The sequence below is a fragment of the Parasteatoda tepidariorum genome, chromosome 2 (assembly GCF_982258835.1).
Source record: "Parasteatoda tepidariorum strain Cologne lab strain chromosome 2, Ptep-v5.0, whole genome shotgun sequence".
Classification (NCBI taxonomy): Eukaryota; Metazoa; Arthropoda; class Arachnida; order Araneae; family Theridiidae; genus Parasteatoda; species Parasteatoda tepidariorum.
This window is the reverse complement of record NC_141756.1, coordinates 74,682,361-74,819,373: the sequence shown is the minus strand read 5'-3', so window position 1 is coordinate 74,819,373 and position 137,013 is coordinate 74,682,361. Positions and strand designations below refer to the sequence as shown.

The 137,013-nt window shown below is 28.3% G+C and overlaps 4 protein-coding genes across 9 annotated transcripts; 3 read left to right on the top strand and 1 right to left on the bottom strand.

Annotated features, from left to right (window-relative positions):
• Positions 1-30,496: 30,496 nt before the first annotated feature.
• LOC107452726 (regulator of G protein signaling 7) lies at positions 30,497-128,778 on the top strand. 6 transcript variants are annotated; one of them, XM_071177685.2, is made up of 16 exons: positions 30,497-30,733; positions 56,744-57,181; positions 85,933-86,029; positions 94,585-94,635; positions 100,856-100,962; positions 101,458-101,506; positions 104,139-104,203; positions 104,796-104,872; positions 105,787-105,868; positions 109,231-109,314; positions 109,428-109,489; positions 113,818-113,931; positions 115,618-115,821; positions 121,491-121,709; positions 123,479-123,697; positions 126,997-128,778. In XM_071177685.2, the coding sequence occupies exons 2-16, from the start codon at positions 57,116-57,118 to the stop codon at positions 127,166-127,168; spliced, it is 1,668 nt and encodes a 555-aa protein (XP_071033786.1). In that variant the 5' UTR covers positions 30,497-30,733; positions 56,744-57,115; the 3' UTR covers positions 127,169-128,778. The 6 variants fall into 6 exon arrangements, with proteins under 6 accessions (XP_071033786.1, XP_015924780.1, XP_071033785.1 ...); XM_016069294.4 differs by having other exon boundaries at positions 30,547-30,899; XM_071177684.2 differs by having other exon boundaries at positions 30,555-30,733; positions 100,835-100,962.
• LOC147815861 (uncharacterized) lies at positions 36,015-46,132 on the bottom strand. Its single transcript, XM_087156637.1, has 5 exons — positions 46,074-46,132; positions 41,141-41,952; positions 39,344-40,966; positions 38,256-39,244; positions 36,015-36,038 (listed from the first exon to the last, which is right to left on the bottom strand). Exons 1-5 carry the CDS (start codon positions 46,130-46,132, stop codon positions 36,015-36,017), a joined length of 3,507 nt encoding a protein of 1,168 aa, XP_087012763.1.
• LOC147815860 (uncharacterized) lies at positions 46,749-47,132 on the top strand. The gene has a single exon (XM_087156636.1). It carries the CDS (start codon positions 46,749-46,751, stop codon positions 47,130-47,132), a length of 384 nt encoding a protein of 127 aa, XP_087012762.1.
• LOC139425556 (uncharacterized) lies at positions 94,877-98,966 on the top strand. Its single transcript, XM_071180798.2, has 2 exons — positions 94,877-97,339; positions 97,427-98,966. Exons 1-2 carry the CDS (start codon positions 96,536-96,538, stop codon positions 98,879-98,881), a joined length of 2,259 nt encoding a protein of 752 aa, XP_071036899.2. The 5' UTR covers positions 94,877-96,535; the 3' UTR covers positions 98,882-98,966.
• Positions 128,779-137,013: the final 8,235 nt, after the last annotated feature.

Sequence of the window (137,013 nt, the reverse complement as noted above, 5' to 3'; positions counted from 1 at the left end):
TTCACAAAGGGTAACACAAGTTACATACAGTTAACACACGTAACGCACCAATTTAACCAAATTAAGAAGTTTTTACTGTTGGAAAATTTTTTAAAATCTCTTTCTATAAAAGAAAATATCTATTTTCACACATTTATACTTTACAGAATTAAATGAATATATTCAAAGTTTTAAATATCTAACATTATCAAAATTTCAGATTTTTTTTTCAACATTAAATAAATTTGTACGTTCAATCTTCGTTTCTCAAACTTAAAACAAATATAGATTTAACAGCAAATTAAGTAAAACATAAAAAAATATCTAACAAATTTATTATAATGGGTGTTAAAGTTGAAATATGTCGTGTAAAAATAACACACGTAACAAAAGAATCGTCTATTTGGTAATTTCGTGATACTTTAGAGCCATTTATTTGATTGCATTTAATTTTCAGTAAGGTTTTTCAACTAAATTATGTGCGAATAAGAACTGGATAATTTTGAAAATTTGAATTTCCGGAATACCGTAACCCTAACAGGAAAAATTACCAAATTAATGGTTTTAATACCGTATATTTTGGTTTAATTACCATAATTATCGATTTTTCTTCACCAGAATTGTCTTTAACATGCAAATATGGACTATAATAATGGTAATTTAACAAAAAGTTTTTCTCTGTGTACAAAGTACTTTAAGTTTATACTCTCAGAAGAGTCAGGAAATTAAAATTGGCACCTTAAACCATAATATTAAATAAATTTGCCGTAACTGTAATAAAGTGTTAAATTTAAACATGTTGCCATTGAAATCGAACTATAGGTCATAATCAAGTTTAAAATGGTTTAGTATACATACGGTGATATAGCAAAAGTATATACGGTAATCAGGTTTAGTATATACGGTAATATGGCTAAATTAAGCATCTTATTAAGGTAGCAGATACTATGTACGTGCTCCAAAATATCGAACAATATACCTTTATTTTAAGTCTTTACATTTACGTTTATATTAAAAGCATTAGAACTTAACATAAAGACAATTTAATATATTTCTGCAGAAACGCGGTATTAATAATTTTATATTAATTTTAAGTAAATTTTCGAAGAACTGAATTATGCGTGAAGCTAAATAACGTTTAATAATGCTAAATACATATTTTTGACTTTTTTGATAAGCAGTATAAGAGTTTAATAAAAAAAAAAATTTCAAACCTTTTCTTTTCTTTATGGATATTTTTTTTAACCCTAGACGTGGAACTCACCTGTCACCTTCTCCTTAGAAGTCAACTTCGTTGCTAAGAGATGTAAATAAAAAACTAATTACTCCACGGAAAAAATAATTATTATACACATCCTATTTCTTTTTATTTAATTAGGCGGATGTTAAAACCAGCTTTCAACTTTTGCGTTATTAGTTTATACGCTGATCTTACTGATCTGAAAAATACAATAAAAAGTAGGTTTTTTTTTACTTTTTTCAAGTAAGAAAATAATATTTATAAGTTGATAAAATATCTATTTTTAGGAATAACAAAGCTAATGAATTATAATAATGTTTTATAATGATGGTTTGTAATTGCTTTATTAAATTTATGTTTATATGAATATGTTTACATTTTGGGAGATTAAGTAACATAATAAAAATAGTTTTTTTTAGAAAATTCTCGAACTCTTTCAAACTAATTAACAAATTACTTCGTGCATATATATATATATATATATATATATATATATATATATATATATATATATATATATATATATATATATATATATATATATATATATATATATATATATATATATATATATATATATATATATATATATATATATATATATATATATATATATATATATATATATATATATATATATTATTATTATTATTATTATTATTATTATTATTATTTTTGAAATAAAATATTCATAAAAAAATATTAAAAAAAAATTTCAAAAGAATGAAATGCGGAAAACCAAACAAGAAAAGAAATAATGTTTTCATCAGCTCACACGATTATATCCGATGTTTCGATAAGATTATGTCTCATAATATTTTTGAAAATTAAAAAAAATTGTTTCCGTTAAAAGATTTTAACAAAATTAAGGGCTTTAAATATAGTAAATTTCTTGGTAGAATTATAATTGTAATGATATTTGCAAAAATTTAGGGAAAATTAAAGGGAAATTAATATACCCGATTATGAAAGTCACTGTGAAGACAAGAATTATTGGTTGATAAACATCATCAACATATTATTACTAGTGATTTGAATATTATAGAAAACTTAGAACTTGGGAACTTAATGATAAAACGCACGAAATTTAGACCCATTTACCATTTATCAACTAATAAAATTTTAAAATACTTTCTTAATGATCCCAATAATTTTCTTTACCTAGATTTTCTATACCTTTAGGTATATTAACAGAATGGAAATGAACTTTTTATTATTACTTTAAAAACTTTGTTATCAATAATAAGGAAAACTTAAATAGCAGTTCAGCAAATTTTTCTAAAATTGTTCTATCAATTAAGCAAAATTAAAAAAATTGTAATTATCCCCATAGGCAAAGCTAACAATAACTATGCAATCTTCTACAAAAAATTTCATGTTGAACTTTTAAATACGGAGTCAGAAATGGTAAAATTATTTCAAGCTAAGTAATTTAAAGAATAATATTACCATAAAATTTTTTTAGCGTTATATAAAAGGCTAAAAATTAAAATTAGCAATATACAATTTCCTTACTTAATTATCAGTCCAAAATTTCATGAAATTCCTATAAGATTTAGAACAATTACATATATGTGAGTCTAATGCTAAACGTGGCACCATTTTTTTCTAACTACTTAAATTAAATTATTGGCAATATTATTAAAAAAGGTTTTTCATGTATTATCACTAATAATCAACTGATTTAGAATTTATTAAACAAAATAAAATTAATTCAATAGGGACTTTTTATTTCCAGGATCTTTTTAATAGCATTCCCTTTTCTAAACTAAAAAATATTCTTTTGAGTTAATACTATGATTTGAAAAATATCCTCAATTGCGATTTTGATTATTGGGAATTTCTAAATTATTTTTATCTTTTTAATAACTATCTTTACAGTGGAAAACCTATTTTTATTCAAATTGATGGAATACCACAAGGATTTAATTCTTCATCTCTCTTAGCAAACTTATTTTTACACTGTTATGAAAAAAAGATATACTCTTAATAATAAGTTTGTTTTTAGATTTATTGATGATTTAATTATCCTTAATTTTCATGATTATGCAATTTTATTAAATACTATTTACCCCAATGAATTAATCGTGTTTCGTAATCATGATGATAATTTATATTTCTTGGATTTAGTTATTAAAAAAGGAAAAAAAAACATCTGTTTGTTGATTTATACGATAAAAGAAATGATTTTATTTCTAATATAAATAAATAAAGTATTTGGAATTCTAATGCTTCTAAAAACTTCTATTTAAATATCATATTTAATCAAATGAATAGTATTTAAAGAATATGCAGTAGTGTTTATTTATCCAAAAAACAAATAGGCAATTTCTTTTAAAATTTGATAAAACGAAACTACTAACGTAATTTACTAATGATTCCCTACTAATGTAATTCAATTCTGTATAAAACTATTAAGTTACTTGTATATTATTATTAATAAATTTACTAAAAACTTCGTTGTAAATTTATATTTTTGCCTTGTGCAAATCCAATTCGGGCGATTCCGTGGCTGAAATTCTGCGCAAAACGGGCAAATAATGTTTCTCTCTCTCTATTATTTAAATAAATGATAATTTTCTAAAATCATTAAAATTGCATAGTTAAATATCAACCTTATTAATTATAAACTTCTTTAAATTATAATATTATTACCTTGAGCTCATCCATTTTCAGGCCAATCTTTGGTAGCTAATGAAACTAACGTGCTTCAGTACATCCGTTTGTGTTTCTGTTTTCATATTTTGCAATCTGGCAATCTTAAAGGCAAAACTTTTATAACAAGAGAATTGCCAAAAATTTAAAAAAATTAACAAAATTTCCGAAACCAAAATTTCCATCTACATATTTCTACGTGATTCCATCAACTTTATGCTGTTTAAGCAATGAGACATTCACAAATTAGTTAAAAAATTACTGTTTTTTTTTTAAATTGCTGTATTTTATTGCTGGATCATGAGGAAACTGTATAGATTAAAACTGCCTTTGCACTGTGTTTAAATTAAGATGCAGAGTTTTCCAAAATTACCTCTTCTAATATATATATTATTAGAATCTTTATTAAAAATTAATTCAAATTAATATTAATCATATATTATATATTGTATTATATAATATATTATATTATATATTATACTATATATTATATATTACATTATATATTATATATTATATTATATCTGTACATATTATGATCCTTTTTAATTAAAAAAAATCGACCTGTACACTCTAAAAACTGTACCTCTTAAATAAAAGGCACAAGCTAAATGTACCCTTCATTTTCTCCTGTTAGAGGCACATAACTAATGTGCCTTTAAAAATGAGAATCACCACAAGAAATGAAAGGCACCAAAGCAAACGCGAGTCAATGCGCGGTACGAAAGGATTTTACCGGTTCCCTGTGCCTCTCAAATGGGCTTCAATTCTTTTTCTTCGGTACGATGTAACGGAGAAGAAGCGCATGCGCACATCAATGAAATATTTTATGACGAAATACAAATAATAAAAGCAGACGATAAAATTAGAACACCAGAAAGTTGTTGATTTTTTAGAATTAGTTTTGTGCGGAATTTGAGTTTTCATATTACCCGTTACGGGTTTATCTAGAGTGCCTTGATATTTTATCTATCCCGTTACGGGTGAGTTTTCATATATCCCGCTACGGGCACTTTTTCTAGTTTCCTTTATGAGATTTAACTATCCCGTTACGGATACTTTATATTTGTTATTGTATTTGTTGTGGTGTGAAATAAATGTTTTTATAAAAAAACTCAACAGTTCTTTAATATAGCTTGATACGCTACAGCTATGTATTTAATTGGTGGCAGTGTTGGGATCCGTTCCAGAAATGTTTTATTAAGTTTTTGAAAGAATTGGTGACAAATATTATTGTTATTATGGATTTCCTACTTAAGAAAAAATTAGTGAATGAGATGTTTAAAATTGATGCCAAGAAGTGTGGAATTCGACGGTACTTCGAACTCTTTAAACAGAAAGCGAAGAGACTTAGTGTGAATTTCGATCTTTGGTTTTCGTGTGCTTTACAGCTTTTTCCTGCTGAAAGGTCAGAAATTTATGATTATAATTATTATTACTTTAAAGAAAATCTCATTGCCAATTTTCAGTATGATCCACAAGATATTCCGTGTAATAACGATCGCCAGAAAGAACATTTTAATGAGAAATGGAATTCGCCAAGTATTGTGAAGAAATTTAGATCTGAAAGTGAATGTTTCTATTGTAGTGAAATAGGGCATTTTAAGAAATACTGTAGACATCGAAATTCGGATTATGGAAAAGAGAATTAAGATAGAAGTTTGAAGTTTATTAATCCTCAATCCGACTATAATCCGATTGTTGTAATTAAGTTGAAGCACGAAAGTAATTCTTATTTTAATGATATTTATAAAACAAATGCATGTTTAATGATTGGGACAAAAATGCAAAATTTCACGTTTTTTAAAATACAATGAAAAAAAATTCTGAAACAAGCTTTCCAAAAAAATTGCAGAAGGCTTTTCATATATTTTGAGCTCAAATAAAATCATCGATTAAATAATATTAAGTACAGTTAGTTCTAAAAAAATTGAAAGCTAATGTTCCCAAAATGGGAATGATGGCACCTAACGGGTTAATATTCTTCGCCAAAATCTGGATTTTAAAAAAATTCATATCAATGGAAGGAAATCTTTCATTTTACACTTGTTAAGTCATTTGATTAAACATATTTTATGCTATAAAATATCCAAGTTGTCAAAATCTACATCTATCATTTTAAAATATTCTATGTAAGTTCTATGTTTTTCCATATTTGTGCAACTGTATACATCATATTGCAACTGTTACTAAATTATGTAAAATTGCTCTTTATGTGTGAAAATAAAAGATATTAGATTTCATGATATTTAGTGTTTAATTTTGATGCTTATAAAACTATTTTATTAAATCTCTAAATATTTAAAAAATATCTAAATTTATAAGAAATTTCCATTTTGAGGATGCTTTTTGAAAAAAAAATCCATGAATTATTATTGACTTGGGTTAACAGAGATAAATATTATCTTTTTGTACCTATATATGATCAGAAAAGCACCATTTTAGTTGTTGAAGTATCGTTAAAAGCTACATAATTAAAGAAATGGTATAAGTTTACATATTTTATAATTGTCTATGAAAATTAGATCTATGTCTATTAGATGGAATCCCTTGAAATGATCATTTTCAAGTGGCCAATATTCAAAGAATGGAGAAATATTTTTCATTAAGAATTATTATAATTAATATCTTGGTAATAGTGTAAACCAAATAGAAAGTCCCTTTTTATATGAAGTGCTAGAAAATTACAAATAGGTAAAAAAAAAAAAATGTGTTCAAATCTGGTAAATAACAGGTTTTGAAACCACTAAATGCTTGTTTCAATGAGCGGTACACAAAAGCAAAATCTAAGGTACAGTGTACGTTTCAATTTAAGAGGTATATCTGATTTTGCCTCTGAAATCAGAGATACATTGTGCCTTTCATTTTTAAAGGTACGTTGTGCCCTTAAAATTCAGAGGTACAAACGATCCAAATGTGCCTTTAAAATCAGAGGTACATTGTGCCTTTCATTTTTAAAGGTACGTTGTGCCCTTAAAATTCAGAGGCACAAATGATCCAAATGTGCCTCTGAAATCAGAGGTACAGTTTTTAGAGTGTATAATGACTCGTCAGAGTTGATAACGTTTTTTTTCTTGTAACATTTTAAACAATCCACTTTATGCTTGATTCTATAATGAACTCTCAGTACTGCATAATTCAATAATTTAGTACAAAAGGGTTTTTTTTCGAAAATTTTTTATTTTTTAAAGTTTTTGGCAATTCTCTTGTTATAAAAGTTCTGCCTTTTAAATGTATAAACTTAACATACACACTTTAATTGTCGCAAATTAATATTTAAAGATGGAGAAAACTCAAACGATACCGGTATCTAAGAACATCTAAGCCTTTCCGATTGTCAAAGAATACAAATAAAAGTTGAAAGACAGTTATTTAAATATATGTAAGTTTCACCATGCAATTAAATTACTTTTGATGTTTTCTGGTGAGAATTCCTTTATAGCATTTCGTTAATTTCGATAAATTCTTCTCTTACTTAAATACTTATTTGCGACTCCTGATATGCAAATGTTCTTACCTTCTTTTTTTAAAAGGATTCTAACTACTTGTATAAGTCACGTATGATGAAACAATCAAAAATATTGAAGCCACTACTCCATGAAATAAATTGGGAATTTTATAAAATGTTATTTTTAAGAAATATTTTCCCTATCGTAATTTGTAAAATAGTGAATGTTACAAATTTACGTTGAACATTTCTTTTTTAAAAATTATTCTGGACAAATAATTATAAGGTTGATAATATGATTTATTATCAACAATATAGTACATATATTTTCTCTGTTTTTTTTCTCTCCATACATTTGAAACATATTATTATGCTATTATATTTACATATTTTCCTTTTATTATTTGAATTTAATTGTATTATTTGAAAACAAATTTTATTATTTGAAAAGAAATGATTCAGACTTGTAATTTTTATTTGTTAATGAGAAATTCTATTATGGAAATAAAGTTCATTTTATTTCCCCTTTGAAATTTTATTGGCAGTCATATCTACTATTTTCAAAAGCGTTACTAATTTCTTATTTTATTTATGGTTAATGCTTAAAAGATAAAATAAGCTTTTCATTTGTGCCAAAAGTGCCGCGTGTAGTTTTTATTCACTATTAGAATTTTGTATGAATATCATTATTATTAAATTCATTAATTTTTTTACTGATGTTTTTGGAAAATAATGATCTACACATATTATGTAAATTTCATGATACGCAGTTTGCCAGTTTTTATTATCTCTTTTTTATTTTTTAAATAAATGTTAACCTTATTCACATTAAATGCAGCTAAGTTTTATTACTTTTGATCAAATAACAATATGAGTTATGGTCACTTACCAAAAGATACATTTAGTTATGTAGGTTTTTTCTAGTGATATCAGACATTTGAAATAGATCTATTATGAGATGAGCTTACTAATATGTAAATTTCATGATCTATAACTTACTTCTTTTTCAAACCCTGTTTTTATTTTTTAATAAAAGTTAACCATTTTTACATTAAACGTAAGCAAAGATTTATAACTGGCGATCATATGACAATATAAATCATAGACACTTATCCAAAGATAAACAAAATTATGTAGTTTTTTTTCTTATGCCATGAGACATTTAAAACGGATCTATTAGGAGACATGAGATAAGTTTATTATTATGTAAATATCATGATCTATAATTTGACAGTTTTTAACTTATTTTTCTATTTTCTTAATGATAGGTAACCCGTTTTGCATTAAACGTATTTAAATTTTATTACTCGTGATCATATGACAATATAAATTGTAGTCACGCAAAGATACATGGAATTATGTAATTTTTTCTAGTCACATGAGGCATTCAGACTCTTATGATTTATGAGATAAGATTATTATCTTCCATATGAAATTTGTTCAAAGTGAATTTTTTATTACACTTGAAATATTTACTAAATTAAGTTTCAACTTTTTTTTTTATCTAAATATTTTATCTCGATCGTCTGAATTGCTTTAGAAAATTTTGTTTTTATTATTTTAAGCTTATAATTCTCCGGATCATGACTAAACAAATTATTCATTAATGTTTTAGTTGATCCACGTAAGTTTGCAAGAGTCTTTTTGATTAAAATCTTTTCATATTGGTGGTTTTTAAAGACTAAATTAAAATCGACGCATTTTATGAAAATCATGTATGCTTCATTTTTTCTTAGAAAAATTAGTCTTAATTCGAATTTAAAAGCAATTATAGTGGTTTTGCTTTTATGAAATTCGTTGTCATTATGCTCATAATACAATTATTATTCTCCGGATTATGATTCTCCGGATCATGACTAAACAAATTACTCATTAATGTTTTAGTTGATCCACGTAAGTTTGCAAGAGTCTTTTTGATTAAAATCTTTTCATATTGATGGTTTTTAAAGACTAAATTAAAATCGACGCATTTTATGAAAATCATGTATGCTTCATTTTTTCTCAGAAAAATTAGTCTTAATTCGAATTTAAAAACAATTATAGTGGTTTTGCTTTTATGAAATTCGTTGTCATTATGCTCATAATACAATTATTATTCTCCGGATTATGATTCTCCGGATCATGACTAAACAAATTACTCATTAATGTTTTAGTTGATCCACGTAAGTTTGCAAGAGTCTTTTTGATTAAAATCTTTTCATATTGGTGGTTTTTCAAGACTAAATTAAAATCGACGCATTTTATGAAAATCATGTATGCTTCATTTTTTCTCAGAAAAATTTTTCTTAATTCGAATTTAAAAACAATTATAGTGGTTTTGCTTTTATGAAATTCGTTGTCATTATGCTCATAATACAATACAAATTATTTATTTAATATCCGTTTTTTGTTGATCAATGGAAAAATGAAACAGATTTCTTATGATTTAAATTTTTTATTACACTTGAAATATTTACTAAATTAAGTTTAAACGTTTTTTTTTATCTAAATATTTTATCTCGATCTTCTGAATTGCTTTAGAAAATTTTGTTTTTATTATTTTAAGCTTATGATTCTCCGGATCATGACTAAACAAATTATTCATTAATGTTTTAGTTGATCCACGTAAGTTTGCAAGAGTCTTTTTGATTAAAATCTTTTCATGCTGGTGGTTTTTAAAGACTAAATTATAATCGACACATTTTATGCAAATCATGTATGCTTCATTTTTTCTCAGAAATATTGTTTTAATTCGAATTTAAAAACAATTGTAGTGATTTTGCTTTGATGAAATTCGTTGTCATTATGCTCATAATACAATACAAATTATTAATTTTATCTGCGTTTTTTGTTGATCAATGGAAAAATGAAACAGATTTCTTATGATTTAAATTTTTGATCATATGATCGTTTTTTTTAAATTTCCCTTTTATTCTCCTTATGTGTGCATGGTGATTTTTTTAGAGAAAATCACCATGCACACATTATTGTAAACTATACTAAGTTTTCTTTAAAAAATATATACAAATATTTTGGACAATGAACTGTATAATTTTTACATACATTGTACATCATCCAAAACAACGAAATTTGTAATGATGAAATCTAATATTTAAGCTTGATTGGTGGAATAGTTATGAGAATGAAAGTATTTAAAAAATACATTTTTGCTTTTAAAAAACTGCATTTTTAGAAATGTTTGTCAAAATTCATCAAAATTTCGCTCTTATTATTATTCGCATTTGATGTTCATTAGAAACATTTTTAACCTTAAAGTTTGCTTTATTGTAGTACTTTTTTCCTAGATGTCAGCACTAGATAGAGCTTTAAATAGTTTCAAAACACATTTTAGTTTTAAGTTATAATATTTTAAAGATAATTCGTATCTCTACTATTAGCTTAGATTTTAAATTATTCTTCAGTGATAAGAACACTAAAATAAAAATATTCAAAATAATTTTGATGATGCATGTCACTGTAGTGTCATTAGATTTTAAAATTTTGATTTATACATAGTTTGCAATCTTTATAAAGAAATGTCATTAAAATTTTTTAAGTAAAGTTGACTTATGTCTTAAATAAGTTTTACTGAGGTACATTTTAAAATTATTTTTTCATTATATTCATTTTTTTATTTTATGTACATTTTAAGGTTATTTTTAGAAATTCTTTAGATGTTCTTTTTAATACTTTCCTAAAATAAAATACAAAATGAAAGAAAATTCACCGATCATTTAAAACTGTTTAAAAAGGAGATGATATAAAATAAAAAGCAGGGTTTCAGAAAATAAATTGAGTTTATTGCAAATGAATAGGTTAGCATAAATTTTAAAAATATCTAAAATGAATAACATTACATGTGTATTACAATTTTTCAATTCGACTTTTTGACTCGATGTAGGTTACATTAAAGTAGCTTGTAGGTTATATATTATTATAATTGTATTATTAATATAGAGTCGGAATAGCCTGGTTGGTAGGGCACATGTTCAATAGGTCGCGAGTTCGATCCCTACTGGCCGTAGACTACCCGTGTAATAAATGGTGACTGGTGCACGCTAAATCTGTCGTGTCACAAAGTGCTCCAAGTTCCCATGAAAAATTATACCTCTAAGGGAAAAATCATACCCCTGAGGAATTGGAGATAGATTGTTCTCTGGTTCAAGTCAAAATTACGAATTGCAGATGAATAATTGGATGTGTGACCTATAAATCGGGAATGAATGTGTCCGATCTATAAAACAGGAATGAATGTGTCCGGTCTATAAAACGGGAATGAATGTGTCAGGTCTATAAAACGGGTTGTGACGTGTTAGTGTGGCTCAAGTCGCATTCTCGGTCATAGATCAAATTTACTGAAAACAAGAAACGCACCTCTGTTTAAAATAACTTGGTTCAACCGAGTGGGCTTGCTGTTATTGACAAGTAGCATTAGAAACAACAACAACATATTATTTTTATATTTATGTATTATACTATTATTTTAGGTTATATGTTATATTATTATATTTTTATTATAGGTATTATATTATAATATTAAAAAACCTTTAAAGTTGAAAATATTTCAAAAACTTTATGTAAAATTTTGCATACTGCATAGCTTTGTAAATTTGTCTATTATTACATATTAATTGAATATTAATAAAAATCTATTTTTTTTAATATGACATAATTTATTGCTAAAAACCCTCTAAATACATAATGATTATTTATTAGAGTTTAACTTTTGTATCTGATTAAGCTTTCTTGTTATAAAGATGTGTGAAATAAAATAATTATTACTTTATTTATATTCTAAATATTTTAAATTTTGTATGCAAAATATATTAGGATTTTACTTATATAACATATTTTCCTAAATATTAATCGCTAAATAAGCTCTCAAATTATTAAATATTCTATGAAAATAAGAAATTCATTCAGAGCAATTTTAAAGAATTTCATTAATGCATTTAATGTGTTTCTTATTTATTTCATGTCAAATTGGATTTTTCTTAAGTAATTCGATTTGAGGAAAACTATTAGCAGGAGTATCAGCCATGCATTTAAATGTCTAATTTTATTTAAATGAAGAATAATATTTTTTAAGTAATGAAATTCACATTGGTTATTTTTTTAAATTTTTATTTTCTGATGTAAAAATAAAATTAATTTTTAGGACTCTTCCGGATAAATTCATTAATTTTATCCCAAAAAGCTAACGAAAATACATTTTTTGAAGACAGCATTTCGGTTAAACAAACTGTTTCCAATCATGAAAAATTTCTTTTAAATCATTATTTTGACAATCATTATTTGCTTGAAGATTGGCAGCTAGCGAGAGATTGTGAAAAGAAAGCTGAGTCCCCTAAATTTAAGCATCAGGTTATAACTATTTACAATATTACATCGAATTCTACTTATTTAAGTTATCTTAACATTTATTGATTCGTTTCATTGAAAATATATACATCCATAAATTTCTATTTATGTTTCTGAAAATAAAACTACGAAATAATTTTTATTATTAGAAAGTTTATAAATAGTTTCTTACTAGTTTTTTAATTTAAGTTGGAACAATCTAACTATTTAATTTATTAAAATAGTTTAAATTTATATTAGTTTATATATGCATCCGAAACATGGAATGATGCGGGTAAAAATCTGTTATGAAATTGAGATAAAAATAATGGGTTAAATTTTCTTTCTTGAGTACTTTCCGAAATATTTTTTATTTAATTTGCACTAAAAAGATAGTAGAATTTTTAATCCGATTGCATCAGTTTTTAATTATTATCTATACAAATAATATTACATTTTGTGTGCATCAAATGCACTAGTTTTCATTTTGTAATTATGCATGGTCTTCTGCACTAGTTTTCGTTTTATTATCATGATAATAACAATGTGCTACACTGTTATTATAATTATTACAAAATGTAATGAAAATCCGTTATGAAATTATGATATTAATAATAAGTTAAATTTTCTTTCTTGAGTACTTTCCAGAATATTTTTTATTTAGTTTACATTAGAAAGATGATATAACTTTTCATGCGATAACATCAGTTCTTAATCATCATCTATCCAAATAATATTGCATTCCGTGTGCAGCAAAAATGCAAGGTCTTCTGCAGTAGTTTTCGTTTTGTAATTATGATAATAACAATGTGCTACACTGTTATTATAATTATTACAAAATGTAATGAAAATCCGTTAGGAAATTACGATGAAAATGATGGATCAAATTTTCTTTCGTTAGTACTTTCCGGAATATTTTTTTATTTAATTTACATTTGAGAGATGATTTAATTTTTCATGCGATTACATCAGTTTTTAATCATCATCTATCCAAATAATATTGCAATCTGTGTGCAGCAAAAATGCAAGGTCTTCTGCAGTAGTTTTCGTTTTGTAATTATGATAATAACAATGTGCTACGCTGTTATTATCATTATTTCAAAATGTAATGGAATATAACTTTATATATATGGTTATATTTATTTATTAATTTACTTTTAAAAATGACAACCAATCAATAGGCTTACACTGTTCTTCATTAAAATCGTCGATTTTTATATTGTTTCTTGTATTCATTGAAAATTCTTGTTTAAGTGTGCAAGATTTAATTTTTAAATTTATTATAAAAATAATGTGCTATATTTTCTTTGATAAATAATTTTGTAAGAGTGTTCTTTCATATTTAGTAAAATACATTTGAGCTATAGTCTCACTATCTATATGATTACATTTATTTTTCATTTAAATCGTCCAATATTTGTTTACAAATGCATAAAAAAGTTTACATTTATGTGAACAAGACATGCTTTTATAATTATGATAAAAACACAATGTTATATTTTCTTTGATAAATAATTTCATACATGAGTTTGCATTTCTCTCTTTATTTATTTTCGAACGACGAACTAACTATTTATACGATTACATGCACTTTATTTAAAATTATTTAAATTTATAATGGTTTAAATATGCATCAAACGTATATATTTAGGTGCACGTTGCTGTAATTATGATAAAAGCAATTAATTTATTAATTTCAAATTAAATGGTAACCTAGTTTTCTTTTCGACTATATCAACATTTTCTTTTTAAAGTCATATAAATTTGTATTGGTTTATGCATGCTTTCAAAAAAATCATATTTATGTTACGTTATGATGTAATTATCATAATAACCATATGTAGCATTTTCTTTGATAAGTAGTATTATAAATCTGATTTAAATTTATTTATTATTTTAAATTTAAACTATAATATTTATTTTCATGATTTAATTTTATCTAGTTAGTTTATTAGTTAGTTTAACTTTGAAGAACTACCCTACGTAATATATAATATTGATTATTTTTCCTAAAAAATCTTCTTCTTATGGGTTTATGATTGCATTAAAAAGTTATTTTCATTTGCACAATTTTATAAAAGGATTACTTGTTTTTTAATATGATATCGACTAGTAATCAAATATTTATCTTCAATCTGCAATATTAAATTCAATACAATATCTACAATACTAAATTAATTTACATTAAAATCGTTTAAATTTATATTTATTTATTAAAACTTCATTATAAATGCACAATAACAAATAAAATTAAATGTACAATTTTTCAATTACATTGTTCTGGTTGTAAATATGATACTTTTTATACAATCGCCTAAATTTATATTTATTTATAAAAACTTTACAATGAGCGCACAATAATAATAAATACATAATAATAACAAATGAAATATAAAACTAAAATTTTTTAATTATGCTATTCTGGTTGCAAATAGGCGACATTTTATACAATAAGTAATTTTGTAGTTAGTATTAGGTGATTTCATTATTTATTTAAATAGGAACAAAATTCTAACTATTATACTGATTTTACATTAAAATAATCCAAATTTCTATTGGTGAATGGGGGGGGGGAGAAGGAGACACCCTTAGACTCGGGGAACCTTTGATCATCTTAAATGTTATCCTTGAAATTAATATTATTGCTTGAAAATAGATGAATGCAGGTAACTGTTTATTTGAAGAAACATTTTTAGCAAAATTCAGCTATTTTAGTAAAGTTAAAACTTTATCAAGGTAAGCATTGCTTCTTAATCTTGAATCTAAAATTATGAAAATAAAGTTTTAAGCTTACAATTATATATTTTTTACCCGCAGTATTCTTTTGATTTTGAAATGAACTAAAAGTTTTAGTTTTTAATTTTTATATTGATTTCATAAATGGTCCAAATAGCTACAGTTGGAGAACGAAGCACCTTTGGGCATTCCAATGTAAATTTCACTTTCTGCTTACTTAGTCATAACTTGGGAAGTTTTTAAGCGAATCGAAATATTTTTTTCGAAGAATTATATAATTCTTTATCCAAAGATAGTTCCATGAAATTTTTTTAAATAGTTTATCAGTTTTTTTAAAATAATTTTATTCAATAAGAGTTGAAACACAGTACTGAATTGTAAGATATACAAATTTTTGAATCCTTTTAAGCTATGTAATTTTAAATGAAAAAAATTCCAAACTTGAAGGAAATCGATTGAATAGTTTCTGAGTATTAGAATTTCAAATAAAGTCATTTTCTCAAGAATTATTTGACCATTTTCGTTCATTATTTATATTTTGTCATAGAAAATTACAAAGCTTAAAATGATGAAAATATTTGTATATTTTACAATTCAAACTTTTTCTGACCCTTATTAAATAAAAAGAAGTATTAATAGTTATTTTTACATGAAGTCTTAAAAATTTTACTGGCATTATGTTTTAAGAAACAATTTAATTTGAAAATATTTAGATTTTCAGATTTAAAAGACAAGTTAAACTGTACTAAGAAATTGGAATCAACCATAATCTTTTCGCCGCCATGGTGATTGTGCTTCCAGGATCCTGTGGCCTCTGTATCTTCATACAATTTTCTTAACCCAGAGTTTTATAAGTAGCTAAAATTTAGTTAAATTTGCTTTTTTCCTCTTTAGATTAGCTTTTAATATTTGTAATTTATATGCATAAAAAAATTCACTTATCTAATAATGACGAAATAGTGTTCATTTGAATCAATGTTCAATTTTAATTATCAAATGAGAAAAATATGCACGATAGATATTTTCTAATGAATGTATAAAATTTATGAATTTGAACAATCCTGTGCTTTTCAGAACTTTCAGGATGAAGTTTAATTTTTATATTTTAGTATTAACGCCGAGACCTCAATATAATCAGGTGACCAACATTTTTTTCATTGCTTCTAGCAACTTACAGTTTGGTATAAGGCAGTTGGGAATAGTATGCTAATTACTAGTTAGTCATTGCAGAAATTCGAACTTGAGGTCGTCTTGCTTATCATATCCAAATGTTACAACCAAGTGCTCAATGTTCTTAACTCCGAAACCATTCGAATCCATAACATCAATAGTCAGATTGTTGCAAGGCTGTTGAGATGTATGGTAAACAATGAAAATATATTCTTTTAATGTACGTTTTGCAACCATTTGTGTGATAAAAACCGAAAAAACACTCATCATAGTTAAAATAGAAAATAATCTGACTCATGTTAAAATCGTAACTGTTGGGTGATATTATTAGATTAGTGTCCTCTTCAGTTAGAAGCAATTGCACACTGCATCATCGATCCCTTTAATCCCCGTTTTCAAGGTTAATAGTTTTTATTCTTTCATCAAAGCTATTCACTTTTTAAACAGCCTTCTTTTCGATTTGCAGTTATGATAACTTTTATTTTAACCAGCATTTAGTTATCATTTTTTACTTAAGCTTATGCATATGCTCACATATATCCCACTATGACCAAATACTTACATTTTTTTCTAGTTTATTTTAAAGAACACACTGGAGAATTTTTTTCCCCAGTTGCATAAGATTTTAACACATCTTAGATACTTTCGTATCTCTGATTTCAAATCAGCAATCAGTTTCTCTCTTCAAGCTACAGGTTTTTTTTCAAAAGGACATTTTAAGTCTTTTTTTGTCGAAAAGATTCAGTTTAAAAGTATTCAGCGGGTCGAGTAAATCCTGCGACAAACTTCTAAGGGATTTAATTTGCATTCGCATCATCAGAATTAAAATGGTGAGAAATGTTGTACGCCACTAGGAGGCGCCTTCCTTTTATGAACTGCTTCTTCGTGCGCTTCTGAACATTTCATCATAGGAAAGTGCATCAAACTGCTTGCGTTGACATTTCCGGGTATGGGTTCTTATGTAATTTTAATCTGGATTCGATCAAGTGCTTGTGTAATTACAACCAAATATTTGTTCCCCAATGTCATATTTTTCATGCTGGTCTAATGGCATGGTCGAAGTGTAATCTAGTACTTCCCTTTGTACTTGTGACTTTTACTGCACAAGAAAGAGAAAATTGGCATCCTTCAAGTTTAAGCGAATCTCTCTTGGAAAAACACACAAACTGAAGGATATTCCAGAATCGAACCAATGATCAGCAGTTGTACATAAGATATGATTAGATATGTAAGCTGCAGCCCAATTAGTTGTTCATTCTTAGCAAAATCGCAGTGTCAATTCATTTTTGGAATGGATACCAAGATGTAAATCATGGGATGAAATTTTCAGAATATTCTATTTGAAAATCATTCCCATCTGTTATCGAGTGATGCATAATTTCCTGCAAAATGTTCGAAAATGGAACTATATTTGCGTCTTTCACAGGTTTAATTTCCTCTCGCTAGGGAAAATACACATACTGAAGGATATTCCAGAATCGAACCAATGATCCTCAGTTATGCAATAGAGGTGTAAGCTGCTCTCCAATTAGTTGTTCATTCGTAGCAAAATCACAGTGTCAATTTAATTTTGGAATGGATTTTAAAAGTAAATTATTGGACTATATTTTGATATGAATGATATTCGCATGTAATTCTTATTAGTTATCGATTGATGCACTTCCTGCAAAATATTCGAAAATGCAATTGTACCTCTGCAGGAAAGCAGTGTCACATTCAGTGAGAATAAACACTAACACAATTACATCATCAGACATAAGAACAAAATCCCATTTAAAAAAATTCATTAAATTAAAACCGTCCGAACAAATCAAACCGTCTTATTATTGCAAGACATCAAAATACTATTCTCTTTAGTGACTGACTTGCCCCAAACTAATTAAACCCAATGAACGGAGATGATAACGGATTCGTGTTAAAAGAAGGAAAAGAAAAGGCAGAAATTTTCCTTTTCCTATCTATCAGGCTAACGTTAGTGTCGCTGTTTAACTAAGGAAGGAGGTGAGCGTGAACGCCCAAATTTAAGCACCCGCTAATTGCTTCCTGGCTGACAGAAACGGAATGCCGGAGTTCATTAAAAAGGCAATTACAGACCAAAGTGGGGATAAAACAAACCCTTTCCCAGAATGCCCCTGATGTTGTTTTATTATTAACAATGTGATTCTAGGAATTGGGGTAAAAGGAAGAATGATAGAGGAAGACGCAAATGATGGCTATTTGGATATACTGGCTAGTTATTTAACGTGCTTGCATAATTTTTGCAAGAGTAGGGAAACGCAGAAGCGTTTTTTCTCCGAGAATGAAAGTTGGGGAAATTTTAATAAAAAAAGTGCACAAATACTTTGAATTTTTCGTAACTTATTCAAAAAATGTTGCATATTTTTATTGGTATTGTAATTTGTGTTATAATAAAAAGATTTCAAAAGTAATATACCTTCGGATAGTTGTTAAATCTGGACACAGCTCGAAATGTGTGTTTACGAAAATGGAGAAGGATAGAGTGTTCACGAAAATGCAAAAAACAGAAAATGCGTGTTTTCGAAATTGAACATAGCCCTAAATGTATGTATACGAAAATGGGCCAAGGTCGAAATGCGTGTTTATGCAAATGAAGAAAGCTAGCGAGCTCACAGAAATGTACAAAGCTCGAAATGCGTGTTTGCGAAAATGGAGAAAACTAGCCAGTTCACAAAAATGTACAAAGCTCGAAATGCGTGTTTTCGAAAATGGACATAGCTCCAAACGTATGTTTACGAAAATGGACAAAGCTCGAAATGCGTGCTTACGAAAATGGAGAAAGCTAGCGAGTTCACAAAAACGTACAAAGATCGAAATGCGTGTTTTCGAAAATGGACATAGCTCCAAACGTATATTTACGAAAATAGACCTAGAAATGCGTGTTTACGAAAATGAACAAAGCTCGAAATGCGTGTTTACGAAAATGAACAAAGCTTGAAATGCGTGTTTACGAAATGGAGAAATATTGTGTGTTCACAAAAATGTACAAAGCTTAAAATGCGCGTTTACAAAAATGAACCAAGCTCGAAATACATATTTGCGAAAATGAACATAGCACAAAATGTGTGTTTACGAAAATAAACCTAGCTATTTCTAAAAAAGGCCATAGCATTTGATTCCGTTTTTTTAAACTTCTTATATGAGTATTTCACAATCTGGTACCCATGGGTCTGTATCTAGTTGAGCTTCAGATAACCGCCATCAATGATAGAACCAATGCGTTTCAGTGGCGGCTCAGTTCCTTAACACCCCTGTGCCCACGTCATTCTAAATTGGAGTATTTAACACTTAAAATTATATTTAACTCTTCAAACTATTTGTCAATAATCCTTCCGTTAAATTTGAAATATATTACAGTCCTCTAACTGTATTAGGTATTTAAAAAAATACTTTTAATATCAGTTTTAACGACAAAGTTTACGGTAATATGTTGTCGCTTGAAATTATCAGTTTAGCGTTATTAGTTGCAAATTGTTTAAATTTAACTGACCCTTTCGTTATATTTGACTAAATTTTTGGTAAAAAAATCTAAAATGTGTATTTGATGTTACATTGCGTGACAAATATTTTAGAGATGTTCTATAATTAATTTTTGACCTAAAAGGTTACGATAACTTTGTGGGTTTGATGGTATTAAGGGAGGCAAGGCAAGTGTGGACATTTTTTGTGAAGTTGCCGAAAAACCAGACGGACGTTTGCATGAATTCTGGTTTATTTCTGAAATTTTGAAACTATTTAATTTTTTCATAATATTTTTTTTAAATGAAGTTTTTTCGTCCAGACTCCCACCACTACCTAAGACTAGTGTGGACAAAATAAAAAACTTACTAAATAGTCATTTATTACAACTCAGGAAAGTATATCTAACTCAAATTGAAATTAATTTAAATACAAGCTTTATTGCGGAAAAAATATTGACATATTTTAATTAAAAGACTTATTTGTAAAAGAGCATTCCACTATACTGAGAAAGATATTTAGAACGCAAATCAATTCGTTTAAAAATTATTTTTCAATTAGGATTTATTCGAAAAATATTTTGAATTTTGTATTTCATCAAAAAATTTGACATGTCAACTATAAAATGTGTATTATGCCATGCATTCTTGTTAGTTTTATCAGTTACTGGTAATAGAAATTTGATAACTATTTCTTCTCGTAAGGTAAGAGAAATGTCTTTTTTTCTGGATAAAAATTCATGCTCAAAACTATATACACCTTTTTTTCCCCTTGTGAATTGAACATCATAATTTCCATATCTATGAACAACTCCCATTTTACCAACAATACTGTTTTCTCTAAAAAAAAACTTGACCAACAAAAAGTCGTTAACTCTTATTGAGATTCAATTTTAAAATTTTAATTCTCTCATTCACATTTCACATTTTCTGAAAGCAACAATCGTGGCTCTTGCTACCTACGTGCTTTTCGATTGGGATATGTCTTAGATAGCTTATCTCTGCTGCACATTGAAAAGCACAAAACAAATTTTAAGTTAAATCAGCTTGAATAACCAGTTTTAATTTGAGGATAAAATTTTCCGACTGGACAATACACGGAGTGCATAGTTTGGCTAAATTTTTTTCATTGGAGCAAATCTAAACAACTCGGATTGTTCCTTGATGTTCTGCTTTAGTTCAGTTTACGACAAAAAATAATTTTATTCTAAAAACTTTTCTTCTTTATTCATCTACATTGAAATAATTATTTTTAAGAAAATTAATAAAACAGCTCCGCTCTCTTTAATTTTTTAAACCATTGAAAAGGGAATTATTATAAAGGTTTCAAGCTAAACTTTTATGATATTGAAACCGCTATTTGTAAAGGTGTATACTACGAAATCACTCTAGTTTAGAAAAAATAACATCAAATGTGTTACATTTATCATTAATTCACATTTTTTTTTCCTTCCACTGGAAGTTGAATGACACTAGCTCCAGCACCATGTGTTGACACTAGTCACGAAGATATGTGTTTGTTTATGCCCTAAGTCGCGTTAATTGAAACAATACAGAAAAGTTAATATCAAAATAGGCGGGGAAAAAAGCAGGATAGTTTATAACATATCCTCTTTTGTCGAAATTTTGAAAACAAAATATGTTATAAAAGAGTAATTTTGAAAGTTATTTCCCAAATTGATTTTCCTTTTCTAAAACATTTTGCACTTAGAATTTCTGATAAATTTTTATAAAATTACAAAAATTAATTAAAGCCTTATAAACTTTAGAGGCCTCTCATATTACCATAAAAAAATTGGGGACAACTAAAAACTGCAGCTCTGTATTCGATATTGTCATGTCAAGAAAATTATCAATTAAACAAACTAAGACAAAAACAAGATTGTTTGAAATGGTAAGCCAACATTCAAATTCAATGAAAACTTTATAAAAGTGTTAATTAAATCAATTACTCTGGCGTGTTACATCTTTGTGAAAAAAAAAGAAAAACTAACGAGATTCGTTGAAAATTAGTAAAAAAAAAAAAAAAAAAAAAAAAAAAAGTCACGAAATTCGATATGATGCAACGGAAGAGCATTGGAAGTATGTTTTCTTAATAAAAGTTTAGTTTTGTTTAATAAAAGAATTGTATTAAGTTAACAGCGATTATAACATTAATTTTAAATTAAAAAATGTCTAATCGGTTTATTAGCACATTTTATGTAATAAAACAACGTGTAATCGTAAAATAATTTTTGTTCAAACAGTTGTTCAGACTTCAAATAAATTTGAATTATCTTCGATTGAATTGAAAATAATCTGTACACTATTAGAATTCCAAAATTACGGTAAAATAATTGGCAGCATTCTGTCCATCCAATTAACCGGGCAGCTTACGGTAAAGAACATTTTTTACCTTTACGGTTTTGAAACCGTTTACAACTAATAGGGCTAAACAGACTGAAATACAAAACTATGCTTTTTTTAAAAAAGTTATTTACAACTAGCATGGTTTCAATACTGCAAATTCGCGCGCAGGTCGTTGGGCTACCGAAGCGGGGATGCCACCCCCTCTGCAAAGGATCAAAATTGTGATGGCTTGTCCTCGGATCATCCTCAGGGATGTTTCCCAGACCGTCGTCAATAGCCCATTGTGCAGCTCTAGTGCGACGTAAATTAACTACAACAACAATACCGTACAACAGAAATTTAACTAGGCATCGGAACTAGGCTTTTGGTTAAGAAATGGGCATTATAGTTTGGTTGAGGTTGAGATGTTTTTTTATCAAATGAATCGTGGGATTTGGTTTTATTAGTTTATCTGTTTGTTTCACCTATCGTAAGCGATAGAAAATGCTAGATTTTTTGTGATCAGCAGCTTTATTGTGCTGCCATCTATGCATGAATGAAAGTATCGTATTCTATTTGCCTAAGGTAACTAATTGGGGAGTGAAGGTGGCTAGAAACTCTTCATGTGTTGAAGGAAATGGCGGAAATATTGTGATGTCAAAGTTGGGACTCAAAGCCCTGTTCTGTCAGTCATGAGATCAGCCCTCTTGGCTATAATATATACCCAGCAATAAAGAATTAAGTGGCTTTATTAGGTTGGCCCAACTGGTGTGATAAAATTCTGGTTATTTCATCGTATTAGGGGAAAGCAGTTATTAAACGGTTCTACTCACGGGTAACATTTTGAATACCAGCTTATTTATGATTACTTGACTATTTTGCGCGAATATGGTAAAATAACCATTAAATAAATTGTTATTTAACCATTTTTCCAAGAAATTTCTAACAGTGTACTGTTAAAACTCTTTTGTCTGTGTAAAACACTCCTGTATTAAAATCTGTTAACTGTAATCTGTTATTATTCCAAAGACAACTTATTATTTAAAGTTTAATGTTTATGGCTAACTAATTAGCACATATTAGTTTAATATATAGTTCTAGGAAGATAGATTTCTTTTCTTAGAGTAAGCCAAAACCGTTTAACACGTGTTGTATCAGGCTCACATAGGTTAACTCTGATATAACTAGAGAATACTGTTGTAATTTATGTAAAAAGCAGGAAAAACAACTGTGTTAATAAAGGAACTACTATCTATCAACTCAATGGTAACTAGTTAACTAGTAGGTATTAAAACGTTTTTTAATAACTTGCTTTCAAGTTTGTAATCATAAAAAAATAGTCTTGAATGTTCTAGAAGTCTTGAATGATTGAATTTCAACTGCCTTTCTATGCCTACTGAAAATATAAGTTTCAATCATCTCTCGACTGCTACAAAAAGCATTTATCGTCACTTTATTACCTTTATCAGAATTATATCAATTTCATCACTATTATAACACGGTATCAGAATTTACTGCCAAGAAAAATTCAGACAATTTTTCGAATTACTAGAAAACTCAAATTACAACAGCACTTCTAGATTTGATGAAAATACAAGTTTCAATTGCTCTCTGGTCTCCAGAAAAATTTATTGTCATTTTATGGCCCAAAAGAATTTATCATCCATAATAATTCTGCCCACTTTTCGAATATCTTGGGGAATCAAAAGTAAACTACACCGCTCAAGATGATGATAAAACCAGATTCAATCATCTCCGCTATCATCATTTCATCGCCATATGGATTTTATCAATAATCAAAGTTCCGAATAACGATAATGCACAAATTTCTGGTGTACCTTTATATCTAAAGACAATAACAGGTTCAATCTTCTTTTGATTGTTACAAGAAGAGTTAATAGTCGTTTCACTGACAAATAAAACTTAAATTCAATTAAATTTCCGATCTCTTGACGAATTACCAGAGGGCTCTAATTTCAAATGCATCTCCGAGGTTGATGACAATAGAAGGTTCGATCGTATCTTGATTACAACAAGCAGATCATCATTTTATAACCTAGTAGAATTAATTTATCGTTAATTAAACTCCTGAGCGTTTTCTTACTAGCTAAATGACTCAAATTTCAACTGCAACTCTGTTGGAACATTTTCGTTGCATACAATTCGTATATGCAATCGTACGTGATTGTGATTTGTGCATGCGCGAGCCCTTCTTTTATCTTCTAAATTTGTATCTTCTAAACATTCACATTTGCGTTTAGAAAAGTCGAATGCAATGTGAATGCACCTTGCGAGAATACAAAATTTAATTGATTCTTGACCGCTACCTACAAAATTTATTTTCATTCGAAAATCATACCACTTTCTGTTTAGCTAAGGAGCTCAAATTTTAACCTCATATTTAACCCGAATGACAATAAAAGTTTCAGTCGTCTGCTGAAAGTTTATAACAGAATTTAATGCCATTTGAAATTTCGATCCCTTTAAAAAGCTAGATTGCACCGATATCATCCTCCTGATGAACAGTATATAAACTCTTCTAACTTTTCCCGTTACAGAGTTGAAAGTTAACGTCATTTGTTTCTGTGTTTGTCTACGTTAATTTAAAATGTTTATGCATGTTTGTCCTATGCTTTCAGCAAACACACGCGAACATCAGGTTCTGGCCATGTCTTACTGACCAAGGTTAAAGTAAGGTGGCATTCCTACCATGGCGTTAAAAGATAGAGACCTGAAAATGGGGTCTGGGTGCTTAGTTATGGTTGGGAATAGATCATGCACAAGACAACACCCCGATTCTCTTTAACAAAAACATAAAGGTGCAGAATGAAATAAAAGAAGCTAAAGGACAATATTAGAAAGATGTTAAAATTTGAAATATTTTGAGCATTTGAACTAAAATTCGTTCAGATTGCATAATTAAACACCCTTAATTGTTATTATTGCAATAGTTTTAGCATGGAAAACAGTGAAGAAGACAAGGAGGACCCATGTTAACACGAAGAATGATGGTGAATAAGAGGAAAAATTTGATCAGAAGTGCGGCTAACCGGCTAAAAACCGATAAGGAATAAACTGAATCAATAAGCATGAATAGAACAAATAAGATCCAGAGAACAAATAAGTGTATAAGAGGAACAAGTTGATCAGAAGTGTGGCTAACGGCTAAAAAGATGAAATAAGCTGAGACAATAAGCATAAAGAGAACAAATAAGATCTCGAGAACTAATCAGTGCGTAAGAGAAAAAAGTTGATCAGAAGTGCGACCAGCTAAAAAGATAAAATAATCTGAGACTATAAGCATGAAGAGAACAAATAAGAGCTAGAGAACAAATAAGTGTATAAGAGAAAAAAGTTGATCAGAAGTGCGACTAACCAGCTAAAAAGATAAAATAATCTGAGACTATAAGCATGAAGAGAACAAATAAGAGCTGGAGAACAAATAAGTGTATAAGAGAAAAAAGTTGATCAGAAGTGCGACTAACCAGCTAAAAAGATAAAATAATCTGAGACTATAAGCATGAAGAGAACAAATAAGAGCTAGAGAACAAATCAGTGCATAAGAGAAAAAAGTTGATCAGAAGTGCGACTAACCAGCTAAAAAGATAAAATAAGCTGAGACATAAGCGTGAAGATAACAAATAAGTAATTAATATCATTTTAATAATACCATATAAATGTTGATATGAAAATTAAATTTTCTTTCTCTGCTGCGACTGTCCGGCTAAAATGGCGGAATTAGCTGATGGCTTTATGTGACCATAGGCGAGAAAAGAACAAGTAACCGATATTATTTTAATAACACTACATAAGTATTGATATTAATAGAATTGAAAATCTTCGATAAACTTGTTCAATTCACTGCTGCTTTAAAAAGGAATGTTTTTCTTAGATTAGCGATGGACGAGATTTGCTTTAAAATAACTTTGAGAAAAAAAAATCCTGGACCACTTAACAAATCTCCATACCATACATACTAAGATTCCAATTCATATTACTAGCCCCAATTCATTCGAGTTATTGGTGTTATTTTTTCCTTCCTTACATTAAAATTATTTTTCTGTTTTACTGAAATGCATTGTTTAACTGTCAAGTACATTTTTTAAATGTATTAATATAATTTTTTTCATTAATTAAAGAAAAATTAGTGTTAACGGCATTTATATTACTGCTTGAGTCTAATGCACTTAAGTCTACTTAATGTCTTAGTCTAATGCACTTAGTCTATGCACTTAGTCTAATGTACTTAAGTCTAATGCAATAATGTAAAAAACTGGCTTCATCTAGACTTTAAAAGCCGTTGGCGTACAAAGTATGCAATGCTCTTAAAGTATAAAAGCTTGGACTATTATATTTGCATAAGGTTTAGCGTTACTTTCATTTGAAGGATTCTATATTATAGTGTTTTTATTAACGTTTCACTCCTTGCATTGTCAAATAAATAATACAGGATTAATTTAGCATAATTTAGAAATATCTAGAATGTTGATCTTCGGGAAGTATAATTATGTTTACTTTTATGGAGACATTGTTCTTTTTTGCAATTTTTTTTTATTATGGGCTCTTGCACAATTTTATTCACGACAATATATTCAGTAGAGATAACAACATATTTCAAATTTGAAAAAGAAAAAAAGTGAGAAAATTATCTCAAGGGAACAAATTTTTTGTTACATTCTTGCCTAAGTAGGTTGTGGGGATTACAAATCTGAAATTGGTTTTCTTCTTAAAGCTGCAGATTTTTTTTTAAATGACATTTTTAGTTCATTTTTTGACGAAATGTTCTATCTTAAAAACGTTATATATAACTAGGGGTCGCATAAATACAGCGAAAATTTTTTAGGGAAGTAAGGACACACCATCAGGATTAAAATTGTATAGGAACGCATACTCGGAAATGTCGCGTACGAGGCTAGAGGCGTTTTCCTTTTATGACCTGTTCAGAAGCATACGAAGTAACAGTTTATAGTAGGGAAGCGGTCCCAACGGCGTCTGACGAAATCTCTAGATAAGGGTTCTTATGCAATTTTAATCCTGACAATGTTAAATTACTCCCCTATTTATTTTATAAGTTTGTCGCAGCATTTATGCATCACCCTGTTATATTTATAAAGTTTTAGAATTTGTACATTTAGACACAAAATGAAAAATGTCATTAAAAAAAAAGAAAAACTGTAGATTGGTGAGAGGAACTGGTTACAGATTTGAAATCAGTGATACGAAAGTTGCTAGGATCTGTTAAAAATCCCATGCAACAGAAAAAGAAAGTTTTCTAGTGTAAATAATATTTCATTTTTAAAGAAGTTATCTTTTTTTCTCTAAATTTTAAAATGGTATTCCTCTCTCGTTTCTGAATATTTTTGCTTGACTTGAATCTGGTTTTTGTTGAAGTACCTGCCCGCGGTAGCGGGCACCCGACTTCTTCATATGAATTAGGCTAAATGGCGACTGAGACTAATGGCATTGTGGAAAAAGCAAGGATAGTTGATGACTGAGTAGTCTGCTGCGTTTGCAGGTCATATCTGAGTATTACTGTGAAGTAAATAGCAATTGAGTATGGTTGTAGTTTAGTTACATGGGGGCACAATTAGGTTAAAGGCTAGGGGTGGTATACTCCCGAGCTAAGAATCACCCTTGTTCATTTCCTCTTCTCGGGAGCATCCATATATGATATAGTATGGGGCGAGGTATCTAAAAAAACTATGGATTGTAGTGGTCTGAAATTATCCCGTTAGAGAGCAGGAAGTGTAGGATTGGGTTATGCATCTTTGCATCCTGTATTGGTTCTTTATCTAGAATGAGATTGAAATCGGCAGTTGTGCTTATCTTAGCATCACTAAAGAAGCTAGCATTTTGTTTATTCATGAATTCTTCAATTGAGTCCATATTTAAATCTTTCCTGATATGTTTATCTGGTAAATGCCAAGGGGCACCGGTCATTCTCCGAAGGAATTTATTTTGTAGAGTTTCCAGCTTTTTTATTTGTGTGTTGGTTAGGCAACTCCATGCTGGACTAGCATATGTGATGATCGGTCTGATGCAACTTATATATAGTTGGCTTTTCAAATTTAATGGTAGTCTGGAATTTGCATTGAGTAGTGGTCGTAGGCTAGCAAAGGCTGCTTGGGCTTTTTAGAGATTTTATCAATGTGGTTATTCCACGATAGTTTGTTATTTAAGGATAGTCCTAGGTAGTCTGCAGAATTCACAATATTTTTGCATGAAACTTGTACTTATATACTGTCGCGGAATGCCACCAGATGGCGTTCTCCTATTAATTCAATATGTTATACATTAATGAATAAAATATTGAATAGGAGAGCGCCGTCTGGTGGCATTCCGCGACATATACTAGTTATACCCTGTTGAATAACTCGTAGTATCTATTAAGCTAGGATATGATTTAAAATTCTAAAAAATTATACATTAATTCTAAGACATGAGATATTACCAAAAGAAAATTGAAAAACTCCAAGTTCCACAATTATGTTTTTTTAAAAACTCTTAAATCTAAGATTAAAATTCTTTACTCTCCTTTAATTATCATTAATATATGCCCAAAATATCTGAGCATTTGAAGTTTTGGAAGAAAAGTCTTAGTGTTTTATAAACAGCTAAAATTGCAAAATATTAGATTAGAGAAAACTGAGTTCAAAGTTTTTAACAACCTTAGGACTATAGCAAAGGACCATTTGTAAAAATTGCTATTACAGAATCATTATTAACCGTACAGCTCTAAAAAGTTTGGAAACAGGTAGAAAGTAGCATGAGGAATAACTTTTACCAAAACTTTACTACTTGCTAAAATATTGATTGATTAATCTATCAATATTTTCCGAGATAAACGATTTAATGTACGTATTTTCCAATTCGTAAATGTTGGAATGAGATTTTGCCATTTTTTTCTGATTTGACTCAATCATTAAGTGGTAATTTATTTATTTCTTCATTAGAGTTTGAAAAAAAAATTCTTTTATTTTGCTAAAAATATTTCAATAATTGTTAATCTATGACAGCTACACAAATCTTGAATTAAATAAAATTTCCTGCTCAAATTTCTGAGATTTAGTAACTAAACAGGGTGTTATGGTTTATATGATATATATCTATATAAAATGACTAATGGCAATTTGTCATTCTGTTTGTTTAGGTATCTTCTAAGAAAATGCTCGCTCGTCATTCTGTATACGCAATTAAGGTCAGTATTTCTGACAAATGTGCGAAAAGAACATTCTAATTCAATCTTAGTAACATTAAACAAGTATTATGAAAAAAATAAAGTATTATACAAAACTCTTACAGTTTATATATTTGTGTTTTCATTACCATAGGTGAGCTTTCAGCGAGATTATTTTTAATAATTATTCGATTTGCGTTTCGGCATTGTAGAATGCTGGTTAAGTATGAAAAAATAAGCATTTCATGCTTTCATGTCCAAGTTATATTTTCCAGTCTTGATATACAACGCTTGATTTTATTATAATAACTATAATATAATGCAATAATGATAATTCTGTTCCACACCAAATATTAAAAATTTTCAACCAATTAACAATAAAATTTTACTTCGTAGCAAATTTAAACTACAGAGCAAACTTTGCTAAAAGAATAAACATCTTTAAAGTTTCCACTTATTCTAGTATAAATACTTATGCCAAAATTTTGCATTAATATGAGTTCTTAATCTGCATTAATAAATAATTTTTGATATTTTGTTCCACAAAAAATAGAAGAACAAATCTGTATTTGATTTCACTCTAAACTTTACTCTAAATGAATTCCCTGCATAAAATTATCGATCCCGAATTTCTTCACTCCAATCCAAACTGTTGCATATTTTTCCTTACATCCTGCCATATTTACTTTTCTTCTTTACATAAAGCAAAACAAAAATATGATCGACCTTTTTCGTCCCTTCGACAGACGACAGGTAAAATGGTCCAAGAATTTCTACTCCTATGCTCCATCAAAAAAAGAAGTGCAATAAAACAAGTACTTTTTTGCTACAAAAAGCAATGCTCTCCCAGAAAAGATAACAATAAAATTCCGAGCATAGCTGTAAAAAGAAAGAAAAATAAATAAATAAAATGGTCCCATTCTAGTTCGTATCAACACCCTCTTCTAAATCTTTCGGAATCTGTTCTTATTACGATGTGCGCAGAAGACCAACGCGCACCTCTCTGGTTGGCTCTTCTGTTGATCCGCTTTTCCTCCCTGTAAACTCTAACGTCACAGGCTCCGTTATTTTTCGGAACCTTGCCGTTAGCAATACTAGGTGTCATACTGATAACCGGCTTGCACAACAAGAAACTATCTGCATCACCTATGAACCTGTTTTAACCGTGCCTGGAAGATGGAGAAATTGGCTTTCTACGATCCCAGGCGAGTTGACAATACACTTATTTTGTTTATAAGCGATTGTTTTGCTTAGCGAGCCAATCTTTACCCCCATCGTTTTGATGTTTCTCCTTCCTTAAAGGACTTGTTCTGAGCGTGTCTTGTCCATTGAAGGTTAAGCGGTTACGGGGAACCGCAACTAAAATGAAAGGTTAGCTGAAGATTTAATTTTTTAAAATTCTTTTATAATAAAGATACCGTATGGTAATACACGCTTTATATTTCTCTGCATTGCAGGGGTCTATATTATCACAAAACAGATATTTTGCATACATGCCATTTATTTATCGTAGCTACCTTTCTTCCGCAGAAAAATTATTTAACTAATTTTGATGAAAAAATATTCTCATATTCTCAATAATTATCTTCGTTTGTTTGTAATATATAGTGACGATTTTGAATATAGTTTTATTGTTGTATGAAGTGTAACAATTTAAATTAAATGAATTATATTAATTTGTATTTAGTTTTGAAGGTTAATGATGTTTATAAAAAGATTGATTTTTAGTTCGTTAATTAATTAATTAAATGATTGTTCATTAAATCTTTATTGTATCATGGCTACCTAATTTAATAATAAGATATATTTTGCGATTTTGGAGATTATTTATATTTGCATATATTGATAAATAACGTTTCAAATGAAGTGAATTGTATTAAATTTGTATTTTTTGACAAGCTATTTCCTACAGTTTGGAAGATTCTATAAATAAAATTATATTTATGATGGAATTTATTTTTAGTTTATTAATTGCTTCGCAAACCTGTAATATATCATCGCTATATTTTTCCACGTTAATTAAGTTATAAAAGTAAAAAAATATTTTAAATAATTAACTTAATTTAAATAGTGACGATTATGGATTTATTTTAATTTGCGCATGCATGAAGAAAATAATTCAAATGAAGTGATATTAAATTTGAATTTTTTTGACAAGACGTTTCTTAGATTATTTATGAAAGACTTTATTTTTAATTTGTTAATTGTTTATACCATAAGCAAAATTTATTATTCGGTTAATTGTTGTATATTCAGTACTGATATTTGATGAAATTATATGCAACATTATTTAAAATTTTGTTCTTTAATTATTTTTTTAATCAAAAGTTTTAATAGACTCATCACGTTATTATTTGTTTAATTTTTTTATTTAAAGATGTCAAATAAGATGCAATATAATTAAAATATAAGAGGGTTCTTTAAAAGTTGTTATTTTTTTTAAAGAATTAACATAAAAACTAGATAAAACAATTTTTCTTTTCTTGGAATTGATATAATTTTAAAACCAAAATAAACTGTTAAAACAAATAAAAAATAAACTGTTAAAACAAATAGAAATGTAACACATAAAAATGTAACTGTTTTATGTAAATTATTTAAAAGATTGATTTTTTTTAATTCTGCATTTAAGTAATTTTTTACACAAAATTCAAATAGATCATCAAATAAATTATTATTCGAATATAAAAGGGTAATGCATTAATTAAATTCCCAACTCTTATGACATATTTAATTTTTGATTCAAATGTTGCACAATAAAAGATGAATACTAATATGTAGTTTTTATTATTTTCAAGACCTGTCATGTCAGCTGCAATTAGTCATACATCTCTAGAATAGGATCTTTAATAATAGAATAGGATCTTTAATAATAGAATAGGATCTTTAATAATACAATAGGATCCTTTCTTCGTTATTATAATTTTCATTTAAACTTTGAGAGATGGTTATTTTACAGTAGTTACAAAACTTTATCATCTCAGAAGTTAAATAAATAAACTAAAAAAAAAATCTGAAACTTTTATTTTGTAAAAAGTAAAATAAATTACTGATGCCTATTTTTCATGTATCATTAACAAATTTCGCTTTTGTTTTTACAGTTTAAAGACAACCTTTGTACATGAATAAATTGTTAAAATGTTTTTATGTTTCAAATAGATATATTTCAATTAGAAAATTCTGCAACTTCTTTGAATTTTCTTCTCTTACTAAAAATTGAAATATTTATAATCATATATTATTTGCTATGTTAAATAATTAGCAAATATATCATGTCTTGTGCAACGTGTCATGCCGTGTCCAGTTAATTGACGTAAGTGAAAAGAACTATTAAGCACTTCCTAATTTGCCCAGTAGGGTCACGGAAGGATTATATCACTGTTTTTGTGATTCTGTGAAAATCATAAAAACTAGATTTCTGTCCAGACTTGAGAAAGATTCTGTTTTTTTGAATTCGGAAAAATCACTCATAATTAATGTATACTTATATATTATTTGTTATTTTAAAAAAAACAAAAAATAAATAATTTCTTGTGTAATATGTCATAACGTTTTTTGTTAATTGACATGTAGGGAAAAGGACAATTAAGTACTTATTCATAATTAGCTTAGTAGGGCTATGAAGATCTTATCGCCTTTCTATTTTGGTTAATAACTTTATGCGTAAGATATCTTAGTATATAATTAATAGTGGTTATTTTTGACGTTTTGGAATTATGAAAAATTTATTAATAATTTTGTGAAAATAGGATTCTGTTTTTGTGATTTTGAAAAAATCGTAAAAACTAGTTTTTTGCCCAGATTTCTTACGAAAGGTACTTTTTTGTGAATCTAAAAAAGAACTACTCAGCAGTATTTTTATACTTATATATTATTTGTTATGTTAAATCATATAATGCCCAATATGTCATGACGTTTTCTGTTAATTGACATGTAAGGAAAAGAACGATTAATTACTTATTCATAATTAGCTCAGTAGTGCTATGAAGATCTTATCGCCCTTCTGTTTTAGTTAATAACTTTATGCGTAAGATATCTTAGTATATAATTATTAATAGTGGTTATTTTAGACGTTTTGAAATTATGAAAAATTTATTAATAATTTTGTGAAAATAGGGTTCAGTTTTTGCGATTTTGTAAAAATCGTAAAAACTAGTTTTTTTGCCCGGATTTCTTAAGAAAGGTACTTTTTTTGTGAATCTGAAAAAGAACTACTCATCAGTATGTTTATACTTATATATTATTTGTTAAGTTAAATCATATATTGCTCAATATGTCATGACGTTTTCTGTTAATTGACATATTGTGAAAATAACAATTAAGAATAAATAATTTGCCCAGTTGATCTTAAGTAAGGATCTTATCAATGTTCTTTTTCAATTTATATTTAAGACAACAGACTTTTTATGAAAATAATATCCTGATTTTGTGAAGATCGTGGAAATAGTTTTATTTTTTGACGTTTCACGAAACGTTCTGTTTTTATGCACCTGGAAAAAAAAAAGAAACTAATCAGAATTTTTTTTCGAATTTAATATTACCGTTAAAAAGGATTTTTTCTGCCAGGGTCCTCTTTTGGTGAATATAGAATTTGTGAAAATAAGATCATGTAGAAAAGAATTACGGGGAAGGTCGATTTCAAAAATATTTTTAGGGGTCTTTTTTTTTTCGGACTGTTTACTTATCTTGGGGCATCTTATACCTTTTCACTCCTAAACTATTTCTTTTAACAATTTTTTGTTTTCTTTCTTGTTATATTTAAGTATTTATGTTTGCAAACTGCGGTGTTTTTATTTAAGATTTTTGTAAACATCGTTTCAATCGTTAATGATTTCTATGCCGAATCCATTTTTATAGTGTATGCATTTTATTATATTTATTTATGGGCTAATAAATTTATTTTTGACATCATGGTTTGCAAGTTATATTTAGTACTGCTTATTTTTTTTACCTTTTTTAGTATCCATAAATTTATTGTGTTTAAATAATAAAATTTAGTGCTTTTAATATTCTAATAATTTTCTTCCTTTAAAATAACATCATAGAAATAGGCTGGATTATCATTATTAGCGTTAAACACTCCAACTAATACAGTACAATGCAACATACAGTAACCGATCTTTTGATTGGTTCTGGTTTGTTTAGTGTTAAAACTCTAAAATTTTTACAAATAATCGATTATAATAATTTTAAAAATAATTAGAATTAGAAAAATAATTAGAAAATTTGAATAATAATTTTAAAAATATATTAGATAATAATAATTTTAAAAATATAATAGATAATAATAATTTTAAAAATATAACAGATAATAATAATTTTAAAAATAATTATAATAATTACAGAAATAATAATTTAAAAGTAATTTAAATAGAATGGGTTACTAAACAACAAATATAAGTTAAACAAGTTATAAGAAAAACAGATGAAAATAAACATAGACTAAGTTGTTTTTGTTATTTTAGATATGATTTATTCTTCAAGCTTCCTTCTTTGTTCTTTGTTCATTTCCTTAATCTAATATTTTTTTTATCCTATTACCTTTTTTTGTTTCTTTCTCTGCATACTTGATATTTATTCTCGCAAAGTCATGTTATTTTTATTTGATATTTTTATTGAGATTGTTACAGGTAATTATTATTTTTGTGAAAACTATTTTTATGAAACAAATTTTATTACATTTATTAAAAAGCTCATAAGTTTAATTTTTAGTTGCTAAATTACTTTTCCTGTTTTAAAATTTAATATAAATATTGAATTAATGTTTTTGAATATTCTTATGCTATTAAAAACAATCTCTTCAAGGATAAATTCCACTTTTACAAAGGGAAAAGACGATGATTAAAAATATAGCATGATTTTATAAATTATTTAAAAATTTAAACCTTTTATAAATTATCTCGGGATTTCATAAATTATAAAACTATATTTGAAAACTATACAGTGTTCCCTCATATCGCTCTTGCCAAGGGAAAAGGCAATAATTAAAAATTATCGCTTAGTTTTTTAAAATTATTTATAAATGTGAACTTTTTTTGATTTTACTTACTATAAACTATAATTTATAAAACTATAATTAAAAACTATACAGTGTCCCCTCATATTACTCTTGTCAAGGTTAAAGGTGATAATTAATAATTTTCCGTGATTTTATAAATTTAAAATTTTAAATCTTTTATAAATTATCACGCAATTTTTTTAAATTATAAAAAATTTAGTTTTATTATTTATAAAACTAAAATTAAAAACTAGTAGTATATAGTGTTTCCCAATGTCGCTCTTGTCAAGGAAAAAGGCTGTAGCGAAAGTCATTTTAAAATCATAAAAGTGAAAAATAATAACATTCATATATTAGGATAAATTCGTTTATTAAATCAATAAATAGTTAAACTTAATTTTATTCTTATTTTTTAATATGCAATCTTTAGAGAAACAACAAGAGCTATGCTTTTCAGATGAAATATGACTCAAAAATGGTTTATTTATTCAATTCCCAAAGTAACACACAGTCTGCAAAATAAAAGAAAAAAAAGAATTGCCCTTAATAACTTTTAATCTAATGATCAGATTTTTAAGCACTAACATGTAATATGAAGTTTCAAGATGTAGACTTTAAATATCTAATAAATTACCGTAGACGACATTTTAAATTACGAATTCAGAATGAAATAGTTTCTCTCATTAAGTTTTTTGACCATCAGTTTAAAATTTGAAGACAATTAAAATAAAACTAATAAAAAAAATGTTTGCTCGCAATTTCAGAGATAAACACTAAGGAGCTCAAATTTTCGATCGATTTTCTGTCTAAACGATCATGTTTTCCTAGTTTTTTTAAAAAATTTTTTGCTGAAAAAGCATTCTCTTTTTCGACAAGGTAAGAAAATTCGAATTGTCCAAAAAGGGAATATTTGTTCATCAGAAAAAGGTTTGGGTGTTTCATTTCGGTTTACAAACGAATTTTATATTTTCTACTTAAAAATGGTAAAGCTTACGAATTGTGTAAAAATCAAAGTAATCCAAGAAGCGAACCGAATAGCGTTATTGACAAAATATATCTTTTAACAAAATAAATTTTTTTTCTAAACAATAACATAAATATGTATGAAATTGATGCATTATAATTAAAATTAATAAATTGTAGTAATTCGGGAATATTATCGAATCGTCCTCGATAATTAGATAATAACTTAAAAAGTACAATCATAATTTCGGTGAAAAAATAAACTTGCATTTAATATTTTTAGATATTCTAAAATTTTTTTACTAGAATTATTTATATGCTTTATTTCAAAGATTAAAAAAAAAAACTATTTTCTTTTTTTGGATTTTAGTCATGGAATAGATATTCTTTGATACATAATTATTTAAAATTGTCATCAAATTAAATGCTAAGAGATGATATTTTCACATGAAAATTCAAATCTCTCTGAAATTTAAATAACCACAATCATATGTACTAGTTCCTTTTTTTTCACTTTTTGTGGCATCGTAAAAATTAATTTCGGTTATTCGTTTCCTACATGTTAAGTTGTATGTAAATTATCACCTTTTAGGTTTCAGCATAAAAAAGATTATAGGTTTGGGCATAAGAAAACTTTATCTTCATATTTGTGTAATATAGTATTAAATTAAAAATTTATATTGCTGAACAACCAATAAATAAAAGTTTAAAAAAAAATTAAAACGATTCTGAAAAATTAGATATTCATAAAATTCTAGAAATATCTGAAAAATTTGGAATTTTGAGAGTCGTTTTTTTTTCGTATGAAAAATTTTTGTAATTTCTAAAACACGTTCCAAATAACTTTTTGGGCTAGAAACCTTTTCAAAGCAATTTTTTTATCATAAATCTATTATCGTTTTCTGAATTCTTTTTTGTTATATCACCTAAAAAAAGTTTTTTATTGAGAGAATCGTTTTCTAAAAATATAGCAGTTCGTTCGTCAATATCTCTCTCACGTTTTAGTTTTTTTTAAAAAATACTTGCAAACATTGCATTAATTAAGCAACACTTCTATCCTTTTATAACTCGCATATTCATTTTACTATTTTCTAGATCAATGTGAAATGAATGCCCCACTATTTAGAAACTATTTAGAGATAATTCAAAAACTTAAATAACGTTTTTCTATTCAAATGTCTTTGCTTTTTCAAAATTTTCCCGTTTAGACTCTAAATTTATTCAAATTGAAACTATTTGATCTAAGGTGCATCTGAAAGTACAGGTTTGAAAACGTTGATTGATAAGTACACTTTTAAAAAAATGAGTACAATGTTGATTATTGCTACAATCTTATTAGGATGCCACCAACCCATGTCGAACCATGTTTTTGTTTAAATTAAATCGTACTATGTAATCAAGTTTAATATATATGATAATATGGTTCACCTTAGTACCATATTGCAGCAAATTGCGTGATATTATCGGCCTCTCTGGAATTTCTAAGAGTGTAGTTTGTTGTTGAGAGTGTGGTGGACGTTTCGCTTATTAAGTTTCACCATTAAGTTTATTTTTTTCCCAACATTTATTTTTTGCTTGCATTCCTTGTTTTGCATGAACACACGACACATGACAACAGTGTTGGATTTTGTTGAGAGCAAATCAGACTGAAAGTCACGTAGAACAAACTGAAAACTTAACTTTATTTACATAAGAGAGAATATAAAAACAATAAGATGTTGCCAGCACAGGAAACTCAAACTATCTAACTAATCTCGAACTCAAACCTCAACATCCTCCCCACCCTGGTCGACCTCGAGGGGGATGACCAGAGCTACCGGACGGGTTATATTGTGACCATTAACTCTCAGCTCACAGGATCTTATTTTTCCATCTCGTCCTTCATGCAAGTTCACCACTCTAGCTTTCTTCCACATGTGACGTGGTCGGACATCTTCTTGTAGAAGTACAATATCGCCAATTCGAACGTTAATGATATTGTCCTGATTGCGCTTGACAACTCCTATTAGGCGTTCCCACCAGCCTCCCCACCAAGCCGCTCGTGGGGCGATAAATTTCCAAGTTATGCCATTTTGGGCATAATATTGCTGAGTTTTAGCTGATGACAGAACTTGCCATAGCAGAATCAAGTCCTTATTTGCTGCATGAAAAGTGGTAGCATTGTCGGTATAGATTGTGTGTGGGAGTCCTCTGCGGCCAACAAAACGTTGTAGTGCCAAAAGAAATTTGTCTGTGGTAAGATCCGACACAAGTTCGATGTGTAATGCACGTGTTGTTGCACAAGTAAATAGTGTTATGTAGGCTGTGTCTCTTGATTTCAAACATCGAATATTCACGGGTCCAGCAAAATCAATTCCTGTGGTAGTAAATGGAGCAGAAGGTACAACTCTTTCAGGAGGTAAAGGAGCTTCGATATGTTTTCCGTATTTCGCTTTGGACAGCTTGCAAGGTAGGCATTTGTGAATAACTTGCTTTATAGCTTGACGTCCTCTTAAAATCCAGAAGGTTGAACGTAACTCGGACAGGATTATACGCACTCCTAAGTGGTGGAGTCGTATGTGTGTATGCTGGATCAAAAGGTGGACAAAATAGTGTTTACCATCGAGCAATAAAGGGTGTCGAGTGTCAGAAGAAATGTTTGAAAATTGCAGTCTTCCCCCAAGGCGTAAATAATTATCTTCGAGAAAGGGATTGAAACAGGAAATTTTGGATTTTTTCGGCAGGGGACGTTCCGCTTTTAAGGCATTTATTTCAGCTGAGAAACATTGATTCTGTACAGTCTGTATCCAATAGTTTTTAGCTTTCTCTATTTCATTACAATTCAATTCATGAGTTATGCGTTGCTGTGTCTTACAGTTGTATACAAAACGTAGTATCCAGGCAGTCACACGAAGAAGTTTCGTATAAGAACTATAACGAGATATATCTATGATGGGCTCTGTTGTTGCAACGTAGGAGGATTGAAATTTGGTTTTTCGTGATTCAGCTTCAACTAAAGGTTGTGTACGTGTAGATAAAACTTTGATAGGCCAAGTTTCTGGATCATGTTTTAGCCATTTCGGACCGTGCCACCAAGATTCTAAAATTGATAACTGTGATGGAAAGGTACCATGAGTAAGATGATCCGCAGGGTTATCTGTACCGGGACAGTGGCGCCATTGTGCTGAAGTAGTGTTTTGAAGGATTTCTGTTGTTCTGTTGCAGACAAATGTTTTCCACTGGTTGGGATTTCCCTTTATCCAACTTAAAGCTACAGTAGAATCGCTCCATAGTATGGCAGTGTGGGAATTCATGTTCGTTTCCCTGCAAAAGTATCGGAGTAGGCGAGCTCCTAGTAGTGCAGCTAACAATTCAAGTCTCGGAAGGGTGACCCTTTTGATTGGGGCTAGTTTATTTCGACTGCAAATGAGATGGATCTCTGTAGAAATATCATCTGCGTGACGAGAGTACAAGCAAGCACCATATGCACGTTCCGAAGCGTCGCAAAACACATGTATGGTAACGTCGGAATTTTCGGAAAAGCCAATCCATCTTGGGATGCATATTTCATTCAGATAGTGTAATTCATTTATCCACTTGTGCCACTGCTGTGCTACAGATGGAGGTAATAGTTCATCCCACTGAATACCACTAAGCCATGTATCTTGAAATAATATCTTCACAACTACTGTAACTGGAGCAAACAAGCCTAGATGATCGTAAAACTTTGACATCAACTTCAGTAGTAAGCGTTTTGTTACTGGTTCTTTACATGCTTGAACAATTTTTGTCTGCACATCAATTTGAAAAACATCACTGTTAGTATCCCATTTAACACCCAAGACTTGCGTAATGTCCTTAAACGAGACGTTTTCTTGTTTCCACATATCTTTCAAAATCTTAGAATTTGTAGTCCATTTGTCTAATGGTAGGCTAATAAGTGATGTAAGTTGCTGCAGTTCTTGGTAAAGAATCAGAGCTTCAGTATCCGTAGACGTTCCCGTAACAAAATCATCCATGTAGATGTTATTCTCAACGTGTCTTGTTACTGTAGGATATGCTTGTTTGTGTTTTGTAGCCAATTCACGAAGAGAAGCTGCTAATAAAAATGGACTAGAGACGAGTCCAAATGGAAGACGTGTGAATCGATAGGTTACAATTTTATCTTCAGTGCAGAGTTTCCCATCAGGAGTATATGTAGTATTGTACCAAATAAATCGTGTTGCATCTCTGTCTTCTGCTAGAATCAGCTGCAGAAATGCTTGTCGCCCATCACTAGTGATTGCTATTTTAGAAAGTCTAAATCTCAACAATGTGGCTAAGATATCGGGAAGAAGATTTGGTCCTACTTCAAGAGCGTCGTTCAAAGATGGGTGACCTGGAGAATGTGAAGATGCATCAAAAACTATACGCCACTTAGTTTCTCCATTTGTGATTTTCTTTACAGCGTGATGGGGCAAGTAAAATAAACGTTCTTCATTATGTGTTTCTGAGACAACTTCAACGTGTTTTTTATCAATGTAATCTTGCATGTGCTCAATATATTTTTCTTTGAATTCTGAATTTGCATGCATTTTCCTTGTTAAAGATTTAAATCGTTGAATTGCGACTTCATAATTGTTCGACGAAAGTTGAACTTCTGGTTTCCAAGGCAATTTTACAACTCTTCTACCATCGATGATTTCAAAAGATTGATGAAAGTTCGTTAAGAGTTCAGAGTTGTGAGGACTTATTTTTTCTTGTGTTGGTTGTATGCCAATGCTCTCTAAGTTCCAGAAATTTCGTACCACATTATCTAATTCCTGAGTTGAAGTATCCACATCAACATTATGAACCGTTGAAATGAAGGAAACTGTTGCGTGCGATCGAGTTCCACTAAGTACCCAACCAAAACTTGATGGGACCAAGGCCAGAGAATCCGACAACCTGACTGGAGCTTCAGAATTCATAACAATCCAGTAGTAATCTGCACCGATTAAAATCTCAATTGGTAAGTTCGACAATGAATCATCTGGATCAGCAAGTTTCATTCGCTTGTTTTTAGCAAAAAGTGAAAGATCCGTTGATGAAGGTAGGTGTGATGCATATTTGTTGGAGCTTTCAAATGCAGTAACATTAACTTTAGATTTGTCCCAGATACTTGATAACTGAAATTTGACTTGTCTTCGCATGTAGCCAACATTAGCTGGGGATTCAAAGGCTTGAATGTCCAAATGTCTGGTTGAAATGACTGGAAGTTTTAAAGTATCCACAAGATTAGAAGAAACGAAACTAGATTGACTTCCACCATCCAAAAGACAACGTGTAAGCTTTGTAATGCCAGTGGGCCCAGTTATGAAAACTCGTGCAGTTTGCAAATGAACGAAATTGGAAGGCGATACATCAATTTTGTTTGTAGATGTAGCCACAGGCTGTTCATTGGTTAGAGGTTTGCATATTGATGTATGGTGTTTTCTCTTGCATTTGGCACAGACAAATTTTTCTCTACGAGGGCAATTTTTTTTGTTATGTCCTCGGTTAGTGCACAAAAAACATCTATTACTAGTCTTCAATTTCTGTATGCGCACGTCTATGTCCGTTACAACATTGCACTGTTGAGGCCAATGTCCGACAGTTTCACAGAAAGGACAAAATGGTGACATTATTTTACTTTTGGTAACTGATTTAGAATTCACATTAAAATTTTCTAAGGAGGATTTAATAGGATAGTCTGGAGCAAGTGAACCTTTAATATTACTTGCAGTAATTGATCCCTCGACCTCTTCTGATAAAAATTTCATTAATTTTGAAATATCGCTTTCACCAAAATTTTCACGTTTGGCATGTACAATCCAGTTACGACAGATTTCATGAGGAAAAGCACGAAGTATTTTAGGAGCCAAAATTCTTCCGTATGATTGAGTTTTTTCTCCTAAAGCATCTAAAGCCTGTATTCTTCGATTACAATCAATATATAACTCATTTATTGCTGCTGGAGAGTGATTTTTGACAGGTTTTAGGTTTTCTAAATAATCGAGATGAGCCTGTATTATTTTATCTTTATCGCCATATTTCGATTTCAAAATATTCTTTGTTGTTGCATATGTTTCTGCAGTTATATTAATTCCATCAACTATTCGTTTTGCTTCTCCATCTAAATATCCCCGCAAAAAAACATGCTTGTCAATCAGCGATAAACTTTCGTTTTTGTCGATACAGTTTTCAAAACGCTCCCAAAAACTATGGAATTCTTCAATTTCGCCGTAAAACGTATTTATTTTTATTGTAGGCAACTTTACTGTAACATTTGAAGGCGAAGCTGAAAAATTATTTATATTGGCAGCTGTTGGCGATGTTTCAGAAATTAAATTCGTGTTCCGATTCGCTGTTCTTTTGAAATTAAATAACGCCAAATGAGCATATTCTGTGTATCTTTCGCATTCTATTATGTCTTCCTGATATTCTTCATCATTTAAAAAATTATGTATTTCATCGTCTGCCAAGGTTAATTCTTTTATTTTATCTTGTAAACGCTCAATGTTGTATTCTTTTTCAGTTTGTGTACTAGCAGCATCGTTCAATTTCGTCGTTAGTTTCGTAATGGCGGTACGTAGCGTTGTTCGTTTGCGTTTAAATATTACAAGTTTTTCACTACCGGTAGCCATTCCAATTCAGATTTTTGACGAAAGTAATTATAAAAGGTTCAGTATGACTTACCGAGTTATTTCGGCACCAAATGTTGGATTTTGTTGAGAGCAAATCAGACTGAAAGTCACGTAGAACAAACTGAAAACTTAACTTTATTTACATAAGAGAGAATATAAAAACAATAAGATGTTGCCAGCACAGGAAACTCAAACTATCTAACTAATCTCGAACTCAAACCTCAACAAACAGTAATACATATACTACCAGAATTTTCTATTTTTAAAATTATGTGACAAACACATTTCTTAATTAACATGGAAACTATGTCTCGGAAACTTGGAACTATGTTTGTGTTAAAAATCAAATAAGATATGTTGTTATCGTTATTAAAAATTATGTTATATTACTTTATGCACATCCGAAGAAAAATCTATTAAACCTTGAACCATAATATTGTTATTTCGAAGCATAATCTGTAATCTGAGATAAATCTATATCCTTAGTTAGGTGTTAAATCGAACTCTATTTCTGTTCAGGTTGAAGCATTTTATCATTCAATCAATTTCAAGAAAATTAAATTTGCCCGGTATTTTTTATCAAATAAGAATCATAACAAGCTTGTAGCAAATTTAAACGATATTGTACAACACGTTAAAATATTTCTTACATTATACATTATTCAATTCGCACGATTGTCTAAGGAATAAAATTAAAACATATTTATTTAATGAAACTTTTAATATTTAATTTAATCAATGCGACTTTTCTTTCTTTTTTTTTATTTTGCCGTAAAACATGAATTCAACGAAATATTATTGAGCTGCGTGTGCCTATAAGCTTTCAAAATCTAACAAAAGGCTATAAAGACAGGTAAATAATTTTATGACCACGTTATGCCCCATAATATCAAGTTTTCGAATGATTTATTTATTTGTTGCATTATATGAAATCAACGTATGGGGAGTCTTCAATATGTCTACCTGATAGCGCGATGAAATTGTATATAAACCTGCAATTTAGATCAGGTCATAAAATAATACTACCCATTCTCTAAGAGAATTCTATGAAATAATTTATTCTTTTACTTTGTAGAAATAGTAATTGCAGCAAAGGTTTTTGAACTTTCGACATTTGCTACGCCCTTTCATGTTAATAGTATGAACAGAGCCCTTATATAATCAGAATCATACAAATTGGTATTTATTTTAGGGTATACAGTTATTTTAGGGTAGACAGTTTTTATAGGGTAGATAATTGAATTTTGGAAACAAGTTAGAAGTGATTTAGTATAAGGATTAGTTTGCTAATTTTGATGATTAGACCTATTTCGAAAACGCATACATAGCATATATTTTAAGAATCGGACGTGCGATATTTACTAACATAAAAAAATGCTGAAATCATAAATAAATCAAAAGACTCTTTCTTATTAATTATCCAATCTTTTGTAATAAATGTATTTTGAAAATATACTGCAGAACCTCAATTATCCAAACTCTTTTATCCGAATTTCTCTGTTAACAAAGTCTATTCCAAAGTTTTTTCTTTCCGCTTACGCACTTAGTTTTTTTTTCTTTTTCAGTTTCAATAATATATTTAATAATTTAGCTGTGCATGAGGTCTTGATTATAAGAAAACTCTTTTTTTACTTCTTGACTACATTGAATAGTATGTAATTATGTAAGTAACAAATAAACGCATTATTAGTTTGTGAAGTTGGTTGTTTTGGTTTTGGTAAAGAAATCTGAAGGTTGTAACTTTCATTGTTTCATACGTTATTCCATTATTACTGAGGTAGTTAAGTTAGACTATCATTGTTCTAAATTCTGACAAAAGAAAAGATGTTTGAGTTATCAATGCAAGAAAAATGTAATATTGTTGAGGTGAGTGGAATTCGTTGAAGGTTATTTTGGTTTTGCTAAAGAAATCTGAAGGTTGTAACTTTCAATGTTCCATACGTTTCTTCATTAAAACTGAGGTAGTTTAGTTTGACTGTTATTGTTCTCGCTTCTGCTAAAAGGAAAGATGTTTGAGTTGTCTGTTGCAATAAAAATATAATCTTGTTGAAATGAATGGAATTCGATGAAGTAACGCATGAAACAATGTTTACTTTTGTTTTTCTAAAGAAATCTGAAGGTTGCAACTCTCATTGTTTCATACGTTATTTCATTATTACTGTTGTAGCTTAGTTTGACCATCATTGTTTCCACTTCTGCTAAAAGGAAAGATGTTAGATAGTTACCTGGTGCAAAAAAAGAATCTTATTGAAATGAGTGGAATTCGGTGAAGATTACTTTTGTTTTTCTAAAGAAATCTGAAGGTTGTAACTTTTATTGTTTCATACATTTCTTTATTGCTGTGATAATTTAGTTTGACAGTCATTGTTTTCACGTCTGCAAAAAAGAAAGATGTTAGACTTATCTGTGCAAGAAAAAAGTAATATTATTGAGGTGAATGGAATTCGGTGAAGGTTACTTTGGTTCTGGGAAGCAAATCTGAAGGTTGTAACTTTCATTGTTTCATCCGTTATTTCACTATTATTAATGTTGCTTAGTTCGATCATTATTGCTTTCACGTCTGTTAAAAGGATAAATGAATTGCTTACGCAAGAAAAATATAATTTGTTTTGTAAATGGAATTCTGTGAAAGTCTTACAAAAAGAACAAAATAATCTAAATAACTTATTATAATTTAAAAAAAAACTTTTAATTTTCAGAGTTAATTAATGAACATAGATTAAAAAATTTAGAAAGTTGAGGTCCTACCTTATTTCCTTTACATCTTGCGTTTTACAGAATTAGGAGAAGTTTTAAGTGTGAAAATACATGCTTGCATGTTATAGAAATATTTTTTCGATAATATAAAGAATTTAAAATAAAGGTTTCCTTAATGTTTACCATTATCAGTTATGCATATCTTATATACAAAATTTTTAAATTTTTAAAATCTACAAATTTTTTATAACATCTGAGATGTACCTAGCAGTAGGATATTTGTATTGAAAACGCTTCTTTTCGTACATATATTTTTCCTTCATTATTCAAAACATGTTATGAATATATAAAATGTTATGTTGTACGTCCATTACATGTTATTTCTTGTGTTATCTAATTAACATTTTACATTTGTAAGTAACCATATGAGCTGTTACTTAAGTAGGTTTTCCATAATGTGTAAAAATTTAAAGTAAGTGATAGCAAAGTAAAAGTCGGATGATACAATAATTCAACAGTCTTCCAACATGCAACCATTTAATAATAATTTCTTATGAACAGTGAGCAAAAAAATAAAAATAAATGAATAAACGAAACACCCTGAATAACGTTTGATCTAAAGATCAGATTTTCTCGCACTATTACTCAATTTTAATGGTTCTATGGGATGATCTCAAATATGTAAATTAGTTAGTGCAGACGATATTTCAGGTACAAAAACAGTCACAAAATGTACTTAGTCTGAATAAACATAGTTATTTTCAAAGAATTATGATACCTGTCTCCCAAATCTGGGAAATATGATCCCGATAGTTTGGTCCATTCGATCCCGAGCCCCTATACCTTCCTTTGGATCCAACTCTTGATAAAGGCTTCCAGATCCGCACTGATCTCACCCGAGCAGTTTCCAAAAAAGAGCAAGACACCTCGATTTTAAGAATGCTTGCTCTGGAAACAATAAGCATCTTATACCCTGAACCCGATTGGGTACATATCTATACCGATGGTAGCCTTTTGAAGGACACAGACAATGCAGGAGGAGGGGCTTATAGCCATCTCTTCTCCTTTTATTTTTCAACTGGAGATTGCACAACTGCCTTTGATGGGGAGGTTGCTGCTATTCGTGTAGCTCTGTCGCAGCTGCACTGTCATCTGAACAGTTTTGTTAAGGCTGTTATCTTTTGTGACTCAAAAGCGGCAATTTTTGCTGTGAATTTAAACACCGTCTCCTTTAACATCCTTGAGTGTAGAAAGCTCCTTCACGGTTTGTTCGGGTTTCCTAAAGAATTGTTTTGCAGTGGATCCCGGAACACTGCGGTGTAGCTGGTAATGAGTTAGCAGACCATCTTGATAAGCACGGAGCTTCTATCCTACAGACATCAATGAAAGCTGTCCCTCTCACCAATGCCAAGAGCCTAATCAAGAATAAAGATGAAGGATCTCACTTTAAACCAATACACAGAGAAAAATTCTGGTAAGATCTGGTGGAATGATCTCAAAGATCTTCCTATGTGGCCAAGACGTAGGGCAGTTGCTGAGTTTCGACTGACAACCGGGCACGACTGCCTCCTCAAGCATCTCCATCGAATTCATGTTGCTCAAGCCCCTTTCTGTACGCTCTGTGACCTTCAAGCGGAGATGGATGCAGACCACCTTCGTCTTTGCCCAGCACTGGGGGACATCTCTTTGTGTGACCGTTACAGGCGAGCAAGAGACTTATTGGGTTCATAGACTTTTCTTGCAACGTTTGTTTTTGTTTGTGTTTGTTTAATTTATTGTGAGTGGTCTTTTGTGAGCTTGGCCATTGGAAATAAAAAACAAAAATAGTTTGGTCTTAATTTTGGATCCCTTAAATAATAATTTTACTTTTTTTATATTACTCCGCATTTCGGGAACTTTTTAGTCGAATTAAACAATTTCTGCAAATAATTACAAAATTTTTTTTTCTATGCAAATAATAATTTTCAATAATTACTTATTATTTTTAATTATTTTAATTAGTTCAAATGACGTAATTAAATAAAATTTGAATTGTTAGGCTCAAATTTTTTTACATCGAGTGTAATTTGTATCACAGAATACAAAATTTGAACAAAATAGGTTGATTAGTTCCTGAGAAATGATTTCGTTCAATTTTTGTATTTTGCCACGTATAAATACATTCTTTAAAATGATGTCAAAATTTGTATACTTTTCATTTCAAACTTTTTCTATTATTACTAAATAAAATAATAAAAAAAATTATAAATGATTACTAAAATTTTTTTTTTGTACGAAATAGTCTTTGGATAACTGAATTTTAAAAATTGTACGTAAGAATTTTTCAATTCGCTTGAAAAGTTCTCGAAATATACAACAAGTAAAATGAACATAAGGTGGTCCAAACTTTGGATCGCTCTCCTGACCTAACTATTGGGATTCCCAGATTGCGGCTACCTCCTATATTTTGCTCAGGAGAGCTATCTAAAGGTTGGAATGTCAATTTTACTTTTTGCTTATTTCGCTATATCTCGAGAAATTTTCAATCGAATTGAAAAATTTTTGCACACAATTATTAAAGTTGTTTGTCCAAAACTTATTGTTTATCCAGAGGTCAGGAATCCGTCGAAAAAAAAGTATGTTTATTCGTAGCTACGTTTCCACGTCTGGATTTAGAAACTTAAAATATCGTTTCCCCTAACTAATTAGCATCTTTGAGTTTTACCCTCGAACGATTAAGATTGAGTTTTAGTACTTGAAAATCCGATCATTAGATCAAATGTTTTTCAAGGAGTTAATTTTTTTATGTTCTCTCTCTCTCTCTCTCTCTCTATATATATATATATATATATATATATTTAAAACAACCTATATATTTAAAAAAATTTATTCTTTTGTTTACAATTGGTCAAAAAATTATGGGTCAAAATTTTGTACACACAAACTTAGCTCATGATATGATGGTTGGATTTTCACGAACTAGAACTAAATCTTAATCATTCGATGGCGTAACTTTTAAATATTCAACTAATTGATGCAGACGATATTTTAAGAGAAAGTACGTACGTCTTTCTGGCTGATTTCGTAACTTATCGTCTGCTTTTATTAATTAGCTTATTTAAGGTTTTTCCCTGAAACAATTGAGATTGAGTTCTAATACGTGAAAATCAAATCACGAGATCAAAAGTTACTTAAGATGTTCACTTTTTATTTAGTCCTCTCTACCTGTGAGCCCATGCCTGCGCAAAATTTTGTCTTTATCCTCGAACTTCGAATATGTCTCTATATTATTTATTGGTGTGTTACTTATTATAAATAATATGATGCAGTGACATAACAACAATAAAGGTCTCACAATATAAAGAATTGATTCAACTAATAAATAATAGATTTTATATTTATTAAACAGTACATCTTTCAAATTTGTAAAATACACCAAATTTAAATATAACAACATAAAGCTTTCGATATAATTCTTTCAATAACGTCGAAAATTCAATTCAGTTACAAAAGGAGTTGACATTGTGTCAGGAATTTTTTTTTGTTCCAAGTCACGCAATCATTGTATTCTCGTAAACGGGTAAATACATTGACAAAAAAGATTTTTAGTTAGAAAACATAAAAAAATTTGAGAGTGAAAAAAATCAATTATTAGTCCATTTCGAAATGTTTTTCATTTTGTAGAATATATTGTAGTAACTCGATGAAAAATAAATTATATAATCATGTAATAAGTGTTAATGATATTCGTTAAAAAATAGTTTTTGTGACCGATTCTCAAAACTCATTATGTGTTAGATTTAATTCACAGCTCAGTTCCTTGAAAAGCAATCTTGTAGATTTAAAATTAATAACACTTACAATTAATAACACGTACAATTAAGAATGAGTGACATTTCACCTAAAATAATTTTATAAGTGAAATATTTATGTTATTTTAAACTACTTGAATAATGTTTAATTTTGTTTGTTGAATATAATGAAACAATTTTACTAAATAAGATATTTTATTAAAAATCGGTTCTTTGTTTAAATCCGTTTAATAAAGTTTTGATCGTTTTTTATGGATCTAGGTGCCCTGAAAATAAACGACGAAAATATAATAATAATAATAATGATTATAAGTGTATTAATTATTAGTATAATTATTTTAAGTACAATTATTATAAGTATAATAATTATAATTATTATAAGTATAATAATTATAATTATAATAAGAATAATAACTATAATTATAAATATAACAATTACAATAAATATAAGTATAGTGATTACAAGCATAATAATTACAATAATTATTAGTGTAATAATTACAATAATTATAATTAGAACCATTATAAGCATAATAATTACAATAATTCTAATTATAACTATTATAAGCTTTACAATTCTAATTACAATAATTATAAGTATAAAAATTATAGTAATTTATTTTAATATAAATTTTTTATCTGATTTCCAAATAAGCTTGATTTATTTTCAGAAATATTTAAAAAATAAATTATTAAAAAATATCTTTTATTTCAGCAAAATACGCAAAAAAAGTTACGATGTCGATTATGTAAACTATAACGTCGTGTTCCTTTGCTACAACAATTATTAGGTATCAAAATGAACCTTTCGTTCAAAGCGAAAAATTGTATCGACATATCATTGTATGGTTCAACATATCACCGTATTAAGGTTGCAGAAAATTTTGCTCAAGATAGTGGTCCAATCAGGGATAAAATGATTTTGAATATGTAAGAACTGAGAATAGCATTTAATATGCATACAATAATTTATCACCTTATATTCTATTTGCCTAATAACTGAATCGAATTATTTTCTTTTTTTGTGGAATTCTTAACAATATTTCTACATTGTGAAAAAAAATGTTTTCTCGAAAATCTAAGAATTCTTCATAAAAAGAAATTTCTTAATCGCTGTCTCAATCTTTGATGTATATATTTTGGCAAATTCTTTTTTTAAATTTCCTTTCATTATTCCTTGCATTTTTTTCTAAAAAGCAAATATTATCACATTTGAATGAGTTAATACTGTTTAGTCCTTAAATTTGTGTGCCTTTCTTGCATAGAACGATTTAATTTAATTTGAAATTAATTTTAAAAGCAGGTAAATATTTTTTTTAATTAGGGCAACTTCTAAGGAACAACCAGTGCTAAAGAGAACTGTGCCAATAGATTTAATTTCGATTGAAAAGCATGATATAAGCATATTAATACATTTTAACAAATTTTAAATCACTTAATTTTTTTTCCAGTATTATTCTAAAATATTGTTTTAAGTTGTTGTAACTATTTAAACTTCATACATTAACTACCAATTTGCACAGTGCTGGATTTAAATCTAATTCTGTTCTTTACAGCAACTTAGAAGCCTATCAATCAATCATATTTTCCAAAATAGAGTTAAAAAAGTAATAATCAATTCCTAAATTAGATCAGGAGCTGTTATTAGTATCGAGCCAGTACCTTTTAAAGGGTGTGACCGTTGCTTTGTTTTATATCGTGTACCGCATTGTTAAACACGAAAAGAATATATTGGTGTAATTGATGGGGCACAATATCGCTGATTGGCCGCTGGAAAGCCGTTAAAAAAAACGATTGGAACGTATGTTAAAGGCGAAAAAAAAATTCAGTTTTTTCCCTTTCTTTTTCGATCATCTTTTGATGACAAGATCGAAATGTTGGGGTTGCCATGGCGATATCTTTCTGCTTGGCAAACATTCAGTTGAGGCTCATCGTGGAGGACCTTCGTGATGAGAACAAGTGAAAAGAAATTTCAAGAAGAGAAGGAAGCACGCATCTCAACTCTGACAGCCGCGTGTCAGTTGAAAAATCAAGAGAAAAGCAATTGAAAGGAGTGGCTAAAACTACGAAATCGATTGTGAAAGCGATTCGAGATGGACTGCGTGAGGATTAGCCTGAACTTTGTCTGAAACGTTATTTGCTTGATGGCTATATCTCTCCCACCCCTTAGCTTTATCTACAAAACAATTGTGCGTCTTATTCTTATGTTACAGAATATGCTTGGTCTTCAAAACTATTTGTGTCTCTCTCGATCGTAGGTGGGAAAAATCTTGCAACATGAAATTGATGTGCATCATTTCTGTAGACTATTATTTGCAATATTAATTTATCATATAGGTACTTATTATTGTTAAAATTATAATATCTGTTTATAAAAGTTGATTATAGTAGAGCCTTGGTTTACGATCATAATCTGTTCTAGAAGTGGTTTGAAATGAAACAATCGTATGTCAAAAGCAAAACTATCCAGTTGGTATGGTGGGTAGAGTCTTTGTCCATCAGCGTTTGATTTCCTGTAATACTTTGTTTCTGATCAGATTGCACTTCCTACGATCGTTTCTTAGTAGTTTAGACTTGACTGTAATATACAGGGATGAGATTTTTCCGCTTTTTAGCGGATATCCGCCTTTTTCACTTTTGTCTCTTGAATTTCCGCCTTATTATCAAAAACTCCAATTTTCTAAAAGTTTCAGTTTTTTTTTATAAATATTTCGCCTTTTCTGAAAATTCAGTCGTTAAAATAAAATAATTATATTTATTTCCGATTTGATATATAGATATAATATATCGAAAGATATATTGAAGATTGTAACTACGTAGCCGCTAACCCTTCTACATATCTACCTATTTTAGCTTTTACGAGCAGAAAATAAGATTTTCTTAATTTTTCCCCTTCCGCTAGATAGCTCGTATTTTAATGTCAAACATCGATTTTCGTATTTACCTGATTTAAAAGTTGCGCATTACGATTCTTATTCACGCGATTTCAATATCGTTCATTGCATTTCTTATTTACGAGATTTAAAAATCCAATATCGCGATTTGTATTGAGGCATTTTTAAAATTCTATGTAATGATTCGTATTCACGGCGAGTTTATCCAATGTCGTGATTTGTTTTTGCTGTTGTAATATTCAACATCTATTTTCGTATTTACACGTGATTTAAAAATTAGCCTTTGGATTCGTATTCACGCCATTTAGAAATTATGCATCGTAATTCATATCTACGCGATCTGAAAATTACGCATCATGTTGTATTTTCAAGTTTTTGAAATCAAATATCGAGTTTCATTCACGTGATTTCAATATCGTGATTTATATTCACACGATTTTAAAATCCAAGATCGCGATTCTTGTAAAAAGTAAGTTTTTTTTTTTGGAATTAGTTCCTATTAATGTGTCAGTTTTTCTATCGACGATTATTGCTATATGTAGGCATTACAACATCAGCGAAACTGGATGAGAATATGTTACTGATATTTTTGCTATAAATCACGATTTACTCGCATGAAAATTCAGCTTTTTTGCCTTTTGGCCAATCTCATCCCTGAATATATATAACCAGCGATTTCAAAGCAAAAAATGTTCACGCATGGTTGGGGTATTGGGAGTGCGTGGTGTAGAGGCCCGGTGGTTATTACCATCTTCCCTATGCTATGAATTGTGCTAGTGTAGAGTGCGCATACGACAGTAGTATCTTCTGATCATCATTAAGGATGAATTCCAAACTGTCGCCAATAGTCCATTAGTGTAGTTCTCGTACGACTGTAATAATTATATCAAATCAAAGTTAAAAAAAAAGGAAAGGAAAAATATCCAACAAAATTCGTATATTAGCGTGGTACTCAAAGGGCAGACTTCAAGCCAGCATCATAATTCGTCAACGAGTTCGTTGATCACAATAAGAGGTTCAACTTCTTCTTCCATAATTTGTAAAGTAATTGGAAAAAGTTTATGTTTTCTGAATTATACAAGATGTCCTTGTCTATGTTACTTGTGTATGGTACTTTACCCGTAAGTCGAACATAATTTTGAAGTGATACTATTCTTTTCATTTACTTAATACGGAATATAACGCATAATTTATAAGTTTAGAGGATGAAACTCTTAAGTTACATTTATTGAAAAAAAAATCTGTTTTTTTTTTCGGTAAAAGGACTTATGTTAGTAATATTTATCTATAAAACATTAAATTATTTTGCCAAGTTTTTAAATCTTACACATTTCAAAGGAAGGAGATACTAAGTGTCTTTTTTTGTTCTTCTCTGCATGAAAGGAGGTTTTAAGGAAAATTGGTACAAAATAAAGTAAAATAAAATAAAATTAAAAAACATCTACTGCAATTTAAAAAACCTTCCATTTTATCAACGTATTAGGCCGAGAGATGGAATTAGTTTAAATGAACTTTACAGATAGTAGATTTCGCAGATTGGAAATTTTCAGACAATAAATAAAAGAAATGTTATTTTTTTTATTTCCTCATACATATTCTGATTTTTTTTAAAAGCTGAATACTTAAAATTGTTTTTTATTCACACTAGAAAAAAAATCATAGTTCTTCGAAAATTAATAAGTAAATACATAAATAAATAAATAAATAAATAAATGAAGGGAAGGATGAATGGATGAAAAATAAAACATGTTTATTAAAAAGAGACAATGTTTTTGTGTTTGATTTCATATTACTGAACCACACTTGTTAATTTTGACACATTTGACGTAGGTAATAGCATAGGGTCTTGCACACTTCATACTAGAAAGTATGCAGTTAAGTGAATAAAAGTCCGATCACTTGATTTGACGAAAATTATTCAAACTGTTTGATAACAATTTGTCGTTTACAGGCAAAATAATTTCTCTTAACACTTTCTTCCAATTAAAAGTAGTTTTAACTTTACGTGAATGGTAGCAGATGGTCTCTACAAAAATCATTAAAATTCCTCCCTCATTAAGAGTTAATGCTAAACCAAAATGTTTTCAAACTTTTATATTTTATATTTTCACAAATATATCTAAACTACAGAACGTTGATGAGCTTCTTATTCTGGATACAACTCAAAATTCGTGTTTAAGAAAATGGACACCTGAAAGTACGTGTTTAAAAAAATACACATAGCTCAAAATGCGTGTTAAAGAAAAAAGACGCTGCTCTAAATGCGTGTTTAGGAAAATGGACACAGTTAAAAAAGCGTGTTTAAGAAAATGGACACATTTCAAAATGTGTGTTAAACAAAATGAAGATAGCTTAAAGTACGAAAACGGACACAGCTTTTAAAAAAAAGGGCAATAGTATAATGGTTCGGTTTTTCGAACTTATTTCTATTGTTCTTTTTTGCATAAATAACTAATGGATCTAAATAAATAGTTATATCATGTCTCCCATTTGTCTAAATCACAATCACAAATAAAAGTTTTTAAAAATTAGTCTTTTTTTATTTCTTTTTGATCTTTTTTGATTAGTCTTTTTTGAAGATTTTTAACAGTTATTTACTACGTCGTTACGGATTTTTATAAATTTATAATGGTGACATTAAATTTACGTTGCACGAATTTAGAGTTTTTAAGGATCATTTATCATTTAGTGATCTAAATACATTGAGATTGCCTGAAAAGTTTTATTTCTAATACACCCAGCCATCTTGATCCCAAAATCCAGGACTTCGCTCCATAATTATTATGCTTAGTGTTTAAAAAGTAAGGAAAAGTCATTACAAAATCCCTCTTTTCATTGAATTTGGGTTGAATATAGAAAAAGCGCATTTTTCCTGTGTCTTTCTGATCTCTTAAACACTTTTTTCGAGCTGTGCCCATTTTCTTAAACTCTTTTTATGAGCTTTGTCCTTCCAGAACTCATATTTTGAGCTGTGTCCAGAATGAAAAGCTCAATAGGCGAGTTATTTTCTGAAGTAACATAAAAGCTTTCAAGTCAATTTTTAAAAATTCGGGAACATCCTTGCTATTAGTTTTTCAAAAAAATTAAAAAAAGAGATCAGTTTGGAATTTTGCAATTAAGTTAGGAGTGATTTTCAGTCGATTCAAGAACGTAGTTTTGGGGAAAACAAATTAACTTGATGAATGGGAACTTTTCATTCGAACAAAGATACGGCTTTTAATTTTAGCCTTTCATTATTAAAACACAATTGGTTTCACAAGAAATTTCAAAGATTTTTCATTAATTTAAGAGTGATACAAAAAGCGGTGTTGTTTATATTTTGAGGGTAAGAACAAATTAAACTTTCGATTTAATTGTTTATGATGGAAACACCCTTTTATAAAAAATATAAATTAAAAAAATTATTCTTCCGATATCTATAAAAATGCGAATTAGATGAATTAAACTACTTGCTTTTTTAATGGATATCTGTAAACTATACAGAGGGCTTCTAAAATTATTACATTTAGGTTAATTTATGCTTTCTTGGATCCCTTATTGATGAAATCGCAATATCATTCAATAAGTATAAAAATACTTATAAATTTATGTCTCTACAATCTTCTGACAAACGTTTAGGGGAAATTGTATACATCTAAAGGATTGAGAATTTTATTTCAACTCCTGTCGTCATTATGCCGCTAGGTAATGCCCTGCAAGCCCCTGACGTTTCCTGCCATGGAATCCCATCTAATTCTCAATCTTTAAAATATACCTTTTTTTTCTCAACTCTTCCTTAGGATCTACTTTTCTTCCCTTAACCCTTCTTTAGGATGCACTCTTCTTCTATTAATCCTTTCTTGGGGTGTACTCTTCTTCCCTTAATCCTTCCCTAGGATTATTTAGAGTTCTTCCCTGAACTCTTCAATAGGATGTACCCTTCTTCTTTTAACTCTTCCTTAGGATGTATCCTTCTTTAAGACACTCGTGTATGGGGTATCACCAGAAGAAGTGTTATCTTTCTATCTTAATTTATACTTCCTAACCATCGCGCGTTATATAAATAATGCTTGTTAAACGAGGGCAATGTTCTTGAACCAGTTGATAAAAATTATTTTTTTCATTGTATTTCATAAATTTGTCTAATTAAATTATAAATCTTGTATAATTTTAATGGAAATGCTTTTACTCATTTTATATTTTCTTAGTTTTATATATGCACTCATATTTTTTTAAAATAAATAAATAATTTTTTTCTTCTTTGTTTCAGATTCTTCAGACTATTCCTTTCTTCGAAATCTGATCTACACTGTTTCTAGAGGTTGGAAGAATGTCATTACGCGGTGCATAATTTAGAATATTTTTTTCCAAAATGGCTTTTTAAATTTGAATTTGGCACATTGTACCTTAGTGGTTCAACTAAACTTCATTTTCTAGTTTCTATTAATGCTATTTTTCATTTTGTGTTTTAACATGAAATGATCATAAGTATTTTTTTAACATGAAATAACTCAAAGTAGTGAATGTTTTTACGCGATGGTGACATTTTATTTTAATATTATTCTTTGTGTGTGAACTGTCGAACTGTTATCGCAGAGGACCGTAGGCATATGAAGTTTATTCTGAAAAGATTCTAATAAAGATGACCATAGGATTCTACGATATGGAAGACATTAGAGACTGTTCCCGTGAATCAGTATTCAAAAGAGTAAGTCCTCATTAATTGTTATCATTGTTTTCTCTTGTTATCTGTTAGTTTTGTACTGTCCAGCATAGGTATATGGAAGAGATATAGATTGGAACAGGTACAGGAATTATCTCGTGTGTAACGAGATGTTATTATGTGTGCAAGCATAGCAAAACCATAGTAGTAAAATAACTGCAAGTTTTGTCGTTTTAAAATGTACAATAATATCAGAAAATTTCAATTTGTTACGTCAATAACACAAGAGTTGAGTTGGTAATATAGTATTTTTTTAAAGTAAGTACATATTTATTCATGATACGTATTAATAAATTATGACTTTAATCACTCACAAAGGTAAGGTATGATAGTTATTCTTACTTTCTTCAACTATTCGATTTTCTTGCAATTATTGCTGCTGGAAAATGTAGTAAGAATTGAAATATTTAGTTACGTTTGTTGCGTCTAAAACCCTGTTTTAAAGCCCTTATACATGAAAAAGCGTTGTTTATACAATTCATACATAAGCGTTGATACATAAGCGTTAAACCATTGATACATAAGCGTTAAAGCTGCGTTCCAAAATGCTCCAAACGTGCAAAATTGCTGCGTCAAAATATCAAAAAACTGATCACGTCACTATCATAGCTGTTAGGTAATCATTAAAATTAGTACATGATTTTGAGTTTTATCGTATGAAAGTGTATAAATGCGCCAAGTGTGATTGCAAAGGTGTGATTTAATTTTAATCACACTTTTTATGGATATTCTTCCATGACGTCGGAAATTATTTCCGTAGAAGTACAGTGCGCAACTCTCTCAACTAAATGTTGAAATCCTTGCTTAACATTCAAATTTGGTCAAGACAAAAACAGTAGCCTTTATTGTCGATCCCACCTGTTGCTTTAAAAACTATGCAAAAAACTTAAGGAATTAAGAATGATAAATTACTGATCATAATTGGACTTCTGGATTGTTTGGAAGAAGTAAATCACTCGTGACACTTATATGGCGCAGGGAGATTATGAAAACGTAAGATTTTATAAATTCACTAAGGTTCGATTAACGAAAGATATTGAAATAATAACTCTGCGGGGTGATTCTTTTAAAGAGTAAAGAGTGTAAATAATTTTATGAAATCCTTAAACTAGGGGTGCCCAACCTGCGGCCCTCGAGCCACATGCGGTTCGCCAACCCTTGATGTGCGGCTCACGGCTGCAATCTAAACAGAATGAACAAAAAAATAATTTTTTTTTAAAATTAAAAAAGTTCGGAAATTTGAAATTAAATAGTTTTTAACGCACCCAATCTCAATGTAGTTCTACGATCGCTTTTTTTCATCATTTTTAATTTTAATCATTTTAATTTTAATAATTTCTAACCCTATGAACTTTCTTTAAATCAAATTTTTAAACTTGCATTTATTTTAATTTACTAGAATATTTATTTTTTAAAAATTTAATTCCATGAACAATTTTTTTAATGATGAAATTTATGTTTAAATGGACTTTTGTATTATGTAATATGATAAAAAAGAATCATAAATTTTCCGAAAGTTTATTTCAATTTATCTAATTTCTTTTCTAATAAATTGTTTCGGATTTTCTGATTTTGTTTTTTTCCTAAATAATCATCTGCAGTTTCTAATTTAAAACATTTAAAAGTATTTAATTTTATACAAAGATATTACAAGGTTAATTGAAAAAAAGAATTTAGTGCCCAGAACAATGATGTTTATATAAAAATTGCTGCCAATATGTCTGAAAAAATACTTTGTCATGCGGCCCTTCATTGGTCAATCTGCTGTGCATGTAGCCCTTTACTCAAAAAGGCTGTACACCCCTAAACTGTTTGAGTAAAAAGATGAAATAATATTGTATAAGATGTTACAGGCAATGTAGTTAATCAGTTTTAATAACCGCCGATCATTATTAATAATATCTGAGTAACTGACCAAATTTTGGATTTACGACTACTAATGTTCAACTCCGTAGCTTGTAATTTTGAACCCAATCCAGAAGACAAGGGAACTTCTGGGGGAAGTATTGGGAAAAGTTTGCCATCATAGAGGATTTTTTGCTGGAACTAACCTGCATTTGCATAACATGAAGATGAAAACCACGAAAACCTCACACGGTTAGTCTGAAGGCAGGGGGACTCCAACCCATGATCCGTCTACTACTAAGGATATTTTCATATTTACAACGATTTCTTTTGTAGCGATATTAAAATTTATGAACTTCAGAATTATATTCATAAATAAATAAGATAATTTGCAAAATAAATTAATAAATAAATAATTAAAACTGTTATTTAAAATGATTTTAAATATAAGTAAAACTCCCTATGTTTATTTCATCTTTTCACTAAATCAGTCAAGGATTTTGATCAAATCATTTAGGGAAATCACATCATTATTGTTATTATTAAATATATTAATCTATGTTCTTCAAAAACATTTTGTTTTTACTCAGAAGGAATTGAATAACTTGTTAGAAGATAAAAATTATAGGAGAAATTATTTGTGATTTTATTAATTTTCAATAAGACACTGTTTAAATTTTCAAATGTAATTATTTTAAAAAACTATTACAGTATCGATGTCACATGTACACCTTTCATCAATCGAATGAATACTTTATCCTTCGAATGAAGATTTTTTATCTTAATGATGAGGGTGTATCATCCTACTGATGAAAATGTACCATTGTGACACCGATACGCATATAGGTTGTAATGAAATTTTAACTATTTCTGACATTGAAGGTTGTTTTCAATGACTTTTGTTTGAAGATATTTAAAGAAACTGATTAAGGGTAGGGTAAACCAACCAGTGAAGGAACACTACCCAGTGAACGAACATTTCATATATATTGATTAAAAATAAGAATTAGAAAGTTTTTCTTTAGATTGATTGGTAACAATAGCTTACTGCCAAACAATAGGAAGTCATCTAGCAATGTTTTGGATTACCTGGTCAAATAGATTTCTCTGGAAATTTTTTTGAATTTGTTATTATCTCTGCAACACCTTGTTTCTTTGAAAAAATTATAAGGTGAGTGTTTGTATTTATATGTTTGAAGTGGAATTAATTGCATGTAATAGTTTTATTTTTCTCACTGTGACAATGAGAATTCAAAATATTGTTATTGAAGTTACGTTTTATTTTTTTTAAGCATCATAGCATAATAAAGTACTGAGATAAGGGGGTGTTTATTCACTGGATAACCAAACGATGAAAAACCAGTGAAGGAACAAGTGTTCCTTTACTGTTTTTTTTCTAAGTTAGTGAAAATAAAAGACAAACTTTAATTTTCCTGTACCTTTAGTGATGTTCCGCATCAAAAGTATGTTAAAAATACGAAAAACAACTTCTAACCAGTGAGGAAACAGGCATGTTCCTTTACTGGGCATAGATTTCCCAGTGAATGAACAGTATGTGTATATGTTGACACTTTAATTTTCAATTCATGATTACAAAAAAATGTTAACATTTTCCAAGTGTTTATATGTTATAATTTCAAGAATAAGCTTGTTTTTAAATATTTGTATGGCTTATAAATTCATAAAGAGCATTAAAAAATAATTAAAATCAAGTGTTCCTTTACTGGGTGTTCATTCACTGGTAAGAGCTGTTCTTTCACTTGGTCTTCTTACTACTTGTTAGTTGAACCTCCAAAACTTTAAAACAATATTATGTAAGTTCTCTATAATTTTTTTTACGTAATTTGCAATTAGTAACAAATATGTTGACGTTGTTATTTAACTAAAATTACGAATTTTGAAATTAATATGATTTTCTAAAAGGCAAGCGAAGCTTAAGTGTTCCTTCACTGGTTAGTTTACCCTATTTAATTCATTTTTACGTTCAATTTTTTTACACTAAAGAGAAAAATTATGTGAATAAAGTAAATGAAAGTACATAAATGGACATACTATAGTTTCAGTTCTTTAAAAAAACCTTCCTCATTGTCTAAAAGTCAAATGAAGGTAGAGAAATAAAGAGACAAAAAGTAGTTAAACCAATAGGAAACGTGGAACAAGTTGGAACAAGTTTCTTTACTATAGTATGTCCATTTATGTACTTTCATTTGTGTTTCAATTAAGTTTTTTACTTTAGTCAACTAAACACAAAATATATCCAATCCTTGGTTGTTCATTTTTTTATGTTTTGTTTTCGTTTTGCATCGAGTGAGAATAGTTGCTATCTTTAAATATTTTTTTAAATTGATGTGTACTAAACATAGGAATAGGTCAATTCAAACACTTAATAAGGTAAACTTTATTTAACTCGTAGTGTTATAAAAGTTAAACAGGTTGTAATTTGACGTTTAAGCGATTGCGGGAAATGCATTTCAATTTTTTATCTTATAATTTATTTTAACTATAATATGTTTTTCAAATACTATTAGTTCTCATTTACGAACTTGTAATAGAATGCTGTATGTATGAAAATTAATTCATATCTATATCTTTCACTTCATGTGCACTTTGAAATATATTACTGCACTTCTGTTTTTAAAATTGAGCCCAAAGCGATGTTTGGTCAAAATTGGATTTTGTAGGAAATGCTACATCAGCTTAAAACCACCCTTCTTTCCCCAATGACGTAATTCGAATCAAGGATATCTCTCTCTCTGATTTGAGGGAATGACTAAAGAAGTATTCTGAATTTCCTCGATCTCTTTCCTTTTATTATTCTGCTTCGTCAGATTTTCGCTGACTCGCCCCATTTAAGCGACAAGTGACGTCATCCAGATTAAAAGTCACCCCCTTGTGAAAAGAAAAAAGATATATCACCTGTCCTTTTAATGCTGCATGATTGGAAAAAGAATGCCTTTCACTCTTTTTCATCGTTCTTTTCTGTTCCATCTACCATTTCCCTGTGCTGTCGAATCTTTCTTTTTTCCCCCACTTTAGTGTGAGTACTGCTTATCACGTTTTGTGGCTCTAAAAGTGCCTTAAGTATACTAATGTTAAAGTTTATGGTTTGCTTCCGTCTTATTTTAAGTAGATAAGAGTTGAAATCAAGATAAAACCATTAATACTAGACACAGTATAATCTACGTTTTTGAATAGATTGAATACTTTAGATACTTTCTATTTAAAGACCTCAAGCTTATTTATGGAAATAGATAGGGATCTGTTAAAGGACTAGTTTGAAATAAAAAGAAACTGATCTGTTTCGGTCTTTGGGTTTTATTTTGAAGTTTTAAAATGTAGTTTTTACGACCTCGAGTAATCAGTGAAAATTACATTTGATGAGTTTAGCTGAAAAATATGTTAAAGGGCGACTTGTGAATCAATGAAAGAAAGGCGGAAGAAGATGAAAATGTACGATTTGCTGCTTTCTGCTCAGGATACCAGTTTTAATCCTTAAAAAACTTCAAAATTAGTTTCAAAGTTCGTCCACAGATAGCGACACTTACTCGAAAAAATTAAAGATCATTATTTTAAAATTAAAATAACCATCATTAGCAGCATCAATTTAGCATAGTTCTGGGGGGCAAAATTAACAGATATCCGTGGAAATACTTCTGTTTATATGGTCTGTCAGACAGCTGAAATAATTGATTCAAAATTTTCTCCAGTCAGCGGCGCCACCTGTTGTCTAATTTTGAAATAGGGTGAAAATAAACCAGCTTTCTGCCCTAGCAGAACGTTGTAAATCATACATTTTTACCTTTTCTTTCTAGTTGATTTTTCTAATCATCTGTCATTTCTGTAACATCTGATTGAAAACGCTGAATTTTCCTGCTTAAGAATATGTTCTTGTATTCTGTTTAGATTTTAAATAGAGATGGTATTTGAATGAAAACATATGTTTGCAACATTTTCCTGACGTTTTTATACAATCTAATCTTTATTTTCTTCAATTAGTTAAAATTTTTTCTTAAAATGCTATTTTGCGAAGCTCTTGAATTTATACTTATTTAAATCACATAATCCATACAAATTTCTATATTGATTCCATACAAATTTCTATGGTTATCAAAGGTTTCTATGGTTATCTCACCATATAAATTTCTATGCTTACCTTAGATTACCATTGGTTTGTCTATGTAAATTTTTTCAAAGGGTTATATATAATTATAGGTTATGTGCCCACAGATTTCTACACCATGATTTCAGTACAAATCAGAGGAGCGTGCTCAAAAGATTTTATGATTTGGGGACATTTATATATTTATGGCAAATAGTATTTTATATCTGCAAAAAAGATATTATTTTAAAAAACTGATAACTAATTGGCAGGTGCAGAACCATCTTCATCAAATTTGATTTCATTATTAAGTAGTTTTGATATTCTACATTTGTTTCGCACACGTAAAATGAATATTATGATTTGATTATTAAAATTTGTTTATTTTTTGCTTGGTTTTTGCTATATTTTTGCTTGTTTTTTTCTGTAGAACAAAATTATCTAGTTTAAAAAAACATCTGCATTTCTGATTGTTTTTTTTGTTGTTGTTAATGTTCCATTGCTTATAAAAAATATGAGAATTTTTCGGAAAAATTCAATGGCATTTGAAAATTTATCATTCGATTTATAATTTAAGAGCATTTTCTGTCCTCAAAAAGTTTGAAAGTATCTGAGGACTGCTATTGAAACTAGAGGACTATTCTCAATATCTGAGCACGTCTGGTCACCTTAGTTCTTATGATCAGATAACGTTATTACGTTAAAAAAATCAGATGATTTTTTTTTTAAATAAAAAATCATTTATTTAAATCGAATAATTTTTTAAAGAAATAATCGTTTATTTAAATAAAATTTGCAAAGCCTTTTTATTGAAGATTGATCAGAATTTTTACCAATTTTCTAAGTTTAAAGTACTTGGTGTGCAATAAATTAACGAATTACAGTAATTATGAAATGAAATTTTTAAAAAACTTAAAATGTTTTTGAATTTTTTCAAAATGCAAAGTAAGAACAAAGCGAAAATTTAATATAGTTTTTTTATTTATATTTATACAATTGTAAAAGGTAATTATTAAATGTGAATTTTTGCACAATAATAATGCTAATGAAAACCCTGCCAAATTTAAATTTAAGGCACAATCTTTAAAACTACATTTTATTTTAAATTTTTTTATCTTAAAATATTTACTATGTTAAAAGGAAAGTATCATAATATAACATAAAAAAAACTGTCTAAAGATAAAACATAATAAAGGCAACACACTTTTGTCATTAAAAAAGTCTCAACAAAGTCACTGCAATTAGTTTTTTGATTTGTTTATTTTAGCAGTTAATAACATTTCTGTTCTATTTTCGATAAATTGGAATCATGCATTATATTTAATTATGAGACCTATATTAATGCATTGATATAGTGGAAAATGTATTGTTATATTATTTCTTTTAATAATTTTTCAATTGTGATAATATTTATAAATTTTAAGTAATTGTAAATTAAAGTATCTTTAAAAAATCAAAAAGTCCGATTTAAATAAAAATCTGATTTTAATTCAAATTAATCGTATTTTTTGATTAAAAAAATTAGAAACTATGCTTAATATCTTCTAATTTTGCTGAATCTTTTTCTTCCAATATTTTAAATATATTCGTGATATTATATTTTAAAATAATTTATTTTACTTATTAATTTAGTTCTAAGAAAATAGTTTTATGACGGGTGTACTGATTATTGTCTATAACATCAGGTCACTGTCATTATCCAACGCATTGGCCGGTTGTTCTTAATATAGACTATTTAATTCCTATACTTTTGTATTAGAAATTTGACTTGACTGTTTAATTTCTATACTTTTGTGTTAGATTTTGACTTGAAAATATAGTTTATCATGATAATGATATGAGAAAACTAAAACTAAAAATTATTGTGCCTCATGACCCAAGAAGCTAACCATTGCAGAAATAAGTAAATAGTATAATTTCCCCCCATCTCTTAAATTTTTCTCGAATTTCGTGAAAATAATAATATTTTTATTTACCCCAGGTGGACGATGATAAATAAAACTGTCAAGGTGAACCTAAATATCAAAGATGAACCTATTTGTTGCTTTTAAATTGGGGGAATACGCTAATAAATTTTGAGACATCCGATGTTTAACCATCTAAGAAAACAAAAACGGTGTTATAGGGCTTGTGCGTGACAGATCTGGGGTTTTCCTCACTCTAATGCTAGTGCCAGCTGAACAAAGTGTTGCTGGATTATCCCGAGAGGACTTCGTCTGCACATTTAGAACATCGCAGTTTGTTGCGAACAAACACAACCTGCAAAACCTATTACGATCCATGCATTGTAATGTACGAATAATTCATAAACTTTATCTGAATATCTCATTGGCTGAAAAAAAGATTAAGTTTCATCAAATATTTAGGAATCGTGCAAAGCAGCAAAGATGGACGAAGCGATCTCGATTACCGACCCAATTTCTTTTTCGAGAAAGGAGGTAAATTTTGCGAATTTCAAACTGTGTTTTACTTATTAAAGAATATTCAGATTAGAATTTTGTAATGATCTGATATGGCGAAGTTGAAATAGGAATAAAAATTCAAGTTAGCTTCCAAAAATTAATTTACTTTTCATAAAGGTTTTTTTTGTAATATATGTTGTTTTTTTTTGCTAACTAATTTTTTTGGATAATTTGTATATTATATTTCCTTAAATGTCATATGCCTAGAACTGTATAATGATTTTAGGAACTTTATTTCTAATTTATTTTAAACTGTGAATTATCAACAAAACCATATTAAAAGTTGAGTGATAATTTTTAAATTAATTAATCCTCCATGGATAGAGTAATATTTGTAAAATTAATTTGTAAAAACACGCAGTGATTTTATGTTTTGTATGCAATGATTATAGTTTGTAATATTTCCTAGATTAATTTATACTAAAAGCAAAATATGATGAATACAAAATTTTTTTGACTTGTATTTGTGTCATGTTATTTTTTTTTTCGCAAATATTTCAGTTTAGCATTCACTTTCATCTGTATTTTTATATATTGTAAATAATTATTATTATATTTTGTATCTATTTATTAAATTCGATAAATATTTTAGTAAAAAGAAGATTAAACATTACAAATTAAACATTTAAAAAAGGTAAAATTCATTCCATTCCTGAAAATTACCAACTGTGCTTAAATTTAATTTTAATGAGCAATGAAAGTATAATTTAATTTTTAATGGAAAGAAATGTAAAGTAAAATATGCGTAATCTTTAAAACTCACCATTGTCATGTGACATTTAATACATTTTAAAACAATGTTTAAAAATTAAAATCTGATGTAGATCTTTGAAGTATTTTAATAAAACTTAAAATTAGTTGATAAAAAAAATTATGTAAGAAAATGATAAAAATGATATTTCTCAACTAAGAAAAGTTAGTTTTCTACGTGATTTCACAAAAATTTTATTCATATAGAAAGAAACTAAAACTATTCACTATATATATTTAATAATTGTTCAAGTATGCGTAAATTGTAATTTAGCAAAGCTTTATTATAAATTGTTTTCAAACTTTAAGAATGAGGCTTATAAAGCATTTTTTAATAACTGTCATTATTGCTGTGACTGACAAAAAAAATTTAAAACCTATACAAATATTTAAAAATTTTATATACTGTTTTTGAATTTCAAACTATTTCAAAAGCGTTTATTTTATTTTAACAACAAGATCATGCATAATTTTCCATTTCATTAAGTTTTTTTTTTACATTAAATAAATTGTTTCAAATATTTGGGGTGCACAGAAACTTTAAAAACTTAATATATATTCTTGTCATATTTTATAAATTTTTTGTTTTATTTAAGAATAATGAACATTTTCACTCAACGATTAGAATTTATTGAATTTCATTATTGTGATTCAAAAGTATTTTTACTTTCCGTAAAGCCTAAATACAAATTTCTGTAAGTGGTGAATACTCATGTGTTTAATATTGATAAATATGAGAATAAATTTTACACGAAATAAAGATTTGTTTTGTTTACTAATTGTTTGCTGAATACTCTTGTATTTTAATATTATTAAAAATTAAAATAATGTGAGGAATTGTTTTGACGAATTTACGCAATTTTAAATTTTTTTAAGCAAATATCAGTGCAAAATCTTAAGCATATTTTAATTTTAACTCTTAATCGTAAATCAGAAACGTAATTTTGTTACAAAATTCAAAATAAAACATTTAAGTTTTAATAATAGTTAATCAATTCACTTACGTAATTAAATCTAGTATATTATTTAAATTTTTTCATATAATTTGGAAATACACTTACACAAATTATGAAATCTTCCAACGTTTTACTCGTAAACTTTGCTCATTAATATATTTCTTATTACATTTCTTTGCACATTAATATATTTTTCTTTCTTATTCTTATATAATAGACAAAAGTAAAACGTATTGAAAAAAATAATAAAGATCATTAAAAAGTTCTCTAAAACCTTAACAACTTAATAATTTACTTGTCGTATTTGATTATAGTTGGATTTTATTCAACAATAATGATAAAATTTATTCAATTAATTCTAATTTGTTGAATTTTATTATTGTGATTCTTAAACATTTTTACTTTGCTTAAAACCTATTTAAAATATTACTTAAGTGAGTACTTATATGTTATATAAATATTGATAAATATCAAAATATATTTGACATGAAACAAAAATATGTTTTGTTTACTATCTGTTTGCTTTACTCTTGCAATTGAATGTGTAGTAAAATTACAATGATATACAAAGCAATCTTGACGATTTTGCAAAGTTTTTAAATTAGTTTTTTTTAACAAATATAAGTGTAAAATCTTAAGCATAATTTAGTTTTAAATCTTTAACGTAAATCTTAAGTATAACATAGTTAAAAAATTCAAAATAAAACGTTTAAGTCTCGATATTAATAATCAACTAAATAGCGTATTTAAATTACTATAATTTGGAAAGGCATTAGCATCAATTACGAAATCTCTTAAACATTTTACTGGTCAACTTTGCACATTAATATATTTTTTAGAATAATGGATAAAAGTAAAATGTGTTGCGAAAAATAATAAAAATCGTAACAACATAAGTCCTAACTCTAATTAATCAATTAAATAAGTATTTGAATCCTTAAAGAACGTTATTTTTTTCTTAATAATTTAAAAATGATGCTTATAAACATAAATTATAAAACGCCACAAAATTTTTACTGGTTAGCTTTTTATATTGGTTTATTTCTTAGAATATCTGACAAAAGCAAAATGTATCGAAAAAATAGTAAAGATCAAGTTTATCAGTTTTATTTCTTTATTTATTATAATAGTAAATTGATATTAATGTGATATAGTGTGTATAATGTGTGATATAGTGTGTATTTAATACAGTTTTCAGTATTTTTATGGATTCCATTAATATAAAATTAAACAAAGGTTAGTAAATATTTTTTGGGCTTTTTTTGGGTTCTTTTTCTAAGGGAAAAACTTCCTCAATCAGCCGAGTAAGATTTTTTTTCCAGAAAATATTTGGCTCTCTTTTAGAAATTGTTTGAGTTGTTCAAAAATTTCTTTATAGTAAAAATTTATATGTACAACACGATTTTATTTATTAATAAAAAATTCTTTTTTGAAAAACCCAACCAGTCCGACAAAGTAATAAGTCCTATCTAATGAGTAAACTCCTAATTTTTGAACGAAAATGTTTGTTTTTTCAATTTGATTTCATAGAAAAATCGCAATGGGATGCAGATGGTCAATCTAGTGCTATACTAAGGTATTTTACTTATAATTTACAAAGTACTGGATTTTATTATTTAATATGAAAACTTACATTCCAAAAAATATTAAACTTAAAACGTACTGTTAAATCTATCGGAAAACACGATTGTATTTGATTAAGTTAATCATATTTTGGCTATAATATCATTGACCTAGTCGAATACAAAATATGTAAATTAAATAAGTTAACTTAGTTAATTGCTTTAGTTAGTCTGGATATTATTTGTTTAAGAAATTAATGCATGTTTTGACTTTAGTGAGAACAAAATATGAATTGCAAATCTTCTTACTTCTTTTTAAAAAACACCGTTTTTTTTTAATTACTCTAGAAATTTTAACTAACTTAACTTTTAATTTTTTACTTCCTTGCTTAACCACAATTTTCGAAAAAAAAATTTTAATTATTTTTTTTATTACGTTTTGAAATGGAACTTTTTTTTTCTTATACTAAATTACGGAAAATTTTTTCTCGTTTCAAAATTCTTTTTTCTAAATGATATGGAAACTTTTGAAATCCTAAATACGTTACCTAAAAACATTAAAAATTTATTCTGCGAAAATCAAGCTAATAAGATTTTTTTAAAACTAGACCAGAGTGTTTTCGATTTTAATCGGCTTTGTGTCAGGGTTTGAGGATTTAAATTACGATTTACATCGCTTGTTTTTTTTCCAATACCATTGATTTAAATAATTCAATATACAAAATTTGCATTTTATTTTTTTCTTATACTAAATTACGGAAAATTTTTTCTCGTTTCAAAATTCTTTTTTCTAAATGATATGGAAACTTTTGAAATCCTAAATACGCTACCTAAAAACATTAAAAATTTATTCTGCGAAAATCAAGCTAATAAGATTTTTTTAAAACTAGACCAGAGTGTTTTCGATTTTAATCGGCTTTGTGTTAGGGTTTGATGATTTAAAATTAATTAAAATTATTTTTTAATAAAATTATCATATTAAAAACTTTTTGAGCATTTTAATATTACTTTGTTTAAGGCTTATATTATTTTCACAGTTTTAAAAATCATGTAGATATATTATTGTGTTAGAAAGTTGCAATTAAAAAATTACATTACTACTTGGATTACAAACCTTTCTCTATTGTAACGAACCCTGCTCTGTATAAATTTATCGTAAATGAAAATATTTTTTGTTTTAAATATAAAAAAAATATGTTTAAATTTTTTTAAAAAGTTTATAGGCATTTTTTTTTGTTTCCAACAAACAACTGTATTGCTTCACTAAACATTATTCATTTGTTTCAACAAACATTGTTGCTTATAAAATAAGAAATAAAAGATGTATGATAAATAAATGTATTTCACTCAACTGAATGGTTTCATTAAATGTTTTTTAATTGTCTCAATCATTTTTCATAATTTATTTCAGCCAACGTGCCTTTCCGTATATTAACTAATGTTATTGTATTAACATCTTTTAAATTATTTTTAATTTATAATTTAAATTTCAAGGTTTCGTAACTAGAAACGTTCTTAATTGAAGAAATTTACATAAAAATTTTATACTATTTTCCTGCCTTTGAATTTTTTTATTTAATCCGTTCGACAGTTTGAAACAAATTTGTGAACTATAATCTTCCATTGTTATATTTTCGATTCTTTTCAGCCAAATTGTGTACGAAAAATCCTATAAAAACACGATCTATTTATATTTTTAATGAATTTCATTAAAAAGTGTGATCAAACTTAGTACAAATTTGCTTATATGTGTTAATCTGTCTTAATTTTAAGCATAGTTTTATAACATTTTATTTATTAAATCTTCATAAATTTGAGAAAGTAATTTAAAAATGAAGTAGTGCATAATTTATCGTAAAAGCAATAAATATATGAGGAAGTTGTTTACATAAATAGAAGAAAAAATTGTTTTATTCTTATAACAATTTGGCATTTGATTTATATGGCGAATCTGTACACATCTGTTAAAAAAAAAGCTGCAAAAGGTCGACTATCTTGATTATAGTATATTGAGACTATTTAACATTACGATAGAGACTAAAAGAAAGTTGAACAGATTTGAGCTTATATTTTTATAATTTTAACAGAAATTATTTTCAGGTATTAGTTATAGAGTATTTATAAGTATTAGGAAACTGCAAGCTATAAGAGCCTGAATAAATTTTATTATAATTTATTTTTAGCATTGTTTTCTAAAATAAATGTTATGTAAAAAGAAAAAAAATAGAATCCCAAGAATATTTTATTTCGAATTAATATAATTTTTAATATTTTGTTTAAATATTAATATTAATAAATCATTTTAACTTCGGACTTTTGATTTAAATATTTGCTGCGTAACTATAACGAATGTTTAATTTAAAGAGTCACTTATTTATTTCTCATTTATTTATTGAAAGGCATATAGTATGCTACTTAAATTTTTGAAAAACAACTTTTCAAAATTTTTTTTTTCTGCACAAAAAGGATTATTTTATTTTCTTATTTTATTTTATTTTTTTTAAAAATTTAGAATTCAGGTATACAAATCTTACTAATAATTAATTTAATTTGTAGTATTAAACTATGTGACTTTAAGTTTCATTTGCTTTATCAATCTAAAACAATTTATTTTGTAATATTAAACTATGCCACTTTTAGTTTCATTTGCTTTATCAATCTAAAAAAAATTAATTAGTAATTTTGAACTATCGCTTTTAGTTTCGTTTGTCTTATTAATCTAAAACAACTTAATCTGTAATTTTGAACTATCTCTTTTTTTTAATTTGCTTTATCAATCTAAAACAATTTAATTAGTAATTTTGAACTATCTCTTTTTGTTTAATTTGCTTTATCAATCTAAAACAATTTAATTAGTAATTTTAAACTATGTCGCTTTTAGTTTAATTTATCTTATCAATCTAAAGCAATTTAATTTGTAATTTTGAACTATGTCGCTTTTAGTTTAATTTATCTTATCAATCTAAAGCAATTTAATTTGTAATTTTGAACTATGTCGCTTTTAATTTAATTTGCTTTTCAAACTAAAACAATTCAATTTGTATGTAAAAACATTTATTGCAATACTAAAAACAAAACTATATGCAATTTGAGAACAGCTGAGGAATATGGTGTTTAATAAAAAAAAAAGAAAAGATTTATGATTCTTGGTGAATACAGTATCACTTAAATATCATGTAAGCAAATTTATCTGTGCTAACTTTATGTTCGATGTGTTTTAAAATTCCGTTTACCTTCAATTTTATAGTATGATATTAAATGGTTTGATCTCTACTCTTAAGTTTGATTATTAAACTTGGTCAATGAAATATTTAATGATGTGCTGATAACTATTAATATTTTACGTGCATAAAATGTGCCTTTTGAAATTTTGTTTATCGTGATAAATTCTATAGTGAGAACGTTAAAGAATATGTTATAAAAGAAATGTATTTGGTGATTAAGTTTGTTTTCATTTTATGCTTCAGAAACATTTTATGGATTTTCATTTTATGCTTATAAATATTTATTGCTTAATGTTTTACTTAAATTTTGATTGTTTATACTTATTTATAGTTTAGTCACTAATGCTGCATTGTAATATTTTGTAGTGCTTAATTATATACAATTGGTTTATTTATAATTAGTATTCTAGAATAAGTATTATGTTTATAGCTAGTGTGCTAATATATTAGTTTAACTAGTGCTATAGTTATTATGTACAATTATTATGTATAATTATTATGTTATGATAATTAGTGTTAGAATTATTATGTATGTGCCCAAAAAACGGACCACTCTGAATAACTTTTGATCTACTGATCGGATTTTCACGCTCTAGGGCTCAATCTTAATGCTAATTAATAAGTGCAGACGATATTTTGAGATATGAAATCAGACACTAAAATGTACTTTCTCTGAATAAACATACTTTTTTTGACGAATGTGGATTTCTGACCTCCAAAATATAGGGGATAGCCTTAATCTGGGAAATATGGTCCCAGTAGTTAGGTCAGGAGAGCGTTTCAAAGTTTGGACCCTTTAATATTAGTTTTTATTCTTTGCTTATTTCATTATATCTCAAAAACTTTTTAAGCGAATTGTAAATTTTTTTACACACAATTATAAAATTCGTTTATCTAAAGATAATTCTATGCAAAAAAAACTTAGAAAATATTTATTATTTTTTATTATTTTATTTAAGAATTGTCTAAAAAAGTTTGAGTTATAAGGTATACAATACTTTGCATTATTTTATAGAAGGTAATTTTATATGACCAAAGACAAAATTTGAGCAAAATCGCTCGAATATTTCCTGAAATATCGAATTTTAAGTATCTGACTTTTTTAAAATTCAATTTTTTAGGAACTGTTTGGCCGATTTCGCTCAAAACTTGTATTTTGCTATATGAAATTACATTCTTTAAAATGATTCAAATAGTTATATACCTTAAATTTCAAAATTTTTTAAACATTCTTAAATAAAATATTAAAAAATAATAAATATTCACTAAAAGTTATTTTTTGCATGGAAATATATTTTGATAAACGAATTTTATTATTGTGTGCAAAAATTTTTCAGTTCGCTTAAGAAGTTTTCGACATACAATGAAATACCCAAAGGGTTAAATTAACGTTGAGGGGTACAAACTTTAGAGCGCTCTCTTCACCAAACTATTGGGTCCGTATTTCCCAGATTGCGACTACCCCCTATATTTTGGGGATTAGACATCCGAATTCGTCGAGAAAAAAAAAATTTTATTAAGAGAAAGTAAGTTTTTGTGTCTGAGTTCGTAACTTAAAATATCGTCTGCACTTATTAATAAGCATATTTAAGGTGACCCTCTCGAGCCACTAGATTCTAGAACGAGAAAATCCGATCATTAGATCAAAAGTTATTCAGGGTAGTCCATTGTTTTTGCGCATTGTACAATATTAATCGAAACAAATTTATCGGATCTAGAGTAGTAGATATTTAGTGTATTATAATAAAATTTAAGAGGCAAATTAGTTTTCTTTTATTTCTGTTTTTTTATATAAATTTTTTTAATAATTCTAAGTTTTTGTTTTTAAATAATATGTAGAACGAGAAATGTCGGAAATTTAAAAAAAAAAATCTGAAAGGCTTGTTTTTGACCAGAAACGATTGATGTATATAAACTAGGCACAATGCTTTTAAAAAATTAAAGAAATATTTCTTGAGAGAATAGGCTATAAACGATTTTAAAACTAAAAGCTAAAACTAAAACCTTAAAAATGGCCTACTTATTTCTAATATTTAAATTTATGTCAGTGAAAACCAACTATAGATATCATTATAGAGCTAGAGCTATGAATATCAAATTTAAGAGATAAATTCGTAACATTTTTCAATGAAAAGATTTTTCTTCGTTTTTAAAACATTAAAAAAAGTGAATTAGTACAATTTAAATATTTAAAAAAATTGAAAGAGTTGTTGATAAAACACTGTAAAATATTCCGAATCAAATTACGGTAAAACGTTTTGGAACCCTTAGAATTCGCAAAATGCATATTTACCGTAAAATTTTTTACCCTATACTTTGCAGTGAAGTTTATTTAATTACTATGATAATGATTTTATATTATTATTGCAAAAATTACTATATATCTGATTTTTTGTTCCGTAAAATGTTCTGGTAAAAATGGATTTTACGTCACCGGCACCCTGAGTTCCGGTAGTTTTTACCCTAATTTGAACCGCAGAGGATCTACAATAAATTGGATTTAAATTACAAGATTCATGTCAACAGATTAAAAATCATTTTATCTGATTTTGAATATATAAATTTTTGAGAATAAGTAATAATTTTTAGTATTTATTTGTTTTTAAATTAATAAACAAAGTACAATAGATAAATTCAATAAGCTAAAAAAATTAAGAAGTAAAAGCTTTTTATCGGAAACGCTTAAAGTATAATGCTTGTAAATAATCGAAGTTGATGGATAATGTATGCTAAAATGGTTTTGAAAATGAAAGCCTCGTAATAAGGATTTCAGAATAAACATAGATTTATCTGATTTTGAATGCTTAAATTCAATACCTGGAAGAAAATAAATTTGTAAGGGGGGGGGGGGAACCATAAGCTTAGAGATGCAATAATCTCAGATCATTTCAGAAATATTGACCAATCATAAGGATGTACATTTTATTTTCCTTATTCTGCTCAATAGTAAAAAAAATACTGTTTTCAATCTCTTATGTAGTCTGGCCTATCACATGAAGTATAAATCTCTAAAGCCTTTCATGCTTTTATTTTTCTCTATTCTCATTGATTCAAAACAGTTTTGTCATTCTGGAAAAACATGCGCATATTTCATTTTTTTTCCTTCCAAACTTCCTTTTTTTTCTTAGAAAATACTCCAGTTTCTTTCTTTGTCATTTCCATGCATGATGAATTATCGGGTGCATTTCAGAAGCAGAATAAGAAGCGCGAAAAAAAAAATTCTTTTTTTGTCCATGAAAAATATTTTCGATATTTTTTTTTCTCTTATGTTTACATCTAAGCGCATATATTACCATTTCTTTTTTGGAAAGACTCCAAAAATAGTAAACAATTTTTGAGCTGTTAGGAGAGCCGAAGCATAAGAAAAGGATTGAGAAATATCACGATATTTTGTTTACTCTTTGTTCATTAGTTTTGTTTTTCAATAGTTAACGGTGACTTTTTAGATCTTTTATTAAACAAATAATAGAAGGACACTGAAAGATTTTTCACTTTCCACGATTATTATTTTGTTTCTAGGGAGTAAATAAATTTAAAAAGAATTTATTTCATTAAGTAATTAGTTTTCTACGAAGGGTACGCAAGACTTAAAATATTTATTATTTAAAATATTTATTATTTTTTAAATTTTTAGTTAAAGATTGCTTTTGTTATGCTATCTAGTTTTGTTCAAAACATTTCACCTAAACAATTTTGTAATTTTATAAAATATTCAGCTTTCAATTGGGTATAATATGAAAAAAGCACAACTACTTCCACTTACTAGGAATAACATTTACCTTTTAGTTTAATCAATAAACTGAGTTTTAAATATGCTTACTAAATTCATAAACTTCGGTAAAACAACAATATAAATTATTTCCAAAGGAACTAGACTAATACAATTCCAACGTGGCGAGTAGCCACTTATAACAAGACACTTCGTTTGATGCTTTTACTTGTTGCTAGAAATCAGGTTCGCAGAAAATGCTGTTTACAAGTTAAATTTAGTAGGAATAACACGATCTGTGACGTAGGCTATAGTATACCCAATTACTTCAAATTTCATAGAATTTCGTACGTTAGAAAAAAATTTTGTCTATTTAATTTTTTGTCATTTGTATGTGCGCATTGTGGGTTAATAATTTACAATTCTACATGTTTGATTTGACATAATTAAGAAATGAAAAATTGTAAGACTGTGTTTAGGAAGGAAAAATTTGAAATTCTTACGGTTTTAGACATTATCATAGTACTGAGTACTTGTCGATTTATGTCTATATTTATAATAATTATAAAATTATGAGTTTGTCTGTGTGTCTCTTAAAAGTGCTGAACAGTTTGTACTGGCGTCTTGAAATATGGATAGTGAGAAAAAGGGGCAATCATAGTCTCTAATCCAAATAATCGTTCAAAAATTTCAACTAGATCGTTCGGAAGAGATGTTTGAAAAATGGAATTTTCTTATTAGTTTCCGATTTTGCCATTGATGAAAACAAAACTGCAGACGATTTTTTCAAACATTTTAAAAATTACATCAGTGACATTCGCTAGTTTGTAGCTCTCATTGAAAAAGGGAATTAATTGCATTTTTCATAGATATGTAATGATTTTTTATTCGCTGTGACAAATAAACTCAATTGGGTATAATATAAAAAAACACAACTACTTCCACTTAGTAGGAATAACATTAGTAGGAATAACATTTACCATGACGCAATGCTAAATTCTATGCCACTATCCACATAAATGCCACTATCCACATAAATCAATTATTAATCAAAAATCGAATATCAATTACTTTTCTTTAAAATGCAATAAAATCTGGCTAGCAGCTATTTAAACGATCAAACACTTCGTTTGTTTATTTGTGGCTTGAACTTAGGCTCGCAGAAAATGCCGTTCATGGGTTAAATTTAGTAGGAATAACACAACCTGTGACGTAGGCTATAGTATACCCAATTATCAACGTGAACGTGGTAGCATAGGCGGCCAGCATCTGCAAATTAAAATTTCTAAAGTTATCTGAAATCACGTATTATTGTTTTGTTACATTTATGCTTTAAAATAAAACTAAATAATGTAAAATTAATTTGAAATAAAAAAAAACGAAAGTTGTTTCCCGAAAAGTAAAATTTATGGTAATAATTCAATTAGGAGAAACGTAAGAAGTCGCCGTACTCAATTGATACCAATGATGCTTTTTTTTAAAATTTCATTTAGAACTTAGTATTGAAATTAATCATTTCAATTCTAGTTACTAACTGAAATTAAAAAAAAAATCTATGTACTAAAAGCAAAATTAATGGAGAAATGGTACTTATTATTTGTTTAGTCGAAACGTTAAAAATCGCCAATGTTGCATTATAAGTTTTAGTAATAGGCACTTTTGGTATTATGGTAATTGGGGCACTTTTAATAGATACCAAGTATACTAATATCGGTACAATTAAAAACATATTTGGTACTGAATAGATTGGCCATTATGTGTTCGTCTTCGAGCAGCAGCATCTTGCAAAATGCTACTATTAATCTTTATTTTGGCAAGATAAACTACTAAAAAAAGTGTTTTGTTTAATGAAATAATATAAATCCATCGGCAAGGACAAAAAAAATAATATTAAAAAATTAAAATACTTTAGCTTGATTAATTGTGTTGGTATGAGTCTTTCAGTCTTGTGCAGTACTGATTTATTGATTGTTTACTTTTTTTCACCACGTATGGAGAACTAGTATTCAGCTTGCCTATAATAATATAAAATGAAGAGTTTATGTGTGTGTTTCGCTCATAACTCCGAACCGTTTATGTTAGCCTTCTGAAGTTTGGATTGGGAGTGAAGGAGCAATTCAGCCCCCGATCAATTGTTCAGGTGAGACGTTTAAAAAATGACAGTTATGAAGTTATGTCAGATAGAGTCAATGATCAACGTGGTAGCGCAGATTGACTACGTCACCAAATTAGTATTTCTTAAGCGTGTTTATTTTGTTTACAATTATGCTTTAAAAATGTGTTTCTTTAAAGCTAAATAATTTAAAATCAATAGTTTTGCAATAAGATCAAAATAAGTTATGTACTGAAAAACAAAATTTATTGAGTAAGAGTACTGATTCATGTAGGAGAAACGTAAAAATTCTCCATACTGTTATTTATTGTCATCAATGATACTTGATTAATTTCGGTAATAGGTAATAATTGGAATCAAAAATAATTAGCTATGTACTAAAAAACAAAATTAATGGATAAATAGTATGAAGTTATTTCAAGTTATTTAAGAGAAGCGTAAAATATCGATCTACTATTATTGACGCTAATAATGCTTTATTAATTTTGTTAGTTGGTTCTAAATGAATTAAGAAAAGTCTATGTAAATCTAATATAGATAAAATCAATCAAAATTGCTTAATTGAGGTAAATTTTGACTTTCATGAGTAGGCCTGGAGCAACAGCATCATGCCACATGATACTGATTTGCATATGCAGATTTAAGTGTTAAAACGTTTAAAACTATAGCATCTAATCCTTATAAGAATATAAGCAAGTACAGAGAATAATCGTAAAATTTTTTGAGAAAAAGTAAAGTTTTGGTACTGTAAGCAAAACTGTGGCAAAAACTATAATTTGAACTGACGGTTTTAATCTGTTTATGATTATGATGAAAAACCGTTTTGACAAAAAGTCCGGTTTGAACCGTCAAATATACAGTGAAAATCCAGAAAAAAAACGAGTGTTTTTCACGGTGTATAAAATGCATATTGTTTTTTAGAATATTCTGCTTTCCCTGTTTTATAAAATCACAACGCTGAGACTTTTTGTTCTGAAATAAGAATAAAACTCGAAAAACCGCTAAACTCTCTTCTCTCGAATCGATGTTTCACTTACACATCAGTTTTATTTCTTTTTTTTGGAAAACAAAAAAAATGTGGACGAGAAGTTCAGCTTTTTTTTTTCTTCTTCCAAATGAATAGTGAGAAAAATGTGGTGTAACTCCGATATCGATCCGGCTTAGTTTTCTCCTACATTTCAAGGTCGAAGGGAGCATGTGTCATTTTACTTCGGTGCTTCATTTTTAATTTCCACCTGGAATGATTTTGATGTTTTCGAAACACATGTGATTGAATTCTTATAAAAAATAGAAACTACTTAATTGTGAAAAACTGGCCATGTTCTCGAAACACATGTGATTGAATTTTTATAAAAAATAGAAAGTACAGCAGAATCCCGATTATCCGAGTTAATGTGGACCACGACTAACTCGGATAACTGAAAAACTCGGTTAAAACGAAGAGTATAAAAAAAGAAAGAAAAAGAGTTGGTATAAATGTAATATATTTAAGAAATATAAAATTTATACGAGTATACCACATATAATTCCTATTATTATTAAAAAGCTTACTTGAAAAATCTTAAAAAGCATACTTTGCGAGAATTAAAGAGTTTTTACTTAAAAAAAGTCCTTAATCGTTTTTTGTTTTACATAACTTTGGTGCTTTTCTGCAGCAATGTTTCGCCATTTTTTAGGGATAACAGGAAGGCTGGTGTCACCTCTTTTTGTTGTTCTATGTATTTAGTAGCATTTTCGACAGCTTTAAGTTCATCTGTGTGAGAGATTTTTATATGTTGATTTTTATCGTCACTGTCTTCATCATCTTCGCTAGGTTCCTTTTCATTATTGACGATATTAACGATTATTTCATGGGATCAAGTTGTTAGATTTTGTTTTCCCGAGTGTTTGGAAGATAAAATTCAGATTAATTTTTCGGCGGTATTTTTAAAAATAAAAAAATCCTTAAAATATTTGATAGCTCGGTTAAAGCGGAAACTCGGATAACCGGGGCTCGGATTATCGGGACTCTACTGTACTTAATTGTGAAAAACTGGCCATGTTCTCGAAACACGTGTGATTGAATTTTTATAAAAAATGGAAACTACTTAATTGTGAAAAACTGGCCATGTTCTCGAAACACATGTGTTTGAATTTTTATTAAAAATGGAAACTACTTAATTGTGAAAAACTGGCCATGTTCTCGAAACACATGTGTTTGAATTTTTATTAAAAATGGAAACTACTTAATAGTGAAAAACTGGCCATATTCTCGGTCTTCAGTATTTTATTTCAGTTTGTCGTTGACTTTCAACGGTCAACCAATAGCAATTCTTTTAAATTTGTACAAAACAGAATATTTTTGAAAATTAGAGCCGAACTTCGAGTTGAATATAGGTACAACTTCAGTTTTGCAAAGAGTTCAAACCCTTATTCGCTATAAATAAAACAAGAAACCTTTTACAGTTAGCTCGACTATAAAAGGAACCTATGATTCCTCTACCACCTGGAATTAAATGAATAAACCCAAAAAACTGAAACGGCAACATGTATTTGATTATATAAAACTTCATTTGTTTACAAAAAATAAGAAGATCGTGATAAATGTTAAAAATCGATATGTTTCGAGCGTAAAAAATAGGCACCCCTTTTCAAGACTAGCCAGAAAGCTTAAAGTTGCGATCAAAAATAAAAAATAAAAAAAGTGAAAAATAAAACTGAAAAACAGCGGTAGCCAAGAGTGAAAGAGAAAATTAAAAATAAATAAAGATTAAAAAAATAGAAACTGGAAAAAACACAGTGGCCGAGAGAGGTAAATTAGAGAAAAATGAATTTCCATGTGTTATGGAGAGATGGCATGGAAATTCATGTCGTTAATTAGCTAATCGACATTCATATGTATGTTTCATTCAAATGAATGCTTCATTCATATAATCAAATGTACCACCTAGAGTATTTTATTTCAAGAGAAGGAGGAAAAGTATATTTGAAATGTTATTTTTCAGGAACTATTAAACCATTTCTTTAAAATTTTGTATTTTGCCTTTAAATTACATTCTTTAAAATAATGTAAAAATTCGTATGACATATAACTCAAAATTTTTTGTGTGACTATTCTTGAAAAAAAAAAATGCTTATTAAAAAAAAATTTTTTTTTAATAGAATTTTCTCTTTGTATTAACAATATTATTATTGTGTGAAATTTTTTTTCGTTTCGTTTAAAAAATTCCCAAGATATGGTGAAATATGAAAAAGAAAAATTAACATATTAAGGAGTCCAAACTTTGAAGCGCTCTCCTGACCAAACTATAGAGACCCTTTTTTCAAATTGCAGCTACTCCCATACTTTGGGGATCAGGAATCCAAATCTGTCAAAAAAAGGTACGTTTAGTCTGAGAAAATACGTTTTTGTTCTGATTTTGTAACTTAAAAATATCGTCTGCTCTAATTAGTCACCCCATCGAATCTTTAAGTTTGAGTCCAGGTACCCTAAGTTCCGATTATTAGATCAAAAGTTAATAAAGGTTTCTTCTTTCGCATTGTGCAGCTTTATGCTGTTCTTATTTTTTTTAAAATTCTTATTTTTTTAAAATTTAAACAATATAAAACTTTAAATCGAAATAAAATCGTTTTATAAGTTTTTGAGTTCTATTTTATCTACTAAATATTATTTTAAATATCAATTAAAATTTATGTTACTTCTACATGTTTTTTAATTTGTAAAAATCTTATGTTTAGTTTTTGATAAATTCTTTCCATCGTCTTTCACAAAATTCGAATTCTTTAATATATTTTTAATTTCTGGGAATTTGCTTTTGTTTTATTGGGTATGATGCGTATATTGATGACATTAATTTAGGCCTTGTTAGTTTAATTTTCTTACTCACGCATTTTGAGCTGTGTCCATTTTCTTAAACATGCATTCAGAGTTGTGTTCATTTTCTTAAACATGCATTCGGAGTTGTGTCCATTTTCTTAAACATGCATTCTGAGTTGTGTCCGTTTTCTTAAACATGCATTCTGAGTTGTTTCCATTCTCTTGCTTTTTGAGGTTTGTCTATTTTCGTAAACATATATTTTCCTAAGCACGCATTTCGAGTTGTGTCCAAAATAAAATGCTAAAGTGGCAATTCTTAAATTCTTCAAACAAATAAATAAAAAGTATTTCCTGCTTTTATCGGAAACATGTATAAAAAGCATTATTTACGTAGTTAGTTTTCTTAATTTTATATTTCGGTTGCATTTCTATGATTTTTTTTTTGTTGAAAAAGGGAGAAAAACTAAGAAAGAACTTTTAATTTAAACTATTTATAATTTGTCTAATTTTTATATCAGACAAGAAAACATTATCTTACTGAATCAAAATGAACTAACTTCTTGAAAATGAACATTAGAACATTTTCATTCTTTTCGTTTTCTCCCTATGCATTCGATATGAAATCCATTTGCCTGGAGCAACTTCATTTAGTCAGTTATTGGAAACCTTTTTTTTTATTGGAAATAGATAGTTTTCCATCTTTTAAAGTAATAGTAGTATTTTTATCCCAATGTTTTTGACATATTTTTGGATTTTCAGTTTTCTTTCCCTATATTAATGCGGATACTTTTAGCTATATTATTTTTTGTTCTTTGGAAAATTGTTTAAAAAACTGTTTTGTGTCAAATTGTTTTTCTATCTAATGATAAATAAAAAATTAGGTTATGATTAGACTATTTATTGTTTTGTTTCAAAATCACTTAAATTAAAAAAAACTTTTTAGTGACTTTTAGAGCCACTTGAATAGGCTTGCCAGTGAAAATGTCTATTCAAACTGGCTTTAGAAAGTTATGGGAAAAAAAGTTTTTAATTAGCATCACATAGCTAAATAAAGTTTAAAACACTTATCTTAAGTTAAAATAATATTGAATTATTATTAAATTACGCACTTCTGTGTATTATATAATGTAGATAACTATTCAAATTTTCTCATTAGTTTATCTACATTTATTTAATACACATAAGTGTGTAATTTAATATTAATTCAATGTTATTTTAGGTAAACAATGCTATTTTTATTTAATATTATTTTAACAACGCTGTTTAATAGTGAACTCTGCTTCGAATTCAACTTTTCGCATTACATCTGTTACACACACGCTTCCTGATTTACAATAGTTGGATAAGTAATTGTTTTCCCGTATCACACCCGTTTGCTACGAAATCGCTTTTTTATAGTATAAAATTTATACCACACTCGTTGGTTACTCATTTGCTTTCTTGCATCACACTTGTTTCTGAGGCATTAGCTTTTCTGCATTACACTCGTTGGTTACCTAGTTGCTTTCCGCATCACACTCGTTGGTTACTTATTTGCTTTCTTGCATCACACTTGTTTCTGAGGCATTAGCTTTCCTGCATTACACTCGTTGGTTACCTAGTTGCTTTCCTGCATCACACTCGTTGGTTACTCATTTGCTTTCTTGCATCACACTTGTTTCCGAGGCATTAGCTTTTCTGCATTACACTCGGTGGTTACCTAGCTGCTTTCCCGCATCACACTCGTTGGTTACTCATTTGCTTTCTTTTATCACACTTGTTTCTGAGGCATTAGCTTTTCTGCATTACACTCTTTGGTTACCTAGTTGCTTTCCCGCATCACACTCGTTGGTTACTTATTTGCTTTCCTGCATCTTTCTCGTTGATAATCTATTTTATTTACTGTATCACACTCGTTGGCTGATTAGTTGCTTTCTTGCATCACACTCGTTAGTAACCTATAATAGTTGCTCTCTTGCCACACACCTGTTTCCCACACTTTTCCTTTTCTACGTTCACTCGTTGGGTACACATTTGTGTTCTCCTATCACACTCATTTACTACGACTTTACTTTTCTGTATCACTCTCGTTGATTACATAGTTACTTATCTTGCATCACACCATTGAGTTAACAAATTTTTTTTCTCTGTGTATTTTTTTATGTATTTTTTAAGTCTTATTATTTTTCATTCAATCAAACAAATTAGATGTTAAATGTTGACTGGCATTTTAATTATTTAATTACTGAAAATTAATTTACTTTTTCCTTAAACTTGTTTCGCCACATATTAGAACAGTTAAAAATATTTTTCAGCGTCGTTTTAAAAGCAATTATCTTCTTTTAAGCTATTGATTGTATAAATCAAATTATAAACAAAATGCTAATGACCTACTGTTTTTTTTATTGGCTTCAACCCTTGGAAAACATTTTAACTCAAGCACTTGTTTTGCCCCATCCCAAATGCAATGTTTAGAGCCTATTTTCACGTAAAAATGGTTATTTGGATATTATGAATTTCTTTTTTGTTTTGAGTTACTAGAATTTTAAGGAAAAAAAAACTATATCTCTGTTTCTCTTAAGACATGATGTTGTGAGCTAAAATCATTATTTCCTTGTACTGTAAACATTGGTTCCAGATGTGTTCCATATTTTTCTTTTATACCCCCCCCCCTTTTTTTTTTTTATCCTATCTACGAACTGTCTGATGTCTGAAACAATGTTTGACATTGTTTCAGACATACTGTTTAAGCGTATTTTCTTGTTTTTTGTTTTTGTGGGGTTACATCAAAGATTATGTGTTCTTGTCCCTATGCCACGTGATTCAGCGGAATTATGATGAAGGATCATAACTGCATTCGCTAGCATTCATCGTAACATGTTGAGGCGAAATTGACAAGAATTTGACTTTAGACTTGAAGTCTATACTTCACATATAAAATAATCTTCACATAATAAATATTCGTGATGAAAAAAAGTATGTCTGAAAGTATGTATGAGTGATACTTCTTTATCAGGTTACGAAACTTTTGTAGGTGTATTAATAATATTTTGTTTGTTATAAGCTTTGCAAAACCTTATAACAAAAAATAACCTTATAACCTTATAACAAAAAATTGTGAATCATCCTGTACAATACACGCAAATGCTTTTTCAAACATAGTGTTGTGTATTTTTTTAACTGTTCCCTTTTTATTCAATGCACGTAAATATTGTTCCAGGCGTAGTGCGTAAGCGTATTCACTCCCATCTTTTATTTATTTACATCTAATGTACTCAAATATTGTCTCAGACGAAGTGTTTCAGTATATTTCCTTGAACATTATATTTTTTAAAATTTCATTTACGAAAACACTGTTCCAGATGTTGTGTTTCAGTATCTTACCTTATGTATGTAAACATTATTCCAGTCGTATTATTTTCACGTATTTTCTCGCACCTTTTTTTTAAAAATCTAATGTTCTTAACTATTGCCCTACTCGTAGTGTTTCAGTATCTTTTTTTAATCCATTGTACGTAAACACAACTCCATATGTAGTGCTGCAGCGTACTTCTTTCTACCCTTTATTTTCTTTATAAGATGCACGCAAATGTTGTTTCAGAAATAGCAATGTATCATATTTCTTTGAATTGTTTATTCCTTTTTTATATCTAATGTGCGTAAACATTGTTCTAGACGCTAGTGTTTCAGTATATTGCTTTGAACCTTATGTTTTTTTAAATTTCATTTACGTAAATACTGTTCCAGATGTAGTGTTTCAGTATCTTACCTTATCATCTAAACATTATTCCAGTCGTAGTATTTTCGCGTATTTTCTCGCACCTTTTAAAAAAAAAAAAATCTTATGTACTTAATTATTGCCCTACTCGTGGTGTTTCAGTATCTTTTTTTAAAAATCATTTTTTAATCCATTGTACGTAAACACTGCTCCATATGTAGTGTTGCAGCGTACTTCTTTTTACTCATTATTTTCTTTATAAGATGCACGCAAAAGTTGTTTCAGAAATAGCAATATTTCTTTGTATTGTTTATTCCTTTTTTTTTATATCTGATGTGCGTAAACATTGTTCCAGACGCAGTGTTGCAGTATATTGCCTTGAACCTTATATTTTTTAAAATTCCATTTCAGTAAATACTGTTCCATGCGGAATGTTAAAGCGTACTGTTTCAACTTGTTACTATTTAAAATGAATAGTTGCTTGACTAATTATTTAATTTTATAATTTTTGTCTTCTTTTTAGATGGAGCAGTTGGTGTGCGAAATGCAACATCCTGAGACGGGGGTTCCGTTACGACGCCAAAAAGTTTTCCTGACTACCATTCCCTCGGCGTTTTTGGGTGAGTTATTATTATTTTTATTTAATGTCACACTGTTTAAAGATGCATGTTTTTAATAAAATTTACCTAACTAGGATGCTCCACTCGCCAACCTCTGTAATTGCTTCTTATTTATAATTTTTTTAAAATTTCGTTCTAAATATAAATATTTCAAACGAAACACTGAACATTTTGGTATCAAAATATTCAATCACAGTAGATTTATGTAAGAATATTTTGTTAAATACCTTCGGGGTTACTGAATTGGAGATTGATTGTTCTCTGATACAGGTCAAAATTACAATCTGTGGATGAATTAATTGGTCCGCCCTATAAACGGACTGTGACGTGTGCGTGGCTGAAATCGTATTCTTGGTGATAGATGGCGTCACTGAAAAAAACAGAAACGCCTCCTCTGCCTTAAACTCGCTTGGTTTCACCTAGGAGGCTTGCTGATATTGGCTAGTGACATTAGAAAGAACAACAACATTTTAATAATGTACCAATCGTAATTAAATCGACGATTATCTAGATTTGAAAAATAATCACTTGTTCTTGAAAAAAAATTAATCTAAAGGAATACAGAGAGTAAGACTCAAAAAGAAATAAATCTGACTTAATTTTACTATTTTAAGAGATCTGTAGCAATTCAAATAGGGAACTGTTTGTATCGCTATTTATTAAATTTTTGTTGTTTTTAAAAATTTCTCAATGAATGTTAAGATTTATATTAGGCAACATATAATTTCTCTCTTTTTCTGTTACTTTTGATTGACATCTTCTTGAGAGTGAGATAATAAAAGACAGAAATTAAAATCTCGTGAGAAAAAAATTAACTTTCTACAACAATGATTAAATAGTCAACATTTATAACAAAATAGCTAAAAAAAATAACAAAAGAGCACTTTTACAATACAAATTTACAATAACTTTCGAAAAACGAAATCTCGCTAAAATTATTATACAAAATGGTCTTATTTTCACGTCAAATTTCAACTGTGTAGCGGACAGAAAAAAAACAAACATGTTTTTTTTTTAATTTCTTCTACTTTTCTCCTTAGTAATTTCAAGTTTCTAAGTCTTATAGAATTTGAGTAGCAGAACAAAATGTAACGTTAACTTGAAAACGCAAAACAGCGGCTGCGTTGGCCATTACGATTTTTTTTATATATAGAGATATTTTGATTATTATTTCATTTATTTAAACTTCTATCCTTCTTGCAATGAAAATGAAATTTTGAATGATTTGTTAAATTAATGATATCCATGCTAAATTAACGCCCTGTGCTGATTTATTATTAATATTTTTTTCTAATAATGCGGTTTTATTCTTTTCTTTCATGTTGCGTTTCGTACTCTATTCTACTATCTTCAAATAAAAGATTTTATAAAATTAATGACTTTCATCTCGCTTTGTCCAGCGCCGGATTAACCTATAGGCACACTAGGCACGTGCCTAGGGCCTACGAAATTCAGGGGCCTACGAAAAACTTGGGAGAAAAACATTTGTTGACAAAAATAATTTAGCTTTAAAAACAACAAGTGTATTTTGCACAAAATTATGAAGATACAAATAAAAATATAATATTTTTCGGTAATAAATTATTTTGCAGAATCTTACTTTTTTGCGATTTTTGGATTCAACGAAATCTTGTATCATGCTGTCGAATTCCAAACTACGCAAAATGTCGTATTCAATAGACATAAGTGCGAGCGATGCCAAACGATCTTGATTCATTGTTGAACGCAAATAATTTTTTATCAATTTTAATCTGGAGAAAGATCTTTCTGCATTTGATCCAAGAATCAACAAATATATTCTTAATGCAATGTGAACGTTAGGAAAAGTATTCACAAGTTTATCTTTAATTTGAGCCTTCAGCATTTCTTGTTTAGATTTATGTTCATATAAATTTGAAAATAGTAAAAATTCATCAACAAAGTTTTTCTCTAAATCGGATGAGTAAATTTTCACAAAATTTTGCGCTTTTAGTTTAATCTCAGATTCTGACAAATTTTTGTGTAATTTCCTTGTAATTCGGGTTCGATAAAACATCGATTAATGACACTTTTTGGTCGATCCAGAAAACTGGGAAATTCAGACATCCGAGATAGCGATGGTCCCGAGCATCCCAGATAATTGGTTCTCTACTGTATAAATATTTCTTGTAATTAATCTCACTATCAATTTCACTGTTTTCTTTGCTGGTTTGTTGTTGTATTGTTGACGTGAAGTGTTTACATAGTTATCGATCGAACTAATCATAATGGTATTATCGATATCAACTTCAATATCGGCAGTATGTCGGTATTGCAGATAAAGTTCGATAAACAAATTCGTAAATTAAAATCCATATTAATAAAAATGTAAAAAAAAAATATGCAAGAAAATTTTAGCATATATTTTGAAAAGAAGGGAGGAGTGGGGGAAGGAGGGGAGGGCCCAAAAACGGCTATGCCTAGGGCCTACGAAAGGTATAATCCGGCTCTGTGCCTAGGGCCTACGAAAGGTATAATCCGGCTCTGGCTTTGTCCCAAATCATCATACTTTTATAATTTTTTTTTTTATTCTCTTGAAAAGCACAGCTATCAAAAACAACTGTATTATGAAATATTATGTATACGTCTATGAAACATAAAGCTTTTAATTTATTTAATGAATTATTTATAGTTTTTAAAATGAGTTTATCTTAGGTATATACAATATTTATGAAATGAGGCTGACTTTTTTGTAATAATAATGGAGTGTACAGTTTTAAAAGAAAATCACAATGGAAATGCTAAATAATCGTTTAACTCAGATTTTTTTAAATTTAAACTGTCAACTGAAATCTAGTATAATGGTTAATATTTATAATGTTAAGTATTTAAAAAATATATATACTGCGATTTATATTTAAAAATTCCCGTTTTATGACATTATCTATTAATAGTACGGTAATTTATTAATAATACGGATTTTTTTCTAATTGTGAAGTAAAAACACCTAGAAAAAATTAATTAAAAAACATCTAAATTAATTAAAATTAATTAAAAACATCTAGAAAAAATTAAATTCTGTTATTTATACAGAAGAAAGCTTACTGTTTACTTTCGAAAGAAATCACTGGTCAATGACTCCTCCGTTTATATTGTGCAATATTTATAATGTTAAGTATTTAAAAAATTTATATACTACGATTTATATTTAAAATGCGTTTTACGACATAATTTATTGATAGTACGGAAATTTATTAATAATATGGATTTTTTTTTCTAATTGTGAAGTAAAAACATATAGAAAAAATTCATTTAAAACATCTAGAAAAAAATTAAATTCTGTTATTTATGCAGAAGAAAGACTACTGCTCACTTTCTAAAGAAATCACTGGTCAATGACTCCTTTCCGCTTCCTCCCGTTTCCATGGCAAACTAAATTTAACCCCATTTCTAAAACAAAATAAACACATAATATTAGCATAATCCAAGCAGATTTTGGGCTTCTATAGCTGATGTATAACATTTTTCAGATCTAGTATTGTGAATTTAAATATCAATGCATGGCACGGTTCTGGAAAGTGAGAGAAATGTGAATGTTATGTTCACGGAAGCAATGTTAAAGCTACATTCAGGAAGTATAGTTTCTTCCAATGATGTATCGGATAAAAAAATACGTATAATGAATGCGAGATTTCACTGAAATTTAAATTGCAATATATCTTTTACAGCAATATATATTGCATTATATATTTTAACGTTCTAAGTAGGCTGAGGAGTGTATGTGTGTGTTTAGACAATTTTAAATTCCCGGAATCGAGAGTCGCTAAAATTGTCCACATTTCGATTCCGATCAAAAATTTGATGGAAATAGTTGAAAAAAGTATAAAAATCAAATCACTTTTTGATTATGACTAAATTTACAGAAGATGTTCTCCTTATCATAACCATAAAAAGTATTTCAGGTATTTTTACAACAGTTATCCAAGTTCGTTTGTCGTACTTTTTTTCAAAGAGGAAAATTAAATGTATATAATTTAATTAAATTGTATAAAAATGTTGTATGAAACGAATAGATGTAATTGTTAAATTATGACAGTGTGCCTTTAGAGGTGTAGCTAGGGCTCACAGCGTCCTGGGACAAGCTTAGGTTTGGCGTCCCTTTGCATTATGATGCTATACTTGGCGAGGTTTTTTCTTAATTTCAGATTATTTTAAATTTCAGATTATTTTAAAACTGAAGTCCATCACACTTAGCATTGGATTGTTAAATTTTTCATTGAATAATAATTTTTAATTTAAATGCTTTTTTAAAACAATGTAACTTGATAAGGTCACGCCTTTTCATTCGATTTGGTTTATAAGTTTAAGTGTATGTTTCTGATCGCATTTATTGTTTTTGATTGATTGAATGATTATGATAAGCACTTACTCTAAAGCATTTTTCATTAAATGTGTTGCTAAACCTTTCTTAAAAATTTTAAGATTAATTCAAAAGTAGCTACAATTAATATAAACTACAAAATAGGTATCCTATTCAATATTTTGTTTAATAAAAATTAGGTAAAAAATTAGGGATAAAAATTAGGTAAAATTGTGTGGATCATAGCAATAAATGAAACTAGGAATATTCAGAAGAGACAAACATTTTGTTCTGGAATTTATTTTTAATTATTTTTCATGAATTTAGCCCCCCCCCCCTAAATCAAGAAGGGTGCTAAGCCACTATGTGCCCTTCATAATTTAATAAAATGTTTTTATAACTTAATTAATGTTCATAATTTAATAAATGTAATAATTTAAATAAGGTTTAGTTCTTGTTACTTTTAAGAAAAAAAATAATAACTGCTGAAAAAAATATAACGGAATCTGCGTAGTAAAATTCTAAGAAAGGTATTTATCTTTAAAGATGCTGAAATTTTTGACCATGTTTACTTTATTCTTAAACTTTTCTTATGCTAAATTTTAACGGTCAAGAATTCATTATTATTTGCATGGAAGCGATTTTCAATTTTATCTTAATTTAACCAAAATGTTAACACAGGTCTGAAATTTTTAAGAATGCTTAATTTCGCCAAAATGATAAAAATATTTTATCAAACGAATAATTATTATTATTATTGTTTTTTTTAAATTTTTTTTTTACTAATTTGACATTTTATGCAATGCTTGTAATCAAAAAATAATTTTCCTTATTAATTTTTTTATGATCATTTTTATAATTACAATTTTCCATAATGATTTTTTCTCAGTATCATGATTTACCCCTTAATGAAATATAGTAGTTTAGTCTTGGAAATATATAATAGTTTTGCTTATATTTTATGCAATGAAATTATGCAATATAATAAAATTAATCCTTTTAAAAGGAATAAAAATTAAGTGTTTTAAGTTTAAAGATCCAGTTTGACAAATCAGTTTTAAGAATAAAATCATTTATATTTACGTAAGAACATGAAATATGTATGTATGTGTATATATATACATATATACGGCTATTTGTCCTATGAACCCGCTCTCTTAACTGTTCCAGAGTTATAAGAGAGGCAATTTGACAATTTCTTCCTTTTATTATTAAAGATTTTAAGTATTTTTTATTTTTATTTATTAAGTTGGAAGATTTTTTATTTTCTGTAGTAAATGTTACAAGCTTTTTGATTGTAGTAAAAATATGGTTATTATTTTATGTTAACATGCATTCACTTACACATATAATAAAATAAAGAATTTGTGTGTGTTTGTATAATGGATTACGTGTACAGTGCAGGCACTAAAAATCTGGCATTCAACGTGAAGCTTGATGATAGTACAATTGTAAACAAATTACGAAGCTCGATTATTGATTTTTTAATTTTCTTTTAGAGACATTTAAAAAATGGAATTTTCTTATTTGTTTAGCAGAAGCCATTGTTTGAAATTAAACTATAGACAAATAAGTTTTGTCATATATTTTAACTGTAATTACCGTCACTGATGTTAACATCAGGGATGTTTGTAAGCTTGTAACTCAAATGAAAAAAAAAATTGTTTATTGCGCTTTCTGTAATACTTAATTATTTTTTATTCGTTATGTCAGAGGATCTGAATGATCAACGTGGTCGTGGTAGCACAGGTGGTCTGAAATAACGTGCTTATTTTGCGTGTAGTTATGTTTTTAAAACTTGTTACTATAAAACTAAGTAAGTTAAAATTAACGGTTATTGAAAAAAAAAAAGTTTTTTAAAAGCAAAATTTATGGAAAAATGGTACTAATTCGTTGAAGAGAAAAATAAAAAAACGCCAATATTATTATTGACGCAAATGATAATTAATCTTGGTAATTACTTGAAATTAAAAAATAAAGTATATACTGAAAAGCAAAATTAAAAGAGGTAAAGGAGGTTTGGTAATAGGCATTAATGGCCATTGGAGCTGTTATAATAGGTACTGCTGAAATAAATCTTTTACGGTAACCTCGAAGATATAAGTACAGGGGAAAGTTGCCTGATTGTGGTAAATTTTAAATATCATGAGTAGCTTTGCTGTTTGTTTAATCTAATAACGTAAGGCCACCGGTAAAGACAACGAATAATAAAAAATAAAAAATAAGTAAAAATTAGTATTATTTTAATTTTATTATTTGTGTCGGTATTTTTTTTCCAGTTTTTTGTATAATTTTGTAGTCTTGTTCAGCACTGATTTATTGATTTTTTCTTTTCAGCTCGTACGAATAATGAATATTCAGTTAGTTTGCTAATTAATTAAATTGCTTTGAGTTGTTCTATTATATTCTCTCAATATATAACACCTCTACATGAAATGAAATTAAAAAATTTAAGAGCACAGTAAAGAGAAAAAAACCCCCATTAGTCTCGCTTTTTTTCCTGATAATCAAATTCTCATTCGCAGAGGAAAAATCGTAGGCAGTGAGAATAGTCACTCAGAGATTCGAACGAGAACTTGATTGGTAAAATACTTTATAATAAACCGACGAAACAATCACATCCATTCGGAACAAACGCATCCGCTAATTTTCTCCGGCAGTGAGAATAGCGCTTTAAAACTATGTCGAATAATCTTCGAATGAGTTGAGCTATTTTAGAGCATTAGTGACAAATGTTTTGTTTTTCAGTTTTTAGCTGTTCGAATTTTTGTAAATAAAACATAAAACTGAATATGAAGTCAAGGTGCTTGGGCTATAGTTATTTTATAAGAAAATTAAATGGCCGAAGAAAAATATTTGACCCTTCCAATACTACCGTGCGTATTTATAAAGGTTTTTAAAAAATGGTTTATATTTAAGGGTTTGCTATGCAATTCGTTGTCTCTGGTTGATGGTCTGTTTTATATTTTAGAAAAATAATAAATTGATTCTATAGTTTTATTTTTAAGCCTGTCGACTAGATTAAGGAATTTCGGCTAAGTAATTACTTAAATTAGTGTTATTATTTAAGTTGATGTTAAAATTTACCTTTAAGCACAACAGTTAAAATTCACCTTTAAGCACAACAGTTAAAATTCACCTTTAAGCACAACAGTTAAAATTCACCTTTAGGCACAACTTACATGAAATGAAATTTTCAAGAATATCAAGAAATTTTCAAGTAACACGAAGTTTTCAAATGATACTCCTTTGTTAGGGCGAATTAAATAATTAAACGGATTAAAAAAAAAAAGAAAAAAATTTTTACACCTTCAAATATAGTTTATTAGAATATTTTAATTCTGGAAATGTGGTTTAAAAATTTTAAATAAATGAGTTTTTATAAAAAGTTTCAGGTAGACCAAGAAAGAGAGTTAGTTTTAGGTAATTAAAATTTTTTTTTGGAAATTGCAACTTAACAATCCTTTTTATATTCCTAGAAAAAATTATGCCTTAAAAATAACTTTCTATCTCAATATTTTAAAAGTATAAAAAATAACTTTCTATTTTAATCCGATTTTGCAATATTTTGTTAGGACTTAATATTGTTTAGTTTTTTGAGAATCAACCGTAAGTGATTTATCAAAATTAGTTTTAGAGATATTCTATCTTATAACTATTAAAATAAAAATAAAATAATGGATAAGATTTGTTAGATATTGATGCATGTCCACAACATTGCCTTTATCAAATATGGACATTGAAGTGTTGTTACGTTTCTATAACCTAGTTCTTCAAACTTATTTATTTTTAACAATGCAATTCATTTTGATTGTTCCAAATAACGACATTCTTTTTTGTCTTCACATAAGTGTAATAACTTTTCTCTGCATCATTTTCACTATGTGGGTTATTCTAAGCAAATGTTATCTGATTTTAATTCATCTGTCACCAAGAAAAAAAAGAAAAGAAAAACATTTTTACTTGTTTTACATTTTTAAACAAAAAATAATTGTAAACCTGTTATAAAAATATTGTTTAATTAAATGATTCATGTATTTAAAAAATAAACAATTGGAATATTTTATGCTATAAGTCAATTAAAATAAATTTAAATTTACTGCTGAATTTTAATGTGAAAATTATTTAATTCAGCTTTGGATAAAAATACGTTTAAAGTTTCCTTTAATTTTTAAACTACTTTTATACCTTTCATATGCAAAATGTTTTAATTCAGTTTAATATTTCTTTACTGTAGCTTATGATCTTGTCGAATGGCTGATGGACCGTTTAAATATTGAAGAAACTGGTAAGTAGAATGTTATTTTTTCTTTGTTTCATGAATACTTATTATGCAAATACAGTTTAATCTCCTTGCACTTGGTTTTTCAAATCCTTTGTTATTTTAATTGCATGAGATTTTTATAATATGGTTTCGAAAACTCAGTGATGGGACAGCCCATTAAGGGCCGAAGCCAATTGTGCCTATCCCAGTTTTCTTGACATGGAGCTCTGGGGATGCAGGAGCAGATATTCCGGTTGTGTGGTCTGCTGAAGGCAGAGTCAACCTTGTTTTATTCTATTTTTTAGTCCCCAATCATGCTTGGTACTCTGTCAGGATCCTGATTCCTCTCCCACGCATTTGATTGACCCCTTGACCTGAGGGTCAGAGGGTGAAGGACACTGGAGGTGTCGTCCCCTACATTGGGGGTGGAGCAAAGGACTGTTTCTTATGGGAAAAGAGGATTTTTGAGAGGGCAGATCAGTTTTGAACGCAGGAGAGATTAGCTTTGAACGCAGAAGAGTTGAGTTTCGAGTTGAACTATGCTAGAGAAAGCATGAGAGAGAAGGGAGCAGCAGCGCTCCGGAATATTATATTCTCCAATTCATGTATCATTTTGTAAATAATTCTATAATCAAGAATTTAGTAATAAATAAGCTAAAATTGAAATAATCCTTGGTCATCCGTATTGAGTAGTCTTTAAAAACGAACCAAGAGACAGAAAGGTCTCACAAATGTCGCAGCCTGACAGGATGGAAGGAGGACTACTATGCTAAGGAAAAGAATCATCGCCGATGCCCACTATGAGAAATGCCCAGTAAAGAGAGTTGCCTTATGGAGTGATAGAAGGATGCCCACGGAAATGCCTAGTGAAAAAGATTGCCTGAAGGAAAGGGTGACGGTGGACTGACAACATCGACGGGAATTGAAGAGACGGTACTGGAAAGGTACTATTATCGCCGGAGGCGATAGGCAGCCAGCGCTACCCCCCGTGACCGGTGACCAAAGAGTGTGGTTTCAACATCGACTCTCTGACAAAGAGGACAATTGAAAAGATAATAAAGGGAGGTAAGCTTTATCTCATGCATGAAAGGATAAATTACACGCTCACATTTCTGGGTAGAAGTTTAACAAAAAGGGTAGTTAGTTAAGGGGATAAGTTTATTTTGTTTTGGTTTAAAGTCAACCTGATGTGTTACTTTATTTGAGCTTAAGGGATTGGCCAGTTAGCTATAGTATTGTTTGTAATTGATTTGATGTTTTTTTTTTAAAGTAACCTAGTGGTTGATTGGTTAAGAGTGTAATTTTTTTATTGCTTTATTAAGAGTATGTATGAAAGAAGAAGAGTATTGATTTAATAACATGTAAAGAAGTGTAGGATTATTTAAAGATTGTGTTGTTATATGTCAATAGCGAGCTGAGTAAACAAGGCTCTTGGTTTATTATTATTTAGTAGTGATTATTATTTATAATGCATTCTGTTAAAGTAATTTTGGAGGGAAAAAAAAAAAGGTCAAGGAAGGGGTTTGCTTTTGTTTAAATGATAAAATGGTTAATTATTATGACTGTAGAATCTATGAAATTTAAGAGTTTAATTTTGGGGAAAGTAAAAGTGTATATTTTAGGGGTACCAAAAGAGTACAAAATTGTATTATTTTGCAATGAAAGTTGAAAAGAGTAACTTGTATTTATGTGTATTAAGAAGTAATGTTGAATAGTGCATGATACAAATTGTGTTGAACATGTTATGTTTACATGTGAGATGTTAAATTTTATAATAGAATGTCGGGGTATGAGTATAGGGGATCTGAATGTATGAGTAGGGGAGCTGATCGAGAGTGTCACTAAGTTTCCTTTTTTTTTAATTTTATTGTTAAATAGCATTTTTTTTTTTTGGTGATTAGGGAATTAAATTTATATCGTCAGCATGAGTTTTCTTGCAAGAGCAAAAAAGGAAGATTTGATAGTCCTAGGTGAGAAGCTTGGGATAACGGTTCCCGAGAACGCCACGGGTGCTAAGATAAGGGCATTGATCACCGGGAGTTCAGATTACGACGAGCAACGTACTAAAGAGGTTTTGAATGGGATTAAAGAGGAGCGGGAATGGAAGCTGGAACGGAAGCATGAGGTTAGAATGAAGGAATTACAAAAATTGATAGACGATAGGAAACGGGGAACAAGAAAATTAACGGAAGATAGGGAAAGTGAGAAACAAAAATTAAAAGAAGATAGGGAACGTGAGCAACAAAAATTAAAAGAAGATAGGGAACGCGAGGATAAAATAAAGAGGAAAAAGGAGCAGGAACGAGAATTAAGAGAAGGTAGGAAACGGGAGTTGCATAGAAGGATACGTGAACTGGAATGGTTAAAACGAGAACGGGAATATGATTATGAGCGTATAAGAAGTACTATAGAAGGGATTGAGCTGATAACAAAAATTTTAATGAGTGACCAGGATGAGGAAAGTAAAACCCAGGATTGTAAACCCTTAGTCAATTTGAATGGATCGGTTGGATGTTTAGGCACCGTGGAATCAGCGGAGAGGCCGGAGTCCCGAAGGTTTGGTTTTGGATGTGGAGGAAAGGAGGTGAATGTGATGGGTGGGGTGAGACAATTTCCTGAATGGAGTGGTCCGAATGTTAATAGAAAGGGTAAGTTTCCGCGTGAATCGCAAGGGAAAAATAGTACTAGCTCAGGAGAATGGTCCCCGAAATGTTATAAGTGTGGAGAGGTAGGACATTTAAAGAAGGGATGTCCGAAAATTACTAGATTTACTAGCTTAGGAGAATGGTCCCCGAAGTGTTATAACTGTGGAGAGGTAGGACATTTAAAGAGGGGATGTCCGAAAATTACTAGATTTAGGTTAGATCAGAAGAAAGATCAGGCTAAGCAAGATTCTGTAGAACGCGTTATTCACGAAAAGAGGATGAAGAAAGACGAATCGGATTGGCGTAGAATCGAGGTGGTTGAGGAGAAGTTTTGTTTCTCAAAAATAATATACAGTGTTCCTAAATTAAGCGTATCAAGGCAATCTTTAGATCCTGAAGAAAATTTTGAGATAGGGAGATGGATCTTTGTAAGTTCAGAGATAGGCCCTACTGTAGAAGAAAAGCTCAGTAATGTTCCTAGTAACTGTGGGATGGGGGAAGGAATTGTAAACCCTAGTGAAAAAATCCCAGGAGTGGTCAAAAGTGAAAACGAGGTGACTGTGATAAGGTCAAGGGAGTTTAAAATATTAGAGGAGCAGGCTTTTGAAAATGCAGGGGATGAACGGTGGGGAAAAGAGTGGGAGAAAAAGATGATCTTTTCGGAGGGAAAAGAACAAGAAGGGAACAAGGGGTTTGAGACTAAGGACACTGACCTTGCTTGCGAGAATTCGGACGAGAGAGGAGTGCGAATCACTCCGGGGGGTCTCGAGGTGTTGGAGGGAAAGTCAAGTGGGGGTGAGGACGAAGATCCACCGTGTATTTTAATGAATCCCGAGCATGGGGAGAAAGTAGGGGGTCAAGATAAGAAATCACCCTTTTCTCAAGTCCAAAGAATTAAAGAGGAGCAGGTGCAGGGCTCGGAATTTGAAGAAATGTTAGAGGAAGTGAGGGAGGATGGTCAGCGAGGGGTTGGAGTGAAGGTTAAAAGCCCAATTAACGCGTTGAAGAGGATGGATTTGTCCTGTGAGAAAAGAAAGGGAGATAGCGACGGCGCGATGGAATCTAAACTTCTGTGGTTTGAGGGGAGAGAAAAATTGTTTCAGTATCCTAAGAAGGAGTTGTACACAGCTGCAAATTCAAACACTCCCGATATCAGAATTAAACCCCGTAAGGTGCAGGTGAAAATAAGGATTTGTTTTCAGAAAGGGGGTTCTGGAAGGAAAAGTAGAGCAAAAGAGTTAGCTAGCCACTTAAGAAATCATGGAGGGGGTGGTATTGAACGAGTGTTAGATGGGATTAGGTCAATGAACTTGAAGCAGTGGAGTTTTGGGCAATTTGGACGGTTAATTTTGTATGCTAATTATTATTTGTTAGGCAGGAATTTTGGACATGACTTTAAGGATTTTATTTTGATGGAATTTTATAAATGGATTTTGGCATGGATATTTTATTTTTGGCCTGATAAAAGTGATTTTAATGTTTTGATTGTAAAAATATTAGGTTCTTTTATGCTATGTTTTGATTTTGTATTTATTAGTTTGTCAAGTGTCCTAAGTGTAATTTTATGTTTAATAAGGTATAATGCGGCCAATCTCTTTTGCGCACGGGAATGTGTGTGTGTATAATTATTTTTTGGTGCAGGGATGGGCTTGCATTGTTTTTAGGTTTCACTTGTACGACCAGGGAAGAAGGTCGAACTAGATGAAACCGGGGGGGAGGTGTCAGGATCCTGATTCCTCTCCCACGCATTTGATTGACCCCTTGACCTGAGGGTCAGAGGGTGAAGGACACTGGAGGTGTCGTCCCCTACATTGGGGGTGGAGCAAAGGACTGTTTCTTATGGGAAAAGAGGATTTTTGAGAGGGCAGATCAGTTTTGAACGCAGGAGAGATTAGCTTTGAACGCAGAAGAGTTGAGTTTCGAGTTGAACTATGCGAGAAAGCATGAGAGAGAAGGGAGCAGCAGCGCTCCGGAATATTATATTCTCCAATTCATGTATCATTTTGTAAATAATTCTATAATCAAGAATTTAGTAATAAATAAGCTAAAATTGAAATAATCCTTGGTCATCCGTATTGAGTAGTCTTTAAAAACGAACCAAGAGACAGAAAGGTCTCACATACTCATTTGCCCAGTCCAAGGAAAGGACCTGTGGCACAGACGCGCAAAGTGCTACCACTCAGCACCCAGCTTCTAATATGCTTTCTAGTAATATATAAGTGCATTTCCCTTGTGCAAATATGTGTATAGTTGGCAGTTTCAAAAAGGCATCCAATCTAAATATTTTTTCTACATTAAAATCATTTTATTACTTACTTATTTTTTCTATATATTTATAGAAAATTAGTCACAAAGTTTCATCACTTAATTTAATATATTAACCCATAATTTGATATATTAACCCTCAACTTACCTTCAGTGAAAAACAGTGAGTTATTGATTTTAAATATTTTGGTTGTCCACTTCATACTTGCTAATGAAAAAGTGAGTAATTCGTGTTGAAGTTCGCTTAATTATTCCCTCATAGTGATTATATTGTATGATAGAACAGGATTTCACTGAAAGAATGGAAAATTTTAATTCTGAATGAAAAAGATTTTCTTTTATATATAACTTGAGTGTCTCATATTTGCTGTTTAAGTCCAAGCCCAACACATAAACCTATTTTTATTTTATAACCGTCGTTGAGCATCTGACCAAATTTTATGGGTTTGCGACTACTAATGTTCAACTTCGTAACCTTGTAATTTTGAATCCAATCCAGAAGACAAGGGAACTCCTGGATCGAGTATTGGGAGAAATTTGCCTTAGTGGAGGACTTTTTGATGGAGCTAACCCAGATTTGCGTTATTTGGAGAAGAAGACCACGAGAACCTCCCATGGATAGCCTGATGGCAAAGGGACTCTAACCCATGATCCGTCTACCACTGAGGATATTTCCTGTCAGTACTGTAGTCGGTGCAAGCTGGATGCGGAATTCGTATTGACTGGGATTCAGACCTGGTTCGCCTCGTTGGAAGGCGATCCCTCTATCCCCTGAGCCATCGTGGCTCACATAAACGTATTTGTAGTTGAACTAGTAGGGAACTTGCACTTAAAAATAAATGTTTTGGAGAGACCCAAGGCTCACTCTGTGCTGTTGTGTAATGATGATGCACTGCACAGTACACAGAAACATCTTATTGCCTGCTATGGTGTTTTTCAATAAAAATGCTTTTAGCATTATATTAAGCAGTTTAAAAATGAAGCTTATCATTATATCACCTCAAACTGCTACAGTAAATAAATGTTTCCTTAAAATATTATTATAAAAATTTGACTTGGCATAAGAAGGCTAATTTTATTTAACATATAAAGTTATTATATATACTTTTAATTATCAATATCTGTAAAAGGCAGCCCACTTTAAACAATCTTCTAAGGATATTGTATATTTTTTTAGTATGCAATAGTATAAAAATTAACATTCAACAATTTTTTTTTAGATTTTAATGTGTATTTTTTTAAAATAAGTTGCCATTTATGTTTTTGTTATCGTTTGTAGTAGTTTAAGAGAAAATATATTAATTCCTTTAAAGTCTCTGTTTATCCTTTAACAGAAGCAGTTCATTTAGCCAATCAATTATGCCAACACGGCTACTTTTTCCCAGTGAGCGATTCTAGGTCTCTAGCAATTAAAGATGACGGTTCTCTATACAGGTTTCAAGTAAGTTTGACAATATTCTCATAATTTTTTTAAATAACATTATTTCAAACTAATTTTAAATTTTTCTTTAAGAATTTTTTTTTTTTTTTAATGTTGTGTTTAACTTAACACTTTACTTATTTGTTGCTTACATCTTTTTGATTAAATTTTCTTTTTTTATGAATTTTTAAATTTAAAGTTTTTGTTTGAAGGGGTGAACTATTTTTAGAGTAATTTGAATAATTCGGTTGTATTAAATTAAAGTAATCATTAATAAGTTAATAATCTGTTTTTGTATATGAAAAATGAAAGATATCTATTACTTTATAATGTGCTTATATTTTCTCCTTATATTGTCTTAGCCTTAAGTTAATTTATAGTTATTATTGTTTAAATATTTAGAAACTAAATTTAATAATCTGTTATAAACTAAATATGCAATAATGTTTTCTCTGTTTCATTTAGTTTTAAGTGTAATTCATAGTTTCTTACTTCTAAAAATTTATACTTTTTTAGGCTCCTTATTTTTGGCCTTCTCATCATCAACCTGATAATACTGACTATGGTAAGAATAGATGTGTTTAAAATGAAATTTATTTTAAAGATCTGAATTATGGCTGTTTTTCGAAGGCTCTGTCGTCATATAAAATGATTTTTGCGAATAATATGCTATTTTCTAAACTGCTGTGAGTTTGCTACAGTTACTCATGACTGTTAGGACAAGTTTAACCTATCTGAAGCCAGCGTTCTCTCAGTGCTACTTCTAACTTTTACTTGACTGTATTTATGTCTAAGAAATATTTTTTCATTTTTTTTATTCAATAAAATAGCAGTGTTCCGTAGGAATGTTCCATTTAGTACAAAGATTGGTTTGACATTTGCATTACTTTCTTTTATTCTTAATTGTTTTAAGTTTTAAACTGAATTATAAAGTTCTTTAGTGCAAAATCTGAAATTAGAAAAAAATGCTTTAAGGTATCTGACTAGTGTTAAAACATGATTTTGTGTAAAAGTTTTGAAATTGAATTTATTATAAATATAGAATCCCTGTACTTTTAACTTTCTAAAATACTTTACTTTACTTTTGTTTGTACTCCTATTATTTAAAAAGTTATAGCAGTTTTTGTGCAAGGTCTTAACAGTAGAAAGACTATTGATTATAGCTTTACATGTGTTTGTCTCAAAATTAGATTTTTTCACATTTTACACCACCTTAAGCACGTTGTCTCATGTTGTTTTTAAAATAATTGTTTACAATTTTATTTACACATTTGTTTTACATGTAATAAAGCAAGTAAACTAGTTTTTTAAAATTTTATATTACTATTTAAAAAATATATGTGAGTTTAATTTCTATCCTCTGTTCAGCTAAAACTGTTAGAAGAAGTTAACATAGCGGTTTGCTACCTATCGCCTATATTATCTACTTCTGTTGGTTCATTGTTAAGTTGGTGATTTTTTTTTGTATTGACGATTAGTCAGAGTATTGCTGTTTGTTATTACCTTGGCCCCATTCAGTTAAAGGCAAAGTCAGGTTGCTTTTCTACTTTCACTATCAGTTCTTTTTAAACAGAATATAGAAACCTGGATGGGTTTCATTTCAATTAGAAAACAATTTTTTTAATTTCACTATAAACAAGATTTTGTGGAGAAGGACTCAAATGTGTTTTTTCTTGTTGATTTCTGTGAGGAAAAACTAACGCCGAAATAAACTATTTATTAAAAACTTTAAAATAAAAACAGGCCTAGAACGTACTTGAACTTCCAAAATAGCTTGGAAAAGGAACTATGCTTCCTGAAGCTCACAAAAAAGCTAAAGTAATAAAAATAAAATAAAACCTTGAAGAATTTGACGATTGAATTCGATGGTAAACACACTATACGAAATCGCTAATCCTACTGACAAGCAGACAAAATATTCTTGTTAGCAAGAGTTTCAGAATGCATGCATTATAAAGCAACAAATAACAAAGAAGAAAAGATTAAATTATTCATCTATGGCTGAACAATTTCATTATTTGTTGGTTGCTACAAAATTATTGTTTTAGTTCTTATTGAATAAATATAGCCATGCCTCCATACAAACAATCAAAAGAAAGCTATCCATTTTTGATTCTACTATAGACTATGGCATGGTGCGTAGTATTTTAAAAAAGTGCTTAAAGATGTTTATTTTCGATTTTCGTTATTTAAAAGCCCTTAAAGGTGCTTTTTTCATTGGGTGTTTTTAAATAGTGCTTCATTTTCCCTTTTCGAAAATGATATCTTTTTCTTTACCATGTCAATTTTTGTCACATATTATGCAAAAGCGTGCTTTTAATATTGTTCTATTCAATGCTTTCACAATTCATTAAACCACAATCTATTTCGGCATACTGTCGGTCCATAACGTAAGAAAGCGCCAATCATTTTACATGTTTGTTGCAGTACTTGCGAGTTCATATGTGCATATATACTGAGATGGGTTCAGTGAGATTATTGCACTCTCATTTGCAACTCTGCTGCATTTTGCTAGATATTCTAAATTTCAGACTTCATTTTCCACTCTGATATCGAACCGAAATACCTCTTGATCATTTTATAATGGCTAATATAATCAAGAAGAGTTCTTTGTCAGAAAATAGTTATTTTATCATGATCATGTAAAGTCTTGGAAAATTATTTTCCATTTTGTATATAGTGCTTAAAAAGTACTTAAAAGGTGCTTATTTTTTGTTGAATAATTTGGCTACGCACCCTGTATGATTTTTGTAGTGAATGTATGTAGAATGTTATGTTTGTTCAAACACAAGTAATGCTCCAAAATATTATTTTTCAAACTGCTTGTTTAATTCAAAGGGCTCTCAAATCCAATTTTTATAAATATAAATTTTTTTGTTTAATTGTTTAGTTGTTAACCTATTCTGTATTTATTTATATCTTTTATTTTAAATATGTTCTAAAATCTTTACTTATGTGTTTAGATTAAACAATTATTTATGCAAATGCTTTTGAATCTGTATTTGAATAAAATATTTAAGTAAAATATTTAAATAAAATATTTAAATAAAAAGAAATCAAATTTGTTTGTTTCATGAAATCGTTGTTAAAAGCTGTGCACAGTTTATGATTTTTTCCCTTTTCTATTTGTAAATTACTTCATAATTACTTGATACATTTGCTTTTATGAACTTGTTCTTTTGTCTTATTATTTTTAGCTATATATTTACTAAAAAGATCAATGAAGAACAAGCAAAAACATGGACTAGAAGAATATGAACAAGTAAACCTATTTTGAGATTTTTTTTTTGTTGCTTCTATAACCCTTCTTCGTATTATTTTAATTGCTTCAAGCTAGTTTATTGTTTTATGCATAAAATGTTAAAGTGCGTTTGAAATTTATTTCTATAAACATAAAATGTTTTTTTTTTTTTTTTTAAATTTTTTATTTAGGACTGAAATATATATCTGATAATGTGTGCCAGCCACTCAGGGAAAAAATAGTTTTATGTTTTATCTGTTATTACTTAATGCAAGGAAAATTATTTTTGTTACATTGAAGGCCCATTTATTTTGTTTAAAAATTTGTTTTTGAAATAATTTTTTGATTATAGATGACTGGTTATTAAAATTATTGATTCTATAACTTTTTATACTTTTATAACTTATATGACTTTTATTATAAAACTTTTTTGGTACTTCCCAGTTTTCTAAAACCATTTTATGTAATTTTTATTTATTTTTTAGTTTTACTCTATTTTAGTTCTGTGAAATGTATTATGTTTAACTAAATGTGTTCGTTTTTTATTCTATTTATTGTAAATTTTAGGGGATAATATATCGTTCTCAACTCAAATAAATATTTTGTATTTTAGGAGGCCTTGGCTCGCCTGAAAAAACTTCTTTGTCATAAATGGGATTTTATAACTTTGCAAGCCGAAGAACAAGTTAAGTAAGTATATTTTTATTGAGTTATTTTAATATCCATATTTTAAGAAATAATTAAAATTTACTGCTTTTTCACAATATTTTTAGAACTATATTAATAAATAGCTATCAATAAAATTTGTTTTGTTAAGATATATTTTGTTAACTATGTAATATTTTTCTATTTGTCAAATATCAATGATGAATTGAATTCTGCATTAAGGATAATAGAAATTATTTAAAATATAACTTTTTAAACTAAAATGTTTTCTTTAATCATTATTTAATCTTCATAATTTCATTCTCAACTATTTTTCTATTTTTTAAAAGTTTATAGATTTAAATACAGAATCTATAATTTAATCAATTATTGGAATGTCGAAAATCATCTAAATTATACAGATATTTTTAGCCTATAAAAGTCATCTAAAGTGTAGAGATTTTTTGAGTCTAATAAACTTTTGCTAATGATTTCAATCACGACTAATTTTCTACATTATAATAATTCAATTTATATACTGAATGTATTGTTAAATACATTGTTTTCAGGATATTTTATTTATGTAAAAATATTTTACTCATATTTTTTTTATATTTTTATTCTTGCTATAAATATTTTTCCTTGAAGTCATCTGGAATTTCAAGAACAATTTATATACATATGGCTTTACTTTTTGTGCCAAGAGTGAACCACAGCATTTATTTATTTTTATTTATTTATTTTTATTTATTTATTTTTTATTTATTTTTGTTTTACTTCAGTCAAAAATACTTATAAGTGACTCTTGACACAAAGTTCATTTAAATTGATAAGACTTTTTTTCTTAGATTTTGATGGTCAAAATTTAAGAAAACTCTGAAATATATATTTCTTTGATTGTTCAATGTTGGAATAATTGTTAATAATGCCAATTAATGTGTTTTAATTTGTTTATGTAGTTTATCAAAGGAAAGAAAAAAAGGGGATAAATTGATTTTGGACAGTCAAGAAAAGTCATATTGGCGCGTGCATAGGCCTCCAGTAAGTAAAATTTTTTTCTTCTATTATTAAGTTTCAAAAATATTTTATAAATTAAGTGTCACAAAATATTTTTTAAATATTTTTTTATGATTGAAGAAATAGCTGAATATATTTTAAAAAAAGCTTTTGTATCATGTATTGTGTTATTGAAAAGGAATGGAATACCTTGAAAACTTTTTAAGGTAATTGAAAAATTTTTGCTCACAATTATAAAATTTGTTTGTCCAAAGGTAATTCCATGCAAAAATAATTTTTATTAAATATTTATTTTATTATTGTTTTATTTAATAATGGTCCAAACAATTTTGAATTGTAAGGTATACTTTTTTTCATCATTTTAAAAAATATAATTTTCCATGTCAAAATACGAAATTCAAGCAAAATCGGTCAAATAGTTCCTTAGTAATCAAATTTTAAATGTCTGACTTCTTTGAAATTTTATTTCTCAGGAACTATTCAACCGATTTTTTCAAAATTTTGTATTTTGCCATGTAATATTATATTCTTTAAAATAATAGGGAAAATTGTATATCTTACAATTCAAAATGTTTTTGTTCATTATTAATTAAAATAATAAAAAATAATAAATGTTTACAAAAATAATTTTTTTGCATGGAATTAACTTTGGACAAACATATTTTATGATTGTGAGCAAGAATGTTTCAATTCGCTTAAAAAGTTCTCCAGGTATAGAGAATTTCGCAAAAAGTAAAATTAGCATATTTTACTTTTTGCGTATTTCTCTATAATATGCGAAAGGGTCCAAATTTTGGAGCACTCTCCTGACCAAACTATGGAGACCATATTTCTCAGATTGTGGCTACTCCCTATATTTTGGGGGGTCAGAAATCTGAATTTTCAAAAAAGGGTATGTTTTTTTAGAGAAGGTGCGTTTTTGTGTCTGATTTTGAACTTAAAATATTGTCTGCTCTTATTAATTAGCATATTTGAGGTTACCCCCTCAAGCTATTAAGATTGAGTACTAGAACAACAAGAAGATCCGATCATTATATCAAAAGTTATTCAAGATGGTCCTTTCTTTTGGCACACTGTACATACTTTTAAGTACATTATTTGAAGTGAAGATTTATTTATTTGTGCAGTAAATGTTGTTTACAACAAATGAAGTTCTACTTCTTACCCATAAATAGTATTTTCTTTTCTTTTTCAAATTAAGCTGTATTTTCACATCTTTTCTCTTATTCTATGTAACCCACTTAAAATGTCAACTCAAATGTTAAACGTGTTTTTAATAAAGTGTGTATTGTATTTTAGAAATTGTGTCTTAGGAGATTCTAAATTATTCTTAAATCTTAAATATACTTCCTATCAAATAAAATGTGTTTTATGGCTAAAACCAACAACTTTCTTCCATATTTGCAGCAAGTCAAGACTTAATAAAAGAAAATTTTTTCTAACAGATAATTGAAAAAAAAAGAATGCTAACCTAATGTTAGCTACATTTTGTTGGTTTGAAATTGCTGATGTCGAGATTCATTACGTTTGTCAATACGTTACTTATTGCTTGATTTTGTTTAAACTATTTTGTATATTAAAAAGGTTTTAAATCATATTTCTCTATGCTCTGTTAGTGATTATTCATTGGAATTAAATAATGGAAAGTTTATTGATACAACTACACTACTGGCCATTAACATTGCTACACCAGGAAGGAATACGAATAATGCGGCTTCAACATTATGCCAATTTTTCTCGACTGTAGCGTCTGACAAGTGGTGGCGTGCCACTCATTCAGCAACCATTGACCGGACATTTTCAATTGGTAATAGATCAGGATAACGTGCTGGCCATGGTAGCCGTGCCATCATAGTACCATCATAGCCGAAGCCATGGTAGCCGCGCTAACAGTCCATGCTGCTGCAAACGTTGTCGAACTGTTTCTGCAGACACTTGTCCTGTAAATGACTCCATTTGTTGACTCAGGGTTTGTGACGCAGCTGTACAATCCCTTAAGGCCATGTGGATAACATGTCTGAATACTCAGCTGTTAGTGATGGGGGGCCGCTGAGATCCTGCACAGCGTTCCATATGACCGTCATGAGCCCATCAATTCCATATTCTGCTAACAGTCATGGGATCTCGACTAAAACAAGCAGCAATACTTCGGTAGAATAGACTGCAATTCCAGCAGGCCACAATTCGACCTTGATCGAACTCAGACACGTTCTGGTAGGCATTTCTCCTTCTTACAAGAAACATAAAAACTTTTTTACCCAAGAACTACGCTCAAATTAAATTTCTGTATGAGAAACTTACTGTCAAATCTCTTTTATACACAATGTAGGTGTTGCTACCACCGCCTGCTTTGCATGAATGTGCTGATAAGTTATTCATGCTTTACCTGTCCTGCAAATTTCACGTTCATGGTGTGTCGCCTTCCTGGTGTAGCAATTTTAATGTCCAGTAGTGTAATTAAACAGTTGTACTCAACCACTAAAAACTAAGATGTATGAAAGAAAATATTTTTTTACTTTTCTAACCAAATATTTCAAAATTAATTTCTACCATAAAATATCAGTCTGAGAAACTAAACTATTGCATACAGAATATTTCTTTGAATAATTGTAGTTTCGATGTTTTTAATTGTGATATTTATTCATAAAATTACTACAAAAACATGGAAACTACAGTCTTTATTCTAAATTGTTTGGTTTTCTTATCCAGTTACTATTTTAAAATTTCCTTATTTTATTTTTAAATGTTATTTAGCTGTAACATATTCATTGTTTATACATATAAATTTAAAGAAAAAAGAAACACCTTTGATGGAAAATATATTGAGCTAGTTATTCTGAGAAGTAATTTACTTTTAGTTTAAGAAAAGAAATGCAACTCAATTTTTTTATTGATTTTTTATAAATTTATTTTAAATGTATAGAAATATTTCTTTAACATTTATTCATACACTCAAAATATTTACATGTTTATAGATAATGCTTAGATAGAGATAACTGACATTTTAAAGTTAATAAAAAATTAAACTTGAAATGAAGCATTTGATTGATTTTTTGGAACATTACAATTCATAGATTTTGTTTTGTTAAATGAAAAATTGTTTGGTGAAAATTAAAATTTTGATCATAATTTAATTTAATAAAATAATGAAAATAATTAAAAAAATATTGTTTACAACAGCATCAGTGATAGGTTTATAAACTTTTGTATTTATTTACATCTAGATACACTTATTCTATGCAATTGATTCACTTTTTATTTTCTTTTATTTCATATAGAGTTTATATTTGAAATGTATCAGTAAGTAATGCATAATTTAAATGCAATAAAAGATTAATAAACTTTTAATCAACTAATTATTGAAATAAAGTATTTGTATTTTACAGCCAGGTACTCCTAGTTGTCTTGAAAAAACTCCATTAGCAAGCAGAAAGGTAAAGAAAAAAACTCTTGAAGATTTAAGGCGAGAAGTAAGTATAACTAGGACAGCTTTGATATATGATAGTATTATTAATTACAATAGAATGAGTTTTTGATTTCTTATTTAATGTTTAATGTAATTCACACTAATGTTAATTTACAGAAAGCCTTGTTACTCAAAAGTTTGAACAAACCACGGGTCAAACCTTCTCAAATCGTTGAAAGGTATTATTAATATTTCTGATTTCCACTTTGATGTAATTTATTTATTTGTTGATTAGGATAATGTGTAAGCTATATTATTTTAATGGACTTAAATTTACTTTTCCTTGTATAAAAGTTTTAAAGTGATTAAATTCTTTTGCTAATACTTTAAATGTTAATTAAAATTTGTGTATTTTTGTTAGTAAGATAGTAACACTTCATGTTACAAGTTCATTTAGTTCTACTTAGTTTTAAGTGCTTTTTAAGTTGTGATTGTTCTATGATTTAAATCTGTAGTAAATTTAGTACTATGTACTTACCAGTAATCTACACTTACTAGAATAATGCTGTTGTAACATTTTTTGATCAATATTATTTTAAAGATTGATTATCAATATTCTTGTGCTCATTATACCGTCAAAGTTTGTTGAGCGCTAAAGTATTTTTTAATGATACACTCAAATAATTTACTGTAATACAGTGTCTGCCGCTTATTAAAATTACTTCCGTTCCAAGAACACTTGATTTTAGGAACCTTATCGTAGTATTTACGATTGGAAAAAAAAATTATTACTGCGTTTATATTTAATTTTGATTGAATCTACCTCTGTCTTTTAATTAGACATGAGTTACAGTTTTTAATTTAGAGAAGTAGTTTAAAATATAAGTATATTTATTTGATTAGCAAAATTTAAAATTACATTAAACATGGTTTAAATGTTTCTGAAAGTTTTTGAAACTGCCAATCTCTTTTTAAAATTCATTTTAAAATATAAAGTGCTTTCCTGACATTCACTGTCCATAGTTTTGACTTATATTGACTATTAGAATGAGTGATGATCATTGATATTGAATGATGATAAGCATTCCATAACATCAAAATTTTCCCTGTTTTATAACTTTTTAAGACTTAATGACTTTTAATTTTCGGAAGAAGGATAATTAACTCCTGTTACTTTATTCTTCTTGTTTGTTGGAGTCAGAATGAAATTTGTTATTTGTATGCTTTCAAAACTTGAGAATATAGCAAGTTTTATTTATTTAGACTAGAAAATGCAGTGAGTTCTTTATTTTTTAAAGATAAGCTCTTCATAAACTTCATTTTTCAAAACAACAATTAGGAATTTATTAAGCATTCTTTAATATTGAAATGCTTTTGTTCTTGCATATTTTATTTTAAAAAGTGACTGATTTTGTAATCAAGTAATTTTATTATTGGTGAACATCATCATCACCATCATCAATGGCTCGACAGCCCAGGGTGGGCCTTATCCTTCCGAAGAAGTTTTTTCCAGGCTAACCTTTTTCCTGCTAGATTATTGGTGGTCACTGTATCTAAAAATAAAATTTTCCTTATCTCCAAATATTCATATAGTTTTCTATTAAAAAGTATAAGTTTTGTTTTAATTGAAATTTGTTCTTTGCTTAAAAAATAGTGTAAATATTTTTCTAATATTTTATAATACTTTACAATCTTTTTATATTTTATTAATAATACAATCCATTTTGTAACTAACCTAATATTTTAAGACAATAATTGTTGATTTAATTTTTCTGCGATTTGGTAAAATGTATTTTTACACCTTGAATTTTATTTAATGAATTATTTTTAAAATTGATTCAACCTTTTCACAGATGCCTCTTATTTTATATTTTACACATTTTCTATATAACATCTTATCTAAATTCTATTAATTTAAGTATGAAGTTGAAAACCTGTTGTAAAGTTCAGTAAAAAAATAATCCCAGTAGTATAATTAAAGGGTTAATTAAGCCAATGAAAAAAATTATTGTGATCTTATTTAAGGGTAACAATGAAATATTATTGTAGTATGTTATTATTGCTTATTTTTTGAGATGATTAAAAATTCATTTTAGATATTTTAATTTATTAATGCTTAAATTTTATTTTATAAATGTTTCTTTTATTTTCTTTGGGAGAAAAATTGTTCAATATTTTGATTGTCAGATGCTCCATATTTTGAAATTTTATTTATTTTTTATACCTTTCCTCTTCCTTGTGACTTTGATCGATGCATTCAATTGTGGATATCTCAAAGTCAAAGGAATGCAAAAAATATTGTGTATGAATAGTTTTTGAGTTAATAAGGGCATATAAAATTAAACAATTCATGTAACAATACCAGACACAGAAAAACTGTTTAAAATTAATTGTGTTGAATTAAAAAAAATTATACTAAACTTACTTTGCTAGAATTATTTAAAATAAAGTCTAAAATAAAATTTATTGACATTATCATTGGTGACATCTTTTTTTAAATCCTTTTTCAACCATTTTTTTGTTGTTGTTGTCTATTTTGGCAACCCTGAGTTGAAACTTGCTCTAGAATGGTAACAAAACAATTGACCCTGTATTCTTACTTAAATTGGTTACCATTAGTACTGTAGGCAAATGGCAAAAGGAAACTTATCCTACATGAAAGCTACTAATGGTATTAGTGTCATAAATTTTCATCAAGCTCTCATGCACTGATTTTTATTAATTAACTGTATTACTGATTCCATGCTACAAGCATGAAAGCCATCTTGTTGGAAAATTGAGGGAAAAAAAAGAACTGTTTAGTATTCAGTAGCTGAGCAGATTTTAAAATTAACCAGTTTCAGTCATTATCCACGTTTATGCACCATCTAAAATCTGTTTGCCTTTATTTTTTAATTTTAATTTGCTATTTTAAATTTTATTTTATTAAGTATTTCAGAAAAATATTTATGAATGAAAAACTCTGCTTGGTTTCTCTTTCCAACTACCGAAACTACTTACTCAATTCTTTTCAGTTCACTTCTTGTTTATCTTTTATTAATTTCTTTTAGTATCCCAGTTTTAATATTTTATTTCAAATACATTCCTGCTAGCTATAACTGGTCAACACCATAACTGCTGTTATTCCATTCAAGTGATCAGATGCTCTTATCACAATTGTTCTTGATCTTTTTGAGAGATACTAAAGGGAGCAATAATTTCTCAAAATATGCCTTTATTTGCTTGGTCATAGCTTGGAGAGTTGATTTTTTGGAACAAATTAATTTCTTATTTCAAAATTCATTGTACATAACCAACTTTTTAAAAATTTATATTACCACGAAATCAGTTTTAATGTTTATAATGTAGAATTTTAAAAAACATACTCTGTTTTACTTCTCACACATTGCTACAGTAGTAAAAAAAATTCCTTTGAAATAAATACAATAATGTATATAACTTTTGTGTATATTGTTTGTTTATACAGATTAATTTTTTTTCAAAGACTTAGTTTAAATTCATCTCTTACAGGTTATCCATAATAATTATATTTCTATAGTATTATGAAAATTTTATCTTTTTTTTGTTGAAGTGATTTATTTATTTGTATTGCAAGTAAAGCAAGAATCAAAGATAAACCTTGGCTTAATTGTCTAGGATGGAGATTAGCTAAAAGGCAAAATTAAAGGGCTCCATTGGCCACATGGTGACTAAATATAATAAATGTGCATTAAAAATTTGCCAATTGCCGCAGGTTTTCCATTTTTTTATATTAAAAATGTACACCATGTATTTTTTATTAATATTTTTTAATAAATATCTAATTATAAGGAATATTTTGTACTATTTTGAGAATTACTTTATTTTATGCCTGTTTATTAGCATTTTTCCTTATTTTAGAAATGAATCTTGTAATCTTTTCAATATTTTGAGAAATGCTTTTAAAGAAGGGTGTTACTTTATTAATATCAACAGTTTTTTTTTAATTGTTTAAAATTTTTATCATTTGAAAACATGGCCACATGTTTTAAAAAGTAGCCTTTGTTAAAAATGCTAGAAATGGCTACTTGTCTGTAGCAAAATATCCTAATTTTGAATTATCTATCCATTACAATTTATGGATTACCTATCCTAATCAGTCAACACCAGAAGAATCTCCCATATTTCTACTTTTATATGCCTAAAACTAGTTCCAACTAGCTTGTATGAAGCCCAAAATTATGTTATCTATGCTTTTATAGCTATATATTAATAGGTAATACATAAATAACCCTTGCTCGATATTTTGTACTATATTAAGATAATTGTAATGTATTTTTAAGATTAAGAGCCATTGTAGAGTACACGCTTTCTCAGTATAATAATGTGTAATGTAAAAATCGGTTTTGGGTTTAAATCAACTAGAACTGCTTATACCCAGTTAGCTAAATAAAGGTGGAATCATTAAAGATTTTTCAAGCTTTAACAGAGAGGGATTAGTAATTCCCAACTAAAAGGTTAAACATGGGTTTATTTAGGTTTGTTTGTTCCCTAGTATATGCTGATCATTACTTTTCCAAAATTATACTCATGAGTGCCTTTTTTTTAGTCTTCTAAATCACTGTCAAGAATACATCGAATTTGACTCCTTTATTGTTGGTGTGTTGCCTTCTAATCCTTGGATAAGTGAAGATCCCACACTATGGACACTCAATAACCGAGAGTAAATAATTCTATATTTTAATATTGATTATAAATATTGTTTGTAATCATTTACATTTCCAAATATTCTTATTTATATTTAAAAAAATTGCCAAATCGCATATGTTAATTTTACTGTTCACTGTAATGTTGTGGTTGCTACAGCCAACTTTTGATACTTCAATTATTTTTTAAATGTGGTTTTTAATTGTGCAGAAAGTACTATTGCTACGAAAATGAAATTGTATGCAGCTTTATGTTTGTGTAAATTTAACTATTTACTGTGTAAATGTAACAGATTTTTTTTCATATTTTAATTTAGTGGTTCACTCTGGTTTTTCTGGACAAGCGCTAATATACTTCAAATTGATTTTAAAAAAAAGTTGATTTTAAATATGCGAATGCTATTTTCTCTTGCTATGAAATCAATAACGTTTTTACATGTATTTAGCAATTTATTTTTCTGTTATGGTTAATATGAGAAACTGTTTGTATAATAGCAGTTAAAAATAAAATATACTGTTACCTAACTTTAAATAAAATGTAGATTACAAGTTTAAAAACAGTATTGAGTTCTTCTATGAAATAATATATATTTTTTCATAAGCAATGACTTTTTTAATGCATTAAATGTTACCATTTTAATTTTAATGTCGAAATTTTAATGTTTCTATATAATTAATGTTGCTCTTTTAATTTTTATTAATTTTGGATTGAATATAATACTACTTGAACCGGTTTAACTTGATTGATCTTAAAAAATTAAAGTATATTTTAGTAGTGAAAATTGTTCTTGTTTTTAAGATAATTATCTTCTATTCTTCCTTTCAAAATTTTTTAAGATATTAATTAATGAGATTTTCTTAGTATCTTTTAACCAATGTTCTCAAACTATGGGGGTGAGAACTCCAAGAGAGGCACAAGCATAATGAAAGAGTGATGCTATTTATTTAAATAAACGTGCAAAATATACAAAAGTCTTATACGAAAACTCCGATTCAGGAAAACAGGATTGATTGTTGGTTTAAAACTTATTTTGGAAGAGTGTTTTCATAATGTAGTGCATTTCAAAGTGTAATCTGATTTCAAAAATGAGGATTTATGTCTACTATAATTTGTCTTTCTTTTAAAGTCATCTAGTCTTCTTGCTTGAGTAGTAGTGACGTAAGATTCCTTTTATATATGATTTTATGTCAACAGAACAGATCATACCATTGCTTTAATATACTCTTAAAAGTATAAAAGTAAAATACCTTTAAGGAGAAATATCAGAACAATTAGCAAAAAATGACTTAATTTATGAAAGGACTTAATGTTTTCTATTGAAACTATTCTAAATATATTATTATATTTAAACTATAATAAAGTTAACATATCTCTTCTAATTCAGTGGAAGATCTTTTACTTTTTATTGTTAACTAATACATTTTTATTTGTGTCCTAGAGATAACTAAAAATTTATATTAATAATTTTTAAATGATCAAATTATGCCGCAATGTTAAGTAAAACTTTAATATTTTCTATAATGGTGATAACAATGGTGAGAGCAATTAAAATCGTATGTTATAGTTAACCACCTTATCACTGGTGGTCAACTATAATATATGGTTTTAATTGTTTTTTCGAAAGTTATTTTAGTTATCTTCAGATTTTACGGAAGTATTGATGTCAAAGTTAGTAAAATGAAGTTTTTTAATTTGTTTTAAGGGTTTTAGTACCAACAGAGCAACGAGTAAAGCTGTGGGCAATATCTCTTGAAGACTTGCTAAATGATCCTACCGGCATTAAAGAATTTGAGCGATATCTACAAACAGAATATAGTCATGAGAATATTCTGTTTTGGAAAGCAGTGCAGTCTCTAAGACGTGGTGGTAAGACAGATATCGAGAAAAAAGTTCAAGCAATTTACAAGTAATTTTGTGTACTTTCTTTCTTTTAAATGATATATTTGTGGCTGTAATTTGTTAGAAAAAACAATTTGTTTTCTTCTGCTTTGTTTTGAAATTAGGTTTTATGTATTCTGAATTTTATGTTATTGTTTGTGATATGAAACAAAAGTATCTAGAGCAGGCTGTCATCTTTTTGTCTCATTAAGTCCTTAATGTATGCTTTTTGTTTTAAAATTTTTTTTTGATCTATATTTAATGTAATTTTAAAATTTCTAGTAGTTAGAAAAACTTTTTAGTTACTACTTATGAATGTTTTGAAGATTATGGCAGCTTGGTATGTACAGACTGGCCATTTACTTTGAAAATTTGAATTCTCAGGGATTTTGAAAATGATACTACATTTAAAAACCTAGAATTCTTGGGGACAATTCACTATAAACTTCTGACATTCTTTTTTTTAAAAATTAGATTTTGCAAACGTTCTTTGCTCATATCCAATATCCACAGCTCTTAGAGTTTTTTTTTTTTTTCGAAATCTTTGCATTTAAAGTGATTACAAGTTATATGCTTTAATGTTTGATTTTTTTGATAAATTTTATTTAAAATTGTGACTATCACTACTTGCAATTACATGTGAGATATAAAAGTATTTATGATTTTTAGAAGTGTTTTGGAAATGAATAAAAACTTTTCTGCTTACAATAGTCATTCTATTACAGCTAAGAAAAATTAAACTGATATTTATAAATTGCTAAATTATTCATGAACTGCTATTTTAATGATTAAATTAGTGCCTTTTTTATGTTCATTGTTTTGATTTCCTTTTAAGAATAATTTCTTACGTTTACATTGAATTTCTTTAAATTCTTAAGTTATAAATTTCAAACAATATGTTCTTAAAAGTTTTTTTTTTAAATGCTAAAAGTTGTTAAATTTTTAGTTGAATTTAATAACATATTTCTCAAATTTTACCTTGAGAAATCAAGAAATTTGATTTTGTCTCGAGTGTGGTCATCCTGGGTCAGGGTTTCCGCTACGGTAGCTTTTTTCGCAAAATGCGAAAAGACCCCTCAAAAATGCTAAAATTCAACAAAGCATTTTCGCATTTTTGCTAAAGGATTTTACTAAATTCTGTTCCGGGAAATCTGTTGCAAAATCAATTTCCAGTGCTAATGAATCAGTTATTTCAGCAATGAAAATAGTCTATATGCAAGCAAAGGAACATTTGGCTACTAGAAAGTTCAGTTCAATAAAAGATTTGTGCATAGATTTAGGTTGTTCCAGTCTCAGTGGATTGAATATAGGTGCAGCCTCTTATGAAAGTTATGACAGCATTCGGGACATGGAAATGGCTCTTGCCATGACCATTCAAGAAAAAATACTGCATAAAGTTAATTCAGCAAGATGGTTCTCCGTCATAATTGATGAATGTACGGATGTTTCCATAGATCAAAGTTTAATTATCTACCTAAAAGTGCTTCATCAAGGTAGATTGTCTACACATTATCTAAGTCTAGTAGAAATGGAGGGTGCAAGTGCTAATTTTATTTATTCTTCTTTGATAAAGACACTTGAGAGTTTGAAAATAGATGTTACAAAATGCTCATCCTTAGGTACAGATGGACCTTCAGTTATGACTGGTGTTAGAGCGGGGGTTGCTGCTCTGTTCAAAAACCAAAATCCGCATTTAATTTCAGTACATTGTGTGGCACATAGGCTAGCATTAGCCGTGAGCCAAGCAGTGTCTGAGAATGCTTACCTGGTAAAGTTTCAGGACATAATAAAAAGAATTCACTCTTAATTTGAATGCTCCCCTGCAAATACTAGGCGATTGAAGAATGTTCAAGATATCCTTGAACAAAAATCAAGGAAATTCATAAAGTTATCAACAACTCGGTGGTTGTCTTTGGGGAATTCAGTTACAGCTCTGGATTGCAACTGGCAAGCTCTTGTTAGTGTTTTAATGGAAGACAAACGTCCTGTTGCTCAAGGGTTGTTAAAAAATATAACTACTTTTTTGTTTTTAGCAACCACTGCCATCATGAATGATATCATGTTCAACATTAATAAATTAAGCCTCATATTTCAAAAATCTAATTTAAATTTTGAATATGTTCAATCAAATGTGAAGGCTTGTATTTCAAGTTTAGAAGAAATAAGAAATGGCACCGGCACTCATTATATGAGTTTTTTAGATGATGTGCCTAAGAAGGAAAGTGAAAAATTTGAGTTTCAGGGCCATATAATTTTAGATGGACTGAAACAGAGGGAAAGATTCCGTAATTTGATGCACAATTTTTTAAACTGTATCATTGAAAATATTACTGATAGATAGGGAGATTTGGATAAAATCGAAATGTTCAATATATTTATACCTAGCAGGATGCCCCATAGTTCGGAAGAATTACAGCATTATAGTGTAAAGGAAATCCGTTGCATTTTCAATTTGTTTTCGGAATCTCCCAGAAAAGATTTTCAGTTTACAGAAACTGAATTACTTTGTGAATGGGGATTATTTAAACACATCTTAATGCAACGATGTAAAAACATGTCATTTAATGAATTACTTTTATTTTTATATACCAATGATGGGTCTGAACAGTACCCATTAATAACTTCTGTTATAGAGTATTGTGCAACAATACCAATGCACACTGTTGACTGTGAAAGGGGCTTTAGCTGCCTTAATTTGATTAAAACTAATATTCGAAACAGGTTGTTAATCAACCATGTAAACAATTTGTTAATGATTAATTGAGGGCCCTGAAAGTGCATTTAACTTTCAAGAAGCATTTGTAAAATGGGCAAACATGAAAGAAAGGAAGATTGTTAATTATAAACCAAAATGTTTTGATAAATAATAAATGTGTTTTTTTTTTGTTATAGGTATTCTTTTTGATATTCTTGTACATTAAGCTATTCTTTGTCAGATAACTTACAGTACTTGTTTGATATAAAGTAATTTTATAAGCCTAATGGCATTTTAGCATTTTGCTAAAACTTTTTTTCGGATTTTAGCTTTTTTGCTAATGAATTTTTAGACTCAGCTTAAACCCTGTCCTGGGTAGTACATGTTTACTTTTTGATAAAATATTTGTATTGAAAGATGATGCATTTTTTAAAAATCAAATTCCAAAATTTAGCTGAAGTATTTTACTGTGCAACATTCTGTGATTCAGAAACTCTCTTAAGATAGTGTATTTTTTTTGGAACCAAAATTTAAAAAAAGAAATTGTTAATAATTTGAAATAGAACAACAAAAATCAGAATTGAAAGAAAATGCAGTGATAATAGAATTTTGTTCACTTTCTTACACAACGTCTTGTTGCAAAATATTGTTGTGACACAATTTGAGATTCAAAAAGTTGTTTTAGCAAACAATTAAGAAAAACTAAAAATAAATGAAAGGAAATGATTATGAAAATTTATAAAATTGTTTTCTCTAGAAATTGTGTCCAATTTCTTATGATAAAAAAAAAAGAATTTCTGTTGTGACAAATAATTTTTAATAACTTGTATTAATGCACAAATACATTCTGTATGCAAATAATTACAGTTGAACAAGTTGTACTGTAGTGTGTAGATGTGCCAAATTTTAAATTCTAATTATTTTTGCATATTCGTTATAAAAAATTAGAATCTAAAGTATTCTTATACTTCTGAAGTATACAGAAACATAATATTCTGTTTCTTGTTCGTAAAAAACCCCTAATTAAAAAATTAAATTATTTGTTAATGAGATTGTTTCATGTTTAAGCATTTAAAAAGGCAGGTAACTAAGTTTTATAAGCATTTCTTCAAAGTGTAACATTTATATAAGTTGGAATCAAGCATCTGTATCAGAGGGAAAAATCGACAATTTTGATTGGGAAGGTAAATTTAATTAGTTAAGAAAAGTTAAAGTTATTTTTTGTGACTTGTCTGTGAAGTTCTAAGCTGTGATATAACATTTATGTTACACTTGAAAGTTCAATTTAATTTAGGACACTGCAATATGTCAATGCTCTAAATTATTATGCAGTTTATTTTACCTCAAAGGATTTGTAGATTATAATTTGAAACTCTATGCTGATACAGAAACACATTACATGCTCATCACTTTGTTTTAATATGCTTTTAGTTTGCAACGCCGTGAAATTTTTCAAGTTTAAAATATCCAGCCCAATGAGTTTACATTATCTTTTGCTTGACTTGTGCTAACATCTATGTTTTGTGCATTTATCTAAATGTTTTTATGTAAATCAAGGAGCACATCACATGAAAACATGTAATGATATTTGTTTTATTTAACTTTTGAATATTGTTTTTACCAACACTTCTCTGCAAATTTCACAAGATTTCTTCTCAATACCAGACTAGCATGCTAACGAAGATAAGTCACTTGGAATAGGGACATGGAGTTAGCTGTGTCACTTTGGTTTGGTTTTGGAGAACATAATTTATTTAATATTTCCACAGTAGGTTTTACTTTCGTTTCCATGGCAATAGGTTATCTGTTACTTTCACTTAAGAGAGTTATAGCGAAAATTGGCCAGTACTTAATGCATTTAAAAAGATAAATTGTCTTTCTACAACTGGCTAATTAATGTTATAATTTTCAGTATTAGATATCCCAAATTCAATTATACTGTTTTTAAACTATTTTACAAACTTGATTATTATGGTATGTGCTTTATGTTCAGGGGTCTGTTTAGAAGAAATTTGGGTCCGTTAACAAAATAATTTATCTTTTAAATAATTTATCTTTTCCTTCACAAAATAATTTATCTTTTAATAAAGATAAACAAATTTGTGAAGGGTCCGATTAAGTTTTGTTTATCGAATAAACCCTTCAACGGAAAGGGGGGAAAGAAAGACAAACGTAAACAAACTATTTAAGTTTTGTCTTCGTCAGACGCTTCTTCCTTTATTCGTCCGAAATGAATATTCTGTTTTCAGCAGTATAGGCTAAATACCAAGTATTTGTATGTTGCATCTCTAATTTAGTAGCAGCAATTGCTGTTTATTTCTTGAAATTTAATTTTTTTATTATAATTTTACAGTGTTGAGCATAATCTTGTATGTCTTTACAATTTAAAAACACTTTGAAAAAGTTTTTTGCAATAACAGGACCCTATTTGCACAAATTCACGAAAGCAGGACCCTGGTTGAAAGAATGTGAAATAACGTTTATTTTATATTCACATATTACGAGTAATTTTTTTCACAATTTTACAAAAACGGACCTTTTACAAAATGTCTGGACAGACCCCTGATATTTTTACTCTTTTATGCATATACATACTCCTTATTATTTCTTTTTCATTTCCTCGGAATATCTGCACATTTTATTTTTAAAGTTGTTTCCATTTGTGTAAGAAATTGCTTTTCATACTTCAAATAGACATTGATAAATTGAAATGGCTTTTAAAGAAATATGTAAGTTGCTATGGGGTTAATCCATAGATTAAATAAATAGTTTATACTCTAAAGTGACACAGATAAATCTCTTTGCCGTGAAATTCCATAACTATCGAAGTAGTTTATTTAAAAAAAAATATGTAAGTTGCAATGGACTTCATTCATGGATTAAACAAATATCGATTTCTGTGTTTATAAATTAATTGTTGTTGATTTTCACTTTCAAAGAAATTTTGAATTCGTAAAGTAAATAAATATTTTCATTAATTTCTTTTATTTATTCAATTCTAGTGAATTCCTTTGTCCCAATGCTCCCTGTGAAGTAAATCTTGATAGTAGCACAATAGAAAGTGTGCAAGAAGCTATGAAAAAACCAACTCGATACACGTTTGATTCTGCACTGCTTCATGTTTATTCCCTTATGGAAAAAGATACCTACCCGAGGTTTCTTCGATCTGAACATTACAGAAATTTACTCCTTAATTCTTTACATCCATCTCATAAGAAGAAGTAAGTCGTTTTGTGATAGTTTTGTACAGCAATTGATTTTATAAAGAAATTTAATTATAGAAAGTAGTTATATTTTGTGATAAGATTTGTAATTTTAATACAAATGCTACCAATTTTCTTAAAAAAGAATTGTTTCAAATGTTCTCCATGTTATTGCTCAAATTTCTTGCTATTCCAAGGTGGTTTTAAGAGTTGTAACAGAAGGAGCTGTAAATTTCATTAAAAATTATAAGCAAGCTTTCGGTCAATATTGTAAGATATTTTTGTTTTGAATTAATTGTTTATCATGAAAGGTTAATTGGTATCTTTTTCAGTTTGAATTTGTAATTTTTATTGAAAAATATTAACAAACATTTGGTCAATATTATAAGCTATGTTTTTCTTTAAAACGTTGTTTAACATGTAAGCTTAAGCTGGCATTTTTCGTCATCTTAATTTAGCTTACATGGTAAATACAGTAGTTATGTATAAATGTTAATTATACAAAAAAGAGGATATTAAATTAAAAGAACTGAAAACAGGAAACAAATATTACTAGGACTCAATTTGAATTAGTGTTAATTATGAAAAAACATTCTCCTTATGATTTTTTTGTGTATTATTTATGACTTTTTTGCATGAAGGGTATTCTGTACATAACTTTTTATGCTGATCTACAAGAAAGAGTATGGCAATAATCATATAACTCTCTAATTTGCATAAATATTTTTAAAAAACTTGTTGAACTTAAGCATTTCTGTCTAACTTAATTGTACTCAAAGTTAAAAATACTTTGGTTTTTAGGTTAAATCTCTTTGCATAGTTTTAAAAAATTCACAATAACAAACATTATTATAATTAAATCTCCATTGATGAGTTTCGAAACAATGAGTTTTAAGTGAACTTAGCAATGAGTTATTGCAAAAATAATACAAATAAAATTTTTTTTCATTAACTTTAGGATGCTTTTTAAGGGGCATTTTTTTTTAGAAACTGCAGTTACTGGGAGTTAAATCCAGATGACCTATTTCACACTACTTTTGTTATTCTTAGTATAGGAAGACATTTACATTTTTCTAGTGTATGTTTCTCAGTTTTGGCTTTCTTTAATTTTGCCTTGATACAATTATATTTTATTTACAACATAATGAAAAATATAGCAGATTGTATGGATTGGATTTGTGATAATTTAGGCAGAAATTAAATTTAATGGAAGATAATACTTCACATAACTGCAGACCATATATATATATATATATATATATATGATGAAAATAAAACACGTCGTTATTCAGAAAAAAGCTTTTTATTTTGTAAAATACTAATAAGCTCGTGCTACAAAAATGAAGATTTAAGTAACATTTTAAGCAAAATAATGAATTTAGAATGATGATTGAAGGACAGGACATGAGACAAATCCCCCACAACCTGCCTGAATATAAGCTAATTCAAAACTAATATTCAATCAACGCTTTCGGGGTATAGAAGAGATTCATTATGGGTATGTAATCAAAGGAGGACATTGCCAAAAGTCAAGTTAATGCAGCCAACCTTTTGATATTTCATGTTAATCTTTAAATTATTCATCTAATGCCTTAAGGCAGAAAAGTTCAGTGGAAATTCAAGTAAACCTAATAATGTATATGCTAATGTTTAATGTAATTGAAAACCAAAAAATGAAAAATATATTTTGATGCTCAGTTGTCATGACTTTGTATAATAATTTAATGAAAAACTCTTTTTAAATTTAATTTGTTTTCTTTTTTGAAAAATATTTATTTTATTATTAGGTTCTTCAATTTTGGAGCTGGTGTTCGTAAAAAAATGGTGAGTGCTACTGGTGCCAAGAGGAGAAATAATCCAAGCCACTTGTCTGGTAGTTCAGTGGACTTGACACATATGAGTCACAGTTTAGAAATGGAAGAACCATCCATGTCTAGTAGGCATTCTCACTCAACCAGTGACCTCCATGACCTTGGTATACCTGGGGAAAACCTAGCCTCCAGCAGGTAAATTCAAAATATATTTTTTCAATACTTAATGTAATTTATATCATAAAGTTTATTGGATTGAGACCAAAAGTTTATTGTAACCATTGACTTATTTATTATTACCATCATGCTTGTCAGGAATTTTAAAATTTGATATTAATTGTTCTGATAAGGTCTTGAATTGAACCAGGAAAGATAGTTGTTCAGTTTAGAAATATTGTCAACCCACGAAACTTATAAAACCATTTTAGTATATTTACTTAGTCATCTTTTTATTCTTTATGGCTTGAGAGGCCTGTTTAAGGTATATTATTTAATTAGGGAAAGCTAAATGAGATTTTCAAAATTAACCAAAAATGTATAATTTCCCTTATAAACATAGTCTATTTTGTTAAATCTCAAAATAAAAGAGATTACTATAATTTCTAAGATATAGTCTCACTAGTTAGTGTACTTAAAAGACTAATTGAACGTTTAGATGCATTGCTTTTACTATTTATATATTTTGTTCTTATCTTGAAAAAAAAAAACAACTTTTAAACTTGTTTACCTAAAGCTTCTTAAAGTTTAAAAAGTTTTATTTTATACCTTCTAACACAAGGTGCATAATGTTAAGTGGTAATAAAACACAACTGTACAAACCTAATGCACCATACAACATATGTTAGGAATTAATTTTTAAAGTGTTAGAGAATGAGAACAATTGAATGGAATAAAAACCATATTCATATTATTAACATTAATTTTTATTGTAGACATATAACATGTTGAGTGATGCAGGTGGCGATATTAAAAAAAAGCTGTTAGACTGTACTGTTGTATTGCTGCAACCATCTTTGTTATGCAATTTGTTTAATTTTTTATGTTTTGGTATGTTTCCCTGACTGCACTGTTTTTATTAAAATTGCTTTTAATATCTTTTTATGATGCATTTTGGCTAGCCTCTGTTGATCCTAGGTGTTTATCAGTGTAAATGAAATATGTTCATAGCTATTTGGCATTATGTGAGTTTAAATAAAAGCTTCTCTTTGATTGATCCATGTTTTGTCATTAAAAATTCTACAGAACTTCTCCTGTAAATTCATATTGGCTCTCTGTTGAGTTTTTAATTTAAATATAGTTCAGAGATTAACTTACCTTGAAATTCATATAATACAGAATTCCTGAGTATCATTTATTCTTGCTTTTTAATTCACTCACCAATTCTATTTACGATCCAATTCTATTATTTTCTAATGAAGTTAATATTGTGTATTTGGCTCTGTAAGAAAAATGAATGAAATAATTGAAAAAAGAATAAATGTGGATCATTAATTGGTAAGTACTGGGCCCTGTGTACTTTTCCATGCTAAATTGAATGAGACTAAAAACAAATCGATAGGACTAAAAGTTTAAAAGTTATAAGAATTTAAAAAACTGCAATTAAGTATTTTTATGCATCAAATCTTTATTACTCCAAAACTATTAGCTAGATCATATTACTTTTGATTTTATTGAACTTCATGTTATAAAATTCATAAAACACAATGTCTTTCTTGCTTAGAGAGCAATTCCAGTGGCAGTAACTACAAAAATTAGTATATGAAGGAGGGCAATCAAATATTTAAGCTCTCTTTATTGTTAATTTATTTTTTTCAGTACTCATTTATATCTCTGAAACTTTTTTCAGGTAAGTAAATATAAAATGAATTTTTTCAAAGATAGTACCATACAAAAAAGAATATTTCTTATTAACATAAAATTTTTTTTGAGTTATAAATTATACAAATTTTAAACCACCAAAATCGGTTGAACAGTTTCTGAGTTATATATTTAAGTTTTATAACTCTAGAAAGAGAGTGAGAGAAAGAGATAGTTATAAAACTTAAAAACACAACTTTTATAAAATTTTATAACTCGGAAACTGTTTGGCCATTTTTGTTCAAACTTGTATTTTGATATCCAATATTTGTATATTTTAGAATTGAAAAAATTTTTTGTGCATGTGTTATTATCTTTCAGCAAATTAATTTTATAAATTATGTGTAAAAATTTTTCAGGGATATCAATAAGTACTCAAAAAGTTAAATTAACATTAAAAAGAGCTGAAACAGTTTGGGCTGAAGCTGTCCTCTTGCCTTTCTATATGAACCAAAATGCAGCCACAGTGCATATTTTGATGGTGAAAAAAGGAAAATGAATGTCTTGGTTTTCATACATAAATACAATTTTTGTACTTACAATTAATTCCAAGTAGATCCGACTAATAATTTAGAAGTTATAAATGTTTCATGCATTTGACAATGCTGTGTGTATGCTAAAACAAGTAAGGCCTGATTTTTTATACAACAGTTTTCCTTTCTTTTTTATCAACAAAATACGCACCATGGCTGCATTCTGGTTAGTAGTAAGGTAGGAGGTTTGTTTCAACCCCAAATGTTTCTCTTCTTTTAGTGTTAATTTCACTTTTTGAGTACTTATTGATGTCCTTGAAACTTTTTAACAGATAATTATAAAATTCATTTACTCAAAGATAATAACACACACAAAATTTTTTTTTATGTACAGTCAACATTTTTTGAATTTTAAAATATACAAATATTGAATGCCCAAATACAAATGTGGACAAAAATGGCCAAATAGTTTCTGAGTTATAAAATTTAAGAAAACATTGGGTTTTTAAATTTTATTACTCTCTCTCTTTCTCTCTAAAGTTATAAAATTTAAAATTACAACTTTTCTGAAATTTTATAACTAAAAAAAAAAATTCTTTTTTTTTGTATGGTACTTACTATCTTTGAATAGATTAATTTTATAATTACTTACCTGAAAAAAGTTTCAGATATATGAATGAGTACTCATAAAGTGAAATAAACTATAAAGGGAGCTTAAACATTTGATAGCCCTTCTACATAAACTGTATAGACCATATTTTTTATATATACACGCACACATTATTTTTGAAATTTCGTAATTAAGGTTTTCTTGTATGTGGCTGAAGCAAAAATTTTTTTCTTATAATCTTTTAAATAAGTTAGTTTATCATAATAACCATTTTCTAGTATTATAAATGAAAAAAATGATTTTTAAGGTTCATTGTCCCATTAAATTTTTGGTTTATAAGTATTACTTTAGATTACACTCTATAACTATAGACTAATTGTTTAAAAATAATAATAAACTACTGTATGACTGTTAATTAACTTATGAGGAGCTAAAACTTTTAATTCATGTGATAATTTATCAGCAATGTTCCCTTTAAATACTATTATGAGTTAATAAAAGCAGATTACCTTTTATTATGGAGTAATAGTGTTTTCATTCATTTTGCCCATTAGGTTGTCTTCACCCTCAAGTTCTCGTGACAATGTACCGGAGGACAATCCCAATACTCTTCAGGTGCCACGACTTTCTCCTGGTGGGGGAGACACAGAAACGTCTGTAAGTGTGTCCCTTACTGTACCCTGCCGCCCTACAAGTGTTGTTGCACCATGGGAAACAGAAGGCTGAACCAATGTTTTATTTTTCTCCCTTTTTCAAGCTTCTTTTTATGTAAACCTTCTGAGCAACCACAGACTCAGTGCCTATAGTTATAATTGAACTATGCCTAAAAATTGTGAGCAAAGAATTTACTGGGCTCGCGAGAATGTTTTTCGCGATATTTGATCAAAATTTGTTCAGTTTTAGAACTATTTTATTATAAAGTCCTTTTAAAAATATTTTTAGAAATTTTTTTTTTCTGCTGGAGATTTATTGTAACAATATGTTTTTTCAAATACTGTTGACCCTGCTTTAACAAATATTAGTTGTTCCAGTATTAGTTTTTTGATGATATGGGTTATTTGAGTGTGAGAAAACTTTATCTGAACCTAATTAATATTCAAGAGTAATTAAAACGAGTATTTATTGTAATTTTAAAGAGTGGACTTTTTAAGAAGAAAAAAAAATGTAATAGATGCCCAAGTTAATGTATGCATCCTTATCCACAAATTTTTTTTCTATTGTTGCTCTAAATTACTATTAATTGCACACGACAATCGGGTGCTACTTATAAATAAAATAAAACAATTTGATTGAAGCATGAAAAATGGTATGGAAATAGTTTTACTTCTGTATATAAGAACCTTCTTTAGAGTCTTAACACTGATGATTTTAGTCGTTTGTATTTAGACATTCAGATAGGTTCTTGTTCATTATAACTAAAACTATAGTGTGCCCATTTCTGTACCTTTAATTGTGCTTTATTCACATTATTTAACTTTATGCACAGTATTTGTTGCTTTATCCGAGGAATCAATTCTATTAAATAGGGAACTTAGAACATTGGGGAGGGGAATAATTTAATTTATGATTAAGGATAGTTTTATTTGTTGGCTGGTTAGGCATGGTCAACAGTACTTTGTAGGTGCCTCTAAGCAGTATATTATTTTAAATCTTAAAATCTCACATTATTCTAATATGTTTTATAGTAAAGTTTAAAAAGACTTGAAACCTTATTTATTTATTTATTTTAGTCACATTCATTGTTTTATTTTTAGTCATTTGTTGATATGCTGCTATCATGTTATTATTTTAGTTTGTCCATTTCTAGTCATTGTTCATTGCATTAAAAATATTGACCTTTTCACCTCCAATTTTATTTTTATAATTTGTATGTATGTACCTGAGATAATGTCATAGCTTAATGAAAAAATCACTTCCGCAAACATGTGAGCTATACTGCACTAACATACAATATCTGGCAGTAGGACACTGCACAATATTTTGTTCTCACATTTTTAACAGCAGTTACATGAAAACAGTTTGAAATAACATAAGGTACATAATTATTTCTTTTATTTCGGTTGTAGGGAACTACAATTAAAAAATAAATAAATAAAAAAAAACTTAGCACTTAATTTAGATTCATAAAAATTTGAAATCATTTGTTAAAATGTTTTACGTTTAAAACCTAATTATGAATAACTTGTGCTGATATTTATTTGTTAAGAAATGAAACAGTGGAGATATTTATTCTATTAAATTGTGTTTGTTTGTATTGTTTGTGATGCACAATATATACGGAATGGAGGTGAAGAGGTTATGAATAAGGGGTCGTTCAAAAAGTGTGTACACAAAAATGGAGAAATTTTAACCCCCTCCCCCCTTTGTACATTACCGTACATAAGGTCTTACCTCCCCCCCTTAGAGTAAGTACATTTCATTAGTATACCCCCCTTTTTCATAAAAATTAAAATAATTATGTTTTAAATAAAATTAAATATTTATTTAAGGAGTGTGTAGGAAAAAGTCAAATTTAAATTTGGTGTATGCTTATAATGTACGTACTTTGTATAATACCTCCCCCCTCCCCATCGTACAAAATGGTACAAATTAGCAAATCCCATCCCCTCTTCGGGATGTACGTACTTTTTGAATGGCCCCTAAGGCATTTCTTTAACATTTATTGTTCATATAGTGAATGTATTAGGCTAAACTATGTACCTATATGCCTGGTAGCAGAATTTACTGAGTCAATCTTTTGCACTGTTTTCATAAATTCAAACTTGTCGGGAACTCCAATACGGTAAGAGAAAGACTACTAATTAGGCTTAAGAATAGAAATTAGGCTTTATATATTATGTATTTAGTAAAATTTGCAATTATAAAGTAATATAAAAATTATTCATTAAAAAAATTTATGTAGTTTACATTTAATTTAAATTTATACCCTAATAAGTTTTAAAAAAAATGGAATGGGAATTTTTGAAAATTAGTTATTGGAAAAATAATTCTTTTTTAAATTTAATTGATTTCAAAAATTTAAGTTAGTTTAAAAGATTAACGTGAAAATGAATTTAACTTGGTAATCCACTACTGCATTACTTCTGCTACTAGGCCTACATGTATTAATTTTATATTGTATATAATAATTAGTTTTATATATGTTGAGAACATTAAAAAAATATCTTGCTCTATGCCATTCTCTTAAAAAGTACAATGATAAGTGTTTGTTTTTTTGTCTGCTGGAATTTTGTTGATTTTGCTGTTACATTTATTTGACACTTTTAGTAGATAATTTAAGTTTAGTGAACCATAAATCATATCTTGTTAAGCTTTTTTCTCATGATTATTCCCATTTTTAATTATTCCTGTCTTGTGTTACATTTTTATATCTTGCTTTTTAGGATAATTATTAAGTATAATTATTAAGTATAATTTATTGGAAATATTTTTTTAAAGTATTTTTAATGTGGATATGAAATTGATTGTATGTATTTGAAATGAATAATATTGATTTTATCAAAATTTCAACAAGTATTTTTGCTTTTTATTTTATAATTACCAAAATATCATTTTTGTTAAATAGTCAATTTTTATTTCTAGCTGTTATTTTAAAAACACTTATAGTCTTTCCATTTTACTTTAATAAAATGTTAAGTTTTTCTTTTATAGTTATAGTTAATAACTATATTTGCTTATGTCAAAATACTTCTTTCTAAATTGAGTTTAAAGCTAATCATTAAACTTATATTTTTATGAAATAAGTTAAAAGCTCACATCTTCAGAAAAAAATTACAAAGCCCAACACAAATTATTTTTCCTCACAAATCATTGAAAGAAAAATTCTAGTTTGCCTTTAATAAATAATTTAGTTTAATAGTTGCTCGAGCGAGTAATTCTAGCGTGAGACGAAGAGGCCTACAGTTTTTAAATAAATGGCATGTATGTCCTAGTCTGCTTGTGATTAAAGAAAAAAAAATAAATGTTGTAGACTTTGTGAAATAAATGTAGAATGAGATATATTATTGTTCTTTATAGACATGTTATGTAAAAAGTGATTTCAGAGTTTATTGACATGATCTGAATGTGATACTTATACATATTATGTGTAAAAGTCTTTTTATTGCTTTAGCTGCCATTATCACTGTGTGTTGTTCTTAATTAAAACTAGAGCTGGGCAAAATGTCGATTACATCGTGAATTATTGATATTTTTTAAACATTGCATTAACATTATCTAAAATATATTGTTAATGCTACGTTTATGAGAAGTATAGAATGTAAACAGAAAATGGACCACAATTATATTGTGATCATTATTGCCAAAGGTATTTATTGATCGCAATATTATTGCAAAGTTTATAAATTTAATTTAGGTAATGGAAAATTGACCAATGTAAAAATAATATAAATTAGTTTTAAGGGAGAAATTTTGCAATATAGAGAGAAATATCGATATTTCCTGACAGTATATCGTGATGTTAAAATCTAATGTCGCCCAGCACATTAAAAACTAAAGTTTATTACTAATGGTGTTTCCTCAGGAGGCGTTCATTTAGAGATTTTATTTTAAAAAATAAATGAAAGTTTGAAATTGAGTAAATTTGTTTAATAAAAAATTAAAATTGAATATTTTTATGCTGCTTTTGTATGCTGCAACTGAAATAATTGTTATTGAATGACCTGGTGAAGTTGTAAATTTTTATTCATTAAAACTTAGAAGTTGCTTTTAATATATTTTTTTAATTAAGAAATTACTAATGAATGTCTTCCAAGTATTTTTCAATCCTAAAACATTTCAAATGGTATAGAATATTAGAAACTAGAATTAAATTTTCATCTATACAGACTAATCATTAATTTGTTTATGAGTTTTATGATATGAATAAATACATTATATGAATAAGAACATTAAAAAAAATTGAAAATTTTTTAGTGAGTTTTCTTTTTTGAGATAAAAAGCAAAACTGTGTTTGGTATTGTTTTACACTGTTTTGTTATTTTATTGATATTGTTAAAAAACATAATTTTTATGAAGTTCTTTAGCTAAAAGTATTTAACATATTTTTTTTAAAAATGCATATTTGTTGATTTTTTTATTAAAGTTATTTATTATTATTTTTTTTTAAATAAAGACAAAAATGCATCAAACCAATTTTATAAAAAGTTTTTATTTTAACGTTGACATTTTGTTTAAAACTTCTCTTTTTATTAATTTTATTTAGCACACATGCTATTAACTTAATTTAAGTAATATTTATTGTCTTTAGAGCAAATAAGTTACTAATGGAACGTATAATTTAAACAAATGAAATATTTTTCTATTTTTTTTTTAATTTTTTCATTTCAAACTATATTTTTGGGGGTAGGGTGGGATGTTTGTGCAGAATTATATATTATATTGAAAGATTTATTTTACATAAATATAAATGTTGTTTTTGACATTGTATCAGATATGATTTTGTATTTTCTGTTAAAAGCAGAGTAACACATAAATTAATATATAATTTTGTGCATATTTGTATTTTGAAAAGTCTATAATTTATTACATAAGATTTAAGATTCTAAATTACAATGAAATAACGGTTATTTTTTATTCAATTTCATTGAAGCTTTAAAAGTTATCTTCATATTTTTGTAAAAATAAATTTCTAGTACTAGAATTATCCTCCATAACTTCACCAGAGTTGTCTTCAAAAAAAGAAAGAAAAAATAATTTTTTTTAAACATTTAATGAAATTAATCTTATGCTGGGTGTTTAAAAACTCTTTTTTAGTATTTTCAATTCCTTTAACTCCTTTTCCTTTTACTAAATTTTATTAAAACTTTTTACTCAAGAAATTGCAGATGTTTAATCAGAAATGGCGCACACTATAAAATGTATTTATTGACTTACAAAGATGCTAATCAGTATGAAATAAAGCTAAAAATATTGACATTTTTAAACTCACTATCATTTTAAAAAGGAATTGAGTCTTAAACTTCTTTCATTTATTATAATTGTCACACTTTTCAGCTAAGTCTTTTGTGACAGTTTTAGTGGTTGGTACACATTTGTAGGTGCTAATTTTTTCCCATAATTGTAATTTTTTTAAAAAATGTTACCTAATTTTGGTGTGTTAAAAACTGACTTCAATAATTATTTATCAATTGTTATTAGTTATTTTATTTCTTTGATTTTTCAATTGTTTTTTTAATTTTATTATTTTACGCCATCATGATATTGTTTCCTAAGTGATTTTTTTAAATCCAGAAATTAAGTTATGATATTGTAGCGATGTTATAAAGATTTAAGTTTTTCTAAATTTGTTATTTCAATTGTGTTTTATTGGTCCAGACCTGTTTGTATTCTTTTTAGAGAGTTTTCTCTCTACAACTCATTTAAACCTAGGTTGATAGGAAGATTTCATTGGTTTTAAACCAAAGACTGAATAATTGTTAAAAAATAAATACAGAAATAAATACAAAAATAAAATTATTTGATTTTAACACAGAGAAAACAAAATTCAACAAGAGTTTAAATGAATCGAAAATCGAGCGTTTTGTTAGCCTGTTTAATTTTTACTGGTGGCAGGCATCTAAAGAAAAAAATTTACTCATTTTTGCTGTTTAAAACAATTATTATTAATAAACGATGAAATAATTCATTATTAATTATTGAATTAATTGAAACATATTCAAAATTATTAAAATCATTAAAATTAATAAACGTTTATTTAATAATGTTAAGTAACTAAGAATGAATAACATTTAATAATGACTAATAATTATTAGCTAATGTTACTAAATATTAATACTACCTATTATTGCTTATTATTAACAATAAGTTAACAATTAATATAATTTTTATTGTTATGTCTTTCAAATAAATTCAGTCATTTTCATAAATTTTTCTTAGGACTTTTTAAACACCCTGTATACCACATTTTTTTTTAATTTTGAACGTGTTTTTAAATTATAATAATTCTTACGTGTACTAGGACCTATGCAATTAGTTCAATAAGAGTTCAATGTGAGAAAGTTCACTCTTTGTCTGACATAAAAGAATGAACTAAAAGTGTTTACAACTCAAACTCATTCAACAATGGTGCAGTGTATGTAAATAAATAGCTTTAACGGCTTCATTGTATGTCTTTCTGCATATTATTTATTGCTCATTTTTTTAGAGCCTAAAAAGGTTTGAATAAGTTAACTAACAGTTGCAGTACCAACACACTCCAAAGTTGTGCTATAAGAAGTTTTTATTTTGCTGTATATATAATGTGTATTAAAAGATAAATAATGACGTCCAATACTGTGTTTTTTTCCTTCTAGTTTTAGCTTTGTGAATTAAATTAACTTTACGTATCCCATGACACATTCTCATAAATTTACGTTTTAGGCGGCTCGGGCTCACATTGAGGAAGTGGCCGAAAAAGCCTGCATTGGGCCCATGTCCGAGAGTTCGTGGGTTCAAACCCAGCCGGCCGACGACTCTCCGTGTAGTAAAGTGACTGATGCACGTTAAATCTATCGAGTCGCAAAAGTCCTCCATGTTCCCATAACAAATCAATACCTCTGGGGGTACTGGATTGGAGATTGATCGTTCTCTGATTCAGGTCAAAATTACGATCTGTGGATGAATGAATAGATGTATGAATGGGTCCCCACTATAAAACTGGTGTGACAGAAGTCGTATTTTTGGCCATAGATGGCGCCACTGAAAAGCAAGAAACGCACACTCTACCTTAAATTTGCTCGGTTTCACCAAGCAGGCTTGCCCGTGTGGCAAGTGGCATTAGAACCAACCAACCAACTGAGGAAGTAAGAGGCATATAAGGGCGAGTTTCATTGGAATGCGCAGAGGTGATGTGCGCATTCTAATGCATATTTCATAGCAAACTATTTAATTTATGATATTATTTGCTATTTTTTTGAAAATACAAACTACGTTAGTGATGATGAGTAACGTGCTATGTTTATAAAATCTGTCTTCTTTATGTACCACTTTAATTAATAACTGCTAAAATTAAAGTGGTACATAAAGAAGTTAATAAGTGATAATTTCTGTTCTAATTTTTTAAACCTGCAAGCAATAGTTTTATTTACAATAATTTACGAGTCATCAAAAATTCAAAGCGCAATTTTACGCATCTTGAATAATTAAATATGTGTCATTATTCATTCTTAAAGACCGGATAACAGGTTCAAGGAAGAACAGCGACATATTGACTTTAACTGGCGCTGATTTCCATTGTAAAATATTAATTAATTTAGCAAATTAGGTACTTGCACTTCAAAAAGAAGATCACAAATACCCACACATGTGGCCTATGATGTCAGCGCCAGTCGATCGCTCATTAGCAAAATGGCGTGTTAAAGTTGAGCTTATTTTCAACACATAACTTAGAATGTTAATTGACATGAAGTTAATTAAATGCACAGACGTATCGCACATGAAATTTTTTAAAATGTACGACAACGTCTTTTACTTAACTTAAATTAATTATTTGATTAAATTAATTTATTATTAACTTTTATTAACTTAAGTTAATTGTTATTAATTATTAATATTAATTTTAATTAATTATGAACTTAAATTAATTGATTATGAACTTAATTATTTAATTTATTAATAACATAAATTTATTATTTGCCTTTTATTATATCCCTGATATATTTTTGCTTTGTGTACCTGACAACTTCGATGCATAACTAGTTTATGTTCTACGTGGTTTTGTGCTTGTCTTTGTGTTAAATAAGAAATATATAATGAAAGAATTTAAATTGTGAAGGAATCTAAAACGTGTCACTTATGAGAACTGATACTTGACGGGCTTGGCTTACTTGAAATAGAATCGAAAGAACATTTGCTAACGTAAACAAATGCCACGCTTCAACAACCAATCGGGATCGAAATACCCACACTTCGTCACTTGCAGGGTAGACATTAGCATTAATTATAGCTTATGTTGCATTATATGTTGCATTAGACATTAATTATAGCGTAGTGAATTAGATAGGGAAAGCAATAATCGATATCGTTATATTGGAGCCGATATAAATGACATGGTATTGACTAGAAGTATGAGAAAACGACCATGCTTTCTGCAATGTTTCTTACTAGACAATTTATCGTCGGTAGCGGGTAATGAAAGCAATCAGTCGAGGAAATTGCTTGAATCTGTAGTTAAAAAATTATTAGGTTTTTAGTTTAAAAGAAGAAAAGTGATTTGGATTTTGCGAAAATTATTTAGACAAATACTTGAATAAAAAATATACGAGTGAAGATGTTACTCAATCTATTATTATGGCAATTATTTTAATTGTAACTTATCACTCTGGCAGCAGAATTTACTAAATGCTTATCTGTAGCACAATTTTCATAAATTCAAAATTGTCTGCGTGTCTAAAGGCCTGGTTTCTTAGGACAGGACGCCGTCAGCTGGAAATCAGCGCTAACCTGTGATTGGTCCATTTCTGAGTTTGATAGTATACGTCATCGAACGCTCATCTGGAACTACAATCGCCGTCCAACTCAACTGCAGTTGGATTACAGCGTGACGTTAACCACAGAAGCAATGGCGGACAACATCCAACAGCACATTGAAATCAGCCAAGATTTTGATTTTGACATTAAACATAGCTTCTTATTAAACATAGCACTCCTCATTTAACTCAGCTATAATGTGTTTTTTCTTGGACAAAGTCATTATTTGTTCTCTAAAACACTGGTCGACAATAACAAAATCAATACAAATTCAAAATAAATATTTGTTTACGTTATTAACGCATGCGCAATGAGAGATAATGTCTGCGTTGGACCGACTGCTCACGCTGAGCTAACAAAAAAGTATTTTTTTGGCGTCAGCTATACGTCAACTTTCCGCTGACGCCCAGATAAGACGCTAGTTCTAAGAAACCAGGCCTTGAGCTAACAAACCAGTATTTTGCTGGCGTCAGCGGGACGTTGACGTCCCGCTGACGCTCAGATAAGGCGCTTGTCCTAAGAAACCAGACCTTAACAGTGACGGGTAGATACTATTTTAAAAATTAGACATAATCTAACATTTGTACAGCAAAATTAGTACAATATAATGTTGATAAAAATTATACATAAAAGATTTCTTACTTTTAAAAAAAAATTATTCTTTATTTTTCAAAATACCTTTAATTTTAGAATATTCGTTAAAATCTTTGAATAGCTTAACTTTTCTTTTGCTCATTGATTATTATTGAATATTCATGGTCATGATTGTCAAACAAATTTTGTTAAGAACCTGAAGCAAACAATAATAAAGTAAGTTTAGGAGTTAAAAATTATTTTGCTGTTTCTTCTTTCTGTAATATTTAGATTATTATTATTATTTTTTTTTAAATTTGAGATGAAATATAATGTGCATGTGCTATAATAAATCTGGGGCGTTTTACAAACTTAGTTTATCACATTTGAAAATTTTTGAGCCTATGTTTGATTCAATAATTATATTAATGAATGAATTAATAAAAAATCATCTTTTGGCTCATAAGTTTTAAAATCAAATTTGCTTAGTTGAGGCGAAAAGTTAATTGAAAAATGTGCACAGGACTATAATCATTTGTAATAGTTTTCTA

Coding starts and splice junctions, on each gene's coding strand:
- LOC147815861 (XM_087156637.1), bottom strand. CDS start 46,132: ATGAAGGAAAAATATATGTACGAAAAGAAGCGTTTTCAATACAAATAT. Junction 40,967..41,140: donor ATCTTTTGAAATCATCGATG/GTAGAAGAGTTG, acceptor AACACGTTGAAG/TTGTCTCAGAAACACATAAT. Junction 39,245..39,343: donor ACTACGTTTTGTATACAACT/GTAAGACACAGC, acceptor AATGTTTCTCAG/CTGAAATAAATGCCTTAAAA.
- LOC147815860 (XM_087156636.1), top strand. CDS start 46,749: ATGCTTGCTCTGGAAACAATAAGCATCTTATACCCTGAACCCGATTGG.
- LOC107452726 (XM_071177684.2), top strand. CDS start 57,116: ATGACCATAGGATTCTACGATATGGAAGACATTAGAGACTGTTCCCGT. Junction 121,710..123,478: donor CATCCATCTCATAAGAAGAA/GTAAGTCGTTTT, acceptor TTTTATTATTAG/GTTCTTCAATTTTGGAGCTG. Junction 123,698..126,996: donor GAAAACCTAGCCTCCAGCAG/GTAAATTCAAAA, acceptor TTTGCCCATTAG/GTTGTCTTCACCCTCAAGTT.
- LOC139425556 (XM_071180798.2), top strand. CDS start 96,536: ATGAGTTTTCTTGCAAGAGCAAAAAAGGAAGATTTGATAGTCCTAGGT. Junction 97,340..97,426: donor AATGTTATAAGTGTGGAGAG/GTAGGACATTTA, acceptor AACTGTGGAGAG/GTAGGACATTTAAAGAGGGG.